A 144,179-nucleotide genomic window follows, 5' to 3' on the forward strand; every position below is an offset into this window, starting at 1 on the left:
TTTGTGCATTCCCTATATATAGACAGCCACAACAGAGGAAGAAAATCCAAAGAGATCCTACCTGGGAATTACAAGGTGAACTCTTCCAAATCTTAGAAATTGGTTTTGAAAATGGGTTCCTTGGGAAGAAGGAATATGCTTATTTACAAAACAAACACCCAAGACTACAAATTTTTTATGTCCTGCCAAAGGTTCACAAAGATGAACACAATCCACCTGGACGACCAATCGTCTCAGGGTGTGAATCCTTATTCGAGCCAATCTCGAAATTTGTAGACTTTTTCTTAAAACCCTGGATGATCGAAGTGAAATCATACATAAAAGACACAACCGATTTCATTAACAAACTAGAACTGCTGGAATATAATGAACAGAATGACCTGATGGTTAGCATGGACGTAACATCTCTTTACACCCAGATCCCCCAGGAGGAAGGATTAGCAGTATTGGAATTCTATTTGGACAAACGACCGAGACCCATGAAAATACCTACGAGTTTCATTTTAGAATTAGCCGGCATGGCTCTAAAAAGAAATTACTTTAAGTTCAAAGACGATTTCTACTACCAGATAAAGGGAGTAGCAATGGGGTGTCCTTTCGCCCCAGAACTAGCTGTGCTGTTTATGTCTCAATACGAAGAAAAATTTGTATACCAAAATAACCCCTTCCATCAATATATCGGTTGTTGGTTCCGATATATTGATGACGTTTTCCTGGTTTGGAAAGGCTCTGAGGACCAACTACATGGATTCCACGAATGGCTGAATAATAAAACAGAAGATATAAAGTTCAGCATTAATTTCTCAAAAGCAAAATTGGCATTTTTGGACGTAGAAATATACCCCTCAGAAGGAAGCCTAAAGACAACATTATACAAGAAAAAAACAGATAAGAATAAATCGCTCCATTATACCAGCAACCATCCTCGCAGCCTAAAAGACAATTTACCGGTAGGCCAATTTCTAAGAATTAGACACAACTGCTCATACAAGGACGAATTCTTTTTTCATGCCAGCAAGCTACAAGACAACTTGCTAGCCAGAGGCTACCCCAAAAAAATGCTGAAAAGAGCAATCAAAAGAGCTTGGTGGACCCCTCGAGAGGCACTTTTACATTCCAAACAAAAGAAGCCTGTGGACCGGATTGTGTGTGTCTCCACATACTGCCCCTCGTCAAATTGGCTAAAAAAGCAGATAAAAAACAACTGGCACTTAGTCCAAGATTTGGACGAAAAATTGAATGACACCCCACTCTTTGCTTTCAAAAGAGACAAGAGCATTGCAAACCAAGTGGTACGAGCTGCCCTACCAAAAGAGCGGAGTATAACATTACGTGACTATGTTAATTTGCCCCCGTTAAAAGGCCACCATAAGTGCGGAACTTGCATATGCTGCAACGCAACCATAGAAGGAGATTTATTCAACCATAAAGGAGTCTTCTGGAAGCATGAAAGCTTCACAAACTGCAAATCCAAAAATGTTATTTATGCGATTTTGTGTCCGTGTAGAAAAATCTATATCGGAAAAACTAGCCAAGAGGTAAGAGATCGAATATCTCAACACAAATCTAGGATCAGAAAAAATGTACAATCAGCTCCCCTTGTGAACCACTGGCACATACATACACATACAGAACAAGAACTACAATGGACCATTATCTCAAAGGTCGATCAGGATGCTAGGGGAGGAGATCTGGAAGCAAAATTGTCAAAACGGGAAGCAATGCTAATCATCAAATTTAACACGGCCATAGACGGACTGAATGAACTGTCAGAGATTTTCAATCTGTAGCAAAACAAATCCCTCCAGGCTTTTAATAAGCACAGGATTGCGACAGAATAATATCAGAGACAATATGCATTTGTTAGAAAGGTTCGGTCCACCCTAATCCAATCACTCTCGTCCATTAAGGCGCTCAACAAGATGCCATACTCTCATTAAATAACGTCGACCCCGGTCAAACAATTTTGAACGAGCCGACCCGACATTCAGAATCACCGCTAAACTACACATCCCAGAATTCTTTCAACCCTAAATAACGCGAGACTAACAGCGGGAGTCACATCGCCATTCAATGCGGAAGTATATGGAGAAAGACGAACGCCAAGCCTGTTGAGCAAAGACGGCAGGTAAATCTATCTCACTAAAGCAAGTAATTTGAGAACAAAGAGAAAACAACTATGCGTAAGTTGGACAGAAATCGTTCCAACCGATCATTTTTTTAAAACACCATGCCACTGAATAGACGGCCAGCGACCAGATAGATCTAGATACGTGACTATGGCTAACGACTTATGAAGATTGAACCATCACGTCCCCCACGGGCTAACCGGCCTACCTATTATCTATCTTACAGATTAAACCAAGACGTTCCACGCTCCAAGCAAATTGAAAGAAAATATTTCCAAGACAACGAAGGTAGGATATTGTGCTTTCGTCAGACTGGTGATTAAATACAGAGAGGTAAACTGATATCAACAAACAGCGCTTTTTTACATTTTAGACTTCCAGACTCCCCCTGATCGGAAAGTCAAGCTTCCACAAAAGTAATAACCTGCCACTGGATACAAGAACGTTAAAGTAAGAGCCATGCCCACCTTACAGTGAGCGTCCGTACAAATTTTTAGGCAGACCACCCCAGATTCATTCACTTACTCTACCCTTTACGATTTTTTCAGAGTATGATTGTTGTTACTTTACGACAAAGGATGTGATCAACAAAGGTAAGAGAGCAACGTCCCCGGTCTGTAGATAAAAAGGTTACTAGTTTGCTTCGGTAAACACTAAGTCAAGTCCCTCCATTATGTCTTACAGAACCAAATTGAGGTCCTGAAGAGAGTTCCCCCCCAAGGAACTCGAAACGCGTCGACCACACCGTGCTAGGCCAATCTGTGTAAAAAACGGAAAACAGATTCTGTAAATTATTGTATATTTCAGATGGCCGTATGTATAAAGTAGCCAAGGTTCTTTTGTAAATATATTCAAAGGCTATTAACCGTTTGTGAAATTATAGTTTTGTTCTTAGCATTAATTTTTGATTTATGTCCTTCTCTTCCCACCCTCCCCGTTTCCACTACACTGTTCCCACAAAGTATGCATGAGTATGACTGAGGTGATATGAGTTCACACTTGTTTTTGTATGCCAACCCTAAGTGAATGTAAATACTATTAATAGGATTCTTTTCTTTCCTTTCTCCTGTTCATTCAAATTCTTAAATTTTTTTTTAATTTTTTTTTTTTACAAAAAGCATAAAGTTGCCGCTCAAATAATTTCGAGTGACTTTGTATCAAAAAATAAATAGATTAAATCAAAAAACCATTAGTACGAAGAACTGGTTTCATTTCTGTTCTTCTTGTTATAATCACAAAAATTAAAACATTGCAGTACTGGCAAGTGTAGTTGTTTTGTTAAGTTCCAGGCTTGGCCTTACTGTGAAAAAGCCCAACCCTCCTTTTGTATACGACAGATACACAAACACACACCTTTCTGGCTATTTCAAACCAGCTCTAGCATTTCAGAACCCTGGAAAAAACATTGATGACATTTTACAACCTACGATTAAAAATCAACAAACAAATGATATGCGGAGTAAGTGTGGCCGTGTGTTTTCCTTTTGTTGAATCTGGCTAGAATGAGGGATTTAGAACTTCTGGAGACCCTTCCGGAGACTGAAACTCTGCAAACCATCATCAGAGTATTGAGGCCCTCATTTATGGGGATTCGGGGTAGGGCAGCGCACCATGGTGCAAGGGTGCCTGTGTTGTCGTCGTCAGGATTGTTTTTGTGCAGGAAGGGGCACTTTCCTAGGCAGAAACAATCCTTAGAGGTGGTTTCCTCTTTCTATGTGTGTTGCAGAATACTGCACAAATAGAAACATCTCACATGGGGAGGTGTAAGTTTCTTGCACTACCCCAGGTGTACATGCTCTTGTAAATCTGGGGAATAGTCAAAATCCATGGGTTCTGCATGGGAAAACCCACTGCAACGCCCATGGTACGCCATCTGAACACAGAGTAAGGCAACACAGTGATTTGAACTTCCTCGCCTTACTCATTATCAATAAGCCCATTCAAAGCCACACATAGTGGCTTTTCGTGGCATCACAGATATGATTTTGTGATTTGTGCTGCCGTAATGTCACAAAATGATGCTCCGGTGGTACAACGGACTCGCAAATATGCCCCTGAGTTTACAGCCAATATCCTGCCTAAGAATATAAGTTTCCTGAATGTTAACCTTTATTTTCTAATACAGGATTCACAACCTATCTGTAAATTAAAGAGATAGACCGACATAATTCATTTTGTTATCTATTACATGAACTCCTATCAACACGCCTTAATATACAATGTCCTATTGAGTCACCTAATTAGAATCAAATGGATTACCAGCATTTCAGCATAATATTAAAAACTGGAACACAAAACTGCATGGCACATTTTAGCAACGTGGATATATAGCTGATGGCCTGAATACGGTCCAAAAGTAAAGCAGCCACCATGAAAAAGGGAGAGTTACTAGTCAGCATTTCCCAAAAAAACAAGCCAGCAACCAGTTGCCAATGTCAAGTATTCCAAAGTGTGATCCAAAATCAAATCAAATCAGTAATCTCAAAACATTAGTCAATGTGGCAAATGCAACACGATGTGAATGATTCGTTTCGCAGCAAACAATATTTGTATATCAAAGAAAAAAAAACTACAAAACAGTCCTGACCAGAAATAGTTCCACCAACAGCTATCCTCGAAAACAACAAAGGAGGAGCTAGGCATTACCGCAACTCAGCGCTCAGTACAATTATTTGAGGCAATGACATTTTTAATCATAAACCAATCAAAAACATAAAATCCAGGACAAATACTCTTGTTGCACATCCAAACTCGTTATATCTTCTTAAATGTCACTGCAGGAACACAAAAGCAATATAATTATTTTCGCACTTGATTCCTTATAATAAGGAATCAAGTAGAAAAATATTCAGCAGCCAAACATTTCCAAGGATACGGTCATCATTTTTGTAAATCACAGTGTCAAGTAATTGCATACGTAGAGAAAAAAGCCAACAAAGACATTAACATGCCATTATTATTATTAAAGGAGACATTTTGTATTTAAAAAAAGATGAGTTTTCAACCAACAATATTAAATGACCTTATTAAAAAGTGTTACCAACATTTGTAATTCTTCTTGCAATGTTAAGTGGGCTTGAAAGCACCTTTTAAATTTGAATGTGCCATTTCTTTTTTTGAGATTTTATGAGATTTGCGACAAGGTGTTTTCTATTTGAAATAATTGGGTCTCAGTCTCTTGTCCATTCTCCAGATGCTTACCTTCCAAGTACCTCATGAGTTTTTAGATCATGTGACCATGTGTTCTTTATCGTTTCTACTAAGCTCCTGTCTCGTGTTCTTCTTTAGTTTTGAGCAGGATATATCTACCAATTCCATTGGCTTGATCTAAGCCTCATTCACTTACTGATCCTCGCCAATGGCATATTTGATATTTCACCACAACATGATTGAGCATTTTTTATTGGCTCCCATTGCATGTATGAGCTAACTGGTCTTTTACCACGATACTTTTTGGTTTATCCCCCCCAGCATGGTACCACATTCACCGACTTCAGTCAGGAGTACTCCAGATGTATTTTCAAAGTATACAGAAGAACCACTGTGAAATGATGGTGGTGCAGTTAGTAGTGGTTTATGATCACATAATAGTACCAGGCTGCCATCAGCGGTCCAACACTAGAACCCTGTGGTTGAATCAGTAGAATGGAAACCCAAATATCATACATCCACATTGGAAATTTCATGGGTAAACCCTATCCATGATCTGCCTGTCAGAGCACTGGGAGACATTTCAACTCCTACAATGTACTTTGTTTTCCAATTGAAGTTGGTTACATTCCTATGTTTGTCTGCCACAATCAAATGATTCACCAGGATCCGTGTGTCCATGATTTAACCTGGCTTCTACTCGGTCTATTTTTGGGACCAATTTAACATCTACTTTTGACACACATGTTAGCTCAACTAAAAGCATAAATGCAACTGTTTTATAAACATACAATATAATTATTTGACACATGCAGTGAAATAAATATACTTTCCACACGTACACTAAAGATGTTTCTTACCAGTCAGCCGATCTGTCCTTGAAATCTTTAAAGCATGTCTGTGATAAAATAACTATATTGTATGAATTTTACAGCTGAACTAGGATGCTGGTGTGTCAAATTCTTGTGCATTTCAACATGTCTGTCTTCTGAACAAATGTATTTTGTGAGTAACTGTTTAAAATATCCCATCTGGTGTTTTCATAGCCCTGATAAATGGTAGAAATCTAATATAAACATATTTTTTTCCTATTATTGCATTTTGCATTTCTCTGCGAATGCGGTATGCCCTTTACAATGACTTACAGTACCAGAGTATCTCATAATGCTTTTTTTTCGTTTGCTGTCTGGAGGGCTGTGTGTTTCCTATTTTTTACATTGATTGGTATTTTGTTCTCACTTCAACATGCATATGTATGTACTTTCCATTCCCTGGTATTTGTTATTTTTGCATTTACTGGCTCAAGCTTGTTTTTCGTATTACATTGTGTATCAAACCTTCTTGTTTTTTTTATGCCACATTATTTAAATATATCTTATTCAGAATTCATCTCATCAGATTTGAAAACTAATATTATATGTAGAGTGTAGGCAAATTTTGCCCTTTGTGAAGGTGGCCTAAATTCCACTGACTATCCTGAGGCAAAGATTTTCCCATCCAGGCTGATAGCGTGCCAGTTTCCTGCTGCAGGATGCCATGCCCAGGAGGACCGAGACTTCCTGTTGCAGGAAGTTTTTTGTTGAGGATGGACATCCCAGGCACTATTTACCTGACATCAGATAGACGTAACAAGTAAATGGTGCTTAGAAGAGAGGATGCGATGTAATTCTTCTGTCCCAGACAGACTCCCTGTGCACTCACAACCGGTTACATCTGTCAACAAGAGTGTTCAGGGTAAAGCAAACCCGTTCTTAAGCTTTGCAGACTGCACTTACAAAGCTTTAAAAATGAAAAAATGCAAAGTTGAAATGTATCCTATTTTGCAACTTTTCACTTCCCTAATCATACGACTTTCGAAATTCATGTTCCATTCGTATTTCAGGAGTGTCTCTTTATCAGACTTAACTTTGTTAAAGCTACTGTCTAGTTTCCAACATCATCTATGGACTGTGTTACTGCCCCTTTAGGCTCAACAGGCATGTGTGCCCTCAGGACCCTTTGGTATTGCAGAAGAGGCCGAAGACGCTTGTGTGGCCCCTTCTGGAATACAGATAGCATTGGCACACATGTATCACCAGTGCTATCTCAAGAGGGCATTCCATTATTTGCATGGGGGCGTAGCAAAACCACGAAACCACCTTGGGCAGCTGCAAGCGGGCTTTCAACAGCGCTGATGACACATGCCTAAGAAATGTTGTGTGTGACTGACCGTATTACTATTAATATTATTCATGTTATTATTATTATTGTTATTGTTATTGTTATTGTTATTATTGAAGGATGTGGCCCTCTAAGGGCCCCGCAGGTTACATATACAGCCACCTGCTATGCCTTCCCAAGTGAAGAGTCGGTCAGTCAGTAGAGAATATAAACAGGCTTTATTTGTAGTTCTCTGCAGAGAGAGCCCGGTCAGACCTGCACCCTAAGATGTACACCAAGGGGACTGGCTTCCCAACAGGTCACATTAGGTAACAAGCATTTGCAATGCAATGGGTCTCGCATTAGGAAAGTTTGAGCTATTGGTATTGTAAATGGCAAAGTTTTTATTTATGTATTTTTTTTTTAAATAGCTAAATTAATAGCTTTGTCATTTACAATGCCAATAGTTATAACTTTCGCAAATGTGATACCTATAGCATTTGTAATGCAATATGTTTTGTATTTACATAACTTACATGGCATCCCAGAAGCGCAACCGCGCTACGCCGCCGGCCTGCGACCAGGAAGTCAGGCAGGCCGGGCGGGACAACCGGAAACAGGAAGTAGGAGGGCGGGAGCCTACCCCGCCTCCCACGGAAGAGCCGGAAGAGCCGCGATTGTTTGCAGCACCGGAGCAGGCAGGAGCCTACCCTGCGCCCCGGTGCCGAAGAAGGGAGGAAGAGTCCTGCTGCCGGTGAGTGGGGCTTCGCTTTGTGGCTGGCCTGCGAGAGCGGGGGGGGGCATGTGTGTGTGCGCGCGTGCGGCGGCGGGCTGTGTATGTGTGTGAGCGTGCGTGCGTGCGTGCGTCTTGGAGTCTGTGTGTATGCGTGTGTGACTGTGGGGGAGGAGGAGGGGGTTGCCTGTCTGGGTGCCTGCGTGTCTGTGTAAGTGCGTGTGCGCGCGTGTGTGTGTCTGTCTGTCTGTGTGCATGCATGCGCGTTAGGCTGGGAGTATGGGAGGGCGGCGCAGGACGGAACGTGCGCGTTCGCGCACACGAATCCAGCCTGAAAAAGCTCGTGCACCCTCTTGTCCTCCTTCCCCCCAGACTGATCGCTATAGGTCTCCAGCTGGACACATGCATCCTTGCGGATGCATTTTGCCAGCGAGACCCAAAAACTGTCACCTCCACCCACTCATTACTAGGCGGGTGCAAAATCTGGATTATAGTAAAGGGGGAGGGAAATGCGGCGACTGCTGTTTTTTTATGTGATTCCTAACCCCATACCTCAAGGATTTGGCGGATTAAATCTGAATTGCGTGCTATTTTTGTCACTGGAGTGCAAACAGCCATATACGATTCCACAAAGATCTATAGAGCTGGACATGTTCCATATGACCCCAGTGGTTTTCAATTTCTGGTAGAGACCACTTGTAGGACGATCGCAGTTGGGAAACACTGAAAGCAATGTTCTAGGTTTGTAAAATTCGGGCCTCTTTCTTCCCTACGACCTCAAGTTAGAGATCCTGGCGTCCATGCCACCAAACGGATTTCTGGTGCGAAACATTGTAATGTTGTACTTTAAATAATAAATGAAATTCCATTAATGGGTTCCATTAATTTTGTTAACATTGGGTTTGATTACACTTGTGCATAGTTGTTTTTCTTTGTAAGGAATTACATACACGTTTTAATGAATTCGGTAAATCTGAAATAAACTTTGATGAGGATGATGATGATATAGGGTTTGATGCCCGATCGAAGTTCAGTTGATTAGTGGTGAGACATTGTCTTACAATGAATACTTGTATAATGGGTGCACAACACTCCGATGCCTGAATTTAGCCTGGTCTAGTTTTTAGAATAATGCAATTAACTGAAATAATACACTTTAGGTCAGGGGATGCTACTAGAGTGCGCCTTAACAAAAACAGCGACTAAAATCAGTGTCAACTTGAATTGCATCTGCTCATGCTTAGATCCATAAAAGGTTTCAAGTATAAATATTCTAACAATAATTTACAGCATGATAGAGAACTTTAAAGTGACTGTTCAAAGTTTACACCTAAGCTCTACGACAACCAGTCTCAGACTTATCTTCCCAGACGGTGCCCTTTTGTGCTTTTTTTTAAAACATATTTACGCCGCCGGCCTGCGACCAGGAAGTCAGGCAGGCCGGGCGGGACAACCGGAAACAGGAAGTAGGAGGGCGGGAGCCTACCCCGCCTCCCACGGAAGAGCCGGAAGAGCCGCGATTGTTTGCAGCACCGGAGCAGGCAGGAGCCTACCCTGCTCCCCGGTGTCGAAGAAGGGAGGAAGAGTCCTGCTGCCGGTGAGTGGGGCTTCGCTTTGTGGCTGGCCTGCGAGGGCGGGGGGGCATGTGTGTGCGCGCGCTCGGCGGCGGGCTGTGTATGTGTGTGAGCGTGCGTGCGTGCGTCTTGGAGTCTGTGTGTATGCGTGTGTGACTGTGGGGGAGGAGGAGGGGGTTGCGTGTCTGTGTAAGTGCGTGTGTGCGCACGCGCGTGTGTGTGTCTGTCTGTGTGCATGCATGCATGCACGTTAGTATGGGAGGGCGGCCCAGGACGGAACGTGCGCGTTCGCGCACACGAATCCAGCCTGGAAAAGCTCGCGCACCCTCTTGTCCTCCTTCCCCCCAGAGTGATCGCTATTGGTCTCCAGCTGGACAAATGCATCCTTACGGATGCATTGCCAGCGAGACCCAAAAAGGGCTTCCCAGCATCTCCAACCCCGCCCACTGTGGAAAAGTACTGGCTTGAGCCGGACCTGAACAATGGAGCACAGAGAGATGGGCTAACACATGTCAGATGGGAATATTTCATCAGTGATACAAGGCCACCGTGCTGGGTTTCAGCATCTCCTAAGGTGGGGGCAGAAGCTACACATTCAGCTAGTCATGTGATGGCAGAATATCTTATTCATTAGCAAGTCAAGGAAACAGCCTTGGACAGCAGGAGAAGTAATAACAAAACACAGTGATCTGCTGAGGCAAGCAATATGAGCACTGAGGCCTAAGCCCGGCACAGTCTAATATGGATTGCTAAATTTAAAATGGTAACTCAGTGGGTTGCATAACGTGAATACAAATGCACGTATTTTAGTCACACACTGCTAACCTAAAACAGCACAGCAAAAGCATTATGGAAAAGGGAATTTCAAATCTAACATTATTATTATTAATATTATTATTATTATTATTATATCACCATCGTCATCATTGTTATTATTATTATTATTATTATTATTATTATTATTATTATTATCATGTTTATTTCAGGGACTAAGCCAATCATATCATCCAAACATTCACTTCTATAAATTGATAAGTTAAAAACATTAAAAGTATTTATGAATTATTTTTAGATCATTAGAGCCATAAACATTTAACATGCAATACCAATGTTTTTCTCTCAGGAGGGCAAAACGTTTCCATGCTTGATGTAAAAATGTACATAGACCAAACACTATTACATCATTAGTTTCATATTTAAAATCAGGAGTGAAGAATGGTAATTCCTAATGCTTAAGTATCTGCAGACTGGTAAAATCCACTTCTTTCATGGTGGCTGGTATTCAGACCAAAAGAGCAAGAAGTGCTTCTCTGTTCCCCAGTTTTCGATCTTCCTTTTTATTATTATACAAACTATATACTTTTTGTAAATCTGTACATTAGCCAACTTCTTTTAAAAGTCAAAGTTTTCACATGGTTTGGTTTATTTTACATCTAATCTGATTTATGTTGTTAGCTCAACAGCTGCATAGTTGTTATAACATCTATGATTTATGCATTTCTCTTAAAGTGGAATAATTCGAAATGCTCACTTGGACTAAAGTTTATCGACATACCATTACATTTATGCAGGCTGCATTGCATTACATCGCATACACAAGGTTAGCACATTTAAATGAGCAGATTCATAAAGCCTATACGTACTTCTAGAAAATTGATGCTCCTAGGTTAATAGTACCCTAATGGGCACCAGATTGGAATATCTGCATATATAAGCAATGTAGAGATGTGCATTTGTGCACATTTTATCCAATGCAAATATATTGAAAGGCCCCATCCTTGCACCCACTGGAAAATAAAGCCCAATATAAGAGTATTTTCTTCCATTACCAATGTCAGAAAAGAAAAGTATTATTGAATTGCCAGAAATCTTCAAGGTTGTAGGTGTTCAGTGCATTCTGAAACACCCATATTGTCAACTCAGCATTAAAAGTGATTTTGTAAAGTAAAACTCTCCTGTAAATCTTTAGGAATGTCTGTGATGAAATAACTATATCTTGCTGTCTTGTACAAATTCAGAAAGTCCACTATAGTTGTGTATTTTCCACATTACAAGTGGAATTTTCAAGTACCTCTGGGAATCATATGGTGGAATTTATAATTAGAATGTGTTTATTTGTGTCCACCTCAGTGGAAAGTAGGTTAAAAAAATATTTTGTGAATCAGTCTCAGTTTCATTACAATGGAATTGAATAAGATGAATACTGTTTAAAACACGGGACTATAGCCACAAAATTAAAATGCTCTATATTGCTCTATAGAACAACAGATGTTAGTGATATAAGTTTATAGTAGAAATTCTATTTCTTGCTAAAGTTTCGACCTCCTGTTGTCAGTATATAGATCTAGAACTGTATTAAATTGTTTTACGTTAATGCACAAGATTGTTCATTTGCCATGCATAAATCCTCCACAAATGTTGTAAATGTACTCAATTCTCTGTACATACAGGATTAAATCACAGCAGGAGTTGCGCTCGCCCTTACATTTATCCTACTGAGGCAGAGGAATTATGTGACTTTTAGTGAGATAATGCTGACAGCTTGTATCTATATAGACTTGTTTAATGGCAAAGTCATGGAATCAAGCACAAGTAGTCGTTATTATGTAGCAAATATGTCAACATAACAAAAAGAGACACAATGGATGACTGTGTGCTCTAAATGCATACAACTTTTTCAGGGACACCCACGATACTGCACTATTATCAATAGCACATTTAATGGCAATATGGGGAATGTTTGTAGTTGTTTTTGGATCTACTCATATATACAATTTTCATAATATATTAGAGTACCAGCTGCTTCGATTTTTAAGGATGTAAGAAGTATCTAAGGAATTCTGTGATTGTTTTTATGTTTTGAATAATGTTGTGGCCTTTGCTCAAATAAACGTTTTCATAGATTGACTAGCACATGAATGGGACATTCCACACACATCTGATAGTGTATGCAATTTGAAACATCACAAATCTGACTATTTCTGTGCTGCATGTTTTTTGTTACATTGAATGCAAACTTCCCCCCATCCAAATACAATTTAACGATGTTGATTGCATTTCGCCATGCCTGATTACCATTATTCCTTTGAAAAAATCACAATACATTAATTGTTCACATCATCCATGCAACTAGAACTGTATTTCATTGTCTTATGTGATGTACTAGGTCCTTCCTTTGTTAGGCATTGATCTTCCACAAACATTATAAATGTACTCCATTGTCTGTGCAACCCAATTACTAAAATGTTAGAAAGTGTTGCAGTGATCTTGAATTTAACCAATCATATGTATTTTGGATTCGTGTTTCAGATGTATTCAAAGATGAAGTGCTCAGTAATCAAAAACCTTTCCAAAGACAAGACCAACATAATTTGACAATACAACCACACTTTACATGCAACAATGATCCAATACCAATTTCATGCCCTATTGGACTACCTTCGACCCCATCCCTATGAATTATCTTTGGAAACCTTTCCAATATTTAGACAGGATATGTATACATTTTCTTTACCTAACTTCACATATTCGTACATTTACAATACATATTTGAAAGTTACATAGATGTGGCCTTAAGAAATGTAAATCTATTCTTTCCTATATGTACCTAACTTTTGATATTTTTGTACTTAATAACTTGAGAACACTATTAAGGAATAAATATACTCCCAATTTGATATTCCAGACTGCAACCTTCCAGTCTGGATTTGGCAATACCACCCCTTATCCAGTCAGTCAGTCAGTCAAAATACACTTTATTCGATTTTTGTTAAAATCATAAAAGGCAGGAATAATACATATATTTAAAACATTTTAAAAATACCCACAATACATTTATTTTACACAGCATCCTTAAAAAGGTCACTTAATTAAACACCATAATGTATCAAAAGAGAGTTAAAATCGATATATTAGTTCACTTTTAGTTTAAAATAATACAGTTCTCGGGATTCTTTGGTTTTTTCCTCTATAAGTGGCTGTTAGAAAACTTGCAACACAGAAAGTGACATATGCATCTGGTAACCGTTGAAGAAAAAGCAAGGCTGGTCTCACTTGTATGAAGCCCATAGTTTTCAAGAGAGGTATTAGATATTTTCCCCTCTCCAAATTGTAAAGCCCACAGAAAAACATAAAGTGGAGAGTATCCTGATTAGAGAACTGATCACACTCACAGGGTGGTGCATGCTCTGGTTTTCCCCATACAGGGAAACAGCCTAGTGAGTAGTGGATCAAGTTCATTCTAAATCTGGTTAATAAAAATCTATGCAAGGGTTTAGTAACAAATTGCAGATATGGTTCCATAGCGGGGGAAGAGGACAAGACCAAATGTGCTCTTACTAATGGTTTCTTGACTTCCAACTCCTCTCTATCTAAACGTGTCCTCCCCTGGAATTCTTTCTTAATCCAAGCAATGTCCCTTTTCCTTATGTTTGAAGGTGTTGTATATAAGTCTGGTCTCCCGAGGGCAGTGAATGATGACTTTATGTATTTCAACCATAATATTTTCATTGCCCCCTCCCTTGCAATCACATCTTTAAGAATTATGTGGTTTAAAGACAACTCTGTGTTTAACCAGGTATTGGCCCAGAAAAGTAAAGGGGCCAATTTCAGTCCATCTGTAATATAGGGTTGGCCAACTTCTTCATGTATGGAGTAGGTTGGTGTAGAATTTGGGACCGATAAAATTCTTCTAATAAGCTTGTTTTCAACCCTCTGTATACTATCCAAGTTAGCATATCCCCACAGAGCTGCACCATATGAAGCAATGGAAACGCATTTACTTTTATAAACTTTTAACACAGCCTCCATTGGTTTAGCCCCTAATCTTTTCGTGAAGGCCATCAGGGCTGCTGTGGACCGAGCTAAGGAAATGTTCTTGGCCTTAATCTGCGGAACCCAAGAGCCTTTCTCATCGAACAGGACCCCTAAATATGGGAAAACAGGGACCCTGGAGAGAACCTCACCCTTACATGTAAAGGTTTTTGTATGTGATTTATTTTTCTGTGGGCCCACAATCATTGTGTGTGATTTGGTTACATTGATTTTTAGGTCTAAGTTAACCATAAAGGAGCCAAAAATCTCCAAAAGGGTCTGTAGACCAATGCCCGTACGGGCGATGAGAACGGCATCGTCCGCATAAAGGAGAGCCGGAATCTGCTTCCCACCTACCCGCGGGACATCTGCATTGCCTGTTGACAAAGACTTCCCTAGGTCATTTATATAAATAGTAAATAAAAGAGGGGCCAGGATGCAAACTTGGCGAACCCCTTTCTTTGACCTGAAGCTATCTGAGCATCGCCCTTCCCTGGTAACCCGGACCTTCGCAAAAAGCCCCTGGTGTAAACTTGCTATGAGGGCCACCAAGGAGTCCTCAATGCCGAGCTCACGGAGTATAGCCCAGAGCTTGCTCCTATTGACCAAGTCGAAGGCCGAGGAGAGGTCCATAAAGGCTAAATATAGTGAACCCTCCCCGGCCACTGTGTACTTGGATATTAGTAGATGTAAGTTCAAGCATTGCTCTAGTGTTCCCCGTTTCTCCCTGAAACCGTATTGTTTCTGTGCGAGGCCCCCAGAAAGCTCCAGGTTTGCTCTCAATTTAGTCAATAGTACTCTGCCCAGGATCTTAAAGGCAGAGTCTATTAAAGAAATTGGTCGGTAGCATCCCGGATCCTCCCTATCTCCTTTTTTAAAAATGGGCACTATGACAGATGTTGTCCAAGTTTCTGGGAAGCATCCATCATTTGTCGCCCTAAACACATTGGTGAGGACTTTGGACCAGGTGGTTGGGGCATATCTAAAAAAGTCTACCGGGACTCCATCTGGGCCAGGAGCTTTATTTTTGGTGGAGTCCATTATTGCCTTGTACACCTCCTCCTCGTTGAATTCTACTACCGAAAGCCCCATGCCTAACCCCATGCCATTTTCATCCAGAGTGTCATTACTGCCATATATATTTTTAAAATGGTCAACCCATTTCTCATCACTGATAATGCAATCGGAAATTGTATTGATCTCTCCCGAGAAGAATTGGGTATTTATAATGTCCCAGAATCTCCTACTATTGCGTAGAACATCCACATCAAGTAAATCATTCCAGGCATTATTTTTAATTGTGTTTTTCCTTGTTTTGATAACCAGCTTGTACTCCCGTCTTAATTTGGAAATTAAAGTTTTATCCCTCGGCTTGGTTTTAAGTGCATTTTTCAGGTCTCTATGGGCTCTAGAACAATTACTGTCAAACCATTTGTGGGGCTTAGATGGCAAACGGGATTGGGGAGCTGTGAGTTCTTTAGCTGTTTGTGAGCAGATAAAATTAAAAGCTAAAATAATTTTGCTATTGGTGGCATTTTGGTCTAGACAGATACACATGGGTTCCTCTATCTTTGGAAGCAGGGAAGCCATAAAGGTTTCCTGGACCACCTTGCCCCACTTGAGCCGTCTGCCCTGATCACTGGGCACCGTCGATGTGCAAGCCCTGGGAGAACCCAGGTGTTTGCTCCATAAGTCACTCCAGTGAATCTGAGCCATAACTGGGTTGTGGTCACTATGTGGGGAGGCAATTACCTCGTATTTTGTCACCTTAGAGGTTAAACCATGAGAAATGAAAATAAAATCTATCACGGACCCGCTTTCTGAGCCTTTGTAAGTGGGCAATGGTTCACCACTACCTGTGCTGTGGGGTTCGAACATGTTGAGGCTAGCAAGAAAGAATTCAAGCGCCTCCCTCACTTTGGTGTGAACAAAATGTAGGTTACCATTGTCAGGCTGGCCCTCCAAATTTCCTAAGTTACATTTTAAAGCACATTTATGTGTGTTAAAATCGCCTAAAATTATAAGTTCGAAATGAGTGCGTGTTTTATGACTGTAGTCGTTAAGGACGTTTTCCAGGTGATCCACGTGGGCTGTGTCTGTTTGTCTGACCCATGAGTTATAAAAATTTGTAACCACTAGGACACGACCTGGTGAAATAGTCCACTCTATAATTAAAATATTTGGGGAATCAGACTCTACTTGCTTAAACGTCCCTGCCAGTTTAAGAGAAAAAAGCAGAACTAGCCCACCTTTAGCTCTTCCTGCACTACTCTGTATTGCTGGTTTAGTAAAGCTTGAAAAGCCATCCATCCAGAAAGATGGTGAGGTATCCCATGTTTCTTGGAGTGCAATTACATGATTACTGGTTAGAAAGTCTATCCATGTGGGATCTAGTCATTTGGCTCTTGTGCCCGCCACATTCCAACTTTCAAGACAGATATAAAGATTGTACCCTTGAAACAACAATTTTCAGCATTATATCCACCCATCCAACAATCCCACCCAATAAAACTAACTCTCAAAGCCCTGAAGTCCCCCATTTTAATCTCCGAACCATAGTATATTCCCATATTAGATATTCCCCTATATTTTCTCTCCCTCTACCTAGTCTTCAAAATTGCTGAAGTTTAGCTGATGAATCTCACTACCACGTCCCTCCTATTTCAACCAGGACCAAAATCCACTGTCTTGCATTACCCTCCATTGGCCCCTTCACCATTTATAACTTCATATATCCTCTCAAGCAAAGAACCACACACTGATCTTCCTCCCTCACACTAGCAATGTACATGCATTAATTGTATACTAATCCTTTGTGTTGTAACTATGCACGTGTGATATACATCACTAACATAAATATAAGCTTCTTTAAAAGGGATGGAAATTAAGGATTTTGCCATCTGTTTCTTCTGGGAAAATGCATTGACCTGGGTAAGGCAGTACAGAAAACACACAGGGACCCTTTTATGACTTAATCCAAATATTAGAAACACCAAGATATGTCTTTGGCAATATTTTACATTTCAAACCAAAATACAAATAAAACATGCAAATATGGTGACTCAAGAATGTTGAGGACTATAAATATAAGTTGAAAGGAAGGCATTTATATGGCTCAAGCTATGCCTGAACAGAGGCCAAAATAAATTCCAGACAGCAGGTAGAACACAGAGAGTAGGGAATGGTAGTAAGAAAATAAAAAAAATTGTAAGTTTTACTTCATTCCGATTAAGGGAGAAGAACAAAATATATAGAATTAAGATGCAGAGTACCATCAAACTAGGGCCAAAGTTTGCTTTGATCAAATTTAAGAGCATGTCCCGTGAATCATAATTGAATAATTGAACTAGAATGTTTGTGTGGCTAAGATAAAAGTCAATAGAAATTTGATGCTAGAATATTTGATGGGGAAAAAAACTATGGAATGAATCAACTCCAACAGAATCATATTCTTGAATTAGTAACAAGTCATTTGTTTAGACTAAACTGAGAGAATGCCGGTATTCTTTTACATCTTAATATTAATAGACTTGATGGGTAGCTATCTTGGTAGAATACGATTAAGGACTTTACCTATTTGAGAGTAAAATGGACTGTAAAGGAGGATGGACCATTGCAAAATGCAATCACAAAGTCTGTAGCATACTTTCAACACATGTGCTGAACACAAATGAAGCAAATCACTTTCATTCATTATAGGTTAGGAGGGAATAGAATAATTGAATGAGACGTAATCAAATCTAATGGACAGTATAATAGTGAAAGTAGAAAGACACAATTCAAAGTCTCTTGAAAAGGTCAGAAAAAGGAGCATACGCTTTTTACTAAGGGATGTATTTTAAATTATTTAGTGTACTCCAACTTCTGCTGGGCAAAGAAAAGAATGCAGACTACTCAACAATTTATGTTTTGAGTTATGATCAAGTTATTTTAATTAAGCAATTAGTTGGAAAAACCTTTAAAACATGTTAATAAAAGAAGGTCTACAATATTATTTCAGTATGAAAGTATTACATTTTTTCGGCACAATCAAAGATCAACTTCTACAGAAATTGTGTGGGATATGTCCAATGCATATTTGAGCTAAGCACTAAGGGGTAGATTAGGATAGCGTTTTTTCCGCATCCTCCGGGCAGGCGGAAGCCACCGCCGGCCCGGAGGATGCAGAAAAACTGCAGCGGACCCACCAAAGACCCACCGCCACATTAGGATGGCTGGTGGGTCCTGGTTTCCGTCCGCAGCTTTTCCGCCGCGGTTGGCTTACAACCACGGCGGAAAAGCACTAATATGGTGACGGTGTCTCTCAGACACCGTCAGCCATATTAGGATGCCCAAAAAGAAATGCTTTTCCACGGTGGGTTTTCCGCCGTGGAAAAGCATACGGAGCTTCACTGCGGGGGCCCGTTGCGGGCCCCCTGGGTGAAGGGGGGGTGGGCGGTGCCTGCCGCTTTCTGCATACAAATGCAATGTATGCATTTTTAACATTGCGGCGGGTGCAGCTTGAAGCTGCACCCGCCGCAATGTTATAGATTGAGGATGTGACCGCCACCCTGACGGTCACATCCTAATCTGCACGGAGGGACCGCCGCAGCCCCTGCGGACGGTCCCTCCTACTCTATGGTGGCGGACGGACTCAGGTCCGTCCGCCATCATAATCGGCCCCTAAAAGTGGCAGCATTTTGGAAAGCAAGATAAACTAGTAATTCAAGATGCCATGAAAAATATGTTTGTAAATCTGCAGAAAATTATTAAAGCCACAGGATATACCATCATAACAATAGGCCAAATCTCTCAAAGATCAAATTACAGTGAGAATTAAATACTGGAATATCTTTACCAAGATGATAAAGGAAAAATGTTGACCAGTATGCTAAAGCTAATTGAACATAGATATTTATAGTGACATTTCAACTTGGAAAAAAGGAGTATCATCATCACAATTTCATAAATATTGAAAGAGTAAACACATAGAGAGCAAAATATGAAAAAAAAAGTCTTGGAAACTTTTTATATTTTGAAATGCTTTAGTGAAAAGGCTGACCTCCAAGAGTGGGCACAATTCCTAATTAATTGCAATTTATAAATTTATCTGTCACACAAAATGTACCATCGCAGCAGCTGAAATATGAAAATCTATTTAAAAGGTTAGGAATAACAAAATAAAATGGTAACAGAATGTAACCAACAGGTATTCTTAGTCTATTTATGGTCCAACTAATTAACGATGTTGTAGGAAACTACACTTTTTGTATGAGCACCAAAGTCACATCGTGCTAGATTTTATTGCTAGTGTATGGACTCCTTCTACTGGATTCCTGCTTTACAGCTCAGAGTGTCTGTGCTTCTACTCCTAAAAACATGTCAAATATATATGATTGGCTAAACCCTGATTGGCATATTTAACTTTTCTATAAGTTTTAATATAAGCGGAGGGAGGATGAGTGCCTCCCCTCACCAAGTAATGACAGGCCTGGTAAGCTGAGCCCCGGGGCTGAAATTTTTCAAAATGGGAAGGGGGTGGAACTGCATGGGCGCTCCATGTCCCTCAAAAAGCCCTGGAATGAGCAACACTGGGAATGATTACTTTAATTAAGGTGGTGGGGCTGTGCAGCTCTCCTCCCTGAGCCATGAATGGCCCCACCTGTAATATTCCGGGAATCCCACTCCCTGGACATAGCGGTTTGCCTCCCTCCACAGGTGTGGGTAGGGAAATCTGTGTTCCCTTCCTCTCGGTGGGTTTCATTTTATAATCTCCTGCCAAGCGGAACTAAACACAGCCGGCAGGAGTATACTTTTGATCTTTTTCCCTGCCGGAGTAGACTTTTGATGTTTTTCCCTGCCTGCACTGATGTGGGCAGGCAAACAGATAAAAATCTTGCTCCCAGCTGGAGGGAGCAGCATTAGTAGCTGCTCCCTGGAGGGGAAGTAATGCTGTCTTCTACTGCATGCAGGGAGCTAAATGGGGCCTTGTGGGGACTTGGTGCTCCCCCACACTTACCCCACCAGGCCACCGACCTTTAATACTGTGGACCCCATGGGATACGGTCCCCAGGGACAGAGAAGGCTCGGGGGCACTGCGCGACCCCCTCTCCTATAATTTTCATAGTGGGCCTGGGGGATGAGGTACTCATGGCCTAACAAGGCAAGGGGAGGTGGGCCACGAGGTCCCCTTCCCTTTAGTTGTAGTAGTGGCTCTGGGGGTGGGGTCTCCAGGACCTAACAAGGCTCAATGATGGGGGCTGTGGGGACCCCTTCCCTTTTATTTTAAGTTGTGGCCCTGAGAGATGGAGTCCCCAGGTCCTTGTAAGGCTCAGGGAGGGGAGCAGAGCAGACTATAACTTGCACCCCACCATGCTCTGCTTATGACCTCACATATTACATCACGCATGACATGTTCCATGGCATTGTTGATGACATCATCCAGCCTTTGTTTTGTACACATAGCTTTATAAATGGGTATAGCATTAGAGCTATGAAAGTATGTGCAAAATAGCTCAGAATAATCTAAAGCATCATTACTGCTATCATGCATACTATTTCATTAGGTAAAGTAAGCTTGTGTTATGTGCAACGATGACCCTATACCATGCACTTAATGGGTAGCCAAGTTCATATTGACTAAGAACCACAGATGAAAGAGTCACCTATCCTGCAAAATCTGCATACAGATGATCAGGGAAAACCAAGTTCCTTAAGATACTGAAGCCCTGTTACATAACTAATGCCCTACTACGGACAGCCTTTACTTGTACCAACCACCTCAGAGTCACTGAACCTACATTGAGAAAAGAAGTACATATAAGTAGAAACTTGGGTATTGTTAACACTGTTTAGTCTATGGAGAGAGTTTATACTGTACAGTGTACACTCAATGCAAAACTTGCCCACAGAGCGACTATTCAAATAAAATAGCCAAGGTCTGAAAATACTATAGATCATACTAACTTCAGCCTTCACACTGCGGTGAAAGCTCATCTTCTGAAACGGAACAAGCACATGTACATTGGTTAGTACCTGGTGCACATAGTCTTCTATGTTAAGTAGAAATTGTCATACTGAGACGATTCTGTCTAATAACTTAAGGCTGCTTACAATACTTAGTATGTAGTGTATCAAACCTTTGCCCTGCTGGAAACTTTTTCTGCAGTACCAATAAACTTGTGTGGAACATAATGAACACAAGTCGTCAACTGTCATCTGCATACAGAGTTACTCTTCAATGCAAATATTTATAATGTGTTCAATACCTCTTACACCTATAGTGCAATAGGAGCACATGCGTTTTTGTAAGCACTTAAACCAATTAACTGGACACAGGCTGTACAAAATTAGGTAGAAAAGTAATATGGTAGTTATCCACCACTAGGTAAACTATAAAACAAACGAACACACTCATTGGATGACATGATCAGTTATGTCATCAATGATGTCATTTGAGATGTCATCAGTAATGTCATAAATGATGTCCTAGAACATGTCATGAGTGATGTAATATGTGAGGGCGTAAGCAGTGCATGGCAGGGGCGCAGGTTATAGTTAGCTCTGCCAACTATAACTAGTGAATTTCTTTATATTTCTGTTTCTATAAATATGTATATAGTGTAAATGTGTACTTATATGTGTTAAAAAATGGTTATAGATTAAATTGTGGATTTCAATTAGAATAAATGTGTAAACTATTATCCCTTTTTAATGTACAAATCTTTTCTTCTCTTCCCTTCGTATATGTTCTTACACAATCTTATTGATGCTTTATTACACTGCAGTTTATTATGATATTTTATGATTTACACATTCAGGTGATATAGCTTCCTGGTACAAATACCACAAGAAGTCTACAGTCCTATAATTGTATGTGCAGTCGCAAAATACCTTTTGTAAATAGTAAAAAATCATAAACCTACACAAAAGTGTAAGTTTACTTTAATGAATCAGCCCGGAAAGTCCATATGAAAAGGGGATGGACCAGGGGTGTGGCTTGGCAGCCAAAGATGGTGGCCACATGAGCTTGTTGCTCCGCGCCGACCTGTAAAATATCCTGCCCACAGGTGGACGCCATGACCCGGTTACTGGGTGGAGAATACTGCAGAAGTACGATGGCTCCTCCCCAGGTCACTTTCAAGGAAGGGGGCTGCCCAGGAGAAGGTCAGCGACCGAAGTGGATGAGAGGTGCTTCTGAAGGCACAGCCCAAGATGGTGGTGTGGCTTCGGGCCTGGCTCGTTGGCCTGCAGTGAGCAGGGAAAGTGAGGAACTCAGGTGAGAGTGGCCAGGGAAAGCCATAGCAGCCCCCACGAGCTGCGAGGAAGGGTGGACCAGTGGGGATGTGTGCCTGAATGAGGGCACAGAGTTCCGACCGCGGTCGAGACTGTGCCCGAATGGTGGAATGTGCCAGAGTGCCGTAGAGGTACGGGACCAAAGCCCCCGCAAAATGCAGCTCAGAGTCGAGATACACGCTAAGGTAGCTCACAGCTGGTGAGAGCAGACAGGGGCGCCTCGGGGGGACCAAGTGAAGCGCAGAGGCACTACCCGTGAATGAGAGAGATTGAGAGATCGCCCCCCCTATAACTGGTTTGCCGAGCGAAGAGGGAAAACGGGAGTAGCTGAAAGTGAGTCGGTGAACGGAGAAGAGTATTGCGTTACTGCTTAGCCAGTGGCGGGGTATGCTCTAACATTCCTTGACTATTTCTGGATAGCAGCAGTGGTGGCTTTGGGCAGTCAATACATCGGGACCCGGGAACAGAACTCACTGAACAAAGGGGTAAGACCACTGAGCTGAAGAGGCGCACAGAACTGAGTTGGATCGCCCGCTGCTGGGTGGGGTCGGTGGTGCTGGGCCCACCGCGGTCGTCACCCCACCAACGTCTATATCGTGTTGACACCCAGCAGGGGGGCATGACACGGTACATGGAGAAGACCGCAGCTCCGGGGTGGCCTGTTAAGGTGAGGTGACGAGGGGGACAGCTGTACACCAGATCTGAAGATACTCTACTGTGGTCTAAATCCTTCTCTTGCAGGCAAGAGGGGGCTATTAACAGGGACTAATTGGGACTAAATGCACAGGACGGTATCCAGGCAAGGCTTGAGAGTTGTTTTAACAGAGGAACACGAGATTGGGGGAATACTGCAACGGGTGGACAAATAGTTAACCAAACAGAGCAGCCCCCAGCGCTCAACATCAGACAAGGGGAAAGGAGTCTGTACCTGAATCGTTGCGGTGCACATTGGATTAGAACTGAGGGCGAGCACACTGAAAGAGAGAATTGGCAAGGAGATCCTGAGGGCGGTGTCTTCTAGAGGGAGAGTGGTGTGCTCCACTTGAGCCGGTACTCGAGGCCTAACCCGGTCATTGAATAGCTGGCAGCACTTATCCAGACCCACAGTGTAAAGGAGGGGGTCTTGTGAGACAGAGTACTCCCAGCAGTGTATACTGGATGAGTACCAAGGCGGGGAAGGTCCCTAACAAAATGGGTAAGCTCAGGTCCGGATACTGGTCGAGCAGGTGGACCCGGTGCAGCTGCAGTTGACTAAGACATTGGAGGCAATTGCAGACACGAATGTCATGCTCCACCAGGATATCCACACAGTATCTGTTGGGCGGAACACACAAAATTATCTGAGAGAGTGAAGCAGACGGAAACTACACTCGTTGAATTGGAGCCATCACAGTTGGCACTGACTGTTCAGGTGGGAGAGCTGGCAGAAAGGGTCTACGTGTGGGAGAAACGGGCCGAAGGTGCTGAAGGCAGAAATAGGAGGAACAATATTCGTGTGCTGGGCCTACCTGAAGGAGTAGAAGGCAAAGACATGGTGGTACCTGGAGCAGTGGCTACGGACGACAGTTGTGCCGGAGGGCCTATTGGCCTTCTACACCCTGCAGAGGGTGCATCGCGTGCCGGCCAGGCACCTGGCCCCAGGGTGACCCCCACTTGGCAGAGCAGTCAGGCTTATCCCAGAAGCAATGTGTAAAGCGTTTGTGCAACACACTCGCACAGCAGTGATATACTAGGTACACCACAAAAAGAAACTCCACACAAGGTTTTATAAAAAAAATAGCCTTTGTATTATCCATAGAACACATCAGAGCATAATCACACATATACACTGTGCCACCTGGCACTAGGTATCACTTTACAGGGGATTATATACATTACAGGGCCAATCTGGCCACTGTCATAACCATTAGCACACACCAGTAGTGAGAAATCAGCCCAACCAGTAATTACTCGTAATGGCACTTAGCATAAACACATTATGCATAACATCTTAGACATACATCCTAGATTTACTAGTGCACCACAGTAACACTAAGGAGGTGAACATCTCATCCCAGGGCCTTACGCCTCACCAAAACACAGAATGACCCCCAGGCCGACTGGCCTTCCTCGGGGCCCATCTTGGGCTTCCCCACAATGCCCTCTGTCCCACAAAGTCAAGGCTCTACTAGCGCTGTTTGTCCCTACCTTTCGTACACTAGGCTTCAACTAGCCCCCCGGCCGCAGATACAGCCAAAACTATGCCACAAAAAGGTCCGCAAACGAATTGGGGGCGGGGTGCAATTCACCCTTGTCTCCTCTCAAACCGGAGTGCCCCCATGTTACAGCAGCCCGCAATATGGCAGCGCACTTGTGCGAACCAACAGGCACCCACCGTGTGCCTTGTAAGCCCCCCTTGCTGGGGCCTACGCTTGCAGGGAAACATGCACACACAGACACCAACAGTGTGCCTTGTAAGCACCACATACCAGGGCTTCTCTACTCTTCTCAGGACGGTGCCGGTGGAGGCACCATGCTTCCAAGGAGGATCCTTCGGCTGCTACTTCCCGCCCAACACGAGCAGGACCCGGTGCAAAAGTCTCTGATGTCGTCTGTGGAAGTTAGCTACGCCCCCTTCATTATTGACTTACTTATTTGGGTGGCAGGTCCCTCCCACCACCGGGCTTAAGTGGCATGCAGGGCTCTCCCCTTCATTCTGGGAGCCCCGTACATGTCCAGGCATCTTCGGTGGTGCCTAGCACAGTGGCTTACCGCGAGCTCGCTGACGAGTGGCCTTGCCTCCCACGCTCTCCTTACGTTGTGGGGGTAATTCCCGGCCAGGATTCCTTGCCGCTTCCCCCCTTCTCACAGCTCGGGCCACATAGCAGAGCCCCGGCTGCAGGAACAACGTTTTGGACACGAAGGAGAGGGCAGTGCAGGGCCAACAAGCGCTCCTCTCATGCTGTGCCGAGTGAGCCCCCCTCCTGGGGCACTCAGCCTCACAGCATTCTCACAGCGTGCTCTGCCCCAGGAACAGAGGCAGAGAGCATGTAGCACTTCACCAGCGCTGCTGGGGTCAAGCCCACGCCAGGGGCTCAACACCTAGGATTCCTGCAGCGCCCCAAGTCTCAAAGTCCAGAGGGGCAGAGCTGGGCAGAGCCAGGCCAGCACATAGAGACCCCAGAGACAGCAGCTGGGTCCCACGGCGGTTCCTCCTTGTACAGCAGCCCTTCAGCTTTCAGTCAGCATAAAGTTCACCAAACATGGGGTCACAGCCCCAATATTTGTACCTCACATGTCTTTGTTTTTCCCCTGGCATAGGGCTCTGTGCCTGGTTTAACCCAGATCTGGGGGCACTTGAAAACACATTTACAGTGCACAACAAACTCCTTTGTCAGTGTAGGCTCCGGCCCCAGACACAATACAGGGGGCGGAGCCAACGCTGTACAAGGCAGGCACAGTCCTATTCAGGCCCAGGTTCTACTCCTCCCACTACTCCAATTGCAGTTCAGACCTATTCAGCCTAGCGCTGACTTACCCAGCTCTCTGGAGCCACTACATCTCCCCAGTCTCTGTCACTCCAGAACCAGACATACAATACACAACATGCTCCTCTCAAGTTTTTGCAGTCTCTGGAGCCAAAAGCGCTCGCCTGGCGCTAAATCCAGGAATCACCCATGGCCGAGCTGGGCCCAGGCAGACCAACTCACAGGGCCTTCCAGCAGAGGTGAAGTCCTTTGTGGCGGTTCCTCCTGGCGCCCATCAGCCTTCTCTTCCAGATCCAAGAAAGTACACTTTTCTAGGGGTCACAGCCCCAACACTTATACTAGCTATGTTCTTTATTCTGCCCTGGTACAGGGCTTAGGGACTGAGTTCAAACCAATTCTAGAGGCCACTTAACAAGTGTACAACAGTCCCCATTGACAGTGTAGGTCCTGGTCCAAGACACACCACAGGGGGGTGGAGACAGCATTGTACAAGGCAGGCACAGTTCTATTAGGAGTCAGGGGCTACTCCTTGCACTACTCCAAATGCAGATTGGCCTATTCAGCCTAGTGCTGACTCACACAGTCCTTCTGGAGCTACTGCACCTCCCCAGTCTCTGTCACTCCAGAGCCAGACATGCAATACACAACAGGCTTGCACAAAGACACATAGCACACAGAAATGCCCACTTCTAAAAGTGGCATTTCTAAAATAGTGATAATAAATCTGCGAACAACTTATGCAGCTTTTATTGCCACTATTCTGAACATACATACTTGATCACGCAACTCCTCTTATGTCAGGAATTATCACTGAAACACATATCAGTGAATCCCCAATGCATTCCTATGAGAAGGCAGCCTCACAGTAGTGAGAAACCAATATGGCTGTTTCTCAGTACCAGGACATGCCACAAAGTTAAGGCACATGTCCAACCTTTTACCTACAACACATCCTGCCCATAGGGCTAGCTAGGGCCTACCTTAGGGGTGACTCATATGTAGTAAAAGGGGAGTCACAGACATGTCAACCACTTTATGTGCCACACACAGCAGCAGTAAACTGCATGCAGAGGCCCTGCAATGGCAGCGGCCTGAAACAGGTTCGAAAGGCTACTTTGGTGGGTGGCGCAATCAGCGCTGCAAGCCCACCAGTAGCATTTTCATTACTGACCCTGGGTATGAGGTACCACTTTACAAGTGACTGATAGGTAAATTAAATATGCCAACCAGGCGTATGTAGAGTAATATTACCTTGTTTACCATAGGGAGCACATGCACATGCAGTGATAAAGTACCCAGAGTCCTAAAGCCACCAACACCAGGTCAGAAAAATACCAGGAGGAAGGCAAAACGTTCAGAGATCCCCGTGCAAAAAGGACCATATGAGATAGACAACAGCAAAGTCTCTATTTTCCAGGACTACACTTTGAAGGTCCTTACGAGGTGCGCTTCTTTCTTGGAGGTCAAAAAAGTACTGAGAGTAGAAGGCCTCCAGTCCTCTTTGATATACCCGGCACAACTGTGCATAATTGCGGATGGGAAAGCCCACTTTTTCGATGATCCTAGCTCCGCCTGGGATTGGGTTGAGACTTATAGATCGGGAAGCCCTTTGGCTTGGTGGGGTGCTGACCCAAGACCGAGAACCCGCAAACCCAGGAAATGTTCTAGAAACTGATTGAGACGTAGGATCCCAAAGAAACCGAGCTCATCACAAACACAGAAAGAAAGGACGGAGGTGCTGCAGGCTGTGGCGACCATTATGCCAGAAAGGAAGACCCCATCAGAGGCTGGGACCGGCTCTTCGAGGGAAACTGAGGGGATTGAATCCGATTCTTTCAAAACTACTGGAACTCCACCACCGGAGGTGACCCCAAAGACAGCATATGAGATAATTTAGCACTGAAACATGACCTGGGAAGCCGTGACCCACGGAAGATGGTGACCGATGAAGATCCACCTGGGGCACGGACTGGCTCGGACAGTCTAAGGCCGGTGCACCTTACTCACCCTATACCCTTTTTCGTCAAACCTTCAGAACTGCTGCACCCCCCTAGGACCCTTACCCCTTGGGGTTTGGGTCTTTCATAGTGTTTAATGCTGTATAGGAAGTTTGGGCGGTCAGCTGTTGCTGGACAGCTCTAGGACTTGGGTGTTGTTCAACATGTTTTTAAAAAAAAACATTTTATTGTACAAGAAATAACACGCTGCAACGCCAAATGGCGATGCAGCACGCACAATGTAATTTGTTTTATTTATTTATTTCTTTACTTATCTCCATTCGGCCATTTGGCAGAGTTTACTACCCCCCACCCAGCCCCTCCCCCCCCACCCCACCGCCCGCAGCACTCCCTCGAGGAGCCGCTACTGATGGGACCTATTGGCATGGGCTGATACCTACCTAACAATGTCTAAAAAGAACGTGACGCCCATAGTGGAGCGGGCAGAAACACTATTAGGAATAGACAGTATACATAAGAAATGTGATAAGATGAATGTATATATCAGCAAAAAGAAGTTGGACAATTGTCATGTAAATTTCTAACGGTATATGGTGCCGCAGTTCCATACAATGATTATAATTATATCTGTTATATTTAATGCACATGTACGTGATATGTACTCCTGCTTATTACAAAATGCAAATAACAATATGTTTTAAAAAAAAAGAAAAGGGGATGGACCAGAAGGTTATACCAGAATATTAATTTGACTTTAAAGCACAAAGTATGCTACCTCATAGCGAACATCATTCAAAACAATAAGACCCATTTTAGCACATCTGAGCACCAAAAACACAAAAACATATCCAGTATAACACGCACAACATCATATTTGTTTCCCTGCTCTGGTTTTTTTACCGGGCAAAATCAAATAAATAAAAGAAAATGGAAATCCACAAGATTTGAATTAAGGCCAAGCAATTGTAATGCTTATCCAGTGTTTTTAAATACATTCAAAGCAAACCTGGCATCTCCTTGCAGTATATGAAGTAAACATCCAACGGATTCCTTCACAAAATAGAAATATAATACGAGTAGGCACAACTAATCCAGATTCTATGCTCTTGTATAATAATTCACTTTGTTCTGTTTCATTTTTCATGCATCAACTGCAATAGTATTATGTACTCCCATCTCTTTAGCTCAACATAATTTAGATGCAATTACAGCTGGCTGCCTCCCCACACAATGGCACATCTGTTGCCTCGTGAAAGAAGTGCCAAAAACGGGGCCAATATGGGGCTACCGAATACAAAGCTGAACAAACTTTTTTAGCACACCGCCAGGCAGTGGAAAACTCCAGTTGAGTTACACATTATTTTCAAAATGTGTTTTTTGTCTTCGCTAACTCTGTTATTGTGCTCAGTAGTTCTAAATGCCGTTTTACAAACAGATAAATCATATGTGTAGCTATAGTCAACACCAAAACTGTAAACAGTCTAGCCATGCCTTTTCATGAATGTACCGGTAGTCATATCTCTGTGTGTTACGTCATACGTAAGGTATGCACGTTGAGTGAGTACAAATGCTGTTGTACATTTTACAACGCTTTCTGGAAGATTTAGAATTTTTTTTAGCTTTAGAAATTCTGGTTTTACTAGTTTTAGGCATCATAGCTCACGCAGGAATACAGGCAATGTTGTATTCAGATTCATATCACAGATAAGCAAATACATGCCTGAAAATCCACTTGTGTGGAAAATGTACTCCGAGTTATTATTGATGGGCCTTTCAGTCAGTTTACATAATTCAAATAAGCGATGAAATACTTTTCTTTATGCTGTATTGTTAATCTAAGTTCAATAGCTAAAGACCCAGTTGAAGAAGATTTTAGGAGAGAATTCCAGTGAAGCTGCCCTCACTGCCTCCCTTGCAGCCTTCTGTTTGAAAAGAATTGCTTCCTGGTTTTAACCAATTTACCTCGTGGTTTGGGCTCCACGGGCCTAGGGTCCAGGATGACTGGGTCAGCCTGTTAAATTAAAGGGCACTTTGTTCCTCAGAGCTGTTGTCTGGAGGGGCTTATGCTATTCCGGTGGGAGCTTCTTGCCCCAGACGATATGGTATGTCCAGTAAACTATGATTACTGCACTCCTGAGTGAAATATAAGCTGCTCGGTGGCATGAGTTGGGTTATACCCACTAATCTCCTGTTAAAGAAAACACCAACATTTATTACCAAGAGGAGTTTCAGTAAGTACATTATCAGTGGAGTCCTCCCTTTGAAACTTTCTCGAAGATCTACGAAAGGAGAAACATCCTGTTCTATTTTTCATAAATTGCTATATTTTCAAAGTAGGTTGCGGCTGAACGTTCAAGTTGTTAAACTTGAAGATTAAAAAAAAAGCTGGAGATGTGGTCCAGCAACATAACATCAATTCGAAACCATCTGGCCAGGCACCATCTCTGACAAGTGGTAAATAGAAGTGAGGGGGTTGTGCAGGGCAGAGCAGGAGGTGGGTGTGGGGAGGTGTCGGGATCAGATGAACCTGTGGGCTGGCAGCTGGTGCATTCTGTGCTTCCTCATGCCATTGTACGGATTTGGCAAGGGTTAAGGAGTCTGATCCTCATGTGATTGTAATGCCCGTATGTTCAAGCAGGTTAACTCGAGACTGGTGTTGCTGAACTCGGGTGCAGAATCACAGGTATAGTTCTCATTCCAATTTACTACTGGAATTTAAGACTTGTACTGTATTGTAGATTATATAATCTAGTTGTAAATCTTTAGTAATGAGAGGTCCTAGGCTGGCAGCCTTCTCATCCACTATTTTGGACCCTTCGTTATGCATAAGCTTTTACTTGAATGAATTTTGTGATTGTACGCTATTGCAGAACTTGTACAAAATTTCACACACATGACAAGGTCCTGATGTGATTTAGCGATATCTAAAAATCTACTCCTTTTATTGTGCAGGTTGTTTTTGATTTAGGGGCAGATTTACAAGAACAGGCGCATCTCACCATATTAACCGAGATGTGTCAGTTTATTTGCGTCCCGTAAATAAAACCTTGCACCACCATTTATGCATCGCATTTACAATGTGGCGCACCCTGGTGCAAGGATAGACAGATGTGTGATGCATCTTTTGGCGTACAGGCAGTGCATTGGTGGAGTAGTGTCGCAAGCCCGACGCAACTCCAGCAATGGTTAGGAATGCCTATTCCTAACATGCTGCGTCACTCCTTATGCCTGCTTGACGCAGTGGCATCGTAAAAGTGGAGACTCAGTGAAATCTTGTAGATTTCACTGAGTCATTTTTACGAGGCTTTCTCACAGCAGAACGCCCACCCTGCATACATTATACCTGACGCAGGTATAATATAGCACAGGTCTTTACAACGTGACACAGCTCCCTAGGTGCGTCACGTTGTAAATATGTTGCAATGTGGCGCATTGTTTACGAAGCCGCTGCATCAGAGAAGTGACGCCCCTCAGCGTACAGTTGTCGCAAGGGGCTTGTAAATCTGCCCCTTAGTGCTTACAGAGTTGCCTCTGGGGGAAGAGTTTGGGTGTTGTGGGTAAGAGTCCACAGGGTATTCTTGTTACGCTGCAGCAAACTTATGGCTGTGCTTATGCATGGAGTAATTGAGAGAGCTGTGATGGGGTCAATATCGTTTGTGTATCTATATTTTATGTAAGGGTGTGTGTTTATAGGGGGGCCTGTGTGAAAATATTTGTGTGTCATGCGTGAGAGGTGCTCCAAACGTTCTATGGAGAAGGTGTGGCAGCGCTTAAGTATAGAGATTTCAAAGAGTCAGAATCATATGTTTTTTTTAATCTTTGTCTGGTGTAAGTATTAGCACAGAGTAAAATAAAAAGTATATTGATGATGGCTGAAAATAATATTACTGTGAACTTGATATTATGATGCCTATTTTTGAATGTCTCACAAATTCATTGTGATGAACCCTCACATCACATATCCTGCTCATTATTATTATTATTCGAAAGTGTTCCCATTTCCAACACTTCTTTTTTAGTAACAGTCTATCAGGCTGACAGATTTTACAAGGTTAAGGCAGACCTGTTTATTTCACTTGCATTACCTCATTAAATCTGAACATTTCAAGAAACGGTTGCAGGGCAACTTCAGCAAGACACTTTCAGATAACAGTTCAACTTGCGGTTTTCACACTTCGCTGTGCTTAAAAAATAAAACACGTTGATGGGAATATAACAGTAAAGTACTGAAAGTCTAATGATTGTTCATTATGCTGCAGGACTGCCGTTCCAATTATGTGCATGCCTGGGCTACTGAGGGAACAGCAAGTCAGCCACTGTAGCAGTTGTATGTCCGCGTGATGTTTAAATCTACATTTATGTTCAAATTACCATTCAGAAACATTCTAAAAAGGAGCAAGACAATTAGGCGTATTGCACTTGCTTAGATTACCATTAAGTAATAAATAACATTAGTATGTAAGAAATATCATCTTTTTTTCTAAATGGTTTTTATTTAAGATTGAAAGAGCAATACCAAAAAAAAAAAAAAGAAAATAACATTTGTGAGGAAATCCAAACATCAATAAGTATTGCGATCTCAAAATACAAAATCATTCCCCATGTTAGACTAATGTTCTGATTTGTTACCTTTGCCTCAAATTGTAAAGCGGTCTGAAATCCTTTGGGATCAAGTTTGCGCTATATAAAACTTTATAAATAAATAAAATAAATAAATATCATAAAAATACGATTTTATCATGTTATATAAAAAGAAAGATGAAATGGAAAAGGTAAAGGATTACGAGGGGAAGTAAAAGGGAGTGGAAAATAGAAAGGAGATGAGGAATGAAGAAGAGAGAACAATTTTTTTAAGGTGTTGATGAGTGTGAGGAGAGAAAAGTAGTGAAAGGTACCCAGTATAAATCAGATTTAATCTTTTGATGTAAAGTCAATGGAGATACTATATGAATTCTATGTTCATAACATATAAAATTACACCATGTTAACCTAGAAATCTTGGAAACAGCTATCCAACAGGAAACTATGGGGCATATTATCAAGGGGGTTTATCTCTGCTTTTTTGGCTTTAAAAGCCAAGAAAGCGGAAATAAAATTATCTCCCTATTACCTAGCTGTCGCTAACACCAGTTAGCGACAGCTAGTAGGAGATAGCGACCATCTTGGGCCCCGCTTTGCATGTCAGTGAAATTTATCACTAATGACATGCAAAGTGGGCGTGCCAAGATGTTAGCGACTGGAAACAGTCGCTAACATCGCTATCTCCTATTACCAACTTTTGGAGATATTTGCGCTAAGCGCAAATATCTCCAAAAGCTAACACCTGCCCCTGAGCAGTTCTTAGCCATGTTATCCAATGGTAGGTGGATAACATGGCTAAGAGCATTAGCTCGGTAATGCATGAATATCGCTGACTTTTCAGCGATATTCATGCATTTCGGCCGATTTTTATCGCTTAGGAGATAAACCTTGATAATAGCAAGGTTCCTAAGCGATAAAAATCGCCGCAGCTCGGCGATAAAAATATTGCCGCTAAGCCAACATAGCGATAATTATCGCTAGTTGTTGGTAATATGCCCCTATAACTTTAAAAGCAAGTGCAATAAAATGATCAAATAACAAAGGTTTGGAGATAAATAGTCAAAAGGCACTGGAGGTTTTGCAGTTCAGTCGTAGTGCCAGGTCTGAGGCAGTGAGGGTGATTGCCTGAGATGTAGAGGAAGAGAGTTCCAGGTCTTTGCGGGGAGGTAGGAGAAGGATCTTCCTCCGGCCGTGGTCTCGTGGATCCGAGGAATAGAGGCCAGGGCCAGGTTGGTGGAGCGAAGGGTTTGGTGAGAGTGAAGGAGAGGTGTGGTTGAGTTATACAGGTCCGATGTTTTGGAGGGTCTTTTAGGAGTGAGTGAGGAGCTTGAAGGTAATTCTTTTGTTGCTCTGGAGCTAATGGAGGCTTCTCAGGTGACCGACGATGTGGCTGTGGGGATGTCCAATATAAGTCTTGCTGCAGCGTTCTAGGTTTTTTGTGATATCTTTTGGTGATTTTGGGTGGTGCCGGCTTAGAGTGTCTTGCCGTAGTCTAGTTTGCTGCTGATGATTATTATTTCACATAGTCTTACGGTGGACTTGCGTAGTGATTCCTGGGCACTGGGCGTATTTTGAATGCAGAGCACACATAGGGGGTGTTTATAGAAGTATACTAGAACAGCACATTCTCAGAACAGATGAGTGTGGGTCTCCTAAATAAAGAAGTGAGTGTGTTGATTGTACCAAGGGGGTTGTTGCAGTTGACAAACAAGGGGAAACCCTACCCTCTTTGCATCCTGACTTGTGTTTGGGATCATAACATTGCCTGTGGATACTTAAAAAGGCATTTGAAACTTGCTGCTACTAATAATTAAAACATCAACTTACTGAAGCCTCTCATATCAGAAAAAGACTGAAACGGAATAACTAGATTCCAGCTGTGAAAAAGATCAGACGATATCCTCAGTGAGGGTTCAAGGCTAGAAAACATCTAAATGTGATTGAACAAAAGCCTTTTTAAGACTTGTTGGCTTGAGGGTCCCAGGGTAGACAAGGGTATTGGGACCCAATTTTAACCACTGGGTTATTTTGCCACTGGTGCCTTGAGGCCTCTGTACTGTAGACTCCTCAACTGGGAATCAAGTACTCCATTTTAGAACTCGGTATTAAGGCAGAATAGTCCAAGATTTATTTAAGGGAGCTGTTGCTCACTGTAGACTTGGGACTCTAAAATGTCGGGATCTAGCTGATGCGCCTGCCATGTAAATAGGAAGCAGGCAGAAGAACGGACTACATGACCAGAAGGCTCAAGGAGGAGGAGTTGTTAAATAGGGAAAGTGCGTACTTCCGCTTGTGCGTAATTCTGGAGATTGATTGCGAACCGCGTTGGAGAACGCAGAGCCGAAATTGCCAAGAGGCGTGCTTCTTCGTGGAACCGTTGTGGGGAGAGGATTCACCCGCATTGTTCCAGAAGTTCGGAAGACGTCCTCAGGAAGGTAGGGAGAGAGGAGTTGGGCTCAACTCCGTCTCTCAGCGCTGCCGTATGTAACTGTTTGGATAACCCCTTGGATAGTGTGGAGGACTCCGTGACGGAACGGATCGGTTCCGCATTACCCATGTGATATTTGCAACACGGGTGGGAGCGACACTTTGCGTTTTCACCAAGCCGTGGAGGCATTCTATTTTTTGGTTTGGTAATTACAGCGTGTTGATCCCCGAGTAGAGGAGGAGCGCTGTTGGATCGGGCTTGGGTACTTTTTAGGTAAATACAGACAGCGTGTTGATCCCCGGATGAGGAGGAGCGCTGCATCGATTATCTAAGGCGGCGGTTGTTATACCGTGGAAGCCAGACATTAAAGAGTTAGAGCCCAGGGCCTTTTTTGAGCATTGACGAAGACATGTAAACTTGTGACTTCAGGGAAGGGGTCGGTACTTTATATTTTCACTATGATGACGCAATCTGATGTGATGATGCAGGACATGTTTGTTCATGGTTAATGGAGACTGTTGAGTTTCCGGTTGTTTGTTTATTCGTATAAGGAGCTGACTAACAAGGTATATAAAGGATTAGTGAGACCTATTGAGAGTAGTCTTTGTAGGGAATGGTTGTGTTACTAATGTGTCTGCTTATGTATTCCAGATCCTTTGAACCCTGCTGTCCCTTCCCGTCCTGTGTCCCCTGCCTGATCTGACCTTAACTCAGTGTTAATCGAATTGAGTTCGGAACGATCTGGAAGTGGAATCATTATAGCATCATACCGACCCTGAGGAGTTGGAACATCATAACACAAAACACAAAAAATACACTTAATAATTCAATTTTTTTTCCAGAGCCTTTTCTTATGAAAAGTAAATGAAGTTCATAGCACACACGACTGCATCTAACACCCAAGCATATTAAGAAAAACACATGAAAATTACTATAGTGACCTCCCTCTAAAACTCCTCACAAACATCAAGGGGCTTATGCTAACAAAATATCTCATATGTCAGGTCCTTGCCTAAATGTACCCTGGAACTCCTGCACTTGAGGCACCTTCAACACCCTCAGCTGTAGAAACAAAATGCCACCCTCAGATCTTTTGACTGGGTGTGAGTGTTTGATTGATTCAGATGCTCCGTCCATCACCACCCCCTTTTGTACCGCTTTTGGCCGCCATAAGTGTGGCAGGGTATGCTCAGACGTGAGTCCCTTGCTCACTTTGCCACTGGATTCAAGCAAGCCGGGCTGAAGACGGCTGGAATGCCAGAAACCGGTCCTCGGAAGCTTGTTTCCGGTCCAGGGAAGACATGGCTTGGCAGTTCGGGCTGGACTGTTCCCATGAGGCACAGGGTCAGACTGATTTGCAAATAGCCATGTCTGAACTGGGGTGGCAGAGTGGGCTAAAGAACGGTGATGGATTAAACCCAGATCTTTTGACTGGGTGTGAGTGTTTGATTGATTCAGATGCTCCGTCCATCACCACCCCCTTTTGTAACGCTCTTGGACGCCATAAGTGTGGCAGAGTATGCTCAGACGTGAGTCCCTTGCTCACTTTGCCACTGGATTCAAGCAAGCCAGGCTGAAGACGGCTGGAATGCCAGAAACCGGTCCTCGGAAGCTTGTTTCAGGTCCAGGGACGACATGGCTTGGCAGTTCGGGCTGGACTGTTCCCATGAGGCACAGGGTCAGACTGATTTGCATATAGCCATGTCTGAACTGGGGTGGCAGAGTGGGCTAAAGAAAGGTGATGGATTAAACCCAGATCTTTTGACTGGGTGTGAGTGTTTGATTGATTCAGATGCTCCGTCCATCACCACCCCCTTTTGTACCACCCTCATGAAGCTAACACAACATGAGGAGTGCGTTAAACACTTCACACTTATTCAGGGAGTCTCCACTGTGACTATCACCAAAAAAAGCTGAACACAATTTAATCAACATTGAAACACTTCTGAGTGGTAACAATTTTTAATGAAATAAAAAACAGTATGTGATGTACTGTGAGTAACATATATGTCATTACATTTGCAGTGCTCAACATAATGCAGAATGAGGATACTTCTTTTACCTTTAACCTGTCACCAAAACAAGCGCAGGACTTACCAACAGAAGCCCAGGCACCCGAAAAACTTTAAAACAGAAATCCAAGCTCCAGGAGTGCTTTCATTTATGAAACAATAACTCCCCCTCAAAATACTGTATTTGGAACCTAGGAGACTTGAAATGCTCCGGAATGGATCTGTTGCTCTTCTGGCAGTTCTAAAATCCAGTGCTACTCATTGATGGCTGTTTATCCTGGGGCATTAGTTTGGTTGTTATGCACATATTAATAGTCAAAAGACCCCGGGATTATAGTTTGCCAGTCGCTTTAATACAGCTGCATTATGGCCCAGGAAATCTTTATATTTTATTTGATGTTTTTAAGTCAAGCATCTGCCCAGACTCAATTCCTCAAGTATATGTCCTGGCCTGTAAAACTGTTTGCCACCAGGAAGCCCAACAGGCATAACTATGCAGGCCAGCTCCCGATCCACTAGACACCTCTCCTGCCAGTAGCGGAGCAAGGAACTGACCTTCTCTTTGGTGGCTTGCCACAGGACAGCCAATAAACTGCCCCCTATGTGATCCCTCCTCCCACAAAACATGGAGGCCCAGTGGGGTAGAGCCAATAGTGATTCAGATGCATAAATTCTTCAGAGTTACTGTAAAATTAATGTAGATGTAAATTTCGAGTGCTATTCTCTCAGTATTATCCCCTCCTGCAAAATTGCCCCTACCCGAGACAAAAACCCAAATGGGCTGAGCACTATGCTCTTAGGTTGCTGTTACCTCCCTGGAGCCATGGCCCTATCCAGGGGTATTTTTTATTGAAACTTCTCAATGCAGTATAGATGTCTTTGCCAGGTGGCACTGGAAATCCACTGGGTAGTCTTCCTCACGAGAAAGGGAAAAAACACTGCTACCTGGGGCCCTGATGAGCCATTTTAGGTTAGAATTGCTGTGTTTTGCTTTTGATGACAGGCTTCCGCCACCTGAAGGTTTGATTTTAGGCCTGCTGGGCTCTCAATTTGTGGAATCTTCTTGGAGCTTTCTTTTAAATTTGGAGCTCAGAGCTCAGCTCAAAAAGCTCAGAGACTGTCCTCCTGCTCCTTTAGCTCCTCATTCTAATTTCCAAGGCTCTTTTGCAGTTCGAGAGTACAGTTGCTTTCTTCCAGAAACAGGGAGCTATGAAGAACCCACATCCTGCTTTTATGTTGGCACGTCTGGTAATCTCTTTGTTCCAAGGACTTCCTTTAGCAGGACCAACTCCTACAATCTTCTTTATCCCAGAGGGAATTGGGAGTCCGAAGCTGCTGCTCCTGGCCCTGAACACAGGAGTCCAACAGCAACCTTAGAAGTCCTTTTCAGGCAGGGGTTTGTCAGCAAGCACGTCCAATCTCTCTCCTCTGTAGTTCCCTGTTCTTCTTAGAGTTTCTCCATTGTGCAAGGGTTTAAAAGTTCAGATTGAGAGTTCTAGAGAGTGGGTGTCTCTGCCAAATTCAAGGATGCAAAATCAACCCTTCAGTCCTTCTTCACTTCCGGCACAGCATCCTGAGTTTTTTCAAAGCTGGGAAATTCAAGCTAAGCTTAGTCAGTCTCATCCCTCCCAAAGCCTGTAACTCTGTCTTTAATTGACTGAGCACATTGGATTTTCCCTTCAAAACTTCAAAGAGAGCCCTTCTTATGAGTAGTGCTAGAGGTTTGCTCTTGTTTCACCCTGTTTGTCAGTAACTCTGTTCATGCAGTTATGCAGAGTCCTTTCTCATCCTCTCCCTTTAGCAGGCTAATCTCCTTCAAATCTTCCTGATTTCTGGGTAAAGACTTTGGGGTACCTTTCTTGGCCAAGCAGGGTTATTAAAACACCTATCTCTTAAAGAGCTAACTCAAGACAATACTGAAAGACCCATTACACAAGAAGGAGTACAGGTATGAACAAATTAATATTATATTTGCACATGTAATCTATTTAAACATAGAAATTGTTTAAAAAAATGTTTTTCACTAGGCTGAGCCAATAGTAGTTAGTACTATGTCAGCTTAACACCTACAGTGCAAATGCAACAGAGCTTTACAGATCTATAGTGCAGCACTACAGTAAAACACTACACACCTACAACATAGTCAAATTGGCATGATATGTTTTACTTTTTAGAATTACCTTAAAACAATTCTAATATATAAGACCCTCAATAAAAAAAACATAAGAGGCAGGTTCTTCTACAAATGTTAAGACAGTCAATAAACTCATAAATAACATGTAGTGCATTATTGAATTTATGAGCCAATACTACTTTAAAATAACCCATATTAAGCGATTACTGAGATTATTTCCTTTAAAAATGTTTTAAGAAATTTTACAGTACCAGATGTCTTAACTTCTCACATTTTTCAGTGAAGCAGGGTAATATAAATAGCACCCAAGAGGACAATAATAAACCATGCTTAGCTTCTCAGATCACTTTACTTTCTTTCACGCTTGTTTTAGTTTGCTAAATTATGTCAGTTTACTACCATTCATTCTTTTGAAGACAATGCTTGAGAAGTTTGCTGAGCTTTCCATAAAAAAAAATGGTGATATTCTTTTTAGATTTCCAATTAAATTATAAGCTCTGCAATGTCCTAATCATTTTATTCAGGGTCCCATTTGTGACAAGCTACCTGTGTGCAGATACCAGGCTGAATTAAACAGTAGTCCCACTTGGTCAGGCTGCACAGGCATGTGCATACATGTTCATGTGTGACCAGCACAGAGCCTCTTACCCTAGTTGCCCAGGAGTGGACCTTATCTTAAAAGACACACACTGGCCTTTAGAACTCAAATCCATTTTACCAATGTTTACAGTGATTGAGACTCATTCACAGCAGAGGTACTAAAACCAGGTGGCTAAAACCCAGAAAATCAAGAGGCTTTATGCCAGTTCAAATCCACTCTCTCAAAGCACAAAAGAAAGTTAATAAAAACTGAGAAAGGTCTCCAGCTTGGCCTTGCTCAAATACAAAACATACACATTTAGATATGATTCTCTTTCATATCACCACTTGGGCAACACATGACCCTTTCCATCCTTGACTATATTTGGGGGACATACATAACATGGCTTCTCCTCCTTGTCAAAAATAAATCTAGCCACCTGCCACCCCCTAACTATCCTCTGTGCCTTCCTTAGGGTGACCAACTGGCATGGGTGCAAAGTCAGGACAGTGAGGGTAAAAATTCAGGACAAAGGGTAAAAATTCAGGACAAAAATTCCGGACAGGAGGTCAAAATTCAGGACAAAAAGTAAGTTTTTACAGACACATCAGAGGAAGTTGCGCAATAGTATATAAGTAAGTAAACAGACATCCACTTAAGTACAAGTGAAAATGTTTTCAGTATGCGTGCAACTTTAAGCAAATGTGCAGGTCTTTTTGTGGTAACAAAACCGCCCCTCCCCACCTTTCCAGCTCCCAGAGAAAACGCCCGATGCCCGGTCCGGCCAGTCTGGCCTTGCTACCACCCTCCAATGGTGCCCCTCATCTTCACATAGAGCCTCTCTCATGTGTATTTAATTTCTTTTATAGTGCTACTCATCCCAAGTATGTATGGCAGAGTGTCATAGTCCGTTACAACACACACATATTATACAGAGACAATGACTCATATAAATGTGAAAGTCAATGTATAGAAAATGTTGCTTAAGATAATGGGGCTTACAATGTGTAATCATACTTTCATCCATCATTCAGTCTTTCACCATTCTTTCTGTCCGTCCATCTGTGTGCCCATCCATGTCCATATTCAACCATTTACAAACCTGTCATCACGTATCCTTCCATCCATGATTTCACTCATCCATCCCTCCAAACCCCCTTTTACTCATCAATCCATTATCTATCCGTCCATCCACCCTTTCACCCTATCTATCCGTACACGTGCCCATCCATCATATACCTATCCAACCATCCTTTCACTTACTCATTCATCCACCCAGTCAGTCATCCATTCACCCATCCTTCATTTCTCTCTCCATCCCCCTTTCACTTAGCCATCCATCCTTCCATCCACCCACCTATCCATCTACTCATCCACTCATGAATCCATCCAGTGAACCTACCACACACATCCATCCTTTCACTCATTCATCCATCCTTTCTCTCATCCATCCACCCTTTCATTCATCTATCCATCCTTTTGTCCATCTACCCGCCCTTTCACTCACTCATCCAACTTTACATCCACCCTTTTACCCATCCATCCATCCATTCACTCTTTCACTTATCAATTCAGCAATCCATCCACCCATTCACTCGCCCATCATCCAACCTTTCACTCATCCATCCATCATTTCACACATCCATCCATCCATCCATCCATCCATCCATCCATCCATCCATCCACCCACCCGTCCCTTCACTTACTCACTCACCTTTTCACATTAAATATGAGCTGAGCCTTTGTCTGCAGACAGCAGAGACCCATCAAGAACTCCACCCTCGCTGTAGTTCCTAAAGCAAGGGGTGGGGCAGGGCAGAGTTCACTATGTCCCTGCACATAGGCAATCTGAAAAAGTGGAAGGCATGAGTTGTGCATGAAGCACAGTGCCTGGACGTGAGGCGACTGTGACATGGTGTTGTTTCCAGAGCTTTAAGTGGAATTAAAAAAACTAGGGGGGTCTCTCCAAAGGGGGCGTTCGATGTAACTGAGGGTGTGGCTTAAAACCCCTAAGCTAAAAATCTGGGCTTAGCATAATGTGCCGCCAGACTGGTATCTTTGTTGCTTCTGTCATTGCATCCAGTTATATAATACAGGTAACATTACACCTAGAACAAGTAACGTTACACCTGCAACAAGCCAGAAACATTGGCTTTGTCAATGGTTGTAAGTTGCATGAAATAAAAAAACAGCAACCATGGCCTCTTTGAATATAATATTGAAAATGCGAGAGTTCTAAAATGAAGAGAGACTGAAAGAACTATAATCCTTTCCTTTGAACTTTTTGCACCCCTTCCTTTGTTGAACTGGATTATCAGATAGCAGCAGCATGGGCGTTTTTACACTTCCATGCCACAGAATGCCCTACCCTGGACCGAGGCTGGAGGAGGTCACCAAATGCTGTGCCAGCCCAGACTGACCCATTGCCATTCTGTATGTGGCTATCAGCCTGCATACAGAATGACAATGGGCGGAGTGGGGCTGCTCTTGTGCTCACAGGAGTGCGAGGCGCCCCATCACAGCAAGGGAGCTGAGGCCTTTCGCTGGGGAACAGCTCTGATCACTGAAAGGCCTAAAATTACAGACAAAAGGCGTCCGTAGAAGGAATCCTCACGGACAATGGACTTGAGGTCCATTTTACGGACGGTCCGTGAAATTTACTGACGGTTGGTCACCCTAGCCTTCCTTCCCAGCAGCAGCGGTCGTCAGTAGGAGTTACTGAAGTGCGGTGACATGGGCAGGGGGAGGGGCAGGGTGGGGGGTAGTAATGTATGGATTACGGAGTTTTACAGGTAAGTAAACGTTTAAATAAATAAAACAAATGTTATTGCGCGCACTGCATCACATTTGGTGATGTAGTGCACGCAATGAAATTCGTTTTATTTATTTGAATGTTTACTTACCTGTAAAACTCTGTAATCCATACATTACTACCCCCCAACCTGCCCCTCCCCTTGCCCACGTCACCGCCCTGCAGTAACTCCTACTGCCGACCGCTACTGCTTCCCAGCCATGGCAGGTGGAGGTAAGATTAGTGGGGTGTGAGAGAGGGAGTCGTCAGATGACGAGGAGGGAAAATAAAAGAAAGAAAAGAAAAACAATTACATTGCACGCGCTGCATCGCCGAGCAGAAACGCGGCGAGGGCAAGGTAAGTGGTTTTCTTTTTTTCCTATTTTATTTCCCCTCGTCTATCAACTCTCCCCCACCCCGCCTCACTGCTCTTACTTGCACCAGCCGCGTCTGTCCTTTTCCCCATTATCCCGCCCAATACTGCATGCTCTCTGCTCCTCCAGCCCTGCACTGATAGGAGAACCATGCCAGAGTTTTTGTTCACCACTGTTTCTACCTCAGTGCCAGCAGCGGCCCGTGGAGGGAATTACGGTGGGGCAGGGAGGTGGGGAGGGGGAGGGGCAGGGTGGAGGGTGCTAAAATCCGACATATGGATAATTGCAGGTAAGTAAACAATTTAATTAATAAAACGAATTTCGGAGTGCCCCTTGCGTCGCAAAATGCGATGCAGTGCGCGCTACGAAATTAGTTTTATTAATTAAATTGTTTACTTACCTGCAATTATCCATATGCCGGTTTTTAGCACCCTCAAGTTCAAGTTCAGGCATTTATATAGCGCACTACTCACCCAGAGGGTCTCAAGGCGCTAGGGGGAGGGGTTCACTGTTTATCGAATAGCCATGTTTTCAGTTCTTTTCTGAAGGAGATGTGATTCTGAGTGAGGCGGAGGTGGGTGGGGAGTGAGTTCCAGGTCTTGGCAGCCAGGAAGGAGAAGGATCTGCCACCCATGGTGGTTTTTCGGATGCGCGGGACTGCGGCGAGGGCTTGATTGGATGATCTTAGTTGGCGGGTGGGATAGTAGAAGGACAGTCGGGTGTTGAGGCATTCGGGTCCTAGATTATAAAGGGCCTTGTGTGCGTGGGTAAGAAGGCGGAAAGTAATTCTTTTTTTGACGGGAAGCCAGTGGAGGTTTTTTAAGTGACCGGTGATGTGCTCTTGGCGCGGGATGTCTAATATGAGTCTCGCTGATGCGTTTTGGATGCGCTGGAGCTTTTTCTGCAATTTTGTTGTAATTCCGGCGTAGAGTGTGTTGCCATAGTCCAGTCGACTCGTGACCAGTGCATGGGTGACAGTCTTTCTTGTTTCGAGGGGGATCCAGCGGAAGATCTTTTTGAGAATGCGAAGGACGTTGAAGCAGGAGGACGATACGGCGTTGACTTGTCTGGACATTGAGAGAGAGGAGTCTAGAATGAAGCCAAGGTTACGTGCATGGTCTGTGGGTGTGGGCGCTGATCCCAAAGCGGAAGGCCACCAGGAGTCGTCCCAAGCTGAGGGGGAGGATCCTAGGATGAGCACCTCCGTTTTGTCTGAGTTGAGTTTTAAGCATCTCTGTTTCATCCATTCGGCTACTTCTTTCATACCTTCGTGAAGGTTGTTTTTGGCGGTGTTGGGGTCTTTGGTGAGGGAAAGGATTAGCTGGGTGTCGTCGGCGTAGGAGATGATGTTGAGGTTGTGTTGACGTGCGATGGAGGTGAGGGGACTCATGTAGACGTTGAAGAGGGTGGGACTGAGTGAGGAGCCTTGAGGTACGCCGCAGATGACTTCGGTGGGCTCTGAGTAGAAAGGGGGGAGTCGGACTCTCTGGGTTCTCCCGGCTAGGAACGAGATGATCCAGTCCAAGGCTTTTCCTTGTATGCCGATGTTGTTGAGGCGTTGTATGAGGGTGTTGTGACAGACAGTGTCGAAGGCGGCGGAGAGGTCGAGTAGAATGAGGGCCACTGTTTCACCGTTGTCCAGGAGTGCTCGGATGTCGTCGGTCGCCGCAATGAGGGCGGTTTCGGTGCTGTGTTTGGCTCGCAAGCCGTTCTGTGAGGGATCCAGGGAGTTGTTGGATTCAAGGAAGGCTGCGAGTTGGCTATTGACAGCTTTCTCGATAACTTTGGCCGGGAAAGGGAGGAGGGAAATGGGTCGGTAGTTTTTCAGTTCTGAGGGGTCTGCTGTTGGTTTTTTCAGAAGGGCGCTGAGTTCGGCGTGTTTCCATATTTCTGGAAAGGTGGCGGAGTTGAAGGAGCAGTTAATGACATCGCGGAGTTGGGGAGCGATGATGGAGTCAGCTTTGTTGAAGATGTAGTGGGGACAGGGGTCAGAAGGTGAGCCAGAGTGGATTGAGTTCATGAGGCGAATGGTGTCTTCAATGGTGATTGGGTTCCAGGAGTTGAGGTAGTTAGTTGGAGGGGTGGGATCTGTAGGGGGTGGGGTGAGTTGGTCATTGGGAGTATTCTTGAAGCTGTTGTGGATGTCGGCAATTTTGTTGTAGAAGAAGGAGGATAGCGCATCGCAGAGGTCTTGGGAGTTAGTGATGTCGTTGGATGCTGCGGGAGGGTTGGTGAGTTCTTTGACGATATTGAAGAGTTCCTTGCTGTTATGAGAATTGTTGTCGAGACGGTCCTTAAATGCTGATTTCTTGGCGGATCGAATCAGTTGGTGGTGTTTGCGGGTGGCTGTCTTGAGGGAGGCCATGTTGTCTGAGGTTGGTTCTTTTCTCCAATTCTTCTCCAGGGTGCGGCATGTCTTCTTGGATTTTTTAAGGTCATCATTGAACCAGGGAGCCTTTTTGCTGGATGATTTCAACTGGTGTTTTTTCAGGGGTGCTAGTTCGTCCGCACTGTGGGTAATCCATTGCCTGAGGTTGGTGGCCGCTTGGTCTGGGTCCGTTGCTAGGGTGGGAGTGTTTTGGCTGAGTGATGTGAGGAGTTGGTCGGTGGTGATTTTGTTCCATTTTCTTCGGGGAATGGGTTGTGGACGGTTGTGGGTCAGGGTTGTTTTGTAGCTGAAGTGAACACAGCTGTGATCCGTCCAGTGGAGAGCTGTAGTGTGATCGAAGGAGATGTGCTTGCTGGAGGTGAAGATAGGGTTGAGCGTGTGTCCGGCTGCGTGAGTGGGGGTGTCAACAAGTTGTTTGAGTCCGAGATTGGACAGGTTGTCCAGAAGGGTGATGGTGTTGTTGTCGAGAATGTTGTCAAGGTGGTAGTTGAGGTCTCCTAGAAGAATGTAGTTCTCGGAGGCGAGGGCGTGCGGGCTGACGAAGTCAGTGATGTCGTCGCTGAATTGAGATCGGGTGCCTGGGGGCCTGTAAATGAGGGTTCCTCTAAGGGTGGTCCTGGGGTCGGTGTGGATCTGAAAGTGGAGGTGCACCCTCCACCCTGCCTCACCCCCTCCCCGCCCCCCTGCCCCACCGTAACTCCCTCCACGAGCCGCGGCTGCTCAATGCAGTGAAATAACCAATTTTGAATCTTCACATTCACGGCAGCAGGGCTCGGTGAGAGCGTTGCATAGCAAATACAGTCATGATGGTGCAACGTTTATGCAGTGGAAACATACTTTGATCCAATGTAACTATGATCTGATGGGTGCAATTAGTTAATGTTGGCATACTTTCACTTCAATCAATCAATCTATCAATCAATCAATCAATGCCATTATATAGCGCACTACTCACCCGGAGGGTCTCAAGGCGCTGGGGGGGGGGGGTCCGCTACTGCTCGAACAGCCAGGTCTTGAGTTGCTTCCTGAAGGCGAGGTGGTCCTGGGTCAGGCGGAGGTGGTTCGGGAGGGAGTTCCATGTCTTGGCGGCGAGGTAGGAGAAGGACCGTCCCCCTGTGGTGGCTCTTCGGATGCGGGGGACGGCGGCGAGGGCGTGGCTGGTCGATCGAAGCTGGCGTTTGGGAGCGTAGAATTTGAGGCGGCTGTTGAGGTATCCTGGGCCCTGGTTGTGTAGGGCTTTGTGTGCGTGGGTGAGGAGTCGGAAGGTGATTCTCTTGTTGACTGGGAGCCAGTGCAGGTCTCTCAGGTGTCCGGAGATGTGGCTGCGACGGGGGATGTCCAGAATGAGTCGTGCTGAGGCGTTCTGGATCCGCTGGAGTCTCTTCTGGAGTTTGGCGGTGGTTCCGGGGTAGAGGGAGTTGCCGTAGTCCAGACGGCTGGTGACGAGGGCCTGGGTGACCGTCTTCCTGGTCTCGGTGGGGATCCACCGGAAGATCTTGCGTAGCATGCGTAGGATGTTGAAGCACGACGAGGAGACGGCGTTGACTTGTCTGGTCATGGAGAGGGAGGAGTCCAGGATGAAGCCCAGGTTGCGTGCGTGGTCTGTAGGTTTGGGTGCGCTGCCTATGGCGGGGGGCCACCAGGAGTCGTCCCAGGCGGAGGGTGAGGATCCCAGGATGAGGACTTCCGTCTTGTCCGAGTTCAGTTTCAGGCGGCTGTTCTTCATCCATTCGGCTACCTCTTTCATCCCTTCGTGAGAGTTGGCTCTGGCGGTGGCGGGGTCGTTGGTGAGGGAGAGAATCAGCTGGGTGTCGTCGGTGTAGGAGATGATGTTGAGGTTGTGCTGGCATGCGATGTCTGCGAGGGGGCTCATGTAGACGTTGAAGAGGGTTGGACTGAGCGAGGAGCCTTGAGGGACGCCGCAGATGACTTCGGTGGCTTCAGATCTGAACGGGGGGAGGCGGACTCTCTGTGTCCTTCCGGCGAGGAAGGAGATGATCCACTCCAGTGCCTTCTCCTGAATTCCGACGTTGCTGAGTCACTCCACTAGTGTTCGGTGGCAGACGGTGTCGAAGACCGCGGAGAGGTCTAGGAGGATGAGGTCTGCTGTTTCTCCGTTGTCAAGCAGTGCTCGGATGTCATCGGTGGCTGCGATCAGGGCGGTCTCGGTGATGTGGTTGGCCCGGAAGCCAGACTGCGAGATGTCGAGGGATCCGTTCGTCTCGAGGAAGGCGGCCAGCTGCTTGTTGACGGTCTTCTCGATGACTTTTGCAGGAAACTGGAGCAGCGAGATGGGGCGGTAGTTCTTGAGGTTGGTGGGGTCGGCTGATGGCTTTTTTAGAAGAGCGCTGAGTTCGGCGTGCTTCCAGCTCTCCGGGAAGGTAGCGGTGTCGAAGGAGGTGTTGATGATGTCCCGCAGGTGGGGTGCGATGACAGCGTCGGCCTTGTTGAAGACGTGGTGAGGGCAGGGGTCAGTAGGAGATCCGGAGTGGATGGAGTTCATCGTGCGGACGGTGTCTTCGGTGCTGATCGGGGTCCAGGCGCGGAGGGTGGTTGTGGGGGGCGGTGGTTCAGTCGTGGCGAGCATCGGTTGAGTGCTGAAGCTGTTGTGTATGTCCGTGATCTTGTTGTGGAAGTAGGAGGCGAGGGAGTTGCAGAGGTCTTGCGAAGGGGTGATGTCGTTGTTTCCGGCGTTGGGGTTGGAGAGCTCTTTAACGATGTTGAAGAGTTCCTTGCTGTTGTGTGCGTTGTTGTCCAGTCGTTCCTTGAAAGCGGTTTTCTTGGTGGCGTGGATGAGTTGGTGGTGTTTTCGGGTGGCGAGCTTGAGGGCAGTCATGTTGTCCGGTGTTGGGTCTCTGCGCCAGGTTCTCTCGAGGGCTCGGCAGTTCTTCTTGGAGCTCTTGAGTTCGTCGGTGAACCATGGGGCTTTCTTGCTACCGGGTCTGCTAGGCGGGGTCTTCAGGGGGGCGAGGTCGTCTGCGCAGTTGCTGATCCACTTCGCGAGGTTAGTGGCCGCCTGGCTTGGGTTCGTTGCGCTGGTGGGAGGGTTCATGCTCAGGGAGGTCGCGAGCTGGTCGGCTGTGATCTTGTTCCAGCTCCTGCGTGCAACCTGTTGCTGGTGGTGGTGGATCGTGGTCCTACTGAAGCTGAAGTGGACGCAGCTGTGGTCCGTCCAGTGGAGTCCGGTGGCGTGGCTGAAGGCGATGTCCTTGCTGGATGAGAACACGGGGTCGAGTGTGTGTCCGGCGTAGTGGGTGGGGGTGGTCCCCAGCTGCTTGAGACCGAGGTTGGAGAGGTTGTCCAGCAGGGTGGTGGTGTTGCGGTCGTTGTTGTTCTCCAGGTGGAAGTTGAGGTCCCCGAGGAGGATGTAGTCAGCGGAGAGGAGGGCGTGCGGGCTGATGAAGTCGGCGATGTCTTCGCTGAATTGTGTGCGTGGTCCCGGGGGTCTGTAGATGAGGGTGCCTCTGAGGGTGGTCTTGGGGTTGACGTGGACCTGGAAGTGCAGGTGTTCGGCGGGTGCGAGGGTGTCGTCGGTGTTGGTCGTGATGCGGATGGTGTTCCTGTGAATGATGGCGATGCCTCCTCCGGTCTGGTTGCAGCAGTCCCTCCGGATGATCTTGTAGCCGTCTGGGATGGCGATGGCGATGTCGGGCGCTGAAGAGGCGTTCATCCAGGTTTTCGTGAGGAAGGCGACGTCTGGTGAGGTTGTGTCGAGCAGGTTCCAGAGCACGACGGCGTGTCTGTGGACGGAGCGGGTGTTGAGCAGGATGCATTTCAGGTGGCTGCTGCTGTTGCTCGGCTTGGTCTTGGTCGGTGCAGGAGTAGTGCAGGGCCGGATGCAGGTGAACTTGCAGGCGTTGCAGCAGAAGGGTCCGTGGGTGCGTCTCGGGGTGGCACGGTAGCATCCCGGGATTCGGCCGGTGTTGAGTGCATTGAGGGTGGCGGCGTTGTAGATCCGGCGGGTGGGCTGGGGTCTGCGAGGGCAAGGGGTCCTGGCACCGGGCGCGGTCCAGGCACGGACGGGTGCAGACGGGCTTACCTTTGGCGCACCTTCGGCGCTCATTCGGTGCTCCCGCTGCGCGCGCCCGCTGCGCGGTCACTCTGGGGGCGTCATAAGAAGGGGGACATGAGGGCGGGTCAGCTGGGCGGCGGGAGCGGCTCGGCCAATGGGCCGGTGGTGGGCGGGGCCTGTGGCGAGCAGCGGCGGGAACTGGCGAGCGGGCGGCTCTGCTGTGGCTGGGCCGCTCGGGGGACCAGGGGGTCGTCGGTGGCGGGAAAAATGCGGCAAGGCTGGCAGGCAGGAGCAAGGCTGGCTGGCAAGGCTGGCTGGCAGGAGCAGGAGGCGGCAGGAGGAGCGAGGGGGTGACCCGGCCTGGTGAAAGGCGCAGCGGTCACTCCCGAGCACTCCTAGCTGTCCCCTTAAGAAGGGGGACGTGAGGGCGGGTCAGCTGGGCAGCGGGAGCGGCTCGGCCAATGGGCCGGTGGTGGGCGGGGCCTGTGGCGAGCAGCGGCGGGAACTGGCGAGCGGGCGGCTCTGCTGTGGCTGGGCCGCTCGGGGGACCAGGGGGGCGTCGGTGGCGGGAAAAATGCGGCAAGGCTGGCAGGCAGGAGCAAGGCTGGCTGGCAAGGCTGGCTGGCAGGAGCAGGAGGCGGCAGGAGGAGCGAGGGGGTGACCCGGCCTGGTGAAAGGCGCAGCGGTCACTTCCTAAATTATAACTCTAAGGGCTAGATGTAGGTAGCCAAATACCGGTCGTAACAGCCGATTTCGGGCGTTACCGACCGGTATTTGGCTTTTGACATGTAGGTGGCTCGGATTTTACCGAATCGGTATATTTACCGATTCGGTAAATTTACCGCTTCGGTATTTTTCCGAATCGGTAAATATACCGATTCTGTTAATCCATATGTAGGTGGCACAGTTTGCAGTGCCACAGGCCCTTAGGAATTCTTATTTTACCACCCAATCCTATTGGGTGGTAAAATACCGAATTCCAGTGTACATGCACATCTGTGCATGTACACCTCTGCCATGTGACACACAGACATGCCCTTAGGGCATGTATGTGTGCCACATGGCACACAAGCCTGCAATTGGGGTGCTACAGGGTGTCAAAGTGACACCCCGTTCCACCTGCCAGCATTCGGTATTTACCGATTCTGTAAATACAGAATCGGTATTTCCCATTGATTCCTACGGGCTTCAAGGCCCATAGGAATCAATGGGAAATACCGATTCGGTATTTACTGAATCGGTAAATACCGAATCTTACAGAATCGGTAATTGTGAAATTAAAATTACCTACATCTGCCTACTTCCAATTTACCTACTCTTAAATACCGAATCGGTATGATTCGGTATTTAAGAGTAGGTAAATCGGAATTACCTACATCTGGCCCTAAATCAGGAATAAATAGCTAATCTCACATCTAAACTCATCAGCAGTAGTCTCTCACTATGCAGAACATTAGCATAAAATTACTGATTCTCTTCTAATTTATCATTTCATCACTCTTGTATCATTCTATCTTTCCTGCCTTTAGGTTTTATTCTAGAAGGAATAGTTGCTAACAGAATACAATAAAATGAGGGAAGTGGTTTTATTCTAGAAGGAATAGTTGCTAACAGAATAAAATAAAATGAGGGAAGTGGCTGTTCAAATAGTAACACTTATTCATTTATAAACTTGCTATGGTAATGGGAACATATTTCTGACAAGCTACAGTGTAGCGATCCTATCTTCATAGACTTAAACGACTCCAGAAGGTGGCCGTGCTGTTTGTGTGAATTATGAACCTGAATGGATGTGTAAATATTCATAGTGTCTCTGCACAATTGTGCAAACATTAAAAATGCTGTATAGCAGCTGCCTTTTCGACTTCAGACAGTGCATTATAAATAAAGAATTACAAATAAATTATGGAGCAGGAAACTTGCAGTTACAAGAGGCTACAAAAGTGAGGGTTTTGTGATAGAAAAATGCCACAGCTCCACATATTGTATTCTTGTAAGGTTGTTAATACACCTGCTCTTCACCTCAAAATTGATTCTGCATAATTCCTTTTTCCATGTAACTTCACTATCCCTCTGACTCGATGCTCAGTACATCCATAAAGGATAAAATCAACACATGTGTATGTTTATAGGTGTTTGTTGATTGATATTTGCTCTTTAACTACAAGGTTCTTATCACGGATTAATAGTTTCATATCTCTATTATCAAGGGTATTGGTCCCTAGGTGCTATGTAACTAAGAGTCTTTGCCATCTTTGCCATTGTCTGCTGTAAGGCATTGTTGAAATTGTTTGGGAAATTTCCAATGTTGAAATTATATGCATTTAATTAGCAAAAGGGTCATATTATTTTCCGAGTAACCAAAGGGCTGCAACAGAGAAATTGTCAACACCCGATAATTTTTCAATATGTAATCTCGAGATTACGGCCCCGATGTAGGTAAAATAGATTTACCGATTTTTAATTACCGAATGTTACCGATTCGGTAATTAAAAATCGGTAAATCTAAGGGGTGGATATGTAGGAACATCCAGATGTTCCTTTTACCGAATCGGTAAATATCTGTATTTACCGATTCGGTAAATACCGACCGGTAAAGCCCCATTCTTTCCTATGGGCTTTGAATGGGGCATTACCAGTCGGTATTTACCGAATCGGTAAATACCGATTTTGACAAGGGTGCAGGGGGTGTCACTTTGACACCCTCTAGCACCCCCAAAAAAGATTCGGGGGCCATGTGGCAGGCATACCTGCCCTAAGGGCAGGTCTGCCTGTCATATGGCACAGGTGTGCATGCACACATGTGCATGCACACCGGAATCGGTATTTTACCATCAAATATATTTGATGGTAAAATACCGATTCGGTAAGGGTTGTGGGACTCAGAAGAGTCCCACCTACATATCAAAATTACCGAATAGGTATAAATACAGATTCGGTATTTCACAGAATCGGTAAATTTACCGATCGGTAAATTTACCGATTCTGTGAAATATGTGGCCCTACATACCATTTACTGAATACCGGTCGGTAACGGCCGAAAATACCGATTTTCGGCCGTTACCGACCGACCTACATCGGGCCCTACATTCTTCATTTCTGTCTTTAGTATTTGACATTTTTAGCTCTTTATTTTCATATTGAAATAAAAGATGGGATTTGCAATTCACTTAAAGTTCGGTCATTTTTCTTCCTGGTTGCATTAATTTGCCAAAGCAATTCTTTATAGAAAGACAAGAACGCTTAATTTGCGCCTTTATTCTCTCAGAGGGGAGTGAGTGAATTATTTATTTTTCAATTTTTGTTTTTTGTTTCTATAAGCCAATAGTTTCCAATTATAGTTATATAGTTACATCTATATAGATTATAGACCTGGGTGATATTACCATCTGGGTCTGGTTGCTCAGTGGACTAATGCAACCACGGCAGGGGCTTGTGTTTGATCTCATGGTCATAGGCTCAAATCTCGGCGGGCCCGCTCAGCCTTTCATCCATCTGAGGTCCATACAATGAGTAACATGAAGTTTGGTAAGAATAAACATGTTATTCAGTGCCAAGACACCCAGGGGCATATTCACAAGGAGCTATCACTGAATTAACGTTACTTTATCGCAGCCAAAGTCGTGATAAATTTACCCCAACATTAACAAGCAGGTGCTAACAGCCCACAGCACCAGTTCACCCACTATAGCAGCTGCAAAAAACATTGCCACAGAGGACATCCAAAACTATCACTAATGAGATGCAGAGTAGGCATTCCAGTGCAAAAACCTGCGACAACACCACAGCTCAACATTCACAACGACCAGATTGGCGATAATTTATTTATTTATTTTTTATTTTTACCATTTATTAAGCGCACTGTTACCGGGCGGGTGTCCTGGCGCTGAAATGATGTGCTTTCTCCATGCGATGTTAGTCCCTATAGATTGAAAAGCCATGTTTTAATGTTCTTCCTAAATGTCATTAGGTCAGTGCTTTGTTTTAGGGGGAGGGGCATTTTATTCCAGATACCAGCTGCTCCGGAGATAAAACTGCGACCTCCCCATCGAACTTTCCTAATACGATCAGTCTTGACAAGCCATTTATTGGATGATCTTAAATGTCGACCTGGCTTGTACAGCTGGAAGTGTTGTTGAAGGAAAGACGGACCTAGTCCATTCACTGCCTTGAACACTATGCACAGTGCTTTGAACATCATACGTTTCCGTACTGGGAGCCAGTGCAATTTGCTCAGTTCCCCAGAGACGGAGGCAAACTTGGGTAGACCCGTAATTAAGCGGACAGCAGCATTTTGCAGCGTCTGTAGCTTGTTCAAGATCCCTTGCTGTGCTTGTAAATACAGACTATTGCAGTAATCGAGGCGTGACAGCACTAATGCTGTCACGACAGTTTTCCTACTGCTAATGGAGAGAAAGGGGAGAATTTTCCTTATTGTTTTTATTATCCAGTGGACCGAGGATGAGAGGGCATTGACTTGTGCTTTAAAAGTAAGTTGGTTGTCAATGAGTACCCCTAGATTTTTTACTGTCGTGGCGGGTATGGGAGGTTCTCCCATTTCTTGAGGCCACCAGTTGGGGGTCCATAAGTTGGTCTCATTGCCAAAGAGAAGAACCTCTGTCTTCGAGGAGTTCAGTTTAAGGCAATTCCTAGCCATCCATGAGCTTACTGCGATCATACAGTCCTGAAATCTTGCTGCTGTTCCCTCCTCTCGACCCGGGAGCAGAGATACCACAATTTGTGTATCATCTGCATAAGATGTAAGTTCAAAGCCAAATGACCGAATCACCGGGGCGAGGGAGGAGATGTATATATTAAAGAGGGTAGGGCTCAGGGAGGAGCCCTGAGGAACCCCTCCTGGGAGTGTAAAAGGAGTGGATTCAAAATCTCCCAGGGCAACCACCTGAACCCTGTCCGAGAGGAAAGATTTCAGCAAGCTCAGCGCGACTCCCCGCACTCCGCAGCCCTCAAGGCGGTCCACCAAAATACTATGGTGGACCGTATCGAAGGCCGCGGACAGATCGAGAAGCACCAAGACCGCCCGTCCGCCCACATCCATCACCTTCCTAATTTCTTCAGTGGACTTAATAAGGGCAGTCTCAGTGCTGTGGCCCTCCCTAAATCCATGTTGCGCCATGTCAAGCCCCCGAGAGGATCTGAGGAAATCACAGAGCTGAGCATTCATGGCCCTCTCAATAAGCTTGGCCGGCAATGGAAGTCTAGCTATGGGCCGGTAACTATTGGGATCTGAGATGTCTAAAGTGGCTTTTTTAAGCAAAGGTGCGATGGAGACCTGCTTCCAACACAATGGATATTCTCCTCCTTTAAACATCGTGTTAAAAACTTCAGTCAGCATAACTGAGATGGGAGTGGCTGCAAGATGGGCCACAGCAGCTGGACAGGGATCGTGGGGTGAGCCTGATTTAGTTTTTAGTAATAACTTTATAGTTTCTTCTACTTTTACTGGGCTAAACTCCACGAATTCCGAGGGCTGTGAGTTCTTTTGCATGGGCTTATGAGTTCTCTCACTGAGAGTGAGCCTCACTTGATGTTCCAGGGCGGTGAATATTTGCTCTACCTTTCCCAAGAAGAATTTTGCAAGAGTCTCGCATAGCTCCAGACTAGGGGGAATAGTGACTGATTTCAAAGTACTTAGATTAGTCACAGTTTTAAAAAGTTCTTGAGAGGAATTCTTCGCGATCTCAATTTTTGCGGAAAAATAAACGCTTTTTGCCTTTTTAATCATTCCTTTGTATGTCTTAAGTCTGGCATTGAGTATCATTTTGTCTGCCTTTGAATATTTTGTGCGCCATTGGCGCTCTAGTTTTTTACACGACACCTTATAATCGCGTAGTTCCTCGGTGAACCAAGGGGCAGAAGGTATTATACGCGTTGGGCGGCAGAGTTTGGGCTGGACTAGGGAGGTACAGGCTTGATCTAACCAATTTGTATAGCTTTCAGCTGCTTCATTTATATCCGTAGGTGGCAAGAAAGTGGAGGCTAACAAATAGTCCTCCAATGCTTTGCCATCCAAATCCTTCCAGAGCCTACAGAGCTTGGCAGGCTTTCTGTTTTTTTTGGCTCTATTGGGCTCGAGCGGTTGGATTTTAAAAAGGACTACTGAGTGATCCGACCAGGCTAAAGGCTCTACAAGGCTGAAATGGAGGTCTGGATTATTTGTGAAAATACCGTCCAGGGTATGTCCCTTGACGTGTGTGGCTCCACTTACCACCTGAATCAATCCAGCCGCGAGCATTGCATCGGCTAGGGATGCAGTATCAGGGTCTGAGTCTTCCTCTAGATGAAAATTAAAATCGCCTAGCATGGTGAAAGACTTCACGCAGAGAGCTGCTTCCAGATAGGTGCCTACCTCATTTAAGAATTGGTTTCTGGAGCCTGGTGGCCTATATAGGAGGCAGCCTTGGAAGGTGCAGTGGTTGGAGATGGAAAACTTAAACCCCAGTGCTTCAGACGACTGTGAAGTCACTGTCTGAAATGTGCCTTGGAGCGAGGCATGATAAATAATGGCGATCCCGCCCCCTCTTTGACCTGTTCTATCTTGAACACGACAACAGTAACCTGTAGGTGTAGCTTTGACCAAGTCCGGACCTGAAGCCGCGTCCGTCCAGGTCTCTGTGATAAATACAATTTTTGCCCTTCTCTCTAAAATTAGGTCAGCACAGTCAATGCTGTGTTTAACCAGAGATCTGGCATTAAATAGGATACAGTTAATAATATCATCTTCTCCATACTGTTTGACGTTATGGGGAACGGTTAGGGCCTTAATTGGTGTCCACAAGATGTCCGGTAAACAAGAACGGCAGACTCCACAGACCTTTAGATTGACAGGCTTATCGTTACCTGGGATTATGCGTCGACAGTCAACTTGATTCGCTCCCTTAAGGCTCAAAAGTTGATCGCGGCTGTAAACCATCCTTGCGTGTATATTTAGGTTTAATTGACCAGGGGTCCTGGCACTGGGCGCTGAGCTGGCGCTGACGGGCGCAGACGGGCTTGCCTTAGGCGCGCCTTCGGCGCGCCGTCGGCGCGCCCGCTGCGCCCGCCCGCTGCGCGGACGGGAGGTGGTCGTCTTTAAATCCAGGGTGGAGGGGGGGCGTGAAGCGTCCAACTGCTGGACCGCTCCCGTATTCCTCTCCCAAGATGGCGTCACCCCTCGTAGCTTCCCGGCGTCAGCCCTGGATCGGCTGAGCCGGTCAAGAAGTGGCTGTCAAGTGCCTCGGGGCGACGTGAGTCTCGCGCCGAGGAAACAGCAATGCCAACAATTAAAACGCACAGTTTAAAATATTTACAACGTTTAAAAATAACAATGTGGCAATCAGTCTAATTAGTGCCCGAGGGCGAAAGGGAAAGATGGAGAACCCCCGGCTTCCGCCTCAGGGGTGAAAATAATCAAATCTGGGTGCAGATAGGGGAGGCTCCTTAAATGCACTGGGAGGGCGGGAAGCGTCCAACTGCTGGACCGCTCCCGTATTCCTCTCCCAAGATGGCGTCACCCCTCGTAGCTTCCCGGCGTCAGCCCTGGATCGGCTGAGCCGGTCAAGAAGTGGCTGTCAAGTGCCTCGGGGCGACGTGAGTCTCGCGCCGAGGAAACAGCAATGCCAACAATTAAAACGCACAGTTTAAAATATTTACAACGTTTAAGAACACAAAACACGCAATAAGGCGCGTTAGCAGCAGGAATTTTACACCTGCTCTGACCTGGTGTAAAGTCAGACTGCAGCCTGCACCACAATAGAGAGCCATGCCCAGGCTGTTATCGGAAAGGCAAAAGATGCCATGGAGCAACTGAAAATGCAGCACAAACATCCAAGAGGGCCACAACACCCTCCCGGCACACCCCACTCCCTTCCCCCGTACCACCACAGAGGCAGCGCAGACAAATACAGCGGCCTCCCAGGAAACGCACCTGCCTCACAGGCACAACATCTGACAATGTCACTGTCCACTACAGGCTGAAAGGAAAAACAATCCTGGCCATCATCGCCTACCATGCCTACGGCACCAACACAGCAGACAGCCAACATCCCACCCTACACCAAGCTGCTGGCTGTGCACCACCTGTTGGCGCCTGGCACACCCCAAACAACACCCGCCAGAGTCGGCGGAGTCTCACAGCCTGCCACATTCAAGACCCCCAATCCTGTCCTGGACATCACCATCATCCTGGCCCCCCAGGACCCGTACGGCCAACACAATGTGCAGGAACCGCTGGAGACCAAGCAATGACCATACGTCATAGCCAGATGCATGCACCTGTATGGGGAAATCCACTGCACACATGTCCCACCTGTGTACCATGGTGATACAGCACACAATCAGCGCCACAGGGAGAACACGTCACACATCAATGTGCAGGCAACATCCGAACACCGTGGAACCTTCACCAATGTTGCCTCAAAATACACAGCCAGTGTGCATGATCCCTTCACCTTCTGACAGTCCAACAGGAACCAGCTGTCCCAGGATGGCACCAAGGGAAATGCACAGACCCTTGGCAACTTCCCAATTAACACCCCACTCACCTCAACTCCACAATCGTGCAATCCACAACTCTGGCAATGCACACGTCACAAGTTAACAACCAAGATGCACAACAACATGCATACCCACCAGACACTATAGAACAACTCACAAAGGTAACCTGGGCAAGCCGTGAACATGACCAATCTATGGCATGGCACCTCAGCCACACTATAGACGAATGATGGGAGAGGAGGCAACCAGACATGTGTGAAGGATGCAGTAGAACCATGACTGGGAAAGTAAATGATGCCAAGAGTGGCGGCGGAGTGCTGAACTAACCGCAGTATGCAGAACACATCCATATCCATGGCGACATACACCTCTGGTGAATGGAGTGTAGTGGACAGTGGACACAACCATGTCACCCCAACCAGTGTGGATCCTTGCAGAAATGTTGCCTGTTACGCCCCCCCTATAAGCATGAGCAGAGTGGGATGGGTCGGCGTACGCCAGTCCAGCGTAGGGGTGTGAATAAAAAGCACATAGCCCTGGGCGTTGTCCTCTTCTGGAAAGCCCAACGTCTCTGCCAGGGCGGCGCCTACCACCCCGCCACAAGGCCGATGCCGTCCTCGTTAGCGGAGTTGCCTGTGATCCTGTGCACCTGCCATACCCCGGCCCCCTGGACCACAAACCCGTCAGGGCTGACACTATGCAGCCAGGCCACACTAATCTGCATCCGACACAGGCTTGTGTCATGGAGGGCCCAGCATGTGCCAGTGTATGCTCCAAGCCCGAGGCCCGTGACCCGGCCAGCCTTTCAGACCACCATGGTCCCCCGATGCTGGCCCACATTACTCCTTTCTCATTTACATATTTAACCGGAGACCTCTGCGGGCCAGTGGGTCCCATATGTGAGACTGCATCCTGGCTACTGAATGGCAGTGACCTCAAATCTGGGACAGCGGCCACAGCACCAGACTCCCTTCGATCCGTGAGGCATAGAGGCATATGCGCATCTCGCAACACATCCTGCCGCAAACCCTGTCCAACGCCATCCGGCAAGCCATGTTGCAACAAACCCTGTCCAATGCCATCCGGCGAGCTGTGCTGCCACAAACCCTGTATAATGCCATCCGGCGAACCGTGCTGCCACAAACCCTGTCCAACGCATCTGGCGAGCCATGGATGAGGGACCAGGACAACCCTGTGGACCAGTAGGTTTCACATCCACAGACACACAGAGAGGAGTAAGACGAAGATGCGTCTCAGTCTGGGTGAAAGCCAGGTCACAGTCACAGAGGTGACCGAGCATGTGGTGCCACTGAACATGAACTACGCAAGTCAGTGGAGCCACCAACCTATGCCGGCGACACTCGGTGAATGGCCCGGGCTGACCGCTGCCTCTGGCCTACACCGCCTTGCATCTTGGCGGAGAGAAAAGGATCATTGTTACAGAGGTGCTCGTACATTACTGACAGCTGCTCTGGTGTCACTAGCGCTGGGCATCGTGAGCCAAAGACACATGGCTATGGGCTACTGCTGACCGCTGCCTACGGCCTACACTGCGGTACAATAGGTCACAGGGTCATGAATCAGCAATGGTGGAGTTCATATCAGTGTACCAGCATCATCGCAGTCTGCATCCCCGCTCAGCCCCTGTGCCACTAAGTCTGTTCCCCGACATTCATGGACACTCTCTGGTAGAACAGTGGTGGCGTCTGAGCCTATGGACTAGGGGGCAGTTTTCACCCCCATGTAGCTGAAACTGAATTGGTGGTGGCAACGGGCTATCCCATTCCACTCCTCTATTTGCTGCTTACTGATAAAATCAAACCTTTAAGTGTCTTGCCCTGGAGGACACCTTCTACTGTCCCCTGAAACACTCGGACACATACACCTCGGACAATGATGGTTACCCGCTCAGGTCGCATGGTCCATCTGACTGCACCACAAATTACCGTCCTGTGGCTGGGTGCCTGTGCAGGCCGCAGAGCATCCGGGGCCACTAACTCTGTGCTGGTCAAGTCCAGGACCCCTTCTCTGGAGACATAGGCTGACCTCTGAGGTGTGGGCCTTGGGCTCATCAATGCCATGACTCTGTGGCCTTGCGCTGTACGCAGCCTAGGGGCCCAAATACATCCCACCAGGGCTCACACACCAAAGCGAGTCCAGACCGGCCTGGATGACGCATCACCGCAGGAGGCACACTCCACCACCACAAGGACCACCTCCCAATGCCATCTGCCAGAGTTGAAGCGGTGGTCCTGACAGACTCCGTGGTTGCTCAGGGCTGTCATGTATGCCATCATCGGCCTGATTCCCTGCTCAGCACTCCAGGTGACAGTGACTCAGTGCACCGCAGGCCATTGTCTGTAGCTGATTGTGTTTTGTGCTGTGGAGCAGTTGCGCAGGTATGTCACCTTCAAACAGTTTGGGGTCCCTGAGACGCTGATGGTGAAGATGATGCAGGTCTGACACACCCCGCTGCATCTGCATCAGGAATAGACTTTTTCTGCACATGAGCGCGCTCATCTCCAATGTCCACAGCCCAGTGCACTGCGACTCATGGGCACTTCTGTTTGCATGTTGGCTGTCCTCTGGACTTTATCTGGCTCATCCCATGTTGCTCAGAAGTTGACTCTGTATTGCATGTTTTTTCTGTTTGCGTTGCACTGGTGTCCAATGTCCAAGTGGTTGCCAACACCAGACATTCCGTGCGGTTTGGCCCACACTCACCCCACACACTTCCAGCACAGGCATCACTGTACATGTGGCCCCACCAATAAAGGGGCCGGGTGCGTGTGCCCTTAGCCAGTTCAACATGATCTCTGCGTGTGTCCCTGTGGTCTTGTAGTATGCATGAGGGCCCTGGGCCCTACAACTTTACATTGTGTGGTGTAAATCAGTTGCAAACATGTCACCAGAGGCAGCAGGTTGGGGCTTGGACATGGTGCTTTGTCGTCACACACTCCATTCGTGAGGGGAGTGGCCAGGGCCGTCGTATGCAAAGCCAACATGGGTGTGTGACTGCTAATTGTGCGCCCCTGGGCGTGGTTCTGTGTTGTGCATTTGCATGTGTCTCTATGGCAGCGTGGGTCTCCTTAGTGGGGTGTGCGTGGGCCCTGTAGTGTGATAGACCCCTACGTATGTGTCCTGGTTCGCATTCCATGGGTTCGGCCCCGATCCACACCTGTTGAGCCAACTTTTACCGTGCTGACACATGCAATTGCGGTGCCATGTGTAGGTGAGTGAAGTGTTGTGAGCCAGCTGTGCCTGCGGTTGCTTCCTGCTGTGTTGTCTGTTGCAGGCTCGGTGTTCTCCTCTGAGTAGCTTGGCTGTCCGGGTCCTGGTGGGGGGTTGTGTGTGATATCCATGGGCTTTTGTAGGGCGTCGGTGTCAATAGTGTGGTGGGGTAAACATCACTTACAACGAAACTTTTACAACGCACTACCATTACAACGGGGTCATTACAACGCAAACCATTACAACGCATTGCGCTGGGGGGCGCTCTAGGATAGGGAATATATTTAATTTACTATCCAACACCTTCCCTACTATCCACGGGGACTGGAGTTGGAATAGTAAATTAAATAAATCACTATCCAGCGCCTAAAAGCACTATGCGTTGTAATGGTATGCGATGTAAAAACCACGTTGTAAAGGCAGGCGTTGTAATAGCCTGCGTTGTAACGTCATACATCCGTGTGGTGGTCCTCTCCGGCATCACAGATGCGTTGTATTATGTGCTTTGCTGCAAGTTGTTTGTGCCCCTCTGTGATGTGAAGGGGAGGTGCATGTTGCTGTTGCCTTTGTGTTGGGATATATGTTGGGGCATTGTGCTAGTTTGCATGCAGACTGATTGTGACTGTTTGGGGGGTGCTGGATGCTTCTGCTTTGGGTCAGTTGCTGGTAGTGTTCTGTCACCTCCGTGACGCTGGTCTTGTTTTCCTGCGGTCTGCACCCCGTCTTCCTCTCCCTTTTCTCCTTGGCCTTCACCAACCCCGTTGTTCCTTGCTGGTGGTCTGTGGAGGTTGTGGGGTTTGAGTAGGCCTCTGCGCTGGGCCAGGGTGCATCCGTGTTGCTACGTGCTTTGGCTTGTTTCTGGTGTATTTTCACTGTGTTTTTATGGTGCATTGTACCGCCAGAGGCATGGGATTTGCAGGCCTGTGGCTGGTTTTTGCTACTTTTTGTCCCGCGGTTGGCCTCATCGCATGCGTTCGCGTATCGCATTTTTGCGGCGTGGCATTGATTTTTACGCAGACATTTGCCATGTTATCTGGTGTCTAATGTATGCTACCACCGTGTAGTGAATTCACATTGACACAGAGTTATTTTCCTGCTAAGAGCTGCAATGCTGAAAGTTGGCTTACGCTACTCTTGCGGTAGTTATCACACGTTCTTGTGAATATACCCCCCAGTTTGGGGTGAACCTGCGCTTTACAAATACACGTTATGTTATTTGAGTTTGATTACTTAGTCTATCCTGCTTTCAAAATATTTTTTCTATTGTTTTAAGTCTTTTTCCTTCTTTATTATTGCTTTTTTGTTTCAAAGTTTTGTCTTGCTGGGGTTGTGAAATGCCTCGTAGATATGTTTTTAATGACTGCCACAATGCACTTAGATTAACAGCAGAACATTTCGGGTGATTTACTAGTATGTTGTTAGTTAAGAGAGATTCATTACGTTATCAAAAATGGGGTTGAACTTGTAAAGCCTCTGGCAATGCTTTAATCAAGATAAGGATACTCCTATAGGACATTGTGGTCTTGTTTTTCAGAATTGTTTTGCTTCTAAGATAATCATTTATTTTTGAAAAACGGTTGGGTGTAGACGAGTTGAAAGTATATAATCTTTTTCTCGTTTTCCCGTCGCCAAATCTGTGTTAAATTCAGTAATTTCACTAGCTTTGCTACACCTTTCCAAATAGGGTATCATAATCTAGCACAGATTTGGATTGTCAAAATATTCATTTAGGAGAAAGTTCCGTGCTACTAATATTCTTTCATCAGTAACTTAAAAAGCCAATTACAGTTGTTTGAGCAGTAGAAAATGGAACGTGGAATAATCCTAAATACTCATATATATTATGAAAGCAATCTTAACAGTTGTCATAATTCTGTTATATTATATATACTATATTTCTCATTTCTATAAATGCAGACACGATGTTTCCCATATATAAGAATATACTATGTATAAAATATGTATTTTGTTTAACAATATTTACAAAGTTTGAATATACTGTTTTTGAGTGCTAAAACGTTCTCACATCCGAGAAGCTTGGTAGGAGAATAGGTTGTCGTTAAGTGCTAATTTCTCAATAGAACACTATCATCAAGGTGACACATTCTATTGAACTAGAAATTGTGAGTATATTTATATTTATCCATTGAAGATGTGTTATGGAGAATATGTGATTGATCAATAAGCAGGGAGTTTCCTCACTGAAGTACTGCAGATTGAAGAATAGGGCACACTGGTCCTGTAAACATTTTTTTATACAACATAGGTTTTGGGAAAGGCCCCTTCCTCAGGCATAAACAGTTGATATTTGTATTAAGCTGTTCAATGTTTTTAATAACATGTTGCTGAAAATAAGTTATTGCAGATATTAAATACAATCAGAAAACACTGTTTCTTGAGCAGGCTTCAAGTTTAGCAAAATCTTCAGTGTTATGCACTCTGAATTGCTTATTAGCAAGTTGCAGACCATTATAGATGCCTCGGGTGGAGGATGTAGACACAAATCTCAAATCCCAAGAATAGAGTTTCTATGTCATAGAATGAAAAGTAGGAGTCTCTTGGAAACTCTTCTCTTCCTTTACTTTTTTGTTTTCTATATCAATATCTCAAATCTCATGCTTGAGTTATGCATCAGGAGCTAAGAATGAAATATGATGTGAAATATTCCATTCCAATTCCATATCCTACCTGAGCACAAACCAAGTATTAGCAGAAAATTTGCGAACGGGACCAGCTAAACAAAATGATTAAACCAGAGCAATTTTAATTTCCCATCTCAAATATAGAAAACGTGTTTTTCCACAGGTCTTTGGAGAGCCTTTTCAAGTTTGAAATAAGTGAAAAGATGGTGACATTAAAGTTTGTCTCTGAGATACTCAGCCTGGAACCACAAATGACATGGCAAGTTTTAGTTAGGGTTTTGAATGAATCATTATTTTTATTTGCCCAATCGATAGACTCAGTACCTATGAGAATCAGTGATTGGACAGTTATTATGCATATTGGACACCTGGGGTGGGAAGTATTTTCAAAATTAATCTGTACTCTCGCAATTGCCTTTTTTTGCTTCGAGACTCTGACATGATACTTCTAAATTTAAGATGTGGTGATTGGGCTGACTGAAACAATGCAAAACCAAAGTACATACCAAGTTATTAATGTCTCTTACGCAAAAGGGTAGTTTTACATGCTCCAGTGTAGTGCACTATTGTTAGATCTTTCATTGAGCATGCTAAATGAGTAGATAAAAATGCAGCAGAAAGGATGCAGATTCTGATGGTCCGGGCAAAAGGTGGTAGAGTCATGTCCTATGTAAACACAAGGAGATGATGGACGGAGCGCTGAAACTTTTCAGACACTCACCTCCAGTCACAGTTCTGGATTGAATCCATCAGCGTGCTTTAGCTCACTTTGCCACCCCAGGTCAGACCCAGCTACATGCAAATCAGTCTTGATCCTATGCCTCATGGGATGCCAAGCCAGGTGTTCCCTGGACCGGAAACAAGAATCCTGGGACCGGTTTTTGGGTAACACCCCTCATCAGTCAGGTTAGCTTAAATCCAGAGGCAAGTATGATAGGGATCCACGTCTAGGCATACCCTGTAGACTTAGGGCAAACAAAGCAAACACAAAGAGATGATGGATAGAGCACTGAAACATTTCAGACACTCACCCCCAGTCACAGATCTGGGTTGAATCCATCATTGTTGCGTCATGGTGCAAGAGGGCTTGCATTGCATTAATTTTGTGCAGGAAGTGACACCATCTTGCTTTTGTGCAGGAAGAACACCTTCCTGCACAAAAACAATCCCCACAGGAGTTTCCTCTTTGTAAGTGTGCTGCAGAATAAAGCACACTTGGAAAGAGGAAAAAAACAACGAGAAATAAAGATATTTTTCGTTGGGACACCTCTATCAGGAAGTCGTAGCATTCTGACGCATTCCCAGATTTACCTGTCCTAGTAAAACTAGGAATGCACCAGATACATGGGTGGATGTGTGGGAACACCCAATCTCCACCCATGGAACCCCTACCCTGTGCAGAGTAACGTAAGGCAGTGACTAACACTGCCTTGCGTTACTCCAGAGTTACAAAGCAACGCAGCCTTACCCAAGGTGGCCTTGAGTGGCTTGGTAAACTTTACTTAATGATTGCGTTGCCCTTGCATCACATTGTGTGACACAAGGGCAACACAATCCTTTCATAAATCTTGCCCCAGCTTCTTGCAAAAATCAGGACGGGAGGAGGAGGCTCTGATGTGTTGAGGGAGGACATTTCAGGCTTTAGTGGTCAGGTACAAGAAGGTATTGCCCCCTGCGCTGCTTTGTATATACAAGGACTGTGTGCTGGTGAGAGACCTTCAGAGTAGAGGTGTCTGGAAGGTTGGTGGAAGTGTATTCGGCTGTTCGGATTGGCATGACTAGTGTTGTGGAGAATTTTGTAGGAACGTGTGAGGAGTTTAAAGTGTTTGCGATTGTGTATTGGGAGCTAGTGGAACACCTTAAAATGTGTGTGTGGGAGGTTAAATACAAGTCTGGCTGCTGTGATTTGGATGGTCTGCTGTGTTGTTGTGAGCTGGTTGATGATACTTGCATTCAGGGTGTTTCCTTAGCCTAGTCTGCTGGTGATGAGGGCTTGGGTGCTTATTTTCCTGGTGTTGTTAGATAGCGACTTAAATCTTTTCTGCAGCTTCCTTAGTATGTTGAAGCCCCCCCCGAGACCACTGCATTGACGTGGGCTTTGAAGTCCAGTTTGCTGTCTATGATGGTTCCAAGATTTGTCACTTACAGGCAGGGCTGGTGTGTCTGAGGTCTGTAGGCAACCATGGCAAGGTGTTCTTTCTAAAGACTACAGCCTCAGTCTGAGTTCGATTTGATGCAACTGGATTTCATCCAGGTTGCTACTTCTGCCATGCATGTGGTGAATTTGTTCATGGTGTTGGGTGTTTTCTCTAAGAGGTACAGTGTTAGTTGTGTGTTATCAGCGTAAGTGAGGATGTTTATGTTGTGGGATAGTATGACGTCAGCCAGTGGGTCTAGTGGAGAAGTGTGGCTCAATGGTTAGAGCAGGCAGACCTTGATGCAGAGCTCTGGCCAGGGACCAGGGTTCGATTCCCGCCTCGGCGGGTCTCTGGCTCATTAATTCCCCTGACTGGATATTCTTGCCTCAGTGCCTGTTCTGATCATGGGTCCCACACTGCAACTCTGGGCAATAGCTTGCTTAGTCTCCACAACGGCCCCAAAGCGCTGGGATGCCTTGCTGCACCTGGGGGGTGCCCTGGAGTGGACATTTCCCAGGAAAGCCAGGAAGGGTTCCTAAGCGGTATACGGACAGCGCCGGGACACCTCCGGTGGAGGTAGCTGTGCGCTTTACAAATACCGACATTTACATTTACATTTAGATGTTGAAGAGTATTGGGCTGAGCAAGCGGCTAAATAGACATTAAAATAAGTGCTATTAGCAGTCAAAATGTTAGCAGCTAAGTGGAAATCAAGCACTACACCAAATATTCTGCAATGATAGTTCAGAATTTGAGAAATCTTGGCAATGGAGGAAAACATTTGCTTTACAATTTGAAAATGATCACTTCCTGAAGATCTGACAACCACTGATAAATTATTTGGCCAAAGCATCCCACTGATGGTGTTCCCTTTAAGACTGAGAGTCTTATGTGTGCTTGAGAGTAACTGAAAGTGACTACTTTATATCTATAGAAACACATATTGCCTTTGAGGACCATTGAAAACCGAATAATACTTTTACATTGTTCTATTTTTCTTTGGTGTGATGAATCAGTTGTCTCATCACACCCCCTCTTCATTGTGCACCCTACTGGGTTTGGCTGGCACTTCTGTTGACAGGTCTTCTAGTGGGTCTTCTTGTGGTGATTGCTCCTCGCATACAGCACCTTTAGAGGACAATGGGAAATACCTATCCTTGGATGACCCTGCTTTCCCCAATGTCGAAAAGGAAGATGTCGGGAAACTCACCTTTTCCAAAGTGATGTCTAGCACAAAGGGCAAGCTGCAGACTGGAGCTATGTCTGAGGAGCAGGCTGTCAATATAGAGGTACTTGTGAAGGAACTGAAGGACATCAAAAGCTTCATACATACAGTGGAAGCATCCTCAAACTCTACTATGAGTACATTGAAATCAGTGCACACTGAATTCAGCACCTTTCAGGCCAAACTGGACACCATAGATGCCAAGATAACAACGCTGGGCGATAAATTCTACAACTATCCTGATTGGGTGCAGGCAATTTGCATCATCCAGCGAACAGTCTCAAACAATGTCCGGTTGCATGAAGTGACTGAGAAGGAGGAATCAAGACATCGAGGGCTTCCTGCATAGCTTTCTCCCCCACATACTTGAAACAGAATTTCAACTCCCTTTGAGTTTTGAACAGGCACATAGGCTAAGACGCGGTGTGCCAGACATGTTGCCTGTTGCGCTATAGCAGATACACACAATAGCACACCAGCATACCCCTTTTTCCTATAAAGAACATTTCTTCACATTATCAGCAGACTTTGCTTATGATGCCCTTGTGCATTGTCACCAATTTATCTCTCTGAGCCCCAAATTCAGACATAAGGGGATTTGATACAGACTACTTGATTCAGCCACAATGATACTTATTATTGACAGATCCACTTGAGAATTTATGGACCCTGAGCAAATAGAGGATGTTTTGGATACACTAGACCATGCTTCCATGGATATATTGCTGCCTCTCCTGGAGATGTCACTGGGGAACCTCACCATATTGGGGACCCACCCCACTCCCACCACAATGGTGGACCAGTCCCCCGCAATCTCCAGACAGGTCACCCTGCCCATCTGCAGACCGTGACACCAGGGCCCAATATAAATATCTTTCTCCTCTCAAACCCTAATGGACCAATGTTCTCATTGGTGACACCCACAGAGGATTGCCATGGATGTCCTTCCCGGCAGGTACACCTTGGGCCTTTGTGCAATATACTCTTTTTGCTTCTATTGACGGTAGGAGAACTTGTAATCTGGAACATGTTCATTTAGGCAACACACCAGACTTTATAACCCCCTCCTGGGATTCCTTCTGACAATAGAGTGTTTGTACAAGTTGTCCAATAGCTGATTCCACAACTAATCCCCTTTCAGGGAGGTCGTTAAATGTACATGGCATGATCCTGGATTACCTAGGAGCCAGGAAACCAGACTTAGCACTGATCCAAGAGACACACATGCCCCTTGCGGAAACAGACAGGTTACAGAGAGACTAAGTTGGGAAGCTGAGTACTGCCTCAGATATCGGACCCCAGAAGCCAAAAGCTACCGCCTCCCTGATGGCAGGCTGAAAGGGATAGTTGGCTGTTAGAAATGGGATTACTGATTGCCTGAGGTATGCATCCTGAAACCACCACTTTAGTCACAGTAAGCTAGAAATACAGTAAAAGATAAACAGTGTTCTCACCCTCTGATAGCTTGGCAGAGAGCAGTCAGGTTTATCTATAGAAGCAATGTGTAACATATTTGTGCAACAAATAAACAGTAACACAATAAATACACCCCAAAAAGAGTCTACACAGGTTTAGAAAAAAAAGATTATTATATTTTGAACAACAGAGACCACAACGGCACAGATCCAGTGAATAGAAGTTGAGATATGAAATTTTAATGGAATAAATGCAATGAAGTGCTTAGAAGCAAGTAGCGCTAAAAAGGTTACTTTACCTTGCACTGGACCAGGACAAAGTCAAAGATCGGGCCGACTGTGATGAACCGCTGGCCCTGGTGAACAAAGTACCTTTCCTGAGAACAAACAGAGAGATGCGTCGATGTTGAGGTCCACAGGTGTAGGCTGCTTCGGCCTTCTGCATGCAGTGAAGGCGATGTGTCAGTTGCGAAGATTGGTGCCAAAGTTGAGAGGTATCAAGCGATAAACTGTATTCTGCCAAGCAGTCAAGGGGATGTGTCTATCTCACCAAGCTGCAGTGGCTGCAATACGCTGTTGATGTGTCGATCTTTGGAGGTAAAGTGCTGGTTCTGATTGTACTCCTACAACCAGTTTGTTACACGCAAACAGGAGATGCGGCGAAATCCTTGTCGCAAGTATTTGGACCACTTCCAGAGAGCCAGGTACAGGAGCAGGCGTAGAGACGTTGATATCCCTGGGTCTCAAGCAGCAGCAGGCAAGCCAACAAGCCCTTGGAAATCAACTGGAGTGAAGGCATAGCCCAGCTCTCCTTCAGCATAGTTCGAGAGGAGCAGGGTAACAAAAAGAAAATCAGGCCTTCCGAAACAGCAGTCCAATTGAGTCCTTTAAGCCGCACAGCAGGGCTTCAGGCAGAGCTTCAGCTACCCGCCAAATAGTGTCTGATTTTAGTGGATCAGAGACCTAGTACTTAAACCCAAAAGTGCCTTTGATAGGGGGGGTGACTTCAAAGTAGCTCTCTGAAGTGCACAAGGCTCCCTTTCAACCCACTCCTGTCTAACAGGCTAACTGTGGGGGGTAATAAGTCATTTATGTGAGGACAGGAAACAGGCTATTCAACATTCCTTCGAAAATGCACAGACAATGCCATTAGAATGCAGATGTATGTAGTCATACCTCTCCCCACTTCCCCAGGCCAACCACGCTTGCACAGCTATCCAAATCCTGGTTATGGACTAAATGGTACATCTTATTTCCTTGTCTGGGTATTTATTGCTCTTTACATTTTGCTCATATATTTTGCTTTTCCTTTTTGTACGAATGTAATACCGCATTGTGTTTCCACTTCCATCCCCTGTAAAGCTCTCTGATACCCTTGGGTCTAGCTAGTGCTATATAAACCTTTTTAACTAAATGGGTTCTCTGACATGCCTATCCTTCATGTGTATGTCGCTGTCTAGAGGGAATGCACACAGTGAATCCGTCACCCACCCCAGATGTGTATTGAAGACAGGCTATCAAGCACCCAGGGAAGTAAGTGCAGAGAAAGAGTTTATAAATGTGCCATTTCTAAAATATTAATATTAAATCCAGCTTCACCAGTGAGGAGGATTTATCATTACCATTTAAAAGATATGAAACATGAAAAAGGTACTTCTCTCTGGTCAGGAATTACTGCTTAAAAGTGTATTAATGAATTCCTAATTCTTGCCTACGAGTGGGGTAGTGAAAAACGAATGTGGGCATTTGTCACTCCCGGGACATATAAAGAATAAACACACATGTCCTACCTTTTACTTAGGGATGACCTATATATGATAAAAGGGGGGTTTAAAACTTGCCAGTTAGTTTTGTATGCCGATTCAAAGTGGGGAAAAACTGCACACACAGGCACTGCAGTGGCTGGCGTTATACAGGTTTGAAAGGCTTCTTCTGTGGGTGGCACAATAAGTGCTGCAGCCCACTAGTAGACATTAACTTACAGGCCCTGGGTATATGGAACACCACTTTACAAGGGATTTACAAGTGCATTTCACATCTTTGGTTCTACTGATTTGATTTTTGTCATTTTGATCTCAAACATTTTATTACATTATGTTATAATTTTTCTAAACTGGTGTGGGATGTTTCTTGTGTTGTGTTTTTACTTTATTAATGTTTGAAGTGCTGTATAAGTACATTACACTTTGCCTCTAAGTTAAGCCTGACTGCTTTTGTGTCACGTTACCAGAGGGTTAAGAACAGGTTAATTTGATGTTTGCTTGTGTTTCACCCTGATGGTGGTTGCAGGTTGAGTAGGATTTCACCCTCCCCGCAACCAGTAACTCATTTTCTAACAATTCTTTTTGTAAATGATTGTTTTGATTTGCTTAAGTGATAACGGAGAGTGTCACAGACTCTGACTTCATTTGAGAGGATGAGTATTTAATTTATTGTGTCTTCTATAGACGTAGATAAGGTGAATGAGACGAAATATAATATATACAACATGGTTTCCTTATTACACATGACATCCTTGCTTTTGGATTGCGGTTTTGTGTCGAGCTAGTGGTTGCTGATGTAGATGTATTGCTGTGTAATTGCTATTGTGGCTCCCAATGGAGTTATATCTTGCTACTGAGAGCATCTTTCCCTGTCTCCTCTCTCCAGTTCATCTGTACTGATAGGTTATATATTCAAGTATTTTGCATGATGACAGTGCATTGAAGGAAATGTTTTTCCTCTGCTTTTTTAAACATGTGAAGAAGGGCATGTCCTTATGAGGCAAACCTGCTTTTATACGTAGGTTACTTAACTTAATGTTATTTCCTGGTTGAACCTCAGGCCATGATCCTATGCGGGTACATATTAAGCATTTAATATTTACATACTAAACAGAATACTGTCTGTGAATATGTTTTACCTATTTCAGAGGAGGACATGTTCTGTTTACTGTGAACATCAAAACCATACACTTATCTGCTACTATATTTATATTGCAGCAGACGGTATTTAACCCTTTCGCTGCGGCGGCAATTCCGCCGCAGCGCTAAGGGGCGGGGGGGGGGGCGCGCAGCACTCCGACGCTGGTGACGGAACCGCTCTGTCACGCCCCTCAGGTGGGCTGTGCTTGTGACGGAGCGGTTCCGTCACGGCCCTGCCCGCTCAATAGAACGCGGCGCGCAGGCGCGAAATCAGCGCCGCGCAGGCGCGGCGAGCGGGCAGTGACGGAATTGCTCCGTCACCAGCACAGCCCACCCGAGGGGCGTGACGGAGCGGTTCCGTCACCAGCGTGGGAGGGGTTAATAGACTATGTTAAAGCGTGGCTATGCGTTTACAAATTTTAATTCACCAAGTCTGTCCTTGCAGCAATCCATTTGCTATGTTATGTTAAAAGATTTGTGAAATACTCTGCCGTCCCAGGAGGACGCCCTGGTGCTGTATGGCACGTTTCCTAAGAAATGTTTCTCCTTCCTTTACCATTCAAAATGTAAGTAGATCATTTTGCTTTGTCTAGAGCTGAATTAAATAATCATAAAGGATAATGGAAGGTATTCATTTCAGAGGGAAACTTTTATGAATTGCACAAACAGAACCTGGCGCATACTCTGGGGTTTCAATTGGTGACCTTGAAATCACAGATCAGTCCTTCGTAAGTATGATACCCTGTCCCCTAAATGAGAAGGATAGATATCTTAGCGAAAGATATTCTTTTTGATATTCTTTTTGTTGTCTCAGGCACCAATCCTGTGAGTGTGTGGACGACAGATATTGTAAAGAACCATGCTGCTTCAATGACAGCTCGCCAGTGTGGGACTTTGTCATTTGGCAGATCAGCCCTACAAGCCCCTAAGGGGGAAATTTAAAGTATGGAGAAGCTGTGCTAAAAAACAGCAGATGTCACAACTGCCAAGCTCACAAGTGTGGGCAGAGTGGGCACCATGCTACATGCACCGGCGAAGTTTGACAAAGAGTCGTGGATTTTACTGGAGCCACTTCAACTGGAGCCACTGCAACAGCAGCAGCAGCATCATCTACCCTGAATCAGCAGATTCATGCCAGGCAAGTGATGATCTGTAAATCCGTCCACTCTGCACTGTCCTTTAACCATCACTGGCTACAATTTCGCCATTGCAGTAGCAGCTGCACTGTATGCACCGAGATTCATGCCAGGCAGGTGAGTCTCTGTAAATCACTCAGGGGCCTCTGCTGACCTGAATGGCCGACAGACCATCTGCTAAACTCTGAGGGCCACATTTATGAGAAATGACGCATCGCTGCGAGAAAGCAGCGATGCGTCACTTCTCAGTGCCCACTTTTTGCGTCATGATTGATGCGTCATATTTATAATATGACGCATCATGTCGCAAGGAGTTACAGATACGTCAGTATTTCTGACGTATCTGTAGGCGCAAAAGTGATGCATTGCTGGAGTGTGTCACAAAAGTACCTAGATGTGTAAATATGGCGCAACAAGGCGCTTTTTTTACGCCACTGGTGACGCACCGGCAGTGTAAAAGTGACGCACAGCCTCATATGGTGCCTTGTTGCGCCATATTTACAAAGTGATGCATCTAGGTAGATGCGTCACTTTGTAAACCCCTGCACCACATTATACCTGCGCCAGGTATAATGTATGCAAGGGGGGGTTTTGACGCAAGAAAGGGTCATGGAAGTGTTGCAGTGAAATCTATAAGATTTCACTGCGCCATTTCTTGGCCGCTAATGCGCCAAAATCTTACGCCTGCTTCATGGCAGGCGTAAGACTGACGTAGGCACTAACAACATGGGACTTCCCCATGTGAAAGTACACATTGCTGGAGTTGCGTCACTTTTGTGACACACTCCAGCAATGCGTCACTTTTGTGCCTATAGATACGTCAGAAATACTGACGTATCTGTAACTCCTTGCGACATGATGCGTCATATTATAAATATGACGCATCAATCATGACGCAAGGAGTGGGCATCGCTGCTTTCACGCAGCGATGCGTCATTTCTCATAAATGAGGCCCTAAATGACCCCCTAAGAATCGAAACCAAAGAGCAATTTGAGTCGTCAGTTTGCCTTTAGTAGACATGAGCTAAAGAAACCCGCCGCCTGAGCTCTGTTTCTACATTGCCAGCCGTCTCATGCTTATTTTTTCACCTAACTGTTAATTTATCTAAGAGCTCGTTCCCAGCTGATCCAGAATTAAGATGCTAACATTGTATATTGCCTTTATCTATGCTTACTTCAGTCACCTAACTTGATTCTTTGAAATTTGAATGTAAATGTTCTATGTATAAGTGTAGTATTTTGTACTGGAAGGGTGCCCTCCCAGAACAAAACCTATGCTTTACATCACACACACAGCGCATGCCACCAACAGAGGGAGCGAGAAGCGGAGCCATATTTTAATATCTATGGTGCTGTTCTGCTCTGTCTCCCTGACATAATGCAGCACAAAGTTGCTGTGCTGTTTTGCGCCAAATGTAAATAAATCTGGCCCTGTGATTCTTAGTTCACCTCTGATATGGGTGTTTATGGATAGTGGATCCCTTTTTAGGTTTTGCCTAGCCAATGCGTACGAAGTACGCATGCGCTAGGAGAAACTTAATGATTTCTGTGTGTGGGGACTGGACCGTCCCCACTCTCCCATTGGCTAGCTCCATAAATGGAGGCTAGCCATTCGGAGACGGCTCTGTCCGTCAATCCCGGACCAGATTCGGGGGCGTTCCCGAGAATTTTTGGCTTTTGGCGACGTCAGCCTCGGGAACGCCCCCGAATCTGGTCCGGCATTGAAGGCACCCGCCTTCCTGCTCAGGGCCGTACTGCTAAAGCTGTCCCCGTCGCCGCCCGGCCGAACCGGAAGTCAGGCAGGCCGAGGGCGGGACGAGCGGGACAAGAGGAAGCGAGGGCGGGAGCCTACCCCGCCTCGCAGGAAATCCTGAGAGTGAGAGGAGAGACGGGCGGTGGAGAGTTCAGGCAGGGCTCGGAGTTGCAGGAGAGCCCCACGCTGCTTGGAGAGACACACTGGCCGTGTGTCCCGCACTCGCCACCAAAGAGAGAGAGGAGCATCCGCCTGAGAGCCCGGTGAGTGTACACGGGCAGGGGGAGAGCTCAGGTCGCATTTCCTTGGTGTTCGAGCCCCGAGCGGCTCAAAGGCATGGTTATCCCGAGTCCACAGAGGACTCCCACGACGCACAGCGTGCTAATGTTTTTCTTGCAACGCACAGCGTGCTAATGTTTTGCTTGCACTAGGGACACGGCCCGTGGTATGCCGCTGGATCTTATGCGGGTGCGGATATTAAAGTAAACCTGACTTTGCTCCCTCCCCAACCTATCATTTCAAGCCCTTTCATCCATTCATTATAGCGATCCTGGGAACTGCCCCTTCCTCAGCCAATCACAGAATAACTGGCTCTTTCCCAGGACATGTGGGAGCTGCCTGGCGGGTTGTTTAAAATGCACGCGCCGTATGTTCAAAAAGGCTACTGTACATGTAATGTGTAAGTGCAAGTACGAGATAACGGTCACTGCTGCGAGGTCAAAAACTGCCAGTCCGCCCGCCGCCCGAAGAAGACCAGGTGAGTGCTTTGTTTTTATTGTCGCCGCTCCCGCCCCCCCTCCTGCTGTTCGTGCCTTGCTTTGTTTTCATTGTCGCAGTTCCCGCCCCCCTCCCGTTGTCCGTGCCTTACTTTGTTTTCATTGTCGCCATTCCTGCCCCCCCCCTGGTCTGCCCATGTGAAATGGGGGAGCGACGGCTGTCCCTCATCCCACCACAGAGCACAGTGACAGATGTAACAACAAGACGTGTTTGTTTATATAGTTCTCCAAAGCTGCTGCTTTGACACCTGAGACACAGTGGTCTCGGTATTAACAGCGTGTAGGAAAGTTATTTATAGCAGAAACAAAGTGTAGATTTTAGAGGAGCTTTCAGAAAAGGGACAGTACAAATAATACATTTCATCCCCCCCAAAAAGAAATTGAAAGTATACACCCTGCCTTCAGGTGCCTCAGCACAATTTCGTCATGTCTGAAAGTGTATTGCTTTACTTTTGTTTTAGAATATCGAGTGTGCACCTTTTTATGTGTAGCCCCGCCCCCTTGTTTACATAATACACTGCGGGGCCGCGCTGACGCTCTGCACATCTCCTTTGGCTCCGGGCGCCGTTCTGTCATGCAGCCGGCGTTTCTCCGCGCGCCCTCGTCCAGGGAGGGGGCCTGTGGCCAGGGCCTCTCACAGAGGCAAAGTATATGTTTATGTCATTCTGCTAACGACGGGATCAGGGAGATTAGCTGGTGTGAATGCTTTGTCCGGGCCCATTGTCCTAGAGTTTCACAAAATGTGCACCGTGCATATGTCTATTGCAAATGTTTGCTTAAAAACTGCAGGTTTGCCAAGAGCAGATTTACTGGATTTGCCAATGTTTGCCTTCGTCTTGATGTCTCCATGAACATTTTGTTGTTTTGTCGAATGTCGCAAGTGCTTGTTTTCTATGGTGACAACACGTGGAATCCGTTGTTTAAAATAAGAAATCTGCAGTTTTCTGCTGTAAATATTTAAAACATCTTTTGGTACACAAACAACGTGCAGACCTTCCAGGCTGTGTCATGGATGTATACGTATTTTCCTTTATGAGTAAATTGGGTTTCTTTGCTGCCTTCCCGTCACAGGATTATGACACAGGCCCCAACTGTGGAAATACTGACCTGAAAGGCTCTTCTCTCGGGCCTGCCACTGGTTCCCAGCTTGTCCCGAGATAGAATGATGTGTCATATCTGCAGCGTTCTGTTCCATCCCTATCTGGAATGTGAAGTGACCTTTCTCGGAGCTGCCGGTCTGCCAGCATAGCATGCCTTTGTTGCAGATAAACCACGAACACGGTCTGCTTGGCCATCCTTGCAGCCTGCAAGCTGAGAAGCTGCACAAAGGCTCTGCGTTGTTTACACCTGCCAGCTGCACGGCCTTTCATTCTTCTAGAAAGAACATTTTGGTATTTTCTCCCTCTACGTTTGAGCAGGCTCATCCCACCTGAGCCTGCCTCGATGGATCGTTTGGCGTGGAGAGAAGGAAGAGCCCCAGGTGGACTTGTAGACGTGGTTTATCCTCTGCTTCAGTAAGCCCTCTTATTAAAGCACACATTTGGCCCCGAGCTAGTGAATATTGCAGACTGCTGTGGTGATGGGTCGGCCAAGGCGCCGGGCTCAGCGATTAGGTAAGCAGCATTTTGTTTATATTTGTCTTTTCCCTTTCTCATGTCCTTTTTCCGTCCCTTTGTCATGTCCTTTTTCCGTCTTTTCCCGTTCCCACCCCCCCTCCCGCTGTCCGTGAGGCCTACGGGCTCCTCCAGGGTTTGTTTAGACTGCGGCCTCGCCTCCCATGCCAGCTCCCGCTATCAGACGCACCATATGTGTGTAGTGCTTTCCAATGCACTTTTTACGTTTTCCTAAATAGAGGGACTTTCAAACCGCGTTCTTCATTTGTTGGTTTGTTGAGGTGTTATTCTCATTTTGCTTAGAGCGGTGTGTTGAGGTGGTGAAGGGTCGAGATGGGGGTGAATGGGCAGTTTGTAGTTTCAGTTGCTCGCAAGGACCAACCTCCCATCCCTTTCCGTGATGCTAATGAAATGGATCGGAATGCTGGATAAGGTGTAAGTGTGGGTGGTGTCTGTTTCTCATTGGCTGCCAGATGTATTGTGGCTCTGCGTGATTGGCTTTTAAAAGGTACCGAGTTAGGTTTTGATGCACATAGTATGTACAAAGGAGCACGGAACTTATTTTGTCGTCATTGCCTATAAACTGAAAAGCAGCAGGATTCATTGGTTAACACAAACGTTCATTTTCTATAATTTAAGGCCAGTTATTGAAGCGGTCACACGTGGACAGCGATGCTTCATTTGTCCATGGCCTGCGTTAGATGCTGCCACATTGAAGTGCCATGTGGTTCCCTGGGCCTCGTGTTTTCTGCCAATCTGCCCTCCGTTACAATCATCCCCCCTCTACTGCATATACTAGTGAATACAGTCATCTCTATATACAGAAAAAATGAGTTCTATTTAGAGGGGTCGGAGTCGGACACAGTGGGTGGATGGATGCATGATGGATGGATGTATGCATGATGCATGGATGTATGGGTGGATGCATGGATGGGTTGTTGGTTGGATGGGTTGGTGGATTGCATACATTGTTGAGGGATTGGCTGTATATATGCATCTATCCATCCACCCATCCATGCATCTATCCATACACCCATCCATACACCCATCCATGCATGCACCCATCCATGCATCCACCAACTCATCCATGCAAGCATTACAACAAGAGCCCGCAGCTCTCCTTCGTCTCTCCTCGCCCCCCCTTCCCTGAGCCCGCAGCTCTCCTTTGTCCCCCTTCCCTGTGCCCTGCCCTGCTATTGTAAATGACAATGCCATTTATTTATGTTATAAAAAAACATAAATAAAAAAAATGTAAAGAGCAATGCCAATAGCTCTAACTTTAACAAAGGCAAAACCATTGCATTGTAAATGCTTGTGTATATAGACGCCTTGTTACTAAAAGCTATTTTTCCCTTATGCTCTCAGTATTAACATTGTATTTCGCTGCTGCCTTATACATAAAAAAATCCCTTCCTTCTTCCCTTTCCCTTTCCCTTTCTCTTCTTTCCACCTCACTTTCTTCCTTCACCTTCTCCCTCCCTCCCTTCTTTCCTTCCTTCCTTTCTCCCTCCCTATTAGAGACTCCGGATGACTGTTTTCCCCTAATTCGGCACCAGTATCATTTTATGTAAAAATAATGTTCGCAAGTTTCTTGCACAGAATACACCCTCTGGATGTATTACAGAGGTGGTAAAAGGGATATAGAACAAATAGATTATTTTATGAGCACTGCAGGGACTTGTTTCTTTAACAATCAAGAACATCTATAAAACACCCGCGTTTAAATGCACTCCCAAATGGATGCTTGTTGTGACGAACAGCATCAATTGAATAGTGGCACAATTTTTAGGAGAAGAAAATAACTTTATGTTCTTACAAACTGTAGATAATGGTAGAACAAATGTATTTTCATCTCATATTCAATGTAGAAATGATATAAAAATATCCTTTGAAAGACATCTATCAAATTTGCGTAGTTGGAATGCTAAATTGGTGGTGAAAATAAATGTTGAAAGGAAGTGTGCTTTGAGTTATGCTTCTACATCATTGTATTTATATAATGTTTCATCCCCTGACAAGGTGCTGAAGCACATTTGCGTCCTGAGGGCACTCCACTGGATAAGAGTGGTATGCATATGAGCGTGGGGCTTATTTATGAGCCTTTTGCGCTGCCATTGCGTCGCTTTTTGTGACGTTGGAGCAGCGTCAAAAATGCGCCAAGTTGTGCCATATTTACAAAGTGGAGCATCAAAGCACATACTTCACTTTGTAAAGCCCTGTGCTACATTATTCCTGAGTTAGGTATAATGCAGTGGCGTCACTAGGGTTGGTGTCACCCGGTGCGGGTTACTCATGGTGTCACCCCCTCACGACTTACCGCATGGACCTCCTCCGCTCCGAGTCCGGCAGTGGACACAGATGGCAAATAATGGGACCATACAGAATCCTTAGTAACGTTTGTAAATTTAGTTCCTATATTTACAAAGGCCAAAGTGAACCACCTGCAAGTGAAGTGATGAGTTCAAGGAAAGGCCTGGCCTGCTCCCTGCCTTGTGCAATGAATCATGCAGCCGGCCGTGTGCAACTGCAAGCACAATGCACCGCCCGGGTCAGGACTAGCCTAGGAGGCTGGAAGGGTGGGGCCGACAGGGTCGTCAATTTATGTATGCGTTTTTATATAGCGCAACTTTACCCAAAGGCGTCAGAGCGCTTCACAATAGGAACAGTAATGAAACATGAGGAGAAAATTACAAGTGAACCAATTACAAAAGCAAACGTTAAGTTACAAGAGGCAAAAGTGACAATTGTGAGCAAACAAAACACATGAGGTTGCAAACGGTGCATTACAGAGGAAAAAGTGACATGTGTGCAGGTTACAAGTGCTTAAAAGATAAACTATGACTGAAGGCAGGTTTTGAATTTTCCAATCCCTGAATGTAAGAGCTTCACATCCACTGTCTGAATGCCAGATGCATTATCTACACGAGTAATTAAACTAATAACAGTGTATAAAAGCAATTACTAATGCGTCTTTATTACTAAAAGAACACTTTTGTGAAAAATTTGAATAATGAAATACTGAGCAAAAAGCACTGTTTCTAAACTTATACCTTGCAGTTACCATCCATGCAATTCCTTAAAGAAGGTTACATAATTCATTAAGCAGGTATATTACAAGGTGGTAACCTGAGACCTATCTCACTCAAGAATGTCTGCAATGAAAGCAGTAGCTCGCTGAGCTTCCTACGTAAAATACAAATCTGTGACATGCATGGTGCATGCTTCACTTTACAGCTGGGACATTAACTCTTTATACTTTGTATGAGTCAGGCGCAGGCCTGTAACTAGACTGCACACAGATCTCGCCAGCAAGTTTATTCACCACCAAAGTTATCTTACAATGATTTGGAATTTGTTGGGTACACAAATATTTAAAAAAAACCTATGTAAAGAGGGTCTAGGGGAGTATATTTACCGACCCGGACATATCCACACCCCTAACTCTATATATCAACAACAGAATAGGAATTGCCCGGTCAAAAGGAAGAGAAAGTGTACCCTCTCTATGTCTCCAAAACAACAGGAATCATTCAGCCACCAATCGGGTACCACCTGGTTGAGAAAGTCCCATCAGCCCACCCTTCTGGCGGAGCATCATCATGTGGGAATTGGTGATAAATCCAAATAGTCCGCCCAACCATCAAATGATGGTGCGGCAATGGATGTCAACCGATATACTCTTCCCAGGGTGTATCTCGAAATGTGGTGCTGATGGTGCTGTGCAGTGCATATGAGTGAAAATTAAAATTGACTACTGGGACAAAAAATAGTTTAACAAGTATTATCCAAGTGTCAAGATTAAAACTGAAACGCCTAATAGTTTGAAATTATGACTATATAATGGCGTTTGTGCAGGACGGTCCGGCACAAACGCCATTATATAGTCATAATCCATTGCCGCACCATCATTTTTTTAACTCATGATCATAGCTGCCAAGGTTTCGGATTGCTATGTGTGACATTGTCAAATTTTCAGAGTAATTATGAGTGACATTACAACAACTATGAGTGACACTTTCTCGCGAGCAAAATCAAGCAATGAAGCCAAGGAAAACATTTAAATATCAGAAATGACCCCCATTTGAACACCGAGAAACCCTAAGAAGATCCCAAAACTTCTGTAAAACACCAGAAATGGAAGGGGACTAATCAGGAACACAGACTCAGCATCAGAGGGCAGGCAGGCACAGAAGCTGCTAAGAAGATGATCGCATTGATCTACTCATTCAGGACCTGCACTACCCTAAAAAAAAGAAAAGTTTATAGCATAGCAAGTGCAACTAGGAGCTTAGCTTATACCATCACTCTGTCTCTGGCATTATTGTTTGCAAATGCAATAAAGTAAAAAAAGAATGCTCGGAGTGCCAGCGCAAAACCTGGAGCTGTTTTGCTCTAAATATGCGATAGTGCAAATAAATGAATAAATACAAATTGCACAAAGGTGTAAAGCAAAGTCCTAAAAACCGTTGGACATTATATTATACTGGTTTTTCACATATTTAAGGAAAGAATGTTTTGATATATGACACGTTATGGTCATTTACGTACTGAGCCCTTTCAAAAGAGAAAACAATTCCTTTTTTTTAAATGTAGATTTTTTTATAGATTGGCTATATAAATCTGTCACTGCAAATGGACTAGCTGTAACCTTGATTATTTAAAAAAATATATAGATGCAGACTAGAATGCAAACACGGCTCGTGGATGTTACAAGGGTAATTATGCTTGTGTGTTGAAGAACTTTGTTCTTCACCACCTGTGTTGCTGGACGGCCGGAAGAAAAACAATTAACAAATCATCCTACCTCAGGCACATTATGCAAACTCCTCACCACCACACCTCCATGTCCCCGTTTCTGGCAATCAATTATTAGCATGCTGCAGAGCATCAGTTTGGACTCCAGTCTGCTATCTTTACCACGTGGGGCCTAGGCCCGGCTGACTTGAGCCTCCCAAAAAAGAATGTGATAGGCCCCATTCCTGGATCGCTTTTCAGTTGCATATATTACATTAAGTAGAGAATATACAACAGTATGACTCAGCGGACTCGACCCACCGCAGTACAGAAACGTGCATTTATTTTCAGGGCACACAGAGGTCAAAGCCAGGCCTGCCTGTTATTATTTCAAAAATACTAGACCAGTTTAAGCTTTACTTTCCACTTTTTAACTAACCCTAAATTAATTACATTTTGACGAGCTGAACCTTTACTGTGGATCACACCAGACGCACGGCGCAGCCAGCCTGTCAGTCACAGAGCTAGTACAGGGCGACTCTGCTGAAGTGAGGCAGGCGTTCGGGTCCGAGCTGAAAGAAAGTGAAGTTCTATTGTTGGACCGGGAGTGGAGTGGGCACCACAGTGGACAGCGGCTCAGCAACAGGTCTGCAATAATGAAATGCGATCTCATGAGTCTGAAATAATTAAATGAGATCTCATAATTTTATTTGCAGCGTGCGTGCGCGCCTCGTGTTAAAGTTGCACAGACTTGTTACCTAAATCAGTGCCAGCAGCACCTCTACAGCCTGGCGTAAAGTAAAGTGAGAAACAGACAGTAAGTAAACTTACTTGTCACTCTGGCAGACTCCCTGCAGCGCCCGCGATGCCTCTGATGCAGCGCGCCCTAGACCATGATCATGCTGAGAGTCACTCGGTAAGTTGTGGTCGATGTCCCAACAACGCTGGGATGGGACTGGGAGTAGTGTGGGTATAATTAATTAATTATGCGCAGCAGGCTACCTGGTTGAGGCAGAGCTGCTTGACTCGAGTCGACTAGGTTTCCCCCGCCGCTTCTCTAGCGACCTCAGTTCCTCCAGCAGTACAGGACGGGTCGCGTGAGGGAGTTCACATTCGGATATTAATCCCTCCCGGCTCCCCCCCGCGCCCACATTCAGCCAGTGGCAACTGTATTGGTGAGGGCAGGCCCCAGTGTTTCAAATGATGATTATATTTATGTATAAATGAATTATATATTATTTCTCTCTCTCACCGACCGCCTCGCAGCTTCCGAGTTAAGTCCCAAATTTCAAGGGGAGACCAGACCACGACGGCGCTCATGAATCGGTGGTGTGTGTCGTCGGTATTAATTCTTCTTTATTCTACGACGCATGCACTCTCGTCTCCTCCCTGGCGGGCGCGTCAGAGCAGGAGCGCACAGCTGCGCGCGGGGGCTGTCCTAGGGCCGTCATTGGTAGCGCTAAACATTGACGGCCCTGGGACCCACTCACAAACTGCTGGGTACGCCGCGCACATCCGCATGCACCAGCAGTGACAAACGATCACCACATGCACTGGTCCCTGAGTGCATGGCGACATGCTGCTGCAGTGAGTGCACAGACACACTCACTGCACTGACTGCAGTAAAGTAGTAGCACCAGTATTTTAATTTTTTGTAAGAAGGTGCGCAACTGCGCACAGCGCACACAGTGGCAGATAACTAACTCCATTGGTGTCACCCCAGATGGGGTGACACCCGGTGCGGCCCGCACCCCCCGCACCCCCCTAGTGACGCCACTGGTATAATGTATGTTAAGTCGACGTTCCCCTGTAAAAAGGGTTGTAGAAGTGATGCCGTGAAATCATTGAGATTTCACTACTCCACTTCTAGGATGCCACAGCATCAAAATCTAACTCCTGCCTCACAGGAGGTGTAAGACTGTTACAGGCGCCTTTAAAATGGGACTTGCCCATGTGTAATGACCCATTGCTGGAGTAGCATCAATTTTGCGACACACTCCAGCAATGCGTCATTACTGTGACTACAGGTACATCAGAAATACTGACCCATCTGTAAATCCTTGCGACATGGAGCTCCCTACAGTAAATACGGCGCATCCATGGTGCTCCAAGGAGGGCGCACTCTAAAGTGTTGCATCGCTGTTTTCACACAGCAATACTTTTCATTAATGAGGCCATGTGTGTTTATCACGTGGCATATATCTGTAATATTTCCTTTCCATTTTTTTAATATTAAAAGATGTATACAAAATCCCAAAAATGTGAACTAATTACAATTATTTATTATAGCGCAAATGAAATAAATTTTTCAGCTTTTATTATTACTTGACTAAAAATGTATAATCAAGCATACAGAATACTTCCTAAATTGGCATAGAGGAGAGAATTCATATTGAGAGTGTGTGTATATAGGAAATTAGTGGTTCCCAGAAAATCCCTTAAATTATGACGGTCAGTGCTATTTTCAATGATGGATAGCTCCAATCCACAAATCTATAAATTGATACCAACAGCCATTCACCACGATCTTCCTTTATTAACTCAAGCCATATGATTGTTTATTCTTCTTTCCTTGCCTGACTAGTTAAACAAATATATTATTCTAACTAATAAGAGCACTTCTTTCACCTGCAAAATAAGTGTGAGAAAGAACAAATTCCATAGCACACATGAAATTCGACTTGTTAATTCTAAAGTGAGAGTTTCCAAGGAACTGCATTTCAGGCCTACAAAGTTCAGCTAACATAAGAAACCATCATATGAACTTACGAAATTGCATAGCAATAAGGCACTTTCAATTAATGCATTTACCTACATGTAAAACAATGCAATTAATAAGTACATTTAGTACATGAATAATTGTTAGTTTCACAAAACGGGTTCTTTACATCAATGTTTTCTGCTAAGTACATTCACTTTCTTCATTAATTCTCCAGGTTACTTTTCAAAAGCCTGAGCACATCACGTTTCATTTTAATACATATCAGAATCCTAACACTTCATGTTAATACAACAAAAGATTATAGATGGGTGCGCTCTACACATGTGATTATAATGTACCCCATGAGTAAAATATGATATCTGCTACATCACGAAAGTGAACCCAACCAATTATACCTTTGTGTTTTGTGTAGGCCTTCACATTGCAGAGGGACAATCAACACCTCCTGCAGAGCAGCCCGAACCTCTCTTCTCTGATGACACAGAGGACCACCACACCTTCAACTCCGACGCCCTCCAAGAGTTCACTGACAGTCTCCGCAGCCCACCTCCAGGAGCAGGGCAGCCAAGCTGCAACGAGGACACCCCACCCCCTGCACAGGCCACACAGCAGGCAGGACCCTCCACCACAGCTGCCTCCCAGTACCCCCACGAAGAACACATGGCCTTCCAAAGCCGTGTGTTGGGATGCCAGGAGCAGCAGTCTGAACAGGTGCGGGTTGGCTTTGACCTCATGGTAGACAAACTAGATGCCATACGTGGGTTTATAAGTCCCATCAAGGACCACTCACAGTCCCTAATGGATATCCACAGTCTGCTCCATGCACTCCAATGAACCATGGCTGACATCGCCAGAGTCCTGACTCAGAGACAAGAATGACTGTATAGTCAGAGAGGAATTGCGACTCATGTTGAGGCTCATTGAGAACATGGAGTGGGCCAATGCGGAAAGAGTGGTTGCCACGGCTGCACACCAGCGAGAGGAAGCTGGGTTCCACAATGACCTCAAAACCATCCTCGTGGCAATTCTGCCACAAAGCCTGGTGCTGATGCATGCTGCTGCTACCACTACATCCACATCTCCACCCCCTGAAGTGTCAGTGCCACACAGTGCGGCAGACATTCCACCTCCGGCCCCTGAGGTGTCACTGCGACACAGTGCTGAAGAAAAGCCAGCACCACCCACACGTGAGGCACTTGAAACAGCATAGGACCAAGATGCGGATGAAACTGCCTTACTGGTAAGGAGAAAACTGTAGCATTCATCTCTGCCTCATGGCCGGTTTCAGCTTGGTTCTGCCCTCTGCAGCATCACCTTCCACTTTCCCCCGATACACTCTGCGACCCTCACCTAGGACCTCGCAATGGACTGCCATATTCTGTTTGATCGCCAATGACACAGCTATCAGACTGCGGACTGAACTCTTCCACTTCCTTTAGACTTTTCTTTCCCTAAATGACTCTGGCTGGCCCTCCACGGGCCAACCTTTGAAAGTGGAGTTTGCATTGCACTGTACTGCTCCAGATGCAACACTCCACTGAATGTGCATTAAACATTCCCAATCACACAGATGTGTTGTCTCTATGGTCTTTCAAGTGTGGTAGTATGGATGAATGTAGGGTCAGGGAATTCCTCATATGTCCACGTGGCTCATGTCATTGGACTTGGGTCACAGGCTGACACATTGCTAATTGCTGTCCCGGTGGCACCAACGTAACAACAGCGACACACGCATTTGTTACTTCCTTGTCCAGCCCAGTACGGAACATGCCGAGAGCCCCGGGGTCATTGCTCAAATCTTTACGCAGGACTGGCATATGTCACCACTTATGCTTATAGGGGGGACGACAACGCTACATGTCCCAGCTCTTCCCTGTAGGGATCTGCTGCTCACAGGTCTAGTTGTCAGCATGCCACAGCCACTCCCTCATTGATGGTGTACACCCATACCACACCCATCCAGCACATGCATCACAGCACATGTGACCCTGCTAATAAAAAGGGACGGGCGCACGTGCTCTATGCTATTTCCAATCTCTCTCAGAGTGTATCCGTGTGGTGTGCATGTAGGCATGGGAGCCCAGGGGCCTGCGATATCACATTCCGCAGGCACAGATTTGGTGGCACCGGATACTGTGGCCAGCACAGGCACACCGCCACGGGACGGTGACTTCCGGTGCACTGAGGTAGGGGTACCGTAAGTGCTGAGCGGGTGTGCAGCCTGTGATGAGGGTGGGTGCACTGGTATGTCCTCTGCCATGGCAAAAACCAAGACCCAGCACCAAAAGTGAGACCTGGTGATCTGCGGAGCGGGGCTGCATGATGGAGGGTGCCCTGTCTGCAGGCCCCGGGCTTGTGGCTTGCAGCGGCACGTGGTGGGCCCTCACTGCTGCACACCAAAGATTGAAGGTGAGCAGTGAGGCCTGGGTGCGCAGGGGTAGGCATGCACCACTGGGTGGTGGCAGGGGCTGGGGTGCAGCTGCCTTGGTGTGCAGGGATGGGCATGCACCGCTGGGCAGCAGGAGGGGCTGGGGTGCAGCTGCCTGGGTGCGCAGGGTCGGGCATGCACCGCTGGGCGGCAGGAGGGGCTGGGGGTGCAGCTGCCTGGGTGTGCAGGGGTGAGCATGCACCGCTGTGTGGCGGGAGGGGCTGGGGTGCAGCTGCCTGTGTGTGCAGGGGCGGACAGGCAATGATGTGTGCAATTGTATGTACTGTGACATTCATGTATCTGGATATGGATGACGGGTCTGTCTCAGATGTGGGACCTGGTGAAGTGCACTACATGCCGGCACCTGGTTGGAGACACACCGGTGGCAGCAGGTGAGCAGCGTGGCCTGGGTGCGCATTATCGGTACAAAAGGGGGTGGTGATGGACAGAGCATCTGAACCAATCAAACACTCACACCCAGTCAAAAGATCTGGGTTTAATCCATCACCATTCTTTAGCCCCTCTGGGTGCGCATTATTGGCACTCTCTCTCCCTGTCCCTCTTTTCTTTTCTCTATCTCTCTCTCTACCCCTCTCTGTCCACCTATCTCTCTCCCCCTCACTCTATCTGTCTAGCTCTCTCCCCCTCTCTGTCCGTCTATCTCTCTCTCCTCATCTCTGTTCGTCTATCTCTCTCTTCCCCTCTCTGTCCGTTTAGCTCTCTCTCCTCCTCTCTGTCCAGCTATCTCTCTCTCCCCCTCTCTGTCCAGCTATCTATCTCTCCCCCTCTTTGTCCGCCTATCTCTCTCTCTATCCCCCTCTCTGTCCATCTATCTCTCTCTCCCTCTCTTTCTCTCTCTCTCTATCCCTTGATGTGCGCAGGACACACCTTCTCATCATGATTTTTGTTTTGCAGGCTGTGACCTACGGATTGTCCTGAGGGAAGCCGCCATGTGTCTTCATTTCTGTTCTGTGTTTATTTTAGTAAATTATCATTTGTTGCTTTGAAGGTGAATGTGTGATGCTCATTTTTGTGATGAACCATGCATGTCACCAGATGTGATTGTGCGACATCATGCAGGTTATTTAGTACATGATTCCATGTAGTAGATGTGGCATGTCTTTTGCTGGGGGGGGGGTTTCTGGGGAGGGTGGTCCCGGGTGTGGTGGAGGTGGGTGTTCTGGCCCGCTTGGGTGTCCGGCACGCATATTCGGTGGCTACATGGCATCTGTTGTTCTTCAGGTGTAGCTCTGGGCTGGGCTCTCTTTTCTGGTGCAGGTTGTAGTCCGACTTTGCACCAGATCAGAGCAGGTGTTAGTTTCCTGGTGCTAACGCGCCTTATTGCATATTTTGTGAGGCTGGTCGTTGAGAATGCTGAGGTGTGGTGTTGTTGCTGCTTTTTGCATGGGAATGCCTACTCTGCATCTCATTAGCGATAGTTGCCGGGGTCATCCGTGGTGATGTTTATTGAGGATGCTATTGCCGTAAAACTGGTGATATCGGCTGTCTGCACCAGCTTGTGAATGGGGCGGTAAATTTATCATGACTTTGGCTGCGCCAAAGTGCTGATAACTCGGCGAGAGTTCCTTGAGAATATGCCCCCTTGTTCATTATATACACTATTTACTTAATTAACATTCACAATTACAAATGGCATCTCTAAAAACAACACATTTTTAAAACCATTGGTAATTCATTTTTCCCAGTACTAGCAGCGTTGACCCTCTTATCATTATTTTTTCATCACATTTCACCAAGCTTCCACGTCCCCAAGAGGACCCTGCGATTCGCCAACCTCGCCACACCCCTGTGCATCCATCGAGCAAGAACAGGTGAAAGTGATCCAGCGGGCATTAGGAAATATGTCATAAGCAACGCTACCCAACTCCACTATATACACCATCAATCAATAAACTCTCATAAGGCCCATAAATCTAACATGACATATTATAACCAACTGGATCATGTGACCTAATTAACCTATTCACAAATTATATACATTTATATACAACCATGGTAAATGAAGTCATCATACTATACAAACCTACAAGCTAATTAAGCCACTGTAGCGATAAGATCTAACTATGAATAACCTATACATATGAAAATAACAAGACCAGCTTGATTTCCAAAGTAAGATTTTTATTAGCTACTCATTTGGAAAATGTATTAGAAATTTTATTAAAGCAATTTTATTTGAATCATTGCAAATAGTTATGACAATTTTATTATGAATCAAAATTATTATTGCAACTGAAAAGTTATCAACTTGGCATTTTTCAAAACCTAAGTCCCTAACTAATGCTAGCTATAAGGAAAATTAAAAGTAAAGTCTTTGAGGGCTCTTACGTGGTCCAAGAGAAGTTCAACAGCATAACGCCCTCATCAAAAGGTCTGCAAGGAGAAGCATAACTCTTCCACGGGGCAAGAGTTTTTATACCTTTTTACGCTAAGCTAATCTAAAATTGTATATTTTTTCTCTGCTGAAATGGAGTCCCATTGGCTCAAAAGTGACAAGCGACATGTCACCAGATTTCAGAATTACAGTTCCGTCATCATTCTTAGAGACCATTGTCTCCGGTTTTCGAAAAACGCAGTTTCCTCCAGTTCGATACATTGGCTACAATTTAAAGTTTTCAGCTTCCTCGGATGAAGCCTTTCGCCGGTTCCTGGCCTTGGCCTTGTTCGGCAAAGAGAATGTCATTTCATCGAAACAAACTTTTCAGACGGAAAGAACTGAAGTCATCACAGACTTATTCTGGCTCCAAGCAGATTTTTGCAAGCACGGAAAATTTTCACTAGGCCCAAAGCCTCTTTATTAACCCCTTCGATGCTCATGACGGAACCGTTCCGTCATGAGCATCGGTTGGCCTGTGCTCATGACGGAACCGTTCCATCATGAGCCCATTGGCTCATTAGAACGCTCAGCACAGCGCAAAAATTCGCGCCGCGCTGAAGCGATTAACTAATGTATAAACAAACACAAGAAAATAATTAATGCGAGAAAAATAATTTGTTCTGTTGTCACCCTTTATTGCTAATAACCAACCCATTAGTTTGAATTAACTAGCAGAAGCAAACAAATAAAGCAGCATTTTATATCTACCATTCTTCTTATTATCCAGCAATGTTCTTTAATGCACCTATAGAGAATAGAATGACACCACATAGACAAGGAAGCAAAATAAGCACATGCCATTTATTCTAAACAGCTGCAGTTAATTTTTGACATGACAAAATAAACACGATTAATTTATTATTTTCACAAACAAGGAAATGCAACATAATGCACGTTTATGAGCACAGATGTTAGTGTCCCGCGTTTGTCAGGTGTAGATGCAACTTAAACTAGATTAAATTAATACATATACAATACAACTGTTAATTTTATTATTTTATTATGGAAGTGTGACTTCACGAGTCGAAATGAAAAACATTTCTGAATCTCGCTCCATCAACTCCCTCATCTGGTGATTAACCAATCACCACACCATACCCAAACATTTGCTAAAATTTTTATCTCAAAAGAAAATGGTTCGATTTCATTCTGTTAGTATTTTCTAAAGACTAGTTTCAGCAAAATCTTTACAACTCTCATATTGAGCTCTGCGCAACTCCTCAAGCTCTATTTGCTTCTCTTGCTCCTTTTTCATTTTGTAAATCCTTCTCTTTTCCCTCATGTGTTTCTTTCTCTTGTGTAACATACAACTGATCTTTGTCAAAACTATCAAGAAAATTATTACAAACAAAGGTGTTAGAATCTTGCCAAAAACTGATCCACCAATCTCTTGAAACCAGGTTTTGATTGCTTGGAATCTTTTTGAAAGTCGTTCTGAAAAATCATCTTCTTCTAAGGGGACTATTTCTGAGTGCATCTCTGTGATGTTTCTAATGTACATTTCAATATTCTTACTCTCATCTGGAATGTAAGTACAACAATGCTGTACATGTAAAATGCCACAGACTCCTCCCTCTTTTTGCCAGGAGTATGCCTAAAGCAAGACGATTTTGCATCGCCATTGATCTGACAGCAATGACCTCCATATCCACTAACTGAAAACCACCTGCTGTGTCAGTGGACAGTCTGTCAACAATTGTGGACAATTTTCTGATTCTTCCTGTATTCAGGGTTATACCTACTAAGGGTATCACTGCCTCAAAGATGTCTCCCAAAATTTCAGAGAAACTTTCTCTTCTATATCTGTTTGCATGGCCACTGATTTCAAAAGAACCTTCTGCATTTCTGTCAACATGAAAAATCTTGGGGAACACAAGACCAACAAAACATGTCCCATACCAATGGTCCGGAAGATTATAATAAGCCTTGTCTCCACAGACAAAATAAATCCCAGGAAAAATTGGATCTCTGCCACCTTTGAATCCCCAACCCCCCATGATTTGGTAAGTGTCCTCACAGTTGCTAGCTCCTACAAAATAATTATCAAACAGTGTATTGTCTCTCCTAATGCAAAGCTTGCCACTAATTGGTTTGTCTATGTGAATTGCAACATTATCAAAAGATTTGCCATTAAGCATACCATCCTCCTTCTGCCAAAACTTCGATTTAGTTTGTTTGACCATCTCATTTCTCTTATAAATCGCCCTTCTCTCCTCAACAAGGTTCAGGAAAGTTTTTTCCTCAGCTCTCAATTTGCAAGTTAAATTGTTTCTATAAGCATACTCATAAGTCAGCTCATTAGTTACTAAAAAGAAATCCCTCATCTGTTTAGCTTGTTTATGTTTATTTAAAGCATTCTCTATTTTCAGGTTAGCAAAGATCTCATCATAGTTGGAATAATAATACTCCAACCGACCAGTCTGGTAAAATAAGCTAGCTATCACACTGCATGTTATGCCATAAGTAAGAGGAAGCATATTGTATGTCACTCCCTCAGAAACAGAAGCAGGCAACTTCACACAAATATAACAATCTTTGACACCCATGACCTTAACGTACTCTCCCAAAAGCCTTGAAAAAGTATTGCTAGAAAAATCACCAACAGACCTGTCCTGATGAATATCTGGTCTGTGATCAATAACCTTGTTAGCTTTGTGTGTTGCACTATGTTTGTCTTGACTAACTGAAGCTTTGCTTGTCATATTGACCTTGTACCTCTCCTTATCGATCCCGAAAGGAAAGATGACAGCTAAAACTAACCAGAGCAGAATTAATATGAGCACACACACCAGAGTCATCTTACAACATTTCTTAAAAATGGAAAATTTTGAAGTACTACGCGACATTACATAAGGCATTTTTTTTTTTTTCAAAACTTATTTACAAAAGAGAAAACAAAATTTTTCAAAAATTTTCAAAACCTCACACCCCCCTTTTAAATTATTATTTTTTTTTTAAAACCCTCTAACAATTTTTCTTCGACCTTGCGTCACAAGTTATTCTCCAACTAAATACAATTTCTTCGACCTTGTGTCACCTAACACAATCTCTTCAGCCTTATGCCAAAAACAGAAACCTAAACTTAATCCTAAATTCTAACAGGTTAGTACTTCAATCATTGTCACTAATTTCCTCCACTTCTTCTTCCTGACTACTGCTATTTATTTCAATCACAGGTGGTATTATTATATAAGCCCATTCAGGAGACTTATATTTCTGATTCGGTTTCAAAATTCTCTTTGTCTTTCTAGAAATTACTTCTATTGTCTTTCCTTTTTCAGCTTTCTTTTCAGGATCCCCTTGACTACTTATCTCATTCACCTGCTCCTTTGATCTTTTCACTAACCTGACTCTCAACCCTCCGTTTTCAGATGGCCAGGTCTCTCCTTTCCTCAGGATTTTTCTTTTTGGTTCAGACTCATTAGATTCTGTTTTCCATGATCTTTTCTTCACTCCTCCTTTTTGACATTCTGCATCACTTTCTCCAGAGTCACTGTCAGAAATTTCAATCGTTGTCCCAGAATCTTCTCTAATCGGCAACCTTACTCTGTTAGGAACAGCACTCCTTCTCCCATAACTGGTACTTGGTAATTCGTCTTCGTCCAATTCTTCAATCACCTTTAACTTCCCAGATCCGGAAATCTTGTTCCTGCTTTCAGAGCTCGTTATATGCCTTTCGATACTTTCCTGGTCTTTCTTCTGAACTTGATCAGACTCTTCTGTTGTCTCTTTTTCTTTTCTCAATTCTTTATCAGGTTCCCTCCCTTCACCTGCTTCCTTTTCTGTTACTTCTGTTGATTCATTATCTAATAGATTATTTTCATCTCCAGAATCTATTTCAATAATCTTCAATTCTTTCCCAATCAAATCTCAATTCACAGATGTTTTCTCCAGATGTCGACCACTCTGTCGATCTTCAATATCTGGATTTCTTTCTACTTCTTCTTCAGAGTCTGAATCATCTGTCGTATCACTCTCTTCATCAGAGTTTTCAGGTGTAGGTATTGGAATAGTGTGACTTGGATGTATCCACCTTTTCAATCCTCTACACTTCACTGCATTTGTTGTAACAAGGATCACCTGTCTTGGTTTCTGCCACCTCGGGATCAAACAGTTCCTTCTTCGGTGAACTTTTGTTCTGACCCAATCTCCAGGTCTCAGATCATGTGTCTGCACTTTGTCTTTTGATTGTGCTTCAGTTCCCACCTGATTAGACACAGAAGTCACTACGTCAGATAGACGCTTGCAATACTCCAAAATAGCACTGTCATTAATGCTTAACAGTTTCCCTACAGGTACATAAGCTTGCCTCATCACTCTCCCCATAAGGATTTCATGAGGACTCAGACCTGTCTTTTTATCTGGGGTACTTCTCAAAGTCATCAGAACAAGTGGAAGAGCATCTGTCCACTTTACACCTGTATCAAGACACATTTTCCCAATTCTATTTTTTATTGTTCCATTAATCTGCTCCACTACTCCAGATGCCTCTGGTCTGTATGCACAATGTATTTTCTGCTCAATGTGTAATGCTTCACAGATCAATTTCATCAGTTTGTTATCAAAATGTCCCCCTCCATCACTCTCAAGAGTGACTGGGAAACCGTACCTTGGTATTATCTCTCTAAGAAGCAACTTTGCCACTGTAATCGAATCACAATGACGTGTTGAAAATGCTTCCACCCATCTTGAAAACAAGCACACAATCACCAAAACATATTTCAAACAGTTGTGTATTGGCATCTCAATGAAATCCATTTGTAATCTGGTAAAAGGACCACCCTCCCGACCAATGACTCCCGTTCCCACAACTGATTTCCTGTTTGGGTTCATTTGTTGGCAAGTTAAACACCTCTGACAAAGAGACTCTGCAATTGTTCTAAACTTGGTATTAAACCATGTCTCTTTGAAAAGCCTGATCATAGAGTCTCTTCCAATATGACCAGGACCATGATACATTCTGGCCATGTCAGCAATCATGCAATTTGGTAAGACTACTCTGCCATCTTTGTAGGTCCAAACACCATCCTCATCTCGTGGCCTACATTCTGCTCTCAACCATGAGTTTTTCTCATCATCGTCAGCTTCATCTTGTAAGTCCCTAATTTCTTCCCATATCTCAACAACAGATGTTAGCATTACTGAAATTGAAGCAAAATCTTTGTTTTTTCCCCTATTAAGTCCAAATTCTCTCTTTGCACAGAATTTCGCCATTTCGTCTGCATAATTATTGCCTTTGGTGATAAAATCTTCACCTTTTTGATGTGCTGCACATTTCACTACAGCAATCTCCTTTGGCAATTGTGTGCCATCAATCAACCTCTTAATAAATACTGCATTTTTGATTGGCGAACCTGCTGATGTCATGTAGCCTCTCTGGGACCAAAGTTGTCCATAATCATGCACAACTCCGAACCCATACTGACTATCTGTTATTATTGTAACTCTCAAATCTTTCGCTATTTCACAAGCACGAATCAAAGCAATTAATTCAGCCACCTGTGCTGAACGAATTCCTTCTAGACATGATGCTTCTTCGACATCTGCAACTGTGCAGACTGAGTACGCTGCTTTTAAAACACCTCCTTCTGATCTTAGACAGGAGCCATCTACAAAGAGGACAAGATCTGATTCAGGCAATGGCACATCTTTAATGTCCTGCCTTGGCTTGGTACAGTATTCCAAGACATCCAAGCATTCATGCTCTACCTCATTTTCATCAATATTCTCAGTGTCAGGTAACAGTGTGGAAGGATTTAAATTCACACACCTTGCAATTGACACATTATCAGATCCCAAAATGATTTTCTCATATTTGGTCAGTCTGCTGCTTGTCATGTGCTGCGTTTTACTTCTTGTAAGGAGAATTTCAACTGAGTGAGGAACATAAACATTTACAGGAAATCCCATTATTATTCCCTCACTTTGTTCCAGGCTAACACTTGTTGCTGCAACTGCTTTTAAACAACCTGGTAATGCCTTCGCAACCGGATCAAGAACTGCTGAGAAGTAAGCAATAGGCTTTCTCATGTTTCCATGTCTCTGAATTAACACAGACAAAGCACATCCTTCTCTTTCACTGCAGTATAGTTCAAAACCCTTTTCATAATCTGGCATGCCCAGAGCTGGAGCTTCACATAAGCTTCTTTTTAGTTTCTCAAAAGCTTCCAACTCAATATCAGTAAGAACAATTGGATCTTTCACATCTGATTTTGTTAATCTCTGTAGTGGCTTCGCAATTACTGAAAATCCACTAATCCATTGCCGACAGTAACCAATCATTCCCAGGAACATTCTCACCTGTGTTTGTGTTTTTGGAGGTTGCATTCCCTGAATAATTTTTATTCTCTCGATTGTTACCTGCCTTATTCCTTTTGCAATTCTATGACCAAGGTATTTTACTTCTTGTTTACAAAACTGCAACTTCGCAGGAGACACTTTGTGTCCTTCATCTGCCAAATGATTCAAAATTGTAATCGTGTCTGTCACACAATTATCTCTTGTCTTTGCTGCGATCAACAGATCGTCAATATACTGCACTAATGTAGATCTTCCTGGCAAACTCAAATCTTCCAAAGATCTCTTTAGCAGTTCATTAAAGATAGAAGGACTTTCTGTATACCCCTGAGGAATTCTGCACCATGCGAGGGTCCTACTCTGGAACCGAAAAGCGAAGATGTCCTGGCTTTCTGGATGCAATGGGACAGTAAAGAACGCATTGCAAAGATCAATGACAGTATACCATTCTGCATCATGCGGAATCTGGTAAAGAATGACAGCAGGGTTTGGAACAACTGGGCAACAAGGAACGACAATCTGATTAATTTTCCTCAAATCCTGAACTATTCTGTATGTTCCATTTGGCTTTTTGATTCCCATAATCGGTGAGTTACAAGGACTGCTCTCAATTTCTTTCAAAACACCTTGTTTGATGAATTTTTCAATTACAGGAATAACACCCTCAATCGTTTCTGCTTTCATTTTATATTGAGGAATGTTTGGGAAATCTATTCCCTGCTTCACTGTGATTTTAACTGGATCGACATGTTTCATCAGACCCATTTCATTTCCAGTCAAACCCAAATCTCAGATGTAACTGTCTCTTTCAATTCCTCTGGTAAATTTTCTTTATCAAAGGTAGGAAACAATTTTTCTTCTTCTGCCTCAATCATTAGCATAGTTAGTCTGTACAACCCATCTTCCTCCATGGTTTGTAACTCAATTCCACCAGGTGAACAATATATTCTGCAATTCATTTTGCACAATATATCTCTGCCTAGTAAATTCACTGGACTGCTATTACAAACTACGAATCTGTGTTTGGCTTTAAAATTTCCTATTTCCACATCCACATTCACAGGATCAGTAAGATCAGTCTTCATCTGTTGATTACTGACTCCGACTACTTGGATGGTATCCCCAGAGAGAGGTAGGTTTTCAATTTCCACTGAACTAACAGCAGAACGAGTCGCACCAGTGTCCACCAGGAAAGTGATCTCTACATCATTCACCTTTCCATTTACAAATGGACCAGACTGGTCAACCTCAAGAGTGGCTCCAATTACACACTCTTCCCCCTCTCTCGGGCACCGTCAGAAGCAATCTTCAGAATCACTTCCTTTGTTTCCTGTTAACAAAAATTGTCCTGATGCACTTTGCAAATTTGGTCTTTGATTTCTTATTACCTGATCACATCCGCTGAAACAAATTTCTGGGTTGAATTTTTGACTTCCCCCACAATTTGGAAAAGGGGGCAACGGAATTTGACTCTGCTGTTGGGTCAACTGCTGTTGTAGCTGTCGCTGAAGACTCAGTTCATTCATTTGACGCTGCAGCTGCAACTGTTGCTGCAGATCAACATCACTCTGCATCTGTGGGTTAAATGATGCATTTTTAAACTTTCTGGGTGGGTTTTTACACTCGTTTCTCCAGTGTCCAATCTCCCGCAGTTAAAGCAAGGCATCGTTTGTTTTAATTTTTCAATTTCTGGATTAAACTGTGGCTTATTTTGATTATTAAAATTACTTTTAAACTTCCCTTGACCCTGATTTTGATTCTGAACGAAATTTCCATGAGGCACAAAATTTCCATTTTTATTTTCCAGGTTTGCTATTTGTTGTTCAGCTACCTTTACTTGTGCCCACATTGCTTTTTCCTTCAGCTTCTTTTGTTTTGCCTCCAACTCATCACTGCAGTATTTTGCTTTTCTCAAAATATCATCAACTGAATTTGATTGCCATCCGACAATATTATTCCTGATCATTTCCCCGATTTCTGGTCTAAGACCATATACGTACCTGTAAATAAAATGGCTCATATCTTTTTCATCTAATTTTTCATAACCACTGTATTGTTTAAAAACCAATAATAATCTTTCATAGAACGAATGAACTGATTCTTTTGACTGTTCTGTCAATTTTAACCCAATCTACTTCTTTTGGGGCGATTTTTTGTTTTAACCAGTAAATCACTTTTTCATAGAATTCCATGACCTCGGGTGCTGGAGCACCTGTCTCCTTAACTCTTTCTGGTTCAGCTTTTGGGCAACTTATAGCAATTTTGCATTCTGTCCATAGATCTGATGGGACAACTATGTCAAAAAAGCCATCCAGATCAATCCACAGAACTTTTGAAACCTTAATGAACCTATCTACCTGTCGGTACCATTCCACAGGTTTTTCCCTCAGCCGAGGAAAATCATTAGTGAAAAGCAAAATGTCCTGTCTTGACCAGGGAACATGTACATACCCTCCGCCTGCGATTTCTCTCATTGGAAATTGTTTAGACAGGTTATCCAACCTATCCAACCTTTCGTCTTCCTTCTTTTTAGTCCATTTCACTCTCAATTTACTCAAGTCACCTAATTTTTTGATATAAACAATCAATTCTTTTATGTGCAAAATTCTTCCTCCTGTATTGAAATTTTCGATATCCTTTTCTGTAAAATTTAATCTGTAATGTTTTCCTAGGTTTTTCTGTTTGTTCAAATCAATTTCTAACTCTTCTGCCAGTTCTTCCAGCTGATCATATTTATTCTTTATTTTCCAATGCATGCTTTTGCTGATGAACAGGAGTTCATCATCTCTGTAAAATTTTAAACTGTCAGGACCAATTGTGCCAATTATTAATTCCTCTAAATCTGCTTTTAATTTAGCAACATCAAGTTTTGAAGTCGATTCTCTCTTCTCAGGTGACTCAGCATCTGACTCTGCACCCATTGGTGTCTGGTTAAAAGAACCTTGGTTAAAAGTTAAATCAGGCATCCTTGATTTTTCGCGATTAATTTCAGATAAATCAGAATAAAATTTTTCAGCTACCTTTTGAATTTCTGCATTTAATGGAATTGTTAAACCTGGCTGTTTAATTTCCTTTTGATCGAAAACAGGCTGAACAGGACCAATCGTTACTGGAACTGTCACTGCTTCCATATTCTTGGTTATCTGCTGAATTAATTTTTCTTTCGATCGCAGGTATTCTGAAGAGTCTGTAACTTCTTCAATCCTGTCAGTTCTCATCACATTTCTAGGGGCTTCCCTTTCTATTGGAAAACTTCTGCTTTCATCATAGACATTAGAATTAGTTCTTGTCTCAAACTGTTTTGGAGTTCCAAAAGATTCACAATTATTTGGGTACAATTTTGGAGAGTCATTTACTGGGGGTGCACTAGGAGTGGTTCCTGTAGAAACCGTTGGAGTGGACCAAGAACGAGGCTGTCTCAAAGGGGCATTTTTATTATTTGTTGTATAAATTTCTTCTAAAACTGGATCCTCTGTTTCATTATCCATGACTATATTATTTTTCTTTGCAGTTCTTTTTTCACCTGGAGACCCTAAAACCATTTCCCTAATTAAATAGAGACCATCACACATATCTCCCTGTCTCCACATACGCATTCTATCTTCATGCGTTTCTCGTCTGAAACTCTGTGTTTTTGGAGGTCTCTTAATCCCATTCGCTTCTCTCTGAAGTTGAAACATCTCTTCCTCCCATTCAACTAAAGCTTCAAATTGCGTCGGTCTAGGCCGTGGAACTAGAGCTGACATTTTCTCTCTCAGATTTCTCAAAACCTTAACATTAAATTAACCATCATCCGGCCAAGCCAATACGCCGTCGTCCTTTGTGTAATTTTTCCAAACATCAAACCACAGGACAGTATGGTAACCATATTCCCCTTCCATATACGCTGCAGGTGTCTTGTACTTATGAAGTAATTTACCACCTCGCGTTTCAATTTTCTTGTCTGGTGAAAATAGATTCTTAAATTTTTGAAGTATCGAAGTCTTTTTCTCAACATGTTTAAAGTAATAAGTCATTTTTAAATCAAATCCGCTTAATCAGAAATAATCGTAAATGTTTTCCTGGTTGTTCCGTAACACCAGCCAATCCGTGCGCGAAACACACCAACGAGCCAATCAGGTTCGAGCTACGTCACCACCTTGCTCGACCAGTAAAAACAGAGCTTTCTACTAAAGCCTATCAGCGTTTAGCTCGACAAAATCACTTGAGCCAATCAGAGTACAGTCTGTGACGTATTGTACCCAATCCTTGCGCGGACCCTGTGACGTACACAACCGCTGCGGTTTCTCGCGTCTCACTCTCAGCGCTCAGCCCTCCTTCACAAAAACTTTTCACAGCGCCATTTTAAAGACGCTTTTCTCAATGAAATTCGATTAATCGACAACAAAAAGAACAAACCATTTGTCTGTTTCTCTAAATAAGATGACAGTTTTTCATACACACAAGAGATTCTTTGCGTGAAATAGACGACGCTATTTCTCACATTTGCCGATAAAGTAAACCTTTACTCTACCCTTCACGCACGTAATAACGAACTCGCTTCCCTCTGAATGCACATAAAGTAGCAATTCAAAGTTTAACTCGAACAGAATTACAAGATCATTTACGCACTTTCAAACGGAAAGTATCCCTAACCACACACACATGAAATCTCGGCGGGACTCTAACCCCCCTCTGATAACATGAATCGTTAGTAAAATAAGCGACGTTATCCTACCCTTCATTCAAGTGGAATTAATTCTATTACTTTCTCCACAGAGAGGTTTACAATGGACACAATGTCCTTATACTCTAAGTTTCGATTTCTTAGAAAATCCTCACTAATCATGCATTCTATCTTACACACCTATATCCCTAACACGTGCTGCGCGACGACAACACTTGTGATACACGACGATATCACAACAAACAGATCAAATGCACTGTGTGACTTGTGACTTTACACGCTGGTCACACTACTCTGTACCGGTACAACCAGGATTTTCCACGTCGGAAAAACCCTTTCGACTACACATAACACAATTTAACAAACTCAACATATGTTAATCATCAATCCTATGCAACTACCATGTAACATCTCGGTTACCATAGAAACCATCCAAATCTGCTACCAGAAAAATTGATCCAGCGGGCATTAGGAAATATGTCATAAGCAACGCTACCCAACTCCACTATATACACCATCAATCAATAAACTCTCATAAGGCCCATAAATCTAACATGACATATTATAACCAACTGGATCATGTGACCTAATTAACCTATTCACAAATTATATACATTTATATACAACCATGGTAAATGAATTCATCATACTATACAAACCTACAAGCTAATTAAGCCACTGTGGCGATAAGATCTAACTATGAATAACCTATACATATGAAAATAACAAGACCAGCTTGATTTCCAAAGTAAGATTTTTATTAGCTACTCATTTGGAAAATGTATTAGAAATTTCATTAAAGCAATTTTATTTGAATCATTGCAAATAGTTATGACAATTTTATTATGAATCAAAATTATTATTGCAAATGAAAAGTTATCAGCTTGGCATTTTTCAAAACCTAAGTCCCTAACTAATGCTAGCTATAAGGAAAATTAAAAGTAAAGTCTTTGAGGGCTCTTACGTGCTCCAAGAGAAGTTCAACAGCATAACGCCCTCATCAAAAGGTCTGCAAGGAGAAGCATAACTCTTCCACGGGGCAAGAGTTTTTATACCTTTTTACGCTAAGCTAATCTAAAATTGTATATTTTTTTCTCTGCTGAAATGGAGTCCCATTGGCTCAAAAGTGACAAGCGACATGTCACCAGATTTCAGAATTACAGTTCCGTCATCATTCTTAGAGACCATTGTCTCCAGTTTTCGAAAAACGCAGTTTCCTCCAGTTCGATACATTGGCAACAATTTAAAGTTTTCAGCTTCCTCGGATGAAGCCTTTCGCCGGTTCCTGGCCTTGGCCTTGTTCGGCAAAGAGAATGTCATTTCATCGAAACAAACTTTTCAGACGGAAAGAACTGAAGTTATCTCAGACTTATTCTGGCTCCAAGCAGATTTTTGCAAGCACGGAAAATTTTCACTAGGCCCAAAGCCTCTTTATTAACTAATGTATAAACAAACACAAGAAAATAATTAATGCGAGAAAAATAATTTGTTCTGTTGCCACCCTTTATTGCTAATAACCAACCCATTAGTTTGAATTAACTAGCAGAAGCAAACAAATAAAGCAGCATTTTATATCTACCATTCTTATTATTATCCAGCAATGTTCTTTAATGCACCTATAGAGAATAGAATGACACCACATAGACAAGGAAGCAAAATAAGCACATGCCATTTATTCTAAACAGCTGCAGTTAATTTTTGACATGACAAAATAAACACGATTAATTTATTATTTTCACAAACAAGGAAATGCAACATAATGCACGTTTATGAGCACAGATGTTAGTATCCCGCGTTTGTCAGGTGTAGATGCAATTTAAACTAGATTAAATTAATACATATACAATACAACTCTTAATTTTATTATTTTATTATGGAAGTGTGACTTCACGAGTCGAAATGAAAAACATTTCTGAATCTCGCTACATCAAAAGAACCTGCTCCTACTTTGCAGCAAAGGCCTGGAACGAGCTACTGACCGACATCAGACATTCACCCACCGTCTACATCTTCAGGAAGACCCTCAAGACTTGGCTCTTCGACTGACCAGAGTTGCTCACCACCTCCCCCAGTGCCTTGAGACCCTCATGGGTGAGTAGCACGCTTAAAACTCCCTAATTGATTGAAGATGGAGCTTATTATTATACCCTTTTCTAAACAATAAACAAGCTATAGTGAGCCGTGGACCTTATAACATCTAACTTAGGGCAGAAAGGGCCAATTTATACATAAAAACAGGATTAGGTTAATATTACAATGCGTTTATTTGATACCACTAATGAGCACAGTTCTTATTCCTTTAACCCATATATTAGAAATTTCTTTTGGACAAACATACCTTAAATTTTAAACCATTAAGAAGACATCTATCAAGTGTCTAGCTCGGTGGATTCGGTCATGTTTGAAACACCTCTTTTCCAGACTTGGTGTGAGTTGTGTTCTGATACTATTCGTGGGTATAGTTCAATGGATGTATACGCATGTCTCAGTTCCACAATACAAACTGTGTACAGATGAACACCTTCCTGTACAAAAGCGATCCTGAGAGGCTTTTTTCATCCTTCTATGTGTGCTGCAGAATTCAGGACATAAATGAGGAGAAATAAAGATATTTCTCCTTGTTACGCCACACCTGGGGAGGCATATCTTTTTGGCACATTCCCAGGTAAATATGGGAATGTGTCAAACTTTCCAAGGTCCATGGAATGCCTACCCAGGGTGACTGTCAACACTTCCTGGTTTAAGTGTTGGCAGCCAATCAGATCCCACCATGAGATTTGTCAGATTCGCGGAGGGTCAGTGTCCCAATAAATAAATATTTTTTTTAATAACTCCAAAACAACTGAATGGGTGTACACAACATTACAAAAAGAGATCTTTCTGGACCAAAATCTGTCTTTCTGCTAAATTTGGTGTCATTCCATTCAGTGTTTCAGGTTGTAGTCATGTCTAAAATCCCCATAGGAAATTGCATGGGGGAAAAGTGGTTTGGGACCCCCACCTTTTTCTAAAACCCCTGCTTCACGAATCTCCCTGAAAGTTTCAAGATAGCAGTTGGATAGGCTGGCACACTAGTTTTGAAAATGTCATGAAGATTTGTCAAACGGGGCCAAAGTTATTAGCAAAACAACAAATTATTTTACTACAAAAACTAGGTCTAACTCTATCTACCTAATGCCGACCGCCAGTAGGTAATATATGCCATTCCCTTGATGTTAGTATCACAGCCTCACAAGTATACATAACAAGTTGATGGTCGTTTTGTAAAAACCCAGAAAGAAATTTGAATAAAGTTCAATAGTATAATATACAAAATGAAATTAACCAGGGAGTATTGACAACTTCACTAGCATTATACATGTCTCGATGCACAAATGTAGTTAATTATCCAGTGAAAGTCACCTGAGGACTTACAATTAAACTTAAAGAATGTTTATTCTGTAGCAGGAATTCTATCAAACTCAGAGACAGGCAGATTTACAAAACACATCTGGCCCCAATATTGATCTTTGAGACAGTCATAACAAAGTTAGCAGTGTAATTAATAATGTATTCCACTGTTCAACATGCTGCTCATTTAAGGCAGTAACTTAGACAAGGCAGAACTATTTTCTGGGGTTTTTTCAGCATTGATATTTTGGCAAGTTTAAGAGGAAAAGTAATGGATGTATACGTTTTACCAACTGCAATAGTTATTATGCCTAGTTAAAATTGTTTATAATAGCATCAATCAGGGATAGTATAGATCAGGCAAATCTACAACAGCTTTGACACCCTAGACCCTACCACTACGCCTGTCACCACCAAAAACAACCAAGCAGAAACCCAACAGACCATGCTCTGCTGAACCCTGCTCACAAAAGAGGACACACTCAAGACCATAAAAAGCATCCACTCAGGATCCCACATCTTCCACAAAGCAGCCGCTGCCATCGCCACCCAGCTTCGTCGCACCATCAACTGCTCCCTTGAAAATCGCCACCCTCCATTGATGACTGTAACCATGCTAAGATCAACCCCCTGATGAGGAAGCCATCCTCAGACCCAACAGACCACAAGAACATCAGATTCATCTTCCTATTTCCATTCCCAGCCAACGTCATCGAGAAGGCCATCAACGTCCAATTCTCTGCATTCATAGAAGGGAACCACATCCTGGAAACCTCCCAATCGGGCTTCTGAAGCAAACACACCACCAAGACCGGCCACTGGTGACATCCCTCCTTGACCATAGCGAGACAGCTGCCCTCATCCTACTGGAACTCTTGGCTGTCTTCGACATTGTCTCCAACTACACCCTAATCAAGGCACCGGCATCCATGACCAGGCACTGGACTGGATCCACTCTTTCATCACCAGCCGGACTCATCGAGTTAGATTACTCTTGTTCCTCTCAGAACCTACAGAGATCAGCTGCAGAGTACCACAGGGTTCCTCCCTGGGCCCCACCCTCTTCAACGTCTATGTGGCCCCTCTTACAGCCATCATCAGAAGCCACAGACATTGTCAGACGACTCCCATCTGATTCCCTCCCTCACCAAAGAACCCACAACTGCCAGAACCAGCTTCAACAGTGGAATGAAGGCTGTTGCTAAGTGGATCAAAGACAGCTGCCTCAAGCTCAACTCGGAGAAGACCGAAGGAGTCATCCTGGGAACCACCCCTTAAGCTTGGGACGACTCTCGGTGGCCAGCTACTCTGAGACCCTCCCAATCGGAAGCACCATGCACACAACCTAAGCATCAAACTGGACTCACCGCTCACAATGACTTGCCAAATCTGTTTCCTTAGCCTGCTTCCACATGCTCTGCCTGCTTTGAAAGACATTCAGCTGGATCCCCAGAGAATCCAGAAAGACGGTCATCTCGGAACTCATCACCAGCAGACTTGACTATGACAACGTACTCTACGCCGGCATCACCCCAAAACAGCTCAAGAAACTACAGAACAATCAAAACGCTGCAGCCAGACTGGTCCTCAACATCCCCTGCCACATCATCTAACACCTCCAACAACTACACTGGCTCCCAATCAACAAGAGAAGCACCTTCAAGCTCCTAACACATGCCTGCAAAGTTCTCCACAACGAAGAACCAGCATACCTGAACGACTGCGTCGCATTCCACGTCCCCACCACACAATTTTGTTCCGCAAAACTTGCCCTAACCTCCGTCCCCAGGATCCACAAGACCAGAACCGAAGGAAGTTCATTCCTCCACCTCACCGCCAAGACCTGGAACACCCTGCCCCTCCACTTCAGGCAATCCGTGTGGCTGACCCAATTCAAGAAGGACCTCTAACCTGGCTCTTCAAATTATCCTCCACCCAAAGGGACCAGCAGGACCCCTCCCCCCAGCACCTTGAGTACCTCACAGATGAGTAGCCATGCTTTAGATGCCCCTGATTGATTGATTGATTGATTGATAGAATTAGATAATGCTTTGTAATAGCAAAGGGCATATCTTCCACCAGGGGTTTCCTCATGGAAGCTATGGCTTGCGTGACTGCTGTGTGAGTTATGGCTTATGGACATAACCATAACTGATATTTCACAACCATTACTGGACCATAACTGTGTTTTAGTGACAATGTAAAACAATTGAGAGACACAATCATTACTCTCTTTCAATGTCATCCGGGCCAAAAATGTAGCTGTTGTATTCATATTCAGAAGCACATAATGGCTGACAAAGGCTATACAATTTATTTGTGCCTGGATATGGAATCCATAGTTGCATGTGACACCAGCTATTCGGGCCATACTTTTCTAGTGTAGATGGAAAAGGATACCCTAGATTAAAGGACGAATATAGTGTGGATATGAAATGTATGGCGTGATTTTTGTGCAACAGGTTCTGTTTTGTTATGATAACTGTGAAAACCTGTGAATACCCAGCAACAGCATGAGGTTACAGAGGTTAGCCCATTCTTCCAATTCCAGTTCAGCATGTAAATACCAAGTGCCTGAGGATAGATACCATCTACCATCTGTCAGAGTGGAAGATGGTGTAACAATCTACTGGTTGTTAGTCCTACTTAGAGATGACCACTGGCCAAGCAGCCATCTCTGTACGTTGAAAGGAAAATCCATTCGTTCAGTTATCTTCAAGGCACAACATGTTTTGTGGATGCTGACCTAGGTTCTGTTGGACATCCACCGATCTTTTAATATTTTTTGTTTTTCAATAGCAAACTTTCAAAGTGGCAGTTTGTGATTGCAAAACATAATCTAATGATCCCCACACCCTAGGTGCCTTCTCCCTGGGAGTGGGAGACCTTATATTTTTTCTGTCCTTCACTATCAGCTGAGGGACAGAAAAAAGCCAATCAGGCTGTCTACTCTAAATAAAGTGGGTGGTGTGAACTTTACTGTGATGGTCGTTACTTTGTTTGTCACTCCCTACTGTCCTTCTCGCACTCTTAGGTCTACTCATCTCCAACTTCTAGTTGTTCCTCGTTTCAAACTCTCTAGATCGGGCGGCCGCAGCTTTTCTTGCCTAGCACCTAAGCTGTGGAACTCCCTCCCACTCCCACTTAAGTCTTCTTGCTCCCTCCTTTCCTTCAGGAAATCATTTAAAACACCACTTTTCCCTCCCCCCCACTAATTTCTCTCATCTTTTCTGTCTCCTCTTTTCCTTCTCCAAGTCCGTTTAGCGCCAGGAAACTCACGGTGACAGTGCGCTCAATAAATTCATCATAACATAACATAACATAACAGGCCGCCATAGGTTGTGTTCCTTTGAAGTAGCCATTGGGGGCTCATCTAATGGAAAGTGTGGGAAATTGGGCTACTGGTTGAGAGGGTGTAACCCTACTCAAGCCACAACCACAATCCCCATCAGTATGAAACACAAGCAAACCTCAAAAAAATCCTGTGCTTAACTCTCTGGTAGCTTGGCACAAAAGCTGCCAGGCTTCACTTAGAGGCAATGTGTAAAGTATTAATGCAGCACTTCAAACAGTAATAAACTGAAACAAGAAAAATCACACACCAATTTGGAAAAATTGTGTGAAATGTAATACATTATTTCAGAGCACAATAAAAAAAATCCAATGGTAAAACTTAAGCAATTTTAAGGTTTAAGTGTGAATAGTGGCTAAAAGTACAAAGCACCAACGGTGGGTTTCTAGTCATGGCAGAAAATGACAAAGCCACAAGTTGAGGCCCTCTAGAGATGGGTCACTGGCCAGATATAAGGACCAGGTTAGGCCTGCTGAACAAAGTACCTTAAATACAGGTTTTAGAGTGTTGCAAAGTCCAGCATTAAGGGTGTGTTACACAGCAGCGGCAGTGAAGTCCTCCATCTGGGATACGTCATACAGCGGCTGTTCTGAGGAGCTGAGGGTCTGCGATGTATGCTCCTGTGTTGAGGATGCATCACACAGTGGCATTTTTAAGAAGCTGTGGAGCTGCAATGAGAGGTCCTGCATCGAGGATTCATCAGGCAGCGGCAGTTCTGAGAACCTGTGGTAGCCTGTATCAGGGATGTGATACGCTGTGGCGATTCTGATGCGAGGTTTGCAAGGTGATGCATTGTGCTGCTTCAGTACCTTAGATGACCACAGCTGGACTGGTAGAGCACCTTCTGGCTCTCTTCCAAGGGTTCAGGACTGGGGTGTCAGCACTTGCTGGAAAGGCTTGAAGCTAGTAGGGTCCGGGTCCATGTGCTGGGCTCAAACTGGTTGGAGCATGGTTGGTCCCTCAGGCTGTGATCTAGAAGCAGGCCAACTAGCCCTTGGAGTCAATTTGGGAGCCCTGGGATCAAGATGCAGATCAAGTATATTTTCTGAGGCAGTAGGGCAGCAGAAGATAGGGTAATAGGGCATCAGGGCAGTAGAATGGCAGCCCTTCTTGCAAAGCAGCACAGTAGTCCTTTTGAGAATTCCACAGGCCCAGAAGTGTACTGAAGAGTTGGGTATGAAGGTCCAATATTTATATCTAGTGCCAGTTTTGAGGTAGGAGATGGCTCTGACGTTTTCCACCCTCAGAAGTGTCTGGGTGTCCCTGCCTGCCTGTCTGAATAGTTTCAGCGCTCCGTTCATCATCTCCTTGTGTTTCCTTTATTTACCCTAAGTTTGCAGAGTATGCCCAGACGTGGGTCCCTTGCTCACTTTGCCACTGGATTCAAGCTGGACTGGCTGATGAAGGGTTTTACCCAGAAACAGGTCCCAGGGTCCTTGTTTCCAGTTCAAGGAAGACCTGGCTTGGCAGGTCCGACGTGACTGTTCCCATGAGGCACAGGGTCAAGACTGATTTGCATGTAGCTGGGTCTGAACTACAGTGGTGAAGTGAACTAAAGAATGATGATGGATTCTACCCAAATCTGTGACAAGATTGGTGAGTGTCTGAAAAGTTTCAGCGCTCAATCCATCATCTCTTTGTCTTTGCTTTGTTTGCCCTAATTTGGCAGGGTATTCCCAGACGTGGGTCCCTTGCTCACTTTACAACTTGATTCAAGGTAGCCTGGCTGATGAAGGGTGTTACCCAGAAACCAGTCCCAGGATGCTTGTTTCCGGTTCAGGGAAGGACTGGCTTGGCAGTTCGGACTGGACTATTTCCATGAGGCAGATGGTCAAGACTGATTTGGATATAGCTCGGTCTGAACTGAGGTGGCGAAGTGAGCTAAAGAATGATGATGGATTCAACCCAGATCTGTGACTGGGGGTGAGTGTCTGAAAAGTTTCAGCGCTCTGTCCATTATCTCCTTGTGTTTGCTTTGCCTGCCTGCCTGCCTGACCCTAGCTTGTCATTGGGCACAAAATACCATTGCCAAACCCTTTTCTGAAAGCACTCAGGAAGAGCCTTTGTGATGTGTAAATGTGGTAGGTGGCACCTCTTCCCCTCATCAATTCAGAGATGGCCCATCCTGCTACAAGCTATCCCACTTTGTCTTGCTGTCTGGTAGTAAAGCATGAAGACTAACTGGCAGCTGCACCTAGTCATTTGATCCAGGATACAGGCTACAAGCACCAAATGGTTGGGACAAGAAAATGCCAATGTCTAAAAGTGGCACTTTCAGAGTTGTTACTTAAAATCCTACTTTATCATTAAAGAGGGCTTTAATGTGCATTTCTTTAGACACCAAACTCAGTATTCCTACCTGCTCCCAATTGTAAGCTATCAGTTATTAAATGCAATGTTACCCCAATGTTATTCTATAGGAGAGGTAGGCCTCAAAGTAGTGGAAATTTAGGAGTTTGCCACCACCAGGACATGTAAAACTCAAAAGTACAAGCCTGGTTTTTAAATACACTGCATCCTGCCCCGGGCTGTGTAGGGCATAACCTAGGATGACATGTATGTATTAAGAAGGGAGGTTTGGGTCTGGCAAGAGCTTTATCTTGCCAGGTCAAAAGGCCAGTTCAAGAATGCATACACAGGCTGTTATAGGTGGCCTGTGACATGTTTAAAAGGCTACCCAAGTTGGCGGCACAATCAGTGCTGCAGGCATACAGTAGCATTTAATTTAATGACACGGGGTACATGTAGTACTGCTTTACTATGGACTTACAAGTAAACTAAATATGCTGACTGGGTTTAAGCCAAATTCACTATGTTTAAAGGAAGGAGCACAAGCACTTACGCACTGGTTAGCAGTGGTAAAGTGTGCAGAATCCTAAAACTCAACAAAAACGGGTTCAGAAAACAGCAGGGCAAAGGCAAACAGCTTGGGGATGGCCCTGCAGAAAGGGCAACATTCAACCCTACCTCCCCAGCCTAAAGCCAGGATAGACAAGGTATTCCATTGCCAAACTCGATATTTTTCCACTTTTGGTTTAAAGTCCTTCCTCCAAGAGGTTGTTTGCATGTAGTCAGTGATTCCATTTCAAAAGGACTAGTTTGGCCTTGGTGTGAATCTTGTCCTACACTAAATGCAGACACGTTTCTACAGCTTGGTGCAATAAGGGTGGTCTCATTTTCACTCAACTGGAGACAGCAGAAGTGGGTCTCCCAGCTGGCTAAGCCTGTATACTCTTGAATCTGGATGATAAAAAAGCCTACTTCACTGTTTCCCAAATGCCTGTATCCATCAGAAACACCATTACGCTGCTCCAATTTAGAAAAGAGCTGCAGACTCCACCCTTTAAAGAACACTACATCACAGCAGTGCATTAACCATTTACAACCCCTGCGTCCTCTCCTATTACTCGTAAATGTTATGCTTTCCTGTGACCATGAACAGCTCTCCACTGATTTTTGGCTAGGTTAGCACTATAGAAATGTCATATACATACATGCATTGACCAGGAACATTAAGGGTGACAAAATTGCCATCAAACCAACCCCATGATTCAGCCCAGCTAGAAGTCTGAAAACATGATAAAGCTGCAGGAATAGGAGTTTCTCCAGCTCCAGCTCTCATTGTCCAAAAAGAGACCATCATTGTTAAGCCAAATCAGTGGGTAGGGAATATTTTCTGCAGAGGGAGCAATGTCAGTGGGGAACAGAGCACAATTCCTGATTCCATTTATACATGATGGCTGAAGCATCCTATTGCATATCTTTGTAAAAGGTTATATAACATGTTATAATTAACAAGAAAGGTACTTCTCTTCCTGGCTCCCACAGTGCTTTGGGGAAGCTTTGTCCTTATATCTTTAAGCCCTACTGTCACCTTGCCCTCGTTCTCTGCTTATCTCGTGCGTGTGTGCATTCAAACTAGTGTGCACAAAGTTCTGGATTGTGGGTTTTGGATTAAAACGTGGTATAAACTTTTTCTTTCTGATATTATTTTTGTTAGGCAAATTTGAAGTTGTTCTCTTAGGAGCTGTTGAAGGAACTCTGGTGCCAGTTGGCTGATTGTGAAATTCTGCACAATGTTTATTAGCAGTGTAGGATCGGCTAAAGCTTGTATAATCTGCTGAGTTGTATTGATATTCTGCCTTAATATGGAAGCAAACAGAAGCCGATACATATGCTGAGGGAGCTCTTTGATCAAAGTAAAGGTCTTAGGGCCAGATGTAGGTCGGTCGATAACGTCCGAAAATCGGTATTTTCGGCCGTTACCGAGCGGTATTCAAGAATTGGTATGTAGGGGCATTATTTTACAGAATCGGTAAATTTACCGAATCGGTAAATTTACCGATTCTGTAAAATACCGAATCGGTATTTTTTACCGATTCGGTAAATTTCCAATGTAGGTGGGACTCTTCTGAGTCCCACTGGCCCTACAAATTCGGTATTTTAACACACAATCCAATTGGGTGTTAAAATACCGAATTCAGGTGTGCATGCACATGTGTGCATGCACACCTAGCCATGTGACAGACAGACATGCCCTTAGGGCATGTCTGTGTGCCACATGGCGCACATGCCTATTTTTGGGGTGCCAGAGGGTGTCAAAGTGACACCCCCCGCACCCTTGCCAAATTCGGTATTTACCGATTCTGTAATTACAGAATCGGTATTGCCCATTGATTCCTATGGGCTTCAAGGCCCATAGGAATCAATGGGCAATACCGATTCGGTATTTGCAGATTCGGTAAATACCGAATCTTAACGATTCGGTATTTACAGATTCTGTAATACCTACATCTCCCCCCTTCATATTTACCGACTCTTAAATACCGAATCGCTAAAATTCGGTATTTAAGAGTCGGTAAATATGAATTACCTACATCTGGCCCTTAGTCTCTACATAGTTTGAAGAGGACCCAAGCCCATGATGCCACCACAGTGAAACTTGAGATTCCATGAGACATCATGCAAACTTAGATCATGTTGCAGTTTGTTAGACCCGTAAGAGCTCACCCAAAATATATTCTTTGGTTCTGGCAAGAAAATGAAGACTGTGTCAGCCGCATGTTGTCTGAGGAAGCTTCTTCTCAGTTTTTGCTACCTTGGGTGGCATATGCTGGGATGGAGAAGCCCCAGATTTGGGGCCAAGGCTGGATAACAACGGAGATCATCAGGGGCTGCTCTTGTTACTGCTATGCGTATAACATTGGCAGATGCAAGAAAGAATATGTATTTCCATCTGTTTCTAAAACATATAATATAGTCAAAAGCCAGAGTTTTCTGCAGCTGACTAAAAGCACTAATTTTAAAAATGTCATGTGAATAAAAATATCGGAATTCCTAATTTATGTTAGGAATATGCCAGAAACTTCAAATGTAAATTTGCAGTGCATAGGTAAAACGGTATGACAGAATCTATGGAAGTATTACAAATGTATATACATTATACATACAGATGTGTAATATTGCCTTACTAAACTGTGCAGAATGATCACCAAAATGTTATTTACATTTCCTTGATTGGTCTCCTCTTGTTCACACATTCTTGTCACTTTACACACCTAATCTCTGCTGGAGCTAATGTGGTTAACTTTCTTGTTTCAAAGACCAGTTATATATGTAGAATGCAGGAAGTGAAGGACATTTTCTCCCTGCTCACCGATGGCATGGGTCCCTGTGAAAGGACACCCACAATATTCAACTTATTCGTAAAGGTGATCCTATATCAGCATAGAGAATCCAACTCACAGTAGCGAAAGGAGAATTGATAGGGTGACTGAGGTGGATGCTTTCATTGATCCTCATTGGGAATTATTAGGCAAACTTTGGAAACGTGTTCTACACCCATGGCTTTCTTTTTCCGCCTTCTCGCCCAATGAGCTCTAACAAAAAGCACCATCCCTTTTTCAATGAGGAACACGCATTTCCACATTTAGCCATTTGAGACTTTGCCTTACCACCTTATCCCACCAGGCACAAGGATTGTAATTAGCACCCTTTGTCATATATGTTCTGGCTTTTTCTTCGTTTTTCTGTGTTGTCAAGTATTGTCGTGTGTGGCTTGGCGCCCAACGAGCATGGCGGTGCCGGAGTGAGCGCTCCGTCGATACCGGTGAGGGCTCACGGTGCGAGGCTGTCCTGTGCTTCGGAGGCGGGAGACTTAGCCACCGGAAGGCTATGGGAGCACATTGAGACTATTTTAACACCCCTTGAGGCTGCTATCATCGCTTTAGGAAGGAAGGTTGGTCCGGACGCAGCTCTTTATCGCCCACGACCGCCATTTTGATTTCTTCAGCGCGTTCCTCACAACGCATTTCTTCGGCTGCTGTTCACCTCCGCTTGGACTCAACATATAAAACGCCTTGCAATGCTACTTTTTCATTCAAGGTGGGCAGCTCTTAATGACTGGTTGTTTTGAATGTATAATCTATATCCTCTCATCATTCTATGAGACGCTATTTCTCTACAAGCTTGGCAGCCATTTTAGGAGTATCCTGGTTTCTCCTAGTTACTTCAGGATTGCTGCTTATATTCTATTGCTCCACTTCGTTTTGGCTGTGATGTAATCGCCCCATTGGAGTTTGATGCCTCATTTTCAACTTCAGAGGTCATTTCATTAATTTCTTATTTGCTGACTGCTTGGCTCTTGACTGCGCTTGCTGAAGTATCCCAGCCTTGTCAATAATTACGCTGCTCCTGTCACTACATCTTTTCTTTTTTTGCACAGTGGTCATAATTTTTTCCTCGCACCCTCCTGCTGACTTTTGTATATCTCAGGGTCTGATAGCGTCTCTACTTGCCTTGTTGATTAGGCATTTTCTTCAGTGTTTGTTATCACCTTATGGGTAGGATTGGCGTCCTCTGCCATCACGACCTCAAAGCGCAGTCTTATCAAGAACTCCAAGTTATTCTCTGAATTTGCAAAGTTTGAGGCCTCTCAACCGCCTCTCACCAATGACACTCAGCCTGTGATGGAGCCGGCTGTGGTGGCTTCCGGGAAAGCTACTACCAAAAGACCGAAGAAGGATCCTCCCTCACCGCCTAAATCCATATCGCCAATATCTATGGAGCTTTTGCTGGACGAAATAAGAGCCCTTCGCCCATTTATGGAGGAAACTAACGCTAAATTACAAGTACTGACCGACAATTGGTCGCAAATGGATGCAAGAGTCACTTCGATGGAGTTGAGTGTTTCTTCTCTTCAAGAAGTGTCCCCTAAGGTTTCTCACTTGCATACACAGATTTCCTCTCTTCAAAGGCAAGTGGAAGACCTCGAAAACCACAATAGACGCAATAATTTGCGAATCTACGGCCTGGTGGAGGGGTGCGAGGGGAATGACCCCATTGCCTTTTTCAAGTCCTTTCTTCCCAAGCTTCTGCATTTGCCGGAGGACACTGTGCTTAATATCCAACAAGCACACATACTTGGCCGTGCTCCTTCCTCAACTTCTACTGCGTCAAGGCCGAGAGGTGTCATCATGTATTTCTTAGAATATACGGATCTCTTAAAAGTTTGGACATGCGAGCTGATCTTCGATCCATTGGTGCCAGATACGGACTTTTTCACCCATCTTTTTAAGGTCACCTACAACAATAAAACGACAACATATGAGGATCCTGTACGTCTTCAGAGCTTCCTGAATTCCTGCCGAGCTGCCGATATGGACCTTTCCGGTCCTTCTTCTTCTTTCCCTACCTGACTCTCTTAGTTTACTTGTTGCGTACGTGATTCAAGTATCTATAATTGTTTCCTGTGCTAATGCATTTCTGTCAGCATTTTTGCAGTGATTATGTTCTAGTTGCAGCCTTCCCTATTTATTCTCTTTTTACCTAATGTATTTGATCACGATGATTTTCTCTTTTCTATCTTATCTTGTGTCTTTCACTGATGTTTCCCTTATGTTTTCATAGATTGTGAACCTCGCTCGTGATGTCCTCCTGGTTGGACGTCTCGCTGACCCTGGATGTTCCGCCTTCTCCATGTGGTTCCAGTCCTCCCTCTCTTCACTTTTGGTTTTGTCCCTGATTGGGCTCCCTCATCCTTCCTTCTTGTAGGTATGTTTGCGCTTCAATTGTTCTGTATGCATGCTCCAGCATTCGTTGTCCCTTTTTTCTTTCTCCTTCTTTTTTCTCTCCCCTTGTTTGTAGGTGTCAATTCGTGCTCACTCTTTTCAATCTCTCTGCTTCTTTTTTCCCTATATTGCTATGTTCATTCATTGTCATTTCACTTCTCATTTCTTGTTATCTGCTCACTACTTATTACTTCTTCTTTCTCCTTTTTGCTTCATCTTTTTGCCTTTTCTCTTCTTACCTTGTGTCCTATTGACAGGTTCTTTTTTCTCTTCTTATTTCTCTCGTATAAATTTCCATTTGTTTTCTGTACTCTTTTTTTGGGCTTTTTCTATGAATCTATTTGATTTGTTTACCATGATAAGTTTTATGTTGCATGTCATTAAGAGTTGTTACATTGAAAGTTAAGGGTATCAATTCTCCTATCAAAAGACAAAGAATTCTATCTCATCTGGCAAAGTTAAATGTTGATTTTGCGTTCTTACAAGAAACTCATCTGTCAGATGTAGAGTCTGTAAAGCTAAAAAGGGGCTGGGTCGGGAAAGTCTTTTATTCCCTGGGCGATGGCAAACGTAATGGCGTTGTGACTTTATGCCGCAAATCCCTTTCTTACTCTCTAATTTCCCAAGAATCTGATATCGAGGGTAGATGGGTACATGTCAAACTATCTTTAAGTGGTGTTCCAATCTCTCTCCTTAACGTTTATGCCCCAGTTGGAGGCGACCCCATTTTTTGGCACAAGATGTCGACACACATCACCAAATTTATGGATGATAATTTCATATTAGCGGGAGATTGTAATCACCCTCTTGATCCTTTTCTTGACAGGAATTCCAAGGTTTCGCATACTCCAAATAAATCGCACAAATCCTTCACTCATGCGATCTCACAATACAAGCTCATTGATGCTTGGCGTATTTGCAACCCGACGACGAAAGAGTTTACTTTCTACTCACCATCCCATCATTCCCAATCAAGGATTGATTATATTTTTGTCTCTCGTACTATTGCTCAAACTCTTACCGGTGCTGAAATCGGTCCATCTTACTGTCAGATCATGCTCCTGTTTTAATTAATATTGATATCCTGCCTAAAATTACTGGGCATAGAAGATGGCGTTTTAATAACACTCTTCTCTTAGACCCTAAGTTCACTGCGTCTTTCACTGACTTTTTTGGCGAATTTTTTTAGATAAATGATACTCACTCTCTGCCCAAGCATACCATCGAGGACGCTTTTAAAGCTTCAGCGAGAGACTTTATAATTGGATATGTTGCTAAAAAGCGGAAAATTGCCCGCAAATTTACTGGTGATCTACTTCAGAAAATTAAGAGGTTGGAACACGCATATTATACTTCACAATCTCCAGATAGTTTGACAGCCCTTGTTGATGCTAAAGTGCAATTCAACTAAAAGTCTACAGAAGATGCTTCCCTGTATTTATTAAAGTCAAGTGCAAAGTTTTATGGGGGAAGAACAAAGCGGGGAAAATTTTGGCTAACTATTTGAAAGTTAAACATAATAAGTTGAATATTGAATCTATTTATGATAATAATTCTGATCTTAAGTATAAAGATGTTGATATTTTAAATGTATTTGCTCTTTTTTATAATACCCTCTATTCTTCTGAAACTCAACCTTCTCCTCAAGCTTTATCACAGTTCTTCTCCAGCATACACAAACCTCAACATTTTCCCCTTGACCTCACCTCTTTGGAATCAGATGTATCACAGCAAGAACTACTCACTGCACTTCAACATCTTAAAAAAGACAAAGCCCCGGGACCAGACGGTTTCAAAGTCGAATTTTACCTCCGTTTCTCAAATCTACTGATACCAAAATTGCATTCTCTTTTAGGTTCATTCGTTACTCTGGGCAGCTCCTCAGGTTCCTTCTCCGACGCTCACATCTGTTTTATTCCCAAAGAAGGAAAGGACAGTAAATATTGCAAAAATTACAGGCCCATTTCTTTGGTCAATATTGATTACAAAATCTTTGTCAAATCGCTTGCGGCACGATTGGACCTCCTACTACCTGATCTGTTGGGTGCAGAACAGTCTGGTTTCGTCAAGGGACGCTTTATTACTGACAACACTAGGCTCTTGTTCAATGTCCTGTCGAAATCTTCACGCCTCCAACATTCTCTTGCAGCAATTGCATTTGATGCTGAGAAAGCATTCGACAGGTTGAATGGTCTTCTCTCTTTTCCACCCTCGAATGGTTTGGTTTTGGCCCTAAATTTATCTCGTTAATTTCCCTTCTTTATTCCAAACCGCGTGCGGCGGTCTGCGCCAATGGCTTAGTTTCCTCCTTTTCCGACCTAAAAAGAGGTGTCCGTCTTTTTAACCTAGCTTTAGAACCTTTCCTTTCCAGACTTCGTCAACACCCTAACATTCATGGTTTCCAAACCCAACATTCTCATGTTAAACTAGCTGCTTATGCTGACGATATTTTACTTTTTATATCTAATCCTGCTGAATCTCTACCAGCCTTTCTGGATGAGGTTCGTGCATACTCCCTAAATACTGGCTATAAACTCAACAATTACAAATGTGAGATCTTGCCCCTAACGAAGTTTACTTTCAAACCTGATTTTAGTACTTCTCACTTCACTTGGAATTCTTCTCACATTAAGTACTTAGGATTACATATTACTCCCTCAATTTCGGACACAGTCTCTCTTTGTTTGAACAAGTGCATTCAAAAAATATCCGACTTAACATCCAGATGGCACCCTCTTTATCTGTCATGGTGGGGTCGCCTTGACACCATCAAGATGATGCTATCCCCTATAATTCTATACACGATTTCTAAAAATCCCAGTTCCCATTCCCTCTAAATTTATCAAGAAAATCAACTTGATTTTATCTTCCTTTCTTTGGAATGGTAAAAAGTCTTGGATGTCTCTTGCCAGACTAATGTGCCCAAAGTCAGAAGGCGGAGTTAATTTTCCGGACTTTCCGGCTTATCAGAAAGCATTTCTTTTGCGACAAGCTTCTTTTTGGTTAAAAGATCCCGCTAATCCTTACCCTTTATGGGCCACGGTTGAACGTCTTTCACTCTCCCCTTTCTCTTTTGCTGAATACCTTTCTTTCTCACGCAAACCTTCTTCAATATCCACTCCTTTACACAAATTCACTACCAAATTGCTTCTATCCTCCACTCCCCCTCCCCCTACTACAGTTGCTGATTTCCTTAGCTCCATTATTTGGCACAATCTGCATCTATTAATTAACAATAAGCCCTTTTACTGGAAGTCATGGAGGCAAAAAGGGTTACTCTGGGTGTCTCAATTGTTCTTACACTCTACCTTCTTGCCTTTCTCAACACTTTGCCAAACTTTTGATTTACCTACCTCCTCTGCTCGCAAATACCTTTTACTTAAGGAGGCAGTAATGTCGACCCATACTCGACTTGCGCACTCCTGTGCTTCCCCCACACCTCCTACTATCATCTCGCAGCTCCATTCCTTTTTGCAAACCACATCTAAAGGTTCTGCTATTTACAAGTACCTTCCTATCACAGCGTCTGATAGGCCTAAAACTAGGGTGGAAGAGTAATGTGAATGTGACTTCGCCACATCTTGGCCAACATCTTTGTGGAACAGGATATGGACTAAAATTCGCAAATCATCCAGAGCAGTGACCTTGACACAATCCCTGTTCTTCATTTACAACAGACTTCTTTTTACACCGTCTACCCTCAGCAAGAGGTTTTCAACAACTTCGGACCTTTGCTGGACTTGCTCTTCCCCTCACGCTACTTTATATCATATGTTCTTTTCATGCAAGGTTGTTCAGGATTTCTGGATACAGGTCTGGTCCCAAATTAACATAATTTTTCACACTCATATTCATTTCTCTTTTATTCACATTTTCCTGGGCAGTCCTTCCTCTTGTTGGAAATATGTCTTACTCAATGTTCAAATTATTGATTTGTTGCTGGCTATTGCGTTTCAGCAGATTACAGCCAATTTGAAAAAGATTTTCAACATTTCCTTTAAAGCATGGTGGTATAATGTATGTCATAATCATAGACTGGATACTGCTTTTGTCTTTCCTATCCATATGGGGACGAAACGTATGGACTTATGGCTTCCAGTCACGCTGTACCTTGATTCATGTGTTAAACGTTCGTTTCATTTGCGGCCTGCCCAACAAGAAGTCTCCAAACCCCCTTAAGTTTCCTTGACGTATCTGATGTCTTCATTATCCTATTATATCCCCTTACTATTGCATTGTTTTGTGTTTAATAACCATGTTTCACATTGTTTACTTTAAAGCCCATTTTTTTAAGCTGTTCCTTATTACTTTTGATGTGTTGCTTTACTTGATTGTTAATATTTCTTTCTTGTATTGCTTATGTATTCTGTATTGACACCTTGCTTTTCACTAATAAAATTCTTTTTTTTAACCTATGACATAGCATTTATGTGTTTTATTTATGTTCCTTTTCCATCCCTGACGAAGTTCATTTCCATGAATGAAACTCGTTGGCTGATGTCTGTTTTCTATTGATTTGGGTCTATTTTGAATAAAGACAATTTCAACAAAGTTACTGATCGTGCTTCATCATGAATACTACTACATTCTGGTAGTGCACCGCTTCATTGTTTCACAGGTTCTGGTTCCCAAGTTAGCGGGTTGCAGCTTCCAACGGCAGCTGCAGGAGCAGGTTGTGCACACCACCAAACAAATTGTCATTTGATTATACCTGGGGTGATTATACTGAGACCGGTGCGGCACTTGGAGTCCGCCGTTGGAACTCTGTTCTCATTCAAACTTTGGAAACGTGTTTTTCCTTTTTGGAGTTAGGTGCATGCCTTACAGAAAAATACAATATACCAAAATCTACTTTGCTTGCAAATTTAGAAAAAAACATTTATCTATATTACTAAGCTTAAAGTTGCCAGTTTAATTACCGCAATTACCATTAACTAAGCTCAATTCATGACCACAAGATCATTGATCATAAAAATCCCACACTTTCTCGAATTTAGGGGCTGCATACTTTCTAACACAAAATTATTTTTCTAATTAGTGAATTTTAGACATCATTCTAAACTAGCAAACTAGAGAGGAGCAAACTGACTTCCTAGTAGCTTTGGTCAAGTGAGAATGTTTCTCCTTTCAAGAGGCATTTATTTATTTATTTATTTATTTATTTTTAGAGTTTTATATAGCGCGAACTTGAACCGATTAGGTTATCAGAGCGCTTTACATAGCACCAGTTCCGTTACATGTTATCAAAGCACTTTACATAGAATCAGTTACGTTACATAAGGAACACATTTCTTTTTGTTCTAGTGAATAGGGTTATCTCTTCACACGAGGGAAGGGATACACCTGGCTATACTGCAACAGTCACACAGGCGACTAGTCGTTAAAGCTATATCTCTAAACACAGGGAGGGGATACACATGGATACAATCAAAAAATCACATAGGATACTAGTCATTAGAGTTATCTTCTATCTACACAGGAGGGATATGACTGGAAGTACTCTAAGGGTCACATAGGAGTGGTAGAGAGTATAAAGGTCCACTGCAAACACTAGTGATTGGAGTCAACTACATACACATAGGAAGGGATATGACTGGTTAAACTCTAAGAGATGCATAGGGGTGGTATATGGTGTAAGGACTTCAGCGAATACCAAAGCTTAGCATTATTGCAATAGGTCAAAGATGCAGTCACATGGTCTTAAAACCCTAAATATTCCTTCTATTTTAAACTAATAGTAAGACAGCTATTAATGTTGAAACAGCTAAACCAGAAGTAACATTGATCCACATTTTAGGGGGAAAAAATCTTCTGTCTATAGAAAGGCTTGTCTAGGCAAATAATAAAGTGTGCTGATGCACAGCCTGTACATTTGATAGTTAATATTTGCATATGGTTATTTGTCTTGTACAACAATTGGCCGCTAATATTTTACCTTCCCTATTGAATAAATCTTCCACGTTGAGCATTTAAATGTTGTGTAATCTTCGTACAGACAGAGAATCATGACACAAAACAAAGAAGACAAATCCACCAATCTCAACAAGCATGTAAAAACAGTCAGAAAACATGGCCATTGTTTAACAATATCCTAAAGGCAAGTGATTTCAAAAGTGTGTGGAATAGTTAAGAAACATCACAGGTCAGTGATTTTATCTTTTGTATCATGAGCAAGGTGAAGGAATTATCAGAATATCTAAAATGTTGGAAACCCAGCAATCATAACCTCTGGATGGCAAACGAAGCTTATGAATATATCCTAATTTCCAGAAGCATTTTTCCTCTTTCCACCAGAGTAAATATAAAGCACCTCAGACTAATGTCATGTTCAAATAAAATGTATTATCATGCCTTCAATTTTTAGAAAAAGCAATTTACAGTAAAAAAAAGCAGACGAGGGAACTACAAAAAAAGAACGAACGGGGGTAAATGGATATCTTAATTAGAGCAAAGTCATTTGTTTCTAAGTGCGGCAACACTTGCCAAAGATTTCTGACTGCGAACAAAAGTAGAGGTTAATTTAGGTCATAGCACTCGAAAGGCTCTTTTCTTACCTTCAGAGAGTCGTTGAGTGCATCTGTGTAGATAACTTCATGGAATCACAGCAAAACTACCATTAATGCTTAAAAAGAGAACCTCCGTTTTTTAATGTTTGCCCTTATGCCATCAAAGGTTGGTAAACTCCTATATGCTCTGAATACTATTAAATGTAGTCAGAATATTAGTAGACTCAGCAAGAAGAAACAGAGCAACACTGTAGGCATATGGAGTAATGGCAAGTGCAACAATAAAGGGATATTTGTGGATCAATGCATTGAGAGGATCCATAAACATGTATGTAATGTAATGTAAGATATTCTTGTATAGCGCGGTCTACACTCGAAGGAGCATCTTGGCGCTTTTAGAAAGGGTTAGGCAGGGCAGGAGAAGTCTAGCTGATGGCAGAGGGGAGACTGCCTTATCAGATTAGAGATTTGCACATGGTGTTGGATAGATTATATATCGAGGTTTTTAGGGCCTTTCTGAAGTCCGTTTCTTGTCTAATTTGGCGGAGAGGCGGCGGAAGAAGGTTCCAGGCCTTGGAGCCCAGAACTGCCAGGGCCTTTCCTCCTCTGGTTTTTAGTCTGAAGTTGGGGATAGTAAGGAGGTTGGCTTTTTGAGATCTGAGATTACGCAGGGGGGAGTAGTGTCTAAACATACTCTGGATGTAGCTGGGTCCTTTCCCATGAAAGGCCCTGAAGGTGATCAAGAGGACTTTGAAAAGGACCCGTTTCTGGATCGGCAGCCAGTGTAGTATGTCCATTGCTGCTGTGGCTCTTCTGTTTCATTCCAGCACCAATCTTGCTGCTGCATGTTGTACCGTTTGTGGCAGACCGTCCTATTTATCCCTGCATATAGGCTGTTGCAGTAGTCGAGGCGTGATGTTATAAGTGCTACTGCAGCCATTTTCCGTGCCTGGAGTGGTATTAGGTCAAAGAATTTTCTGAGTCCTTTTATGAGGCTAAGGCATGTTCCGGCTACTGCCACTGCTTGGTGTTTGAAAGTCAGAGAGGAGTCGAATCTGATCCCTAGATTCCGTGCTGTCATGATGGTGTTTGGAGGGACAGTAGGGTCCTCTGGCCACCATAGTGAGGGGTTAAACCGATTCCCTTTTCCATATGTAAATTGTAAATGTAAATTGATACTTGTATAGCGCACTACTCACCCGCAAGGGTCTCAAGGCGCTTGTACGAATACCGCTGTGGAACCCATCCTGGCTTTCCCTGTGAGGAGTCCACTCCTGGGCTCCCCCAAGGTGGAGGCCAGGCATCCTTAGCGTTGTGGGGGGCGTTGTGGAGATTAAGCAAGCTATTGCCCAGAGTTGCAGAGTGGGACTCCATGATTGGAATAGGCACCGAGGCGAGAATTATCAGGTCCGTGGAATTTTTGAGCCCAAGAACTGCCGAGGCGGGGAATTGAACCCTGGTCCCGGGCTAGACCTCTGCATCAGGGTCTGCCGCTCTAACCATTGAGCCACACTTCTCCACTCACATATGGCACTATCTCTGTTTTCCCTGAATTGCATTTAAGGTGGTTTGCGTTCATCCATTGGAATGTGGCTGTGAGGCAGTTTTTAAGCTTCCTTTCCGCTTCTCCGGTGTCGTCCTCCATCACCAGGATGAGTTGCGTATCATCCGCATACGATATGGTGTTAATGTCAAAGGATGATATGAGTGCAATCAGGGGGGCCATATATACATTGAAGAGTGTCAGGCTCAGACAAGAGCCCTGGGGCACTCCTGAGGTAAGCTGTTTTTCTTCAGACCTAAACTGGCCTAAGGTGACCACTTGTCGCCTGTTCGCTAAAAAGCTTTTTAGCCAGCCCAACACATTCCCAGCTATCCCTGCCGCGGCTAGTCGGTCCACCAAGATGACGTGTGAGACTGTATCAAACGCCGCAGACAGGTCTAGAAGCTCAAGGACCGCCTTCTTTCCCTGGTCCATTGCGGCACTTAGAGTTTCAGAGGTGAAGATCAGGGCTGATTCCGTTGAGTGCTGGGATCTAAAAACATCAAGTAAACATCAAGTAAAATAACACAAGTTGGAAATCCCTAGCTAAAGCCCAGAGTTACCTAGAACACCCCGACTTCAACATTCTTGTTAATAATGTGAGCAATTGAATATAAAGGTGATCAATCCTGCGAAGAGGGAAGGAAAGCTCATGTGGTGCAGAAAAGGAAAGTGAAAATGCCAGCTCACAAGACTGAAGGCCTTGTAAGTTGTACAGCATTCATAATTCTATTAGCTTGCATAACTGTTTTTTCTGTTACTTGAAAGAGCTGGAACAGTCACAGTCTATTTGATACTCAAGAAACTTTGTCAGGTGAAAGCAGATGTTATACATTGTGAAATAGGCTTGAGGTTCTCTAAACCCAGCAGTTTTGCTCTTGCCATCACAAACCTTTAGAACAGTTTCCCTGTGGTATGTAATCTCATGCACTGGAAGAACCTGCTTTAGTAGATAACTCTGCAGTTTACGACTTGAGTATGGAGCTGAAATTCTACACACAACTATATTTCTCACAAAATGAAGGTTTATGGGGATTTGGTGTAGGGCAGTGCGGCAATTCACCTTGTTGCACTGCCCACGCCCAAGTGAAAGTGCAGGAATGCACCGTATTTATCCAAAACAGTGCATTCCTTTCCCCCTGCATTGATGACGTTTCTGGAGCCTAGCGCCAACGCAGGAACACTTGCACCATGGTGCAAGAGTGCCTGTGTTGCAGGCAGTATTGTTTTTGTGCAGTAAGGAGTACCTTCCTGTACAAAAACAATCCATAGAGGTGTTTTGCTCTTTTTATGTGTGCTCTAGAATGCACCACTTAGAAAGAGGAAAAAATGAGGCTAAATAAAGATATTTCTCCTTGTTGCACCTGCCTTGATAGGGGTAAGATTTTGATGCATTCCTAGATTTACAAGTCTTTGTTAATTAGGAAATGCGCCAAAACCCATAGAAGTTACGTGGGAAGACCCTCTGCAACGCCCATGGAACGCCTCACTTGTGCAGAGTAAGTTGAGGCATCGATTAGGGCTGTGTTGCCTTACTCAAGAATTATGAGACAACTCAAAGCCACGCAATGTGGCTTTGTGTGGCTTCAGAAATCTGACTCAGACCCTTGCTTCACACATGTACCACTTTGCATGGTACAAACGTGACACAAAGCTCTCATAAATATGCCCCTAAGTGCACAATTATTTTTTTAATTCACTTGTTATGGTAGTTGACTAGAAAGCTACATGATGCTTGCGCAGGGGCTTGGTAAGGGATGTATGACGTTACAACGCATACTTTTACATCGCATGCCTTTACAACGCGGTATTTACAACGAATACCATTACAACGCATAGTACTTTGGGGCGCTGGATAGTGAATAGTTTAATTTACTATTCCAACTCCAGTCCCCGTGGACACTAGGGAAGGTGTTGGACAGTAAATTAAACTTATTCCCTATCCTAGAGCGCCCCCCGGCGCAATGCGTTGTAATGGTTTGCGTTGTAAAAGTTGCGTCGTAAAGTTACTGCGTGGTAAAAGTTGCGTTGTAAAGGATGTTTCCGCTTGGTAAGCATCATTCATCTGCTTCACAAAGCTATATGCTAATTAGCTTGTTTTAATTCACGAATCTCCCAGCTGAGCTATCGTGCATCGCTTTTACTTAAATTCAGGTGAACGATGCACCTCATTAGCAAACACAGTGAGCGTGCTTTCAGCATTATACAGAGCAGTGAGCATGGATCCAAACTCTGTCAATCACTTGCTCAATTGGTGACAAGGATGATCTACATACCCATTATGACTACAGCGAAGCGAGCTTCAAGATTTTATTTATTTGTTCTGTGTTTTTTTTCAGTGAGTTAAAAAAATAACAAGATTAAAATAAGCGGTTCCAGAATTTTTTTATCTATGAAACATTCCATTTAAATTTGAAAGGGCAGGCCACAATATTACCTATAAGGAAGAATCGGCTTTCAGACAAGTCCTTTAAAGATTTTCTTTAAATTGCATATTGGAAGAACCTAAAAATGCATTTTCCTGGTGTGACTTCCTAGCATCTTTTCTCTTCTCATGGTGGCTATTTGTCTGTACATTTTGCAACTGTTTTGATCAATATTTTCCTACCACAGATGGTGGTTCTGTTTCCAGACAGATTTAAGACTGGGATAATCATGTAAATTTTCCATTTGACAATGGCTAGTATATGTCTCAACGAAATTACCCAACCACAGTAAGGTTACCTGATTCCGGAGATCGAATGGGGTGTAGCTAAATAGGAACCCTGCGATGTAAGTGATACACCATTAAGCTCCGTAGCTTTGTTGAAAGATAACCAAAAGGAAATTGTTGCTGCTTATTTATTCCTAAGAATTCTTACCTAGAAATCAATAAGAGGAATGAGTTCATGGAGTTGATATTCATTCAGCTATGATAGATTTCCTTGTAAACATGGAATCCAGTCTTTTACTTGTTTAATAAAACCACTTTCATTCAGTGTGCGCTGCTTACACATCTATGAGTTGCAGGTATGCATAGTGCACCCAATTCAAACATCTGATGCTGCACTCACACATGCGCATGATGCACTCCGTGCAATCACCAAATGCAGGAGTCACTCGCAAGCGTTTTCCACCAAGTGCATGCAGCCTTTTTGATGTTTGAAAACTTTATTAACAGAATTAATATAAAAATACAATATGTCATCAGCAGGAAAAAGAAAAAGAAATAAGCTAAAATGCAAATATGAAATACAATTATGAAATAGAGCGAGAAAAAAAAATCAAAGGCATACTGATGGCAATATAAAGAAACCAAGCCTTTTCTAGGTGTTTTAGAGCGAAAGGAAGAGGTGGAGGAAAAAGGGGGTAAATAATAATATTAATAATAATAATAATAATAATAAAACTGTGTTAAACCAGATTCATATAATACATAAGAATTATCGGCAAATAATGAGAATGCACAACGAGTATAGAAAAAGTACATAGTCTCTGAAACATATCATATGAGAAACCAAACTGTGAAAAATAGTAAATAAAACAAGGAGGAGAGAGTAAAAGTCCTTCAGGGAGGCTTACAGTTTTCCGAGGAAAGAAAAGTGTACTTTTGTTGAGTTGAACAATCTAAATATGTGGTAAGGGGCAACCAAAAAAGTTCCACATTACGGGAAGGTTTACAAGAGGAGGCAAATGCAACATCAAGTCTATGGAAGTGACATACAGAATTCCACCAGCAGCGTAGGGAGACTTTGGTGTGGGACTTCCAACTAGAGGTAATATGTTGAAATGCGAGAGCAAGCATAAGGTCAAAAAGACCCAGCGAGTGGGAAGGGAGATGTAGAGAATCTGAGAGACTCCCCAAGAATACAAGGGCAGTGAAATATGGAACAGAAAGTGAAAAAATGCGAGAAAGTGAAGACCAGACTTGCTTCCAGAATATAGCTACAGAGGGACAGAAAAAGAAAAGATGAAGAAAATCAGCATCAGGTGCATCACATATCCAGCAATTAGAGTTGGAGGAGGGAATAAAGCGTGAAAGGGAAAGAGGAGAAAGATAGAGTCTATGATATAAATAGAACAAAGATGGAGTAAGGGAAGTAGAGCGAGAAATCTTCAGGACTCTAAACCAGAGTTTGTCCCAGAGAGTAATGGGCCAAGAGCAACCTAAATCTTTTTCCCAAGCAATCTCCAATTTAGTTTTGGTACGTTCTGGATTAGGAGCGGAGAAGAAGCGATAGATAAGGGAAGCCTTGGGGATAGTGACAAGTATCTTGAGGAGAGGAGAAGGAGGGGAATGCGAAGGCAGAGAAGGAAGTGAATAATAACGATCGAGAATAATTTCCATGAGAATATTATATTTCTGTGAAAAAGAACGAGGGCATAAAAATCGTGCTTGAAATAGGGGAAAAGAACAAGGCGAAATACCATCAAAGAGTTGATTAACCCAAATAATGTTCTTTGATCTCCAAGAAGTCCAGGCAATAGGTCCATTATTTAACAGGATAAGTGAGTTGTACCAAATTGGCGAGAGTAGGAAAGACTCATGAGAAACAGATAACTGGGAAAGCAAAGATTTCAGGAGAGAGGAGGTGTGTTTAAATAAAGGAGGAGTGGTATAAGGGGATTTAGTGTTGAAACGAGAGACGTCCTGAAAGGAAAAGGGTAGTAGAAGTGATTGCTCAATGTGAAGCCAGAGTGGGGAAAGAGGAGATTGGTCTGATGAAAGCCATCTGAAAGCTTGACGTAAGGAAAAGGACTTGTGATATAATCGGAAGTCGGGGAAGTTGACACCTCCATTCGATTTGGCCTTGCAGAGAGCCAATAAAGAAATCCTAGCTTTTTTGTGTTTCCAAAGAAATTTCGATAAAGCTGAGTCAATACGTTTGAAATAAAAAGCAGGAATATGAACAGGAAGCATAGAAAGCAAATAGATATGAATAGGGGCAATCATCATTTTAATAGAGTCAAGACGACCCCACCAAGAAAGAAAGAGGGTATTCCAGGATGAAAACAATTGCTCTATCCGAGAAATAACAGCAGACATATTCAACTTAATGGAAGATGAAATAGAATTAGAAAACAAAACACCAAGATATTTAATTCTGTGACTATTCCAGGCAAAACCAGTAGAAGAAAAGAAATGAGGGAGACAGAACTTGGTCAAGGGGAGAATTTCTGTTTTGTCAGAATTGATTTTATAACCAGAAACAAGAGAAAACGCTTCAAATTCAGCCAATAAAGAAGGGACAGAAAGCTCTGGGTTTGAAATAAATAAAAGAATATCATCAGCATACGCTGAGAGTTTTAGCTGATTATCGCCATAGGGAAAAACAGATATTGAAGAATTATTACGGAGAGAGGTGAGGAAGGGTTCAAGGGCCAATATAAAAAGAAGAGGGGAGAGAGGACAGCCCTCACGAACCCCACGCTGAAGGGTAAAGGAAGAGGAAAGCTGACCATTGACAAGAACCGAAGCTTTGGGCATAGAATATAACAAGGAAATAAAGGAAATAAACTTAGGACCAAAACCATGCCACTTTAGGGAAGCAAATAAAAAGGAACAATCAACCCTATCAAAGGCCTTTTCAGCATCAACAGAAATAGCTGTCAGAGGAATAGAAAGAGAAGAAGCTTTATTTAAAACATTTAAAAAGAGTCTAGAGTTATTGGAAGTGAGACGACCCTTGACAAAACCGCATTTTTCCTTTCCAATGAGATGAGGTAAGAAGGGATCTAAACGAAGTGCAAGTAATTTGGCGAAGAGTTTATAATCTACATTGACTAATGAAATTGGACGGTAATTTTTACAAAATTTGAGGTCACGACCTTCTTTGGGAATAAGACAAATGGTAGCGTCTTGGAAAGATCCTTCGGCCACACCAGAAGAACAGAATGATTGGAAGAGAGAAAGAAGTTTAGGTAATAAAAGATCAGAAAAGTGTAAGTAGAACTCGACCGGAAAACCATCAGGTCCTGGAGTTTTACCTTTGGTAAGGGAGGATAGAGCAGTGGAGAGTTCATGAAGAGAGAGATCAACTTCAAGATCCGGAAAATTGAGTAGGGAAGTAGATGGTTTGGGTAATTTATCAAAATAAGATTGAAGAAGAGAGGGCGTAGGTGGAGCTTCCGGAGTGTACAAAGTTTGATAAAACGATTGGACTTGCTCAAGAATGTCCTTATCTGTATGAAGAAGAATGTTAGCGGGGGAATAAATGGATTCAATAGAAGTACGTTCTTTACGGGTTTTAAGATAGTTGGCTAAAAGTTTGCCTGATTTATTACGGCCGCCGTAATAACGTGCACTACTGCGAAGAAGAAATGAGGAAGCGTTATCAGTAGTGAGTTTATTGAAGGCAAACTTGGCACGAAGAAGGTCATGTGACATGTGTTTGGCAGATGAGGTATAAAATTGATGTTCCAAATTCTTTATATGAGCTAAAGCAACTTTACGCTTCTGTGTGAATTGTTTCTTTTTCTCAGAGACAAACTCAATGATAAAGCCACGCGCCGTAGCTTTAAAAGAGTCCCAAAGGACATGGGGAGAGATATGAGGATCAGAGTTGAGTTGAAAAAACTCAGTAGTAAAGGAACGAAAAGAAGAAGTGACATTAGGATCAGTAAGAAGTGAACAATTAAAACGCTAGCAAGAAGACTTAGGAAGAGGCAGAAGCAAGTCAAAATCTGTGAGAATGGGAGCATGATCCGAAATAACAATAGGTTCAATGGAGGAAGACAATACGTTTTGAGACAGGGATGAGGAGAGAAAGATATAGTCTAAACGAGAAAAAGAAGCATGAGGAGAAGAGAAAAAGGAAAAGTCCAAGGTATCTGGATGAGTAAGTCTCCAAGAATCAGAGAGATGTGCCTGTGAGATAGTGTCTAAAAATTGTTTATGGGGTTTGTGAGGGTAAAACGGACAGAGGACTTACGATCTAAAAAAGGATCGACTATGTGATTGAAATCGCCTCCTAAAAGAAATCGTTATACTGTATACATTTGCTGGTGATAAATGGCCAAAAGGAAGAGTCAGGTTGAGTAGGACCATAAACATTAAATACAGTAAGAGGGACTGCATCAATAAGCAACTTTACCAAAATCCATCGACCATCATCATCTTTTCTTCCAATAAAACTTTACATTTTAAGTGTTTATGAATTAACACAGCAACACCATTTTTCTTATTGAACGTAGGAGAAAATAAAACTGTACCAACCCAATTTCTCTTCAATTTTAAAGACTCATGGTCAGGGAGATGGGTTTCTTGTAAAAGGACAATATCAGGGTTATAAGAGGATAAATGAGAGAGTACTCTCTGTCGTTTAATAGGATTATTAACCCCTTCAGTGCTGCGCGAATTTCGCTGCAGTGCTGAAGGGTTTAAAAGCGTATTGGCCATGACGGAAATGTTCCGTCATCAGCACCGGAGCACCGACGCTGATGACGGAACCGTTCCGTCAGGAGCATGGAAGGGGTTAAAACCTTTCACATTCCAGGAAACAACTCTCAATGTCTAAACAAAACAAACATAATGACTTCAAAAAGTGCATAACAACAAGCAAATAATAATAAGCCAAAAAAGGAGATAAATGAGAGGTGAGGGATGGAGAAACAAGAAACACAAGCGCAAGGAAAAATAAGATAGGAAAAAGAGAAAGAGAACATAAAAGAGAGAAGGGGGAGGATAGACAGAGAAGACAGCACAAATCCAAAAGGATGACTGCAAAAAACATACCTGAGAAGAAAATACAAAAGGAGGGTGGGGAAATGGCAACACTTAACAAGATGGGCAGCCGAGGAGCAGGGACATAACTGCACCGGGACAGCATAGACCACAGGAAGGAAAACACAGGAGGTAGTAAACAAAGGAGACAAACCTGTGGGAGGAAAGAAAATTGGTCAAAACAGAGGTTATAGTAATAAAAAATATATATATATATATATATATATCATGAATTCAACAGTAAACCATAACATTAGAAAAAGTAAGCAATAATGAAGATAGCACAAGTCGGGAACACAACTCGAACATAGAGCATAAATGGAACCTGTAAAAACAATTGAAACAGTTACAAAAACATCAAAAAGCACCCAAAGGGCGCTCAACCATTAGAAGAGGAGGAGGTGTCCATGCCACTGTTTGTTTGTAGAAGGATGAAATTCTTAAGTTCACCAGGATCCTGGAAGGTCCAAGTTTTGTTTTGATGCGTGACTTTGAAAATGCAAGGATGGAACAGGCCATAACGTGCTCCCATGGAGCGTAAAGAGGGGCGAAGAGAGAGGAACTCCTTCCTTCTTGAGGCAGTAGCGTTAGAAACATCTTGAGCCAGGAATACATGTTGACCTAACCAGGTAACTTGACGTTTGGCTCTAGCTGCAGAGAGGACCGAGAGGAGGTCAGTGAACTTCAAAAAGAGGATGATAACTCCACGAGGTTTTGGAGAAGCCGCTGAGCGTGGACCAAGTCTATGATCTCTTTGAATACTGATGGAAGTGGATGGTGAAATGTCCAAAAGCTTTGGAAGAAAGGAGGTGAAGAACGTCACCAGGTCATCCCGTTCAATGGATTCTGGCAGGCCGTAAATACGGAGATTATTCCGTCTGTTTCTATTTTCCAAGTCTTCCGTATGTTGCTGGAGGGCTAGAACAGATTTTTCCAAAGTGGAAATACGCTGAGAATTGGAATGTATTTCAGGAAGCTGTTGTTCAACTGAGGTGATTCGTGTATCCATGACCGACCACTTTTCCTTCAATAGTTGCATGTCTTTATTTGTTTCTTCAATAAATGGGCGCAATGCGCATATTTCCTCCAGAATCAATTCCATGGAGATGGCAGATGGCGGCTTGTCAGGGGAAGGTGGATCGTGCTTAAGGCGTTTGGAGGAAGTTGCAGGAGGTTACGTTTTATTGGAGGTAGCTTGCGCCACCGAGCAACGATGAGGTGTGGAGCCAGCCATCGTTGAGAATGAGTTGGGAGCACGCAGCTCTGCAGAAGGGGACGTCAGAGCACTCTTGGATGAAACAAAAATAAATGTTGGCGTGCGCAGCTTGACCATATGACTAATGAATGTTCAAATAATGCAAAACAGAGCTTGAGGCATCTGGACGGCAATGAAAAAATCCAATGAAGGTCACTCAGATGGACCCGAGCAGGCACCAGTGTCAGGATATTGAACTCCTAAACAAATACCATGCAAAACAAGTCAATGAAGTATGAGCAACAATGCATATAGATCAAACCATTCCATTGTGAGGGTAGAAGAGAGTAACAGCTGCGTCTGGACCAACATAGAAGGAGGATTGAAGTACAAGAGAAACATCAGCTTGAAAAAGTGGATAAGAACAGGAGGAAGCGTGAAGAAACAGGTTTAGCGCAACTAAACATCAGGTTTGTGGATAAAATTAGTGGTCATGAAGTAAATAAATATCGAAGTAGAAGAGTTATGCAGGAGAAACAACAATGGGAAGCGCTGGACTCCATATAGATGATGGTGGTGGGAAAATAGCTGGAAATAGGTGAAAAAACGTCATATCCCACTATAATAATGTCACCATGCGCTGAAGTATATGCTCACCAGTATATGCGACAGTCTTGGGCAGCAATGAAATGCAGCAGGCAAGTGAGCGAATGAAATGCCAGTAGCCCGGTTATTTATGGGGAAAAACAGGTCATTCTGGAATCCATAATGTTAAACATGGTGCAGAGGCAGTTGTAATGAGGCGGTTCAGGGAAAAGAAAAACGTTGTATTTAAAGTACTGCCGTATGTAGGAGAGACTCACCCATTGCGTTGAGGAGTTGAGGCAGCGGCAGGAGGCAGCAATTGGCAAACCGGAGAAGAGCGCACAAAATGGCGGCGGCCCGCTCTGTGATGAGGAGGACGGGTCGCGGCTCAGAAAAGGAATCAGCAGGACCCCCTCACGTTCCGGCGGCATCTCTCGTCATCCAAAGTCGATGAGGAGAGCAGTGCACGGACAATTCAGGGAAAGGCTGTCCCGTCACGGCGGAGTCCCTGCATTAGGCGGCCATCTTGTCGGCGTCGAAGCCACGCCCCCCGTGCATGCAGCCTTGAACAGGAACATCTTAAGGATTTGTGAGGCCCTGGGCAAGATATATTTTGGGGCCTCCTATTTGAAGCAACTTTGAATGTATTACCCCTCTGGCTAATTCCAGTCAATGTGATGCTAAACTAGCTTGATACTCCCTTTGTAGGAAAAACGCTCTAAAGGGAACTTCATAGATATCTAGCTAACTAGTGTATAATATTAAAGTGAGAGATAAGCATATAGCACTCGAAATTGTAGCATTCATTATTGACTATTTCATCACAAATATATCGCCCCTTCACTCATGGTATCCTTGCTGCAACTCTGAAACTGGAAGCACTGCACTGAGGAGTTTCACCACTTCATTGATAAAAATGTAATAACTTTCCCTTACTTTCTATCCCACTGGCTTGTCCGTTGTCTCCTCTTTATAAGTGGGCACTTCTCTGGCTAGACAGCTACATGTGCCGAAGCGGGTATTCTTGTACCTCAACTATTGAGTATTATCAATAAATAATTCCCACTATTGGTCATATGTACCTTTGTTAGTCAACAAGAAGCGATGATAATGAGCAATCATTTACTTCACACACTCTGAACAGTGAAGTCCCTTTGGGGCTTCACAATAAACCATAAAGAAATTTGGTGTGAGTTTAAAAGGTTTATTGACAAATTAATTCAAGTCATATTGTTTATTTATTAAGTATTCAATTTGATCATCATGGTTACCAGTTCAAATAGTCCATTAATCGATATTTCAGGACAAGATAAAATTATTCATTAGTCAGAATTACAAATAATATAGAAAAACATGCAGTAAGTATGTTCCATAAAGAACAGTGTCTCATCTAAATTAATGAAGTTTGGACATAAAATAGCACTTAATTTCAGTAAATAAGGTAAGGTGTCAGTTTCAGAAACCCAAATGGAGTGGTCTGATGAGACAAAAATAATGTATAGTCATGAAGCCTTAGCACTCAAGCAACGGCAAATTTGCAAAGCTATAAAGTATGCTTAGCTCAGAAGTTCCCGGGCATCCCTAAAATCTGAAAACTCTATACTCTGGACGAAAAAGGGAAGCTCTCTGGAAGAATGAGATCTCCTCAGGAAGGGATCTGAATGGTTCTTCCTGACTAAGCTAATGAACACAGTAATATCATTCTGCAAAACATCACTAGTAACAAATCTTACATTTCCCGTTTCCACCAACCAATCAACCTTCAGCGAACTATGGGAGCAGGTACACTCCTTATAGTGTGCCTACCGGGTGCAAGTCGCCCCCCCCCCCCTTTCAACACATAAAAGACATGAAGCAGATGGTTGTCGTTCACCGCGTAGTCTTTTATTAAATCTTTAAGCAGTGTCATTTCTTTAATGCTTTATTCATCTTGATTAAGGTAGATCTTTAGATCTTTAAATACTTCGCTTATCCACATCACAGGATTCATTATAAATCTCAAAGTTATAAATTGTCATTATATTTGCAACCCGCTTTCCAAGGGGCCTTCTTCTTTACCTTCGGGCTGTGCCAGCAGGCCCCAACCAAGATAGCCTGCTCTCCTTAAGTTGACCGCCCTCCGGTCAACAGAGCCGCAGGTAAATCAAATCTGCCACCACTTGTGACAACCATACCGGGGTATACCCCCTCCAATGATTATAAATCTACGCACCGGCCTCTTGGGGTAGGGCAGGAACAGCCAGGACCACCAGCAGGTCAGTCCCCGCTCCCGCCAGCCCAGAGCCCATCAATGAATGCTTGCCCTTTCCATGGGCAGCCAATCCATACCAAAGGAAGTCGACACCCTTTTCTTGGCTGGGACCCCGCCATTCTCTTCCTTGTTGCAGGGATGGGTGGGTGGGTAATTCTTCGCTGGTCTGCTGCCACCGGAGCTGTTGGAAGAGGACAAAGAGGGTTAGTTCCGCCTCCCCCGAGGCTTTTGTACCCTCGGGGGAGGGAAGGTCGACCCTACACCCTACCTCCTCTGATGACGTGTCTCCCCCCTATCCTATTACCTCAAGGCTGTCTCTGCCGGCTCCCGCCCCCTGGTCCCACTAAGAGCGCCACGCCCCTAGGTGCGGGTGGCGCTGTTCATAGTGTGCCTACCGGGTGCAAATCGCCCCCCCCCTTTCAACACATAAAAGACATGAAGCAGATTGTTGTCGTTCACCGCGTAGTCTTTTATTAAATCTTTAAGCAGTGTCATTTCTTTAATGCTTTATTCATCTTGATTAAGGTAGATCTTTAGATCTTTAAATACTTCGCTTATTCACATCACAGGATTCATTATAAATCTCAAAGTTATAAATTGTCATTATATTTGCAACCCGCTTTCCAAGGGGCCTTCTTCTTTACCTTCGGGCTGTGCCAGCAGGCCCCAACCAAGATAGCCTGCTCTCCTTAAGTTGACCGCCCTCCGGTCAACAGAGCCGCAGGTAAATCAAATCTGCCACCACTTGTGACAACCATACCGGGGTATACCCCCTCCAATGATTATAAATCTACGCACCGGCCTCTTGGGGTAGGGCAGGAACAGCCAGGACCACCAGCAGGTCAGTCCCCGCTCCCGCCAGCCCAGAGCCCATCAATGAATGCTTGCCCTTTCCATGGGCAGCCAATCCATACCAAAGGAAGTCCACACCCTTTTCTTGGCTGGGACCCCGCCACAGGGCGAGTAGCTTACTGGCGGGCTCGCCCTCCCCCCGCCCTACCCGCCTCAGTTTCTGGGAGCCACTTCACACCACTCCCTGTTCATGTATGAATTCACGGCTGATGGCACGCAGGGCCTCACTTCGATAGCGTCGAAGGTGGACAGCTAATAAAGTGACTTCAGGCTGGCTGCAACTTCTTGCAGTGACATGCCTTCCTTGCCAAGCTACCTGGCAGTACTGATCTTCCGATATAAACATAGATGATTGCAAACTTGGTCCACCTCCAGGAATTCCATGTTCTGGGAGGTTACTTTAATCCCTAGTCGAATATGATGCCCAAGGAAAGATGATGCTGGGAATGAATAATGTGACGCATAACCCGCGGCTGCAGAGCCTAATCTTAGCCAATGGGGTATTGCAGTAACTGCAACATCTGCCACTTAGTGACTGCGGGTGATCATCATAAAGGACCTCATCTTATTAAGATTAAGGTAATGGAAACAACTGTGCTATGCAGAGCAGAATTTTTAGAAATCAGTGTGCTCAGCGGAGCGAGGAGTGCAGAGAACTCTGCAAACTAAATGAACGGAGCGAAGTTCACCACCCAGGTCTACTTTAAGATGCATTCCCTTATCATCTATTTTTAGTTTCCAGGAGTCAACTATAATACCTTTCATATAAACTTCTACATCTAAGTATAGACTTCATACAATAAATGCATGCTTTAATAAAAGATTCTCTTAAGTTAGGCTCGTTTGTTTATGCCGAAGGTGCAAACATTCTACCATGTTCGGCTTTTCCAATGAACTGGGATGGAAGCTAATACGTATTTTCGATTAATCCAGGCCTTCCGTCCATGACCTTTTGTGTATTTATTTTTTTTTGTCGATTAATCGCTGTCCCGTACACCGGAGCAAAGAAGTATGCGCAAAGGACCCCCGCAGGAGGAGCTCAGCGATGTTACACCCTGACGCAAATGCTTCAATCCCTTTCACTATAAAGATTTGCTTTACATGGTTTTGAAATATTGAGAAGAAGTCTAGTGCTAAACATTTTTGAGTACCCCCAGGATGAGCCTCCCGTGCAAAGCATCAGGGCATAGTGTACAACATAATCCGGTTTGTTGAGGACACTGCCATATGAACAATTTGAAATATGCCCTTTGAATACGTCGTAACATGTAAAGTAACCTGAAATACATGCTATGCTGCTGTAATGGGTGTCTAACTGCCAGTTAAAGGCAACTTGTGTCTAACAGGAATATTACATTTATGTTCTGGTCATGAGACCTGTCTTATATCGCTAGTTATTGGTACTATGCCCCCAATGTTTTCTTTAAACTGTTCTGTTATAATAAATGTTTTGCATCATATGTTAGGTATCAAGTAAAGGCTGCCCTTAATCTGCCCGTACACCCCCCAAAAGTTCTCTTCTTTCACCGTAGTCTGTGATAAGGCGTTAGCACTGTAATCTGTGCTATATTCTGAATTTTAAACCGCAATGAATATCTGCCAACGTTAAGTAAAGCAAGCTAATGTCAGCATGCATTTCAAAACGAAATCACTTCAACTGTGTTACGTGTAAGTCTGCAAGGGTGTCCTGGAGCACTCACTAATGCCTGCAGGCCTAATTCACTGGCTTACATGTATATCGCCAGTCAAATGTGCTCCCAGGACGTCTCACTTCCCCCGATAACCATTTTAACGAATTACAACACTGAGCCTCGTGAAGCAGAAAGTCCCTGCTCAGCACTGTGGCAATTCTTGATCCAACCCGTGACCCTGGAAATTAACTGCGAGTCCTGAGAACGCCGGGGCCTGCCCCGAATCTTGCCCGCCTGCCTGCCAAGGCATCATAGAGCATTTAGCTCACGCTGTAAATCCTGCCTTACTTCTCTCAAGAAGGAAATATGAAAATAGATAAATTGCCACCTATCTTCCAAGCTCGGGAATGATAGATCACTTGCAATCGACTGGCTTACATGTATATCACTAGACAAATGTGCTCCCGTGACGTCTCACTTCCCACGATAACCATTTAAACGAATTACACCACTGAGCCTCCAAAAGTTACAGTAAAGGGCGGTGCATACGTTTCTCTTGGCTGCAGTTTCTCTCACCCGTGAGGTTTTAACAGATTTCATGTAATCCAGGAGAGGTGAGAACTACATACTTTTCTACAGTTTTTCCAAGGCCGCAAGGCTCTGTGCCTTTTGCCTGCTAGCAAGCATGGCTGATGGCTAAATAGGCAATGTATGCACCTACTACAGTGTTTGAGAAGAAACTGCAGATCAAAGCTCGAATACGTGCCAATAAATTGTCAAGACTATTAGCTTGTTAGGCTGATAACAGTTGCCATTCTAGAATGCATAGGTGCTAGGCTCGGGAAAATTATCACATAATGCAGGACATTCATAAATGTTTTTTTTTTTTTTTTTTATTTAAAACATTGACAATGCCTGAATCTGAATTCCGTATACTGCTGCAGAATAGGTTTTTAATGTATAGTGTGTTTATTATTTGAAGGCATGGTAGCCTTGTTGTAGATTTCCCACCTTCACATGCCCAGCCTGGGGCATCGCCCTGCTAAAGCCTTATACAGAGATGTAATGTTGTTTGCCATGAGTGACCGGGATATCAAGTTGCACTGACATAAATTAAAAACCGCATACGATAACGTATCAAATATGCCTAATTTTAAATTCTCAACAGTGCTATATTAACATATATGTACTTACACGAAAATGCACATAACGCCTAGTGATCGAGTCAGCCAAACACATTCTCTAAGAGGGTCGGACAATAAACAATCCATCCCATAAAATGGCCGCCCTGGGCGCCATTGACCCCCTGTACCGGTCAATAGTGCTCCTCAAAAATGGCCGTACCGGGCGCCATTACCACGCGGTGATAAGAGGAAGGGGTTCCAGCTTTATAGGACAGTTTGTATAAGAATTTTAATTATTAAATTAGACAAAGACTTAATCCATCTACATTGTTTTTAATCACAATGAGGAAAAAATGATACATATCATCTGGTGAACAGTCAATAGTAGTCGAATAACAGTGCCCCGGTAAGGGAGGGGGAGTGAGTGATATCAAGTGAGGAAAAGGTGATGGGGAGTGAATATTGTGACAGAATAATCGATCAATTGAGAAAGAGCCATTGAACAGTTACATATTCTGTACAAAGAAGACTTAAAAGTTCAAAACTGTTATAATTGCACATAACATACTCCACATAAGTTCAAATAAATGAAAAATTAGGGCCTGGAGTTGTCATAGAAAGAAGTTGTCGACGTTTCGACCCCTAAAGATATGCAGGTAATTCTTATTATCCTTGCCGTGGGGTCTTCATCAGGACGGGTAGTGGGGCAGGAAACCTATTTGATATATACATATGGTTAGTTTACTAATAAGGGATGTGTTTAATAACATCATTTATTGAAAATAGCAACACAATTAATTGTGGTGGGAGCCTGGGAAATATGATTAGAATCGACCAAATTTAAACTTTTAAATCAGGCCCTTATGTGGCATTGATTGGGAAAATTAATTAAGTCATGTTGAGACAGGTATCAAAATTGAAATTAATTAGAAAGAAATTAAATTGTAGTACATCGAGACTAGACGCGATGTGAAGAAACTGGCAACATGTTGGAATCGGTAGGCAGGACTATTACAAACAAGAAACCATTACCTGTATCTTGAATGGATACGGTATGCTGGTGAGGAAACTCTTTGGATGTTTCTAAAAGGGGCATGAAATAATTACTAAAACATGGCATGATGATTTCGAGTAACAACATGTTAATTGTCATCATGTTGTAAATATGGCTAAAGTCAATAGTTTATGGGGAGAGACTCACCAGGATTGAGTATTCAAGACGGCTTCCTCGAGGGTAATTTGAAAGGTAGGAAGACGTACTGCAGTCTCTGTCGAGTACTGAAATGACAGAAGGAAACGCACGTTAGTGCGCACTGACAGCAGAACCTGGATCAGTGTCTGCAAATCAAGGGTAGCGGCACTCGTTGTGCGATTTGGTACAAGTGGGCGGCGGGGGTATGCCTCAAATCCAGTGGACATGGGATGGTGGCGATACTTCGACACTTACCGGGTGCCGAATCAATCAGGCGTGCAAGACGGTCGACTCCGCAATGGCGTGTGAGTCTTCCTGGTTGGTTACGTTGCCATAGTGATGCGTTCACGTGGTGTGGGCTGATTATAATGGAGCTGAAAGGCAGACTCTACTTGTCGAGCGTTCCAGCGTTCACATGGTAACTGAAACGCACGCGGGGAAGAGACAGATCGTGTGTGGTTTGAAGTAACGAACACGAATGTTATAACTACTGGGGGCAATGCTGAGGCTGGTAGAATTTGATTAAGTGGTGGCTTAATATTCACAATGTGAGTAAAGAATTAAATATTTGCAAACATATAGTGTCAGTGGGCCAAAGGCGTTATTACACACATGTCTTTTAGAAAAAAAATATACGATCATTCAGAAAAATTGCGGAATCAGGGAGACGTACCTCTCACAAGAGGGTATAGGCCTATGATTCACAATCATGGCTGCGATGATAAGGATGAAGATACCGATGCAGAAAATTGCAAATATGTAGTATCAGTTGGCCCAGGACATTCTTACACAAATTGGTATCCAAGCATTGGAAGAAAATACCATCATTTAAAAAGATTACGGAATCAGGGAAAGGCGTACCTCTCGCACGAGGGTATAGGCCTGTGATTCCCGAAATGACTGCGAAGTGTGGGATAAAGATAACAATGCAGAATTGGTTGTGTTAACATCAAAAAAATTATATATGATCTTATACGCATTGAAGTAGGAGTGAGTGCGGCGTACCTCTCACGTAGGGCCCCTAGCGAAATTAGACAGTAATCAGAAACATACCATACACAAGTGTTGAAATAGTGGCACAAAAGGTAGGGGTTACATCATATCGAAATCAGAGGATATAGGATATAGCCTACATGAATGCATGTGCCTTGAATTAGCATTGAACTATTGGTATGTTATTGGATGTGACGTCCCTCCATCATGAGGGTATAGGTCACATCAATCAGATTTGTGTAAAGGGCCTCTCAGAGTAAGGTGGCGAGTTGAGAGAAAGAACTGTCATGTTCATTTAGTCCCATTTCAATGGAGTTGAAGAAAAACATCCATTTCAACTCACGGATGTTGAGAATGTTAGAGATGTTACCTCCACGTGGGCCTAGGGCTACCTTTTACCACGCGGTGGCAAAGGAAACAACCACCCAACTCAGCGCCCTCGCTGTGCTGACAATCACACCACATGATATCAGGATACCCTCGACTACGAGGAGGAAAGCCAGTCCTAGTAACGGACGTGTCGAGCATACTACGCAAATATGGTCCGTATCCCTACCTGGCTACACTTTGGTATAACGATGCCCAAGTAGCCTGTAGCCTGGAAAGATTCAAAGTTAAATAAGGATGCCCCAGGAATGTCCGAGCCATGGAGAAAGCGCTCGGGCACCTCCCAGTATACTGTGTTTTCTCTTGCAACTTGCACACCTTCACTTTTTCTTGTACACTTTTACTACCACATGCATTTTTGGTTTGCTCATGTAACTTCACGTCCGCTTTAGTAATCTGTCCTCGTGTAATGTTCTCCTCATCTAACATTTTGTTCCTATTGTGAAGCGCTCGGACGCCTTCGGGTAAAATCCGCGCTATATAAAATTGCATAAATAAATAACTAAATAAAATATGCCTCCCGGTCCTCGAACAGATAACCTTGTAATTGCATGCGATGTAAACTCTGTTTCCCGTCTGCAATTAGCACACATATCATGGCATTAGCCCATTTTAGGCAGACGATTATTAACATTGGTTCCCTCTGAGTTCTCAATATGTGCATTTTTTTTTATTTTTTTTTTTTTAAACATACTTCTGTGCTTGGTCTACACACCAAGCATATTTCAGCATTATATGTGTTTGAGAACGCGGTAGGGCTAAACTTAAAATACATTTGCTACTTGAACTGATGATCTTGTGGAGAGCAGTACACGTTATCAATTGACAGGGTTGGTTTGGTCCACGTTTCTAGGTGATTACAGCCCAATCCGTTATAGCAGTGGGTGAAACACAAACCTACTTAAGAATAGGAAACTGAATTATCACAAAAAGAATGACAATAAACGTCTACGATCTGTGTTTCTTCGACTTGCAGAAAGGAGACAATTAGCAAGCGTTGGCAAATGCAAGCTTTGGCAAATTGAACCGGACTTATCTTTTAAAAACAAATGGCGACCTATTGTTTGTGGCAACGTGTATTTTGAATGGCTGAGGTAAAAATTAAAAAATTGGCCACTGTGGTTTGCACAGGGATTGTGGTTAAGAAGCTGCTCCAGGTGAGGCACGAACTCACAACCTCGGCATGCCTCAATGCTAGGACTGCTGTCTAAATACCACGCACTAACTGATTGCGCCACTTCATTCTAATATGTGAATGGTATTTTATCAAAGAAAACACATTCCAGGAATGTTCATGTGCATGTATCGCAAAGCATTGGTGACCATTTTGAAATTAATTGTACGTGTAACTTGATGTTCAGAGCTGGATGACAGCCATTTTCATAGAGTAAATTGAAAAAATAGTGCATTGGAGTGCACAAATGCGCGAGTGACCCAGTAGTAGTGTGGAGCTGCTGATCGGTGGTATCGTGCAAGTGCGCTCGAGGCTACCCCCGTCTGCTCTCGGATCCCGGTAAAAAATGCCACAGAACCTTCCCTAGTAAGCTGCCAGGCATAAACACAACCTTCGAAACGGTTATGACTATAATTTGATTTAAACCATGGACCACGGTAATGTGACGTGGTATAATGCGTAATCTCAGACATTTTGCATAATATACGTAATGTGAAATGCTGGAAATTACCCCCGATCATGTAGTGAAAACTGGTCATTCTAGTACCCAACTCTTGTTCTTCGTTGTCATAATAATAGAGGTAAGCATAAAACGGCCTCAAAAACAACCCACAGCATTTGATGATATTTATAGTAACACCAGCAATTCCGAACTGAAACGGTTTAACTTTCACACATCCCTATTTGCTCGATACAACAAACAAATATCTAAATGGCTTCTGTAAAGGAAGTTTTCTTCGGAGATGGCGGCCAGTAAACTGTAAGATAAAGGAATCTTTGTCTACAGATACCCGTTTGCACTTTTCATACCTTCTGTGCGCGAGCCATGCGGCCTTCGCCATTGCCCACGTTGTGAAACTCTTCTGTTCATCGTTCGCCATTTTACCGCTCCTGCTCTTCATGAATGCATTCTTTTCCGTAGCTAACTGCTTCAAGACTGCATACCTTCCCACGAAGCATTTCCTCAACGTAAAAGAAAATACACAATCGTTTAGGCTAAGTCATCTCGTACTACCGCACATGTAGTGCCGCTTGTGTACAACGCTTGTGCTCGGTGAGCATTGAGCCTAAACAGTGACCCAGACATCACTAACACTCCCCCTAATGACCACGCTGTGTGGCCCTCTCCCTTCCTCCACGTGCAGTGACCGTAATTCTTCGCTGGTCTGCTGCCGCCGGAGCTGTCGGAAGAGGACAAAGAGGGTTAGTTCCGCCTCCCCCGAGGCTTTTGTACCCTCGGGGGAGGGAAGGTCGACCCTACCTCCTCTGATGACGTGTCTCCCCCCCCTATCCTATTACCTCAAGGCTGTCTCTGCCGGCTCCCGCCCCCTGGTCCCACTAAGAGCGCCACACCCCTAGGTGCGGGTGGCGCTGTTCAGTTTCTCACGTTTACACAATGAAGTACATAATTATGTCCTCGGATTGTTGAATTGATTGCATATTGCGGTTCAGACTGTTCTTCCCACGAATAGCGTTTCTTGCCATCTCCATTCTACTGGTGAGAACCTCACTATAAGTTGTCTAATACATCAGATATGCCTTTTTATTAGCTAGCAGAAGACTTCTGGAAAATTACAACATTTGTAGGAGGGAAGAGAAAAACGTCTTGCGTTAAACAATAGTTTAAATATGAAACCAGGCCTCTTGTTCCAAACGCATAAAGTTGACATATACCATGGCATCAGTAGTTAGACTAACTTAAGTCAATACATTTCATTAATTCATGTGTGTGCTTTTAATGTCTAAATATGATTACCTACTACAAATGCTTGCATTTATTTTACATGTGTTATTCAGCATTAAATAAACACTTTTTTGTTAATTGCGTTTAAATTGCAAAAATTAGGAAATGCGCTCCATCACATGTGACCCCACAGAGTAAGAGAAATGGAAAGGAGCTGGATACAAGAGATGCACAGAGACATAAAGAGAACAGTATAGCGAGAGATGGGAAGTAGAGGGAAAATCGGTTTGAGACAGAGATGGCAAAGAAAGATATAAGAGGTAGGGAGAAAAGTAAAGCAAAGAAAGAAAGGTGAGGTAGCCTGAAGGGAAGCTAAGGAGTGGAAGAAAAAGGAAAATCTAAGTAGAAAAAGTGAGGCAGAGAAAAAGGTCAGGTTTTA

This window comes from Lissotriton helveticus, chromosome 8 (genome assembly GCF_964261635.1).
Source record: "Lissotriton helveticus chromosome 8, aLisHel1.1, whole genome shotgun sequence".
In the NCBI taxonomy this organism is placed as follows: domain Eukaryota; kingdom Metazoa; phylum Chordata; class Amphibia; order Caudata; family Salamandridae; genus Lissotriton; species Lissotriton helveticus.